This window comes from Diospyros lotus, chromosome 12 (genome assembly GCF_014633365.1).
Source record: "Diospyros lotus cultivar Yz01 chromosome 12, ASM1463336v1, whole genome shotgun sequence".
NCBI lineage: Eukaryota > Viridiplantae > Streptophyta > Magnoliopsida > Ericales > Ebenaceae > Diospyros > Diospyros lotus.
In genome coordinates, this window is record NC_068349.1 from 30520011 (window position 1) to 30664189 (window position 144179).

General features: G+C 37.6%; 3 protein-coding genes across 3 annotated transcripts; 1 reads left to right on the forward strand and 2 right to left on the reverse strand.

Moving 5' to 3' along the window:
- Positions 1–7775: 7775 nt before the first annotated feature.
- LOC127786614 (phenylacetaldehyde reductase-like) lies at positions 7776–88862 on the forward strand. Its single transcript, XM_052314118.1, has 6 exons — positions 7776–7962; positions 10721–10890; positions 46813–47004; positions 49703–49865; positions 64181–64367; positions 88344–88862. The coding sequence occupies exons 1-6, from the start codon at positions 7842–7844 to the stop codon at positions 88486–88488; spliced, it is 978 nt and encodes a 325-aa protein (XP_052170078.1). The 5' UTR covers positions 7776–7841; the 3' UTR covers positions 88489–88862.
- A 4736-nt stretch (positions 88863–93598) lies between these two features.
- Positions 93599–94192, reverse strand: LOC127787606 (uncharacterized). Its single transcript, XM_052315670.1, has one exon. The coding sequence runs from the start codon at positions 94190–94192 to the stop codon at positions 93599–93601; it is 594 nt and encodes a 197-aa protein (XP_052171630.1).
- A 16614-nt stretch (positions 94193–110806) lies between these two features.
- LOC127787249 (phenylacetaldehyde reductase-like) lies at positions 110807–132723 on the reverse strand. The gene is made up of 6 exons (XM_052315204.1): positions 132569–132723; positions 126130–126299; positions 115044–115235; positions 113690–113855; positions 112234–112420; positions 110807–111253 (listed from the first exon to the last, which is right to left on the reverse strand). Exons 1-6 carry the CDS (start codon positions 132687–132689, stop codon positions 111109–111111), a joined length of 981 nt encoding a protein of 326 aa, XP_052171164.1. The 5' UTR covers positions 132690–132723; the 3' UTR covers positions 110807–111108.
- Between the last annotated feature and the right edge of the window lie 11456 nt (positions 132724–144179).

Below are 144179 nucleotides of genomic sequence, written 5' to 3' on the forward strand. Positions count from 1 at the left end.
CCTGAGGAAGACTAGCCCTAGGAAAGCAGAAAAGAAGTGAAGACCAGCTTTAGCATAAGACCGCTCCCGAAGGCAAAGTCGCCTAGTGACAATCTGGTGATGATGACCATAAGATGACCCGGGATCACCAGAACATCCGATGCCCATGCTCGCAGACTCACCTAGATTCCTCGCTTGAGTCAGGTGCTATGCCTTTTGGTCTAGACCCATCTCCTTGGTTGATCTAGCGCCTAGTTCTCCCGGCAAACTCGGATGCCTGGTAGGAATCCTGCGTCAGACCATTGGCCAAACCTAGATCCACTGAGGCAGATTGGCCCAAGGAAGGCATGAAGAGACAATAACCCTATGACAAGTCTTGCCATGATCTCACTTATCGGAGTTGAGTCTCCCTATTGCAATCTGGTGCCGATGACCATGAGTTGGCTCGGGATCACCAGAACATCTGATGCCTATGCCCGTAGACTCACCCGGATCTCTTGTTCGAGTTGGGTGCTACGCCTTTTTAGCTAGACCCAACTCCTTGGATGATGTGGTGCCTAGGTTTCCTGGAAAACTCGGATGTTTGGTAGGAATCCTGCAACTGACCACTGGCCAAACCCAGATTCCCTGAGAAAAACTAACCCCGAAAGACAGACATGGAGGACACAATAGGCAGTGCGCTATGATCCATCCTAGGATCATTGAACGCTTCGAAGACTGTGCCCGCAGGCTCGCTAGGACCCCTTGGCTGAGTCTAGTGCTATGCTCCAAGCTAGGCCCAACTCCTTGGCTGATCCAGCGCCTAGGCCTCCCGGTAAGCTTGGACACCCAGCAAGGATCCCACAACGGAACGTATTCCTCGAGGGCCTGGCTGCCCAGCGATAATTTGGTAGCTAAAGCCCTTGGCTGATGTCGGATCTTCGAGCATCCTGGAACCTTTGATTGAATTTAGGTGCTAGACGCGACTCTTTGGCTGGTATTCTACTCTTCAATTTTGTCTAAAGACAAAATAGAACAGTGGGAGGCAATTGTTGCGCCATTGAAAATTGAGGAAAAAAAGAGAGAGTAAAAAATGAATAAAAATAAAAGCAAAAAAATGAGGAGGCTGGCGGCAAAAGAATTGCTGCCAGCTGCTGCCAACCTCGTGGCAGCTTGCCGCAAGGTTGGGCCTCGCGGCATGGGCTAGCCACGAGGCCAGCCTCGCGGCTGCTTGCCGTGAGGGGCAGCTTTGCGGCTGCCTCACGGCATGTTGCTTCGAGGAAACTTGCGGCCCCACAGTGGTTCACCGCAAGGCTCAACCTTGCGGCCACTTGGTGGCGAGAGCTAGCGACGAGAGCTTATGGTAAGAGCTAGCGACGAGAGCTAGTGGCAAGGGCTAGTGGCAAAGTCTTGTGGCAAGAGCTAGTGGCGAATCCTTGCAGTGAGCATCCTAGCGAAAAACTCCGTTGAGGCGACATCTTTTACGGCAACCTAACCTCACCCGACAACAAGCTCGAGTGGACCCCACATTATAAATTTTAATTATTGTATTTTGGCAACAATAGGCACAAATTTCGAGAAATCCCGAATTAAGTTCAATGTTAGGCTCCCAAACTCTAAATCCTACATTTTTCTCTTATGAGAGACTTCTATTACATGAAATGTATTTTGTGAAGTTCTTGTATGCAAACTTTTATTGTTCTCTTACATAAAATCATGTTGCATATGTGAAATGTGTTTTCTCGAAAATATATGTTGTTGGCTTTCAACTGTTGCATTTATAAAATTCATGTAGTCATACTATCGTACCTATTTGTTGTTAGCTAAGGGCAAAAGTCTGGATAATCCCCCTAGAGGTGCTATGCGTGCACCATTGAGAAAGCTCTCGTGGGGAAGACCGTGAGCCTAAGGGACAACGGATGTGGTGTTTGCATGAGTTCTATGATGTTAGGCCGAGGTGACATAGTTAGAGACCTCTCAAGAGGCGCTATACGTGCGCCGTTGAGAAAATTCTCATTGGAAGAGGTTAGCGTATTCATGAGGCACTTCGGAGTAGTCCTCGTTGTTCTCATATGTTTTATACCTGTTCATGCATTTATATAAACTATTTCGAAGTTCTCACTAGAAGATTCATCTTCTAATTGGACTGTGTCCCTAGAATATTCAAACGTTCTAGATTCGACAAGCGGCTCGAAGGGAAATGAGATAATTGAAGAATAGGCTTACTTCACTGCATGTAACATGTTTAGCATGTTTTGATTATGTGCGAACCTATGTAAACCTAAGCATGTTTTGGTTATGTTTGAGACATTCGATTTTTGCTTCAAGTGATGGTACCCATATAATGCATTTTGTAAACGTCTTGAACCACTTCTTATATTATAAATAAAGCATTATGGTTGTGAACCATATTAAGTTTGATTAAGCTTTCGCATTTGAAATTTTAACACATGTCTTAGCTATTCGATTTTTTGGGATTGTTAGGCTGAGAAGGTGAACATTAGGGTTTCTGGGGAATTGTGTGATGTATATCGATGGATATATTGTGAAAAAAAAAGAAAAATTTGAAATCCTAAGCTATATAACGCCTGAAAAATTTGGGGTGTTACACTGGAAACAACCCGTGAAGAAGGGAGCAACCAGGATGAAGAAGAGTGACAGGAGCAAGGGTCATGCGCGTTCTGAGAAGAAATTCCCATCTTTTGGAGAACAAAACATTTTTTTTTATTTTTTCTGTTCCATTTTTCCTTCGAAATTCCTCTTTTTGTTGTTCACTTGAATACTCTATTTATAACTTAACTTGTCTCTATAGATGCCAACTTTATTTTTATGTCTTCATTTTTAGCCCTCAGGCCTCTTTTCTTCCCTCAAGTGGCAAATACAGATCCAAAATCGCTGGCACTCTAGCTGCCAAAACTCCATCTCGTGTTCCTACGTCATGAATCACCTTTGGTGTATCAATGCAACAATTTTATCATTTTCAAAACTTTTTCCAAAACTCATACAAATATGTAGTAAAAATAAACATAGAATCACCTTGCAAGACTCAGTATCGCCGACCATATGCAACAAAAATAAAACCATACCATAGGGGGTAAGAGATGTATATACCTTACTGATGGTTTCAAGTTCGATGTAGAGGTCTAAATCCTACCAGTGCTCACATTGTAACTCTCGAATGACTCTTCAGATGACTAGTTTGACCCTTGAAAGCACAAGGGCCCTAGTCGATCCATACTCTAAGTAGTGACAGAAACCTATAAGAGGGCCTCTGTGCTAGCCAAGCCTCTTGTAGGTGATATAATTTGTAATGAGTTCAAATAGGCAGATCCCAAATCCAAAATAAACTCTCTATTTGGATGTCCGTTATCCTATCAATGAAGGGAGCAAGGAGCAAGTTGGAGCTGGTTAAGAGGGATTTAAAGAGCTATGAAACAAAGAAGAGAGAGCTAAGGCCGAGAGAATTTTGAAGTAACATGAATGCAACCAGCAAGCTCTATCGTTTTCTTCTTTTCATACCTTACATATGGGCATCCCATAAACCCTAAACGCAATAAAACGGACCAACCAACTAGGAGAGAGAGAGAGAGAGAGAGAGAGAGAGAGATAGGGGACAAGGGGGAGACAAGCTGGACGCATGCCGTCCTCCCCGTTCATGTTCCCATTGTCTTCCTCAACCACGCAACGAGGAAATCATGTCGAATTGCGACGTCTCTGCAAGAAAATAGTCGACTAATTTCTAGAAATTGATCGATCGATTTTCATCGGTTAGCAAGATCCGGTCAATCGATTTGGCCACGAGTCGGTCGATCGGCTCCAAGGTAGGTCAACCGACTTTATTCCCTTATTCCAATTTTCTACAAATTGCACCTAAGCTCTCCATTAACTTTTAATGACCTTTTCATTATGTCATAATGAAACTGAGGCCCTCATTAACTCTTAATGGCATGATTGTTAACTTTTGACAATTGCTCTAATTAATTTAAATCCAATCCGTTAACTCTTAACGGTGACATCATTAACTCTTAATTATGATTATTAATTAATTACAACTTTCATCGTTTAGTCAACCATTACACTTGGATATGTGTGTCACCTTCTAGGTTCACCACTAAGTAGCAATCAAGACGTATCAAACACTTTGAAGTAGAGCAAACACATTGGTTTTAAAAGAAGATATCTCCATGTCCTCGATGTACCCCGAAAGACTCTGAGTAACAACTAGTATTATGTCAAGAGTGTCCTACCAATAATGAAGTCATACTTTTTGAGAACCTGTTTGGACTTTTGATTCCCATGTACTATAATCCCTCCATCAACTAACATTTCGATTAAGTGAGAATCATGGAAGGATCAACCTAACTAACTTGATATTTATGCCAAAGATCAAGTATGGTGTGATTGAGATGTCACATCAAAACTCTTTTTGACATTGGAAACACCTTTCCAATCAAGTGCACCCTAACCGGGGGTTTATGCATTCACAACCACCACTAATTGCATAGGATGTTCACCTCACACCGGAGGTCAATGGATTCCATTAGCAATCACCTGCCTCTATATGTTACTACATAAAAACCACACAATGCATTTCCCACCTGGGGATCGGGTGGTTCTTAGCAATGACAAATCTTAGGCATTAACATACAAGGCAACCATGTTGCCTCCGGTCTAAGGACCAGCAACACAATCGAAACTAGTGACAGATCATAGATCTTCTCAACCATGTGATCTATCACTTGCATCATATTTAGTAAATGTTCAACTAACATTTGCCCATATGTCTACTATATCCATCTCATGGATTATGGTATGTGATTCACCATCATTTATCATTAGTATCTCATACTAATTAAAGGTAATAATCCATGTGCCAGTTTGTAATAGATTAATAATATCCCACTTCTGAGAAATCTAAGGATTGGGAATCACTTTAAGAAATTTTTAATTCAAAAGTCTTTGTCACATGTTCTTAACACTTAAGAATAAGTCTTTCATCAAGAAATCCAATGGCTCATTCATATATATTAATTGGAGAGCTATGAATGAAGATAAGACCTTAAAATATAAAAAAAAACATATTTTATTATATTTACAAGAATTACACCATTAGTCCTAAATTACAATTGCTAGATGTCATCTAAATCTAGCATTAGTGTACTAACACTAACACACGATTCATTGCGTTTTCTAAAACCATGGCCTAAATCCCTTGAAGAAATAAGAAATCATGCCAAAATAAGTTTTAAAAGCAAAGCCAAGAAGCGTAAAGCTCTTACCTCTATCAGCAGACGTTCCACTAGATCGATGTCCTTAGGAACCTGCTTAAAGGAACCTTGACTTATCTTGGGGGAAGATGGTCAAGTAAAACAACCCTGCCCCCACCCTTAGGTTCGTTATCGAATTCGTATCCAGGACTCTAAGGTAAGAGCAATTTTTTTTTTTCCCCATAAAGACGATGTTCACTAGGTAAAGTCATCTCCCCTTATGTGGAAGGGAACTCTGGTAAAATTTATAGTTATTAGGGATTTTCTAACTCTAGTGCCTTCCTATAATGGAGTTTAAATTGCAGTAGATGACCCTTCATTATTTGCAAACGTCAACGCTTGTCCAAAATCCTCATGCCTGGCTATATCAATGATTTTGCTATTTTTGTCTCTAGTTGCTCCATAAAGGTAGTAATGCCAAGCAAAGACTTCGACAACTCTCTCCCCGACTCATGGGGATTTTTTGTTAGTTGTGGTATTATTGGTAAAGGGATTGACACCGATTGGAGCAAGGAGTTAGCCTTTTGTCTCAGTCTTTTGTTTTGAGGAAGGTTCCTAGAACCTTCACTCTAGTAGCTTTTGCTCACTACTTGTGCTCCCAGCCTGTGTCAGCATGTCTTTTTGCATTTTGTTCTTTCATAGCCTTCTTCAAGCGATCCATTCCAAAAGAACAGTGCATTATTCGACAAATAAACTCCTTTCCAAAAAATTGCACTGGGTGATGATTGCTCTGGGAAAAAGATTTGAGCTCTCTTTGATAAAGAAGCGAGGTTCTTTAGGACTAGTTTTATGTGCTAAAATCTCTATCAAAACAAAGGGATAATGGGGATCGTCGGGGACTACTAGCTATTTATAGACCCCTACATTTGAAAACCAAACTAGTGCGTTATCATTGTGTGTGTCTCTTTTAGTTCCCTTTCGTGTTAAAAAGCTCCCTGCCTTTTCTCTCTCCCGAACAACTACCTTGCGCCCTCTATCTCAAATAAGGGCCCATTTTCTTTCCTGGTTAGGGAGTGGGCATGAAGTAAGCCCTGCCTCATTTGAAATGACTCCCATTTTTTTTCATCTACTCTTCTCTATGACTTTCAATCTGAATAAAGAGTGGGGATCCATTGTTGTAGCATAGCCCTCTAGGAGAGTCCTCTCGAAGTAGCCAATGCATATTTGTCATCCTGAAGGAAGTGATCCTTTTGTGAAAGACCTTCTCAGGGTTAGTGCTTATCTCTCTTAGGAAAGACCTTGATCACCCATCATTCATCCAAGACCAGCTTCCCAGATTTGCATGGTTCCTTTTAGTCAAGCTTTACTACTAGGAGGAATCCAAGGATATATGTCCCCCACTTGCATTACCTTGCATGGCCCCACTATAATGTGGCTCGCATGTTCCAAGCCTATTTTCTTCCAACGCACGCACGCACGCATGGCGAGAGGGGTTCTCTCAAAGGCCCTTTTAAGCTCAACCCTAGGACAACATTGCGAACGAGGGAAACACACCACCCCTTCTTGGGAAGGTGCACCACACCTTCATACGAGCATGTCATGTGTCTCTGTTCCTCTACGCTACTTATAAATAACTCCAAACTCTTCAGTTTCATGGACAAGTCCAAATAAGCAAACACATGCCTAGGTCAAGCAGCAACCTTAGAGTAACACATTTCTTCTCACATCTTTCTTGCATGACATGTTTGCATCTTATTTCTGTATCTTTCGCTACATGACGACCTTATATGATTTAAGTATTGGAGGGCTCGCATGAGACAAATCCTCACGTGCCTCTAATTACTTTCTATCTTGCAGATCTACTAGAAAGACGAAGGATCTCTTGCCGCCTCTTAGCAACTCTGGTTCCTCTAGCTCCATAGCTCTCCTAGCCAGTAGATCAAGCATCTTTTAGGCTAGTGGACCTAGTCAAGCCCAAACGACCTCCTCTCCTCTCGGGTCTTGCGGTCAGGGCGAAAAGCTTAAAGGGTGCCTTGTGTTCTTTCGACTACTCATTGAGTTTGCTCACAACAAATAAATTTTAATTATTGTATTCCAACAACAACAAATCTATTTCCAATTTTAAACATATGTTTTGTATTAAGCATCAAAATCAAGAATTCAACATTATAGAAATGACGTGCAAAAGATACCTCTGTGATCTTCTAAAAAATTTGTGTGAAAGATTATGATCAATTGGATGAATGCCAATTGCAAGAAATTAGGGATACTTATCACTTCTCCATTAGCTCAACTGTAAGCAGAGGAGAGCTCATTCTCATAGGTAGCATAATTCACCTCTGGTAAAGAGCTTTACAATTCAATCTGAAAATTTAATTTGTACAGGAAATATTTGTATCATTTAGTTAATTTTTTTTCTAGAATTATTAGAGTTTAGAGACAAATTTCCTAGTATAAATTTTATTATTATTATATTTGAACAATCCAACCTATTGTAGATTTGTATTAAATAAATATTCAATTATACAAATTTAATTCCAGATTATATTACGATTACAATAACAGGTCAAATATGAATTTGTTTCCAAGTAGTACAAACGACTAGTAATGGGGATGATGAGCAAATGAGACAAAGTTGAGATTCAACGCAGCCCTGGAGAGAGAGAGAGAGAGAGAATGAGCAGCGGAGCAGGGAAAGTGGTGTGCGTGACAGGGGCGTCGGGCTACATAGCATCGTGGCTGGTGAAGCTCTTGCTCCGCCGTGGTTACTCCGTCAACGCCACTGTCCGTGATCCCGGTCAATTCTAAATTCTCTCCCCTTCACGCCTATTTTGATCAGTTCCAGTAATCGAGTCCATTCCTCTTTATGACATCTCACTGTTCTGACCGAATTGGAAAACAATCTAAGCCCTCAATCTAATTGAAGTTGAACCTTTGTTAGCAAGTGAAAGTGTGTTCTTTGTTTAATTTCTCATACTATCATAGGTGAAAAAGAGGGGAAGTTTCTCCCTATTTTAATTTTATCAAGGGGCTTTTTCCCTTGTTTCACTCTTCCATTTATCTTACACAAGTTAAACAGCAAGTTGGCGGCCTGTAATTATAAATGTTAATTTTGGCCATCTTATTCTGACAGTTACTGGTTTTGAAATCTGAAGAGACGGTTAGTTCAACATGCCATGGGCCCATGGTCTCTTGTTTTCCTCCTATTATTATCTGCCCTTTTCTTTCCACTTTCAAGCCAAACTAGGAGGCAATTTTATCGCCTACTTTTCCTTCTATTTTCAAACATAGAAAAACAAAGTTAATGATCAGTATGTGTTAAGTATGATCATCTTGAGAAGGTCTGCAAGACCCAAATCTGCATGGATGATTAAACTCTGTTGGGTTGATCCAACAAAGAAAATTCTAAGCTTAAACTATTGCTCGATAAGAGTGTATTTTGTCTTTATAATAACGTATAATTAAGTTCTTTTAGCGTTTTTAAAACATTTAGGTTCACCCTTTTGTAGAACTAACCTAAATTGTCAGTTCGGTTATTTTCTTTGGGTAGTTCGGTTCAGTTTGGTTAGTTTGATAAAAGAACCGAACCAACTGAAATATGAGAAAGCATTGCCCTTTTTAACTTAGTTTTGTGTTGAATGTTGTAATATATTTTGTTTGGTACTTTCTTTATTGCCTAGAATTGTTAATATTTTGAACTGTTATCGACTAAATAGGTTTTCATCTAGCTTGATCAAGTTAAAAAACAAAATATGCATCATTTTTAACATTTGGTTTGTTCGTTTAATTGACCAAATTGAAGTTTTCTTTGGTCGGTTTGGTTTATTCGGTTGATAGGAAACTTGGTCGATTTAGTTCGGTTAGCAAGTGAAGTTTAGTTTGTTTGATTTTTGAAGCTCGATCAGTTCAGAAACTGAACTAACTCAATGCTCACCCCTACCCTTTGGCCTTGAGCAAATTTTTGTGTAAATTTCACACACCACTTATGTGATTTGGCTAAAATGTTCCAACCAGCCCTGTGATTTAGGAAATAACATATTCCTCCCTTGTAGTTAATAGATCAAATCAAATGACTATTTTGCACCTGTCTTTAAGATCAATCTCTCTCTCTCTCTCTCTCCTCCCTCTCTTTCTCTCTATCTCGTCACCAGCAATGGGGAAGAAACCCTATCATGTAGCTCTCTCTCTCTACACACACATGTCTCTTTCTCTTTCTCTCTCTCTCTCTCTCTCTATATATATATATATATATCTGTCTCTCTCGTCATCTGAAAATCCTCAATGGAGGAACCCAGACAAGAGCCCACGCCAGTGGGTTCTAGCTAGAACCCACCATGTTATTTTCCTATTTTTTTAATTTTAGAAGAGAGAGAGAATACAGAGAGGGGAGGGCATTTAAACAAAAAATTTAATCACTATTATTTGACTGCAGGGGGTATGTGTTGCATGGTGATTAACCTCAAGGGAGGTTAATGATATTTTGGAAAACACAAGGGTGGTCAGTATATTTTGGCCAAACCTCAGGGTGGTGTTTGAAATTTACCCTAAATTTTTTAAAATTCAAGGGCAACTAACACTTCTGTTCTGTTATGTAAGCAAGACTTATGTGTATCACAGTTCTGGGACTGCCTGCCCATATTGCCTGATGAGGTGCATGTTTCATGTGGACCCATAGCTAGAAGAGATAATATCCACAGTTATGTTTGTTTTTGAATTTTTTCTCCGATCAACATTGCTGTAGCAGTTCCCCTCCCAGACAACTGCAATAACCTTTTGGTCTGGTTTTGATCTTAGAGTTTACTATTTTATCTGCACATTTAGCACACTGCGATGCATTCAAGCCATGATAAGGTTTGATATGGAGCCACACCCTATATGTAGATGTTTATTGGTTTGGAACAGAACCACATCCTGATTTTCCTTTCACAGTTTTGTTTCTTCATTGTGGAATTTATCATATATCTAGACTCAAGTCAATAAGCCTTTCCCCCAACTAATTTGGGTCAATTTCATGGTTGTTCAAGGACGAGTAGTTTCATATATAGATCTGTATAAGGTTTGTCCCTTTAAGTTGTTTTGTTTTGTGTTATATACATTGTATTTATGAAAAAAGTCTATGGACTTGGTTACATCAGAATATGTCCAGTCTTTCTTTATTATCTTAATGTAACCCATTTTTGGCCTCCTATATCCTCTACCATTACCATAAATTAAGATTTTGCTGCTTCTCTTAGCCATGATGCTTATTGGCTTACATTGTACATGCCCAACCATCTCAACTGATTTTTTTCTTGTTTATCATAAATCTCCTTTTTCTATATTGCTGGATCCACCAGTACTTTATCCTTGACATGAGCAAGCAAACCAATTTACTTGGTTGACCTGCCTTTTGTTTGGTTGGTATCTACTATGTCATACATTCTGAATGTTTAGACCAGCAATTTAATATATATATATATATATTATACATGTATGTATGTATATGTATGCCTAATACTTTCTGTTCCCCTATGCATTCATCGACTTCAATACAATTTGGTTTTTGTATCCTGTAGATAATCTACAGAAGACAGGAAATTTGCTTGCACTTGATGGAGCCAAGGAAAGACTACATCTTTTCAAGGCGAACTTATTGGAGGAAAGATCTTTTGATCGTGCAATTGAAGGATGTGAATGTGTTTTTCACACGGCATCTCCAATTCATCATGAAGTCAATGATCCACAGGTTCATCCCATACTCCAGCTACACGCTTAACTGTAGATTTGCAAAATCAATATTAGTGGCTCGCTTACTCTTTATCATTTTTTACATGTTCAATGTCTTTGGTCACTAACCATGTGAACTTATTTGCATGTGTTAGAACTAATGTTGTATATATATATATATATTATATATGTTAGATAGTGTTGTACATATATATTAGGAAGGTATGCTGTCCCATGGTTGTACCTTGTAATATTGGTATATATATATATATACCTTATTGTGAATAAAATATTATAGAACTTTCTCCTCTCAAAATACAACAGCATGCTGGTTTTCATAACTCTGCAGTCCATTTTGCTTCCAGAAATGTAATAATTGAAGAAGTCAAGGTACTTCTTTTGGCAGAGCAGCATTTTGTGTGCATGTGTCTATGGTAGCTGCATTTTTTTCACAGCAAAAGATTACATGGCATCGGATAGAAAACATAGAAGACACAACATGTAGAGGGTTAATCTAAATAGGAAATCAATTTTTTTTTGGGGGGTAAAAAGTTGAAACAAAAGGTATTAGAAAATAAATTCTTCTCTCTTGCTCTTTCCATTGTGTTAGAAGATAGCGAGATTCCTATACATATTCGGAGATTGATATACATAATCTATGTTTCTATATTTTCATTCAAAATCTTTTTCCTAGGGGATCCTATCTTGACTGTATTTCCAATTGTATTTTAGGTTGTGAATATTTCCTAATTCAGTTTAGGAAACTTCCAATTATGGGAGATCAGTTTGTATATATTCTTGTAAACCTACAATGAGTAAGATATTGTATTTTTCAACTACCTTTGACATGGTATCAGAGCCCTAGGTTCATATCTATGGGGATGGACACTGTTTTTCGTGGCTTTTGTTGACGGACCGCCTACATTGATATTCAATCTACTTACATAGCTTCCTAAACCCTACAATCGTGACAGACTCCACGGACTCCAATGGTATAACAGAAGTATCTTTTGCTGGAAGTAATGGCATGACCTCAGGTGGGGAGCTGCAGAACATTTAGGCAACCTACAAATTGAATGGAAGGAACTACTTGAAGTGATCCCAGTTAATTCAGATGTTTTTGAAGAGCAAAGGGAAACTGAGTCACCTATTTGGAACCAGGCCTAAGAAGGATGATCCCATGTATGCAACGTGGGATGAAGAGGATTCGTTGCTCATGTCTTGGCTTTGGAATTCCATGCTGCTCGAGATCAATGACATTATTATGTTCCTAAGCACTGCTAAGGAGATTTAGGATGCTGTGAAGCTCGTATTTTAAAGTCCATGATGCTACTCAGATCTATGAGATCAAGACAAAAGTGACAGCCACTAAACAAGGATCTCGGTCAATCACCGAGTATGTTAATCTCTTGCAAATTTTGTGGCAAGAGTTGGATCACTATCAATGCATTCAGATGAAATGCAGTGAAGATGTAGCTATACAAAAACAGTTTGTTGAAAAAGAAAGGATTTATGATTTTCTTGTTGGTCTAGATTTAGAGTTTGATACAATGAGAGTTTAGATCCTTAGAAAGGAAGATCTAACTTCTCTCAATTAGACAATCTCAATTGTTTGTGTAGAAAAAGGATGGAGGGGAGTGATGCTTGATATCTCTCCTACAAATAGTTCAGCATTGGTCACTTTAAAGGGGTCTAGGTTGGACAAACAACCTAGAGAAGAAAGGAAGACATTAGATTCCTCAAAAATGATCAATAGAGACTCCCTATGGTGTAACTATTGCAAGAAGCCTCGGCATATCGTAGATAGGTGTTGGAAGGGGAAAGTTTAAGATTAGGCAGACATAATGGAGCTCAATCGGGAAGAGATTGAGAAAGTAAGGAGTCTGTTGGGATCATTGGAGAAGAAACCTAGGATAGGTACTTGCTCTCTAGCTTTCATAGGTATATCTTCCTCTTCTCTTGTCTTTCATGCTTCGGATATAACTCTCCCAAACACTTGGATCCTTGACTCTAGAGCCATAGATCACATGACATGTTCTTCTCTAGAATTTATATTCTATACACCATGTCCTAGCATAAGGAAAATAACCATAGTAGATGGATCATTAACATCTGTGGCTGGCCAAGGATATGTCCTTATAAACAGTCATCTCACCCTTAAAAATATCATTCATGTGCCTAAACTTTTCACTAACCTTGTGTCCATCTAGAAGCTTACTATAGATGCTAATTGTAGTGTCGCCTTTTATTAATCTTTTTGTGAATTTTAGGAACAAGACACTAGGAGGATGATTAGGCATGCTAGGGAGAGAGATGGATGTCACACCTTCAGAATTGAACTAGGGTGTGAAAAGGGATTTAGAATTTAAGAGAAAATTTGAGGAAGAAATTAGATAAGAGATACAGAAATGTTAAAAGAGACAGCAACAAGAAGAAGATGCGAACAAAAGGGAAAAAGGAGAACACAAATAGAAGAGATATGTAATATTCTAGATTTTCAAAAGGGCGCAAGAGTAATTTTAACGTGGGTCATAGGTAAAATTATCAAAAGATTAGGGACCTAAGTACAATTTCTTATAGTTATCAGTACCAAATTGACTACAGGGAATGTCCTAGAGTGTAAATGTCTAAGGAAAATAATATGGTTTCAGTGAGCGTTCCGAGATAGGATTTATAATATTAAAAAAAATTAGAATCAAGACAGTTTTTGGTACAACTATGATTTAGGTTGAAAAACCAAATGGTTGTAGGGGATTTTCGGGAAGTCAACGGAACCCTGAGGGGGCTTCGGTTTTTCATAATGATCAACCCTGTGGTAGTTTCGAGATGAAACAAAGGTCCTGTGAGGGCGAATGGACGAAATCGGTATTTATCGAGTAAATGCCAGTTATTAATTTTGATAAATCAAGATATTGTGTGGCTTGAGGGTAATTGTTTTAAGGCCTTGGAGGGTCCAAGAGCTATTATCAAAATTCCTAGTGCAATTATCAAAATCCCTAAGTGTAATTAAGGAGAATTGATGAGGGTAAATGTGTAATTTATACACACACACATATATATATGTATACCCGTGACCTGTTGCCCTAAAATTTTTTCTTCAGAAATGGGATTTGAAAATGGAGATTGAGAAAGAGGGTTGAGCTTGGCTGAGAGTAGATCGAGAAAGAGAGAGAGAGATTGGCGGAGATGGTCGAAGACAGTTGTGAAAGTGGCTAAAATGGGCCGCAATCGCAAGCTGGAGGTGGCCATGGCGGCGTGGCAGCAAGCGAACAAGGGCGATGATGGCTGGGCCACGACGGTAGCAGCTAGGGACAGTCGGTGGTGGTCGTGATGAGCATCGAAGGCGGTCGGAGTTGGCTGCGCAGCAAGCGGCGACCATAGCCGCGAACTTGCAGCAGCTGGTCAGCGGCCATGGCACTCGTTAGTGGGCTGGTCGACGAGCAGGGGAGGTGGCGGAGTTGCGACGGTGCACGGGGGAGGCCTATGGCAGCCGGGGAAGGCCTAGGCGGTGGCCGGCGGAGATGAAGAAGAAGAAGAAGAAAAAAAAGAAAAAGGAAGAAGAAGAAAGTAGAAAAGAAGAAAAGAAAAAAAAATGAAAAAGAAAAATTATGGAAAAAAAGAGAAAAATAGGAAAAATGTTTCCGAAAAATGCCAGAAAATTCTAGGAATTAATTTGAGGCTTAAGGAGCATGCCCAGAGCTAGGAAATTGATTGAGCACGCTTTTCTAGGTTAGAGCACGCATATCGAGGAAGGTTGAGAGGCTAGGCCAAGGTGAGTAAAATTTCTTAGAAAATTTAAAAAATTCAGGAATGTTATTGTATGAATTGTTATAGTGAAATATTTGAGAAAATAATTGAGAAATATTTAGTTTGGATTTATTGAGAAAAAATAGAAAGAAATAGAGAGAAAAATAAAGAAAATGCAAGAAATTATGGAAAAATATGTTTTAATGTTTATTTAAATAAATATGATGATTAGGGTGTTTTGACGCTTAAGTTGAAGTGACTTGTGCGAATTTTAAGGTTGGCACGCAAATTGAGACGATGCACTTATCTCGAGGTAAGGCGCGAATGTCAAGGTAGCTGATAAGCTTGAGAAGGTTTGGATTCTCAGGATTTCGCTCGATCTTCTCCTCAGACTCGGACTTGAGTCATTCCTTCCCAGACGAGTAAACAGGATATATTATGTTTACCTTATATTGTGCACGTATACACTGTTTCATGTATAATTTGTATATGATTTTTATATGCGGATCATAAAAAAAAAAAAAAACTTTTAAGTGTTTCTAAAATGCATAAAATATTTTCATCCTACTGGGAGAGACATGAGCATAAAGATTATAAGTGATACCCTAACTGATTTTTTATCTTGAGAATGTGAAATATTGAATGATATGGTGTATTTTAGGCACCACATGAAATGATAAATGGTTATGACTTGTGCATTAAGTAGGGTTTCATTTGCATTATTATTAGAGGACTAACTAGTAGATTCTGTGGTGACTCACAACAGGAAAAGATCATGGTACTGTGAGGCTTGGCATGCCAAGGCCATGAGAGACACGGATAGTATGTTTTAACATTGCTATCACATGGGCTATTATGATGATATAGTGTGATGATGATGTATGTGCTAGTATATGTACTTGTGTGTATAGGCGTTAGGCTAGTTTTTACTAGTGGGTCCTCAGAATCAGTGCATGCATCACATATAAAAAGTATAGGAGACTTATGTGGTTAGGTGAGCAACTTATGAGGGTTGTCTCTAGGCACCTACTTTTCCTAAACTATGTTTTTTTTCTTTTGAACTTTAAATTATGTAAACTTATGCTACATATACTTGTTGTTTATCTTACTATTATGTCATTATATCCATGATGTGCTCTCTAGCATTATTGTTTCATACTCTTCTAGTGGGCATGGCATACCTTATACTCGTGAGTCCACAAAACTCACATTTTTTAAAAAAAATATTTTCAGGAGATCCTTCTTTTGAATACTGGTTTAGCAGATCTTCTGGTATGATGTCAAACCTTTTTTGATTCCTGATTTGACATAGGATGCTCTGTGGAGACGCACACTTTTGTTGAGTCTACTCTTTGTACTTTATTTTTGTGGTACTCATTTGTGCCAAAAGCCCGTGATATGGGACTGCATATGTATTTATGATAGCAAGATAATTTCTTGTAACTGCTGTACATGAGATATCGAGATTTTTGTGGGAAGTTGATATAGTAATTTAATTCTTGTCTCTGTATTTTGTTAATATTATTAATGCTTATAGCAAATCAAGCTAGAGAAGAGGCTTACTAATCCATGGTGGGGCAGTTGGGCCTAGGGATTAGTGCCGGTCAGGACCTATTAGAAATCAGGTCGTGACAAGATAAGAGAGAAATTCAGTATTTCATTAATTCCATGTTATCCTCTAACGTAGGTTGTGGCTTCTATATATAGAAGTCACAGCTGCAACAAGACAAGGCTATAGGACAAAAGGGAAAAGGACAAAAAGGAATATATCCTAACAACCTCTAGCTACAAGACAACCAACCTAACAGAATTGAAAATTAAAAATAGAAATCCAAAATTACAGAAAACCAAAAATACCCTTGGAATGTCACAATGGACTTTACTACCTTAAAGATTTGAGTGGATAGGTTCATAAAAGGAGAACTTCCCCGTTATCATTTCTAGTTAAGTCTAATAAAGATAAGTAGTTCCTTCATCACTTTCGTCTTGGTCATCTCTCTTTTAGGATCCTTAAATTGTTGTTTCCTTTATTATTCAGGGAATTAGATGTTGAGGGTTTTCATTGTGATGTGTGTGAACTTACAAAACACAAGAGAGTCTCATTTCCTCCCTTTAATAACATAAGTTCTCTTCCATTTACACTAATTCACAGTGATATATGGGGTCCCTCCACTATTCCTAACATTTCAGGGGCTCAATGGTTTGTCTAATTTGTTGATGATTGCACTCATGTGGTTTGGTTATACTTGTTAAAAACTAGGAAAATGCTTCTTGTACACCAAGGGCTACATACACGTATGTAAATGACTAAAATACCTCTCGCACCTCATGGTGAGACAAGGCAGTGAGGCACGAGTGGTATTTTGGTCATTTGCGGGCATGCGTGTAGCCCTTGATGTACAAGTAGCATGATCCTAAAAACTAAATTTGAAGTATGTACTATCTTTCTAATTTTCTATAACATGATTAAAATCTCAATTTGGTGAGGAAATAAAAAGGTTTAGATCTGACAATGCTAAAGACTATTTTAATCAGTCTTTATCCTTCTCCTTTAAAAAAATAGGCGTAATCCATGAATCTTCTTGTGTTCATACTTCTCAACAAAATGGGGTGGTTAAGAGGAAGAATGATCATCTTCTAGCTGTTACAATAGCTCTTCTCTTCCAAAACAATGTTCCAAAACAGTATTGGAGAGAAGCAATCTTGATAGCCACATACCTTATTAACATGCTACCCTCTAGGAGTCTTGATTCCCATAGTCCAATTCAACTCCTCACAAAGGTCTTTCTCGGGTTCAATGTTTCTAATGGTCTAACTCCCAAAGTGTCTGCTTGCCTATCTTTTGTCTATATTCCCACTCCTAATAGAAGCAAACTTCATCCTCGTGCCCTCAAATGTATCTTTGTTCCTATTCTTCCACTCCAAATGTATCTTTGTTCCTATTCTTCCACTCAAAAGGGCTATTAGTGTTATCATCCTCCTACCAAGAAGTTTTTTTGTCTCAGCTGATGTTAGCTTTATGGAAGATACTTCCTACTTTGATCGTCCTTATCTTTAGGGGGAGACTGCCTTCTTGGAAGACAAGGATAAGGATATGTTTATTCTGGCTTTTCCTTCTTCTTATTTGCCTCTTATGGTTTCTACCTCAAAGGACTCATAGGGCATGATACAAGGGGAGAAACTTCCAACTTCCTCTTGTCCACGACAAGTATATTCAATGGGAAAAGCACTAGTTCCTCCACCTATGTAGGCTACATCTGAACCAAGTCCTAAACCTAGTATTTCTACTCTCAAACCTGAATCGACCATTAAACCTGTAACTAATCTTGGCTCAGGTGACTGCAATCAGCCTGATCTCAATGACCTTGATCTTTCCATTGCCGTTAGGAAGGAACAAGGACTTGTACCAAACACCCTCTACATTTGTTCATGACCTATTCAAATTTGTCTCCCAATCACCCCAATCACAGAGCTTTTCTCGCCAGCTTACACACAATTCCTATACCAAAGACCTTTTCTGAAGCAATAGGCAATGAGAATTGGAAGAGTGTTATGGAAGTAGAGATGGTAGCATTGGAGAAAAATCAAACTTGGGAGATTTGGTCAAGCTACCAAAGGGAAAGAATCCAATAGGATGTAAATAGGTGTTCACTATGAAATATAGATCAAATGAGTCCTTAGAAAGGTATAAAGCAAGGTTCGTTGCTAAGGGATATACTTAGACATACGGGGTGGATTATCTTGAGACTTATGCCTTGAAGCAAAACTGAATACAGTGAAGGTGCTATTGTCGCTGGCTGTTAACCTAGGTTGGAAATTGCAACAGTTTGATGTCAAGAATGCTTTCTTACATGGGGACTTAGAGGAGGAGACCTATATGGAAGCACCACTCGGGTTTGGACCAAAGACAGAGGAAAATGTGGTATGCAGGCTGAAAAAGGCTCTATATGGCTTGAAACAATTACCAATAGCATGGTTTGGACAGATCACCAAAGTCATGCTTGGTATGGAATACAAACAAAGTCAAGGTGATCATACCTTGTTTATACACCACTCGGCCACAGGGGGGGTGACTGCATTACTTGTGTATGTGGATGATATAATAGTAACTGCTAATGATATGGAATGAATGGAATTTTTAAGAGGATGCTTGGTCAAGGAATTTGAGATTAAGGAGCTAGCTAGATTAGAGTATTTTTTGGGTATTGAGGTGGCTCATTCTAAGTAGAGAATCTTTATATCTCAATAAAAATACATATTTAACTTGTTGACTGAGATTGGTATGTTGGGAAGTAGGACTATTGACACACCTATTGAACTTAATCATTGGCTAGGAGAAGTCTCAAAAGATGGTGTAGTGGATAAAGGGCCCTATCAGAGGCTAGTTGGAAGACTCATTTACCTATCACATACATGGCCAAACATTGCTTATGCAGTGAGTGTGGCCAATCAGTTCATGTATAATCTAAAGGAAACTCACTTAAAAGCAGCGTACACGATCTTGCATTATTTAAAGGGAACACCTGGTAAGCGTATATTATTTAGAAAAGGGGATGAGCTGTCTCTTGAAGCCTATACAGATGCTGACTATGCAGAGTCAGTTATTGCTAGAAGGTCTACATCAAGGTATTGCACATTCCTAGGAGGTAATCTTGTGACTTGAAGAAGTAAGAAACAAAATGTTGTATCCCAGTCAAGTGCCAAAGCAGAGTTCAGGTCTATGCTACTACTGGGAATTTGTGAATTACTTAGGATTAAAATACTCCTGGAAGACCTAAAAGTCATGTGGACAACACCTATGAGACTTTATTGTGACAATAAATATATTATTAGCATTGCTCATAATCTAGTTCAACATGATCGAACAAAACATGTTGAAGTGGATAGGCATTTCATAAAAGAGAAGCTAGGTAGTGGAATGATTTGCACCCCATTTATACCTATTGGTGATCAACTTGCAGATATTCTTACAAAAGGATTACCTGGTCCTATGTGTCAAAGACTATTAAGTAAGATTGGAATGCAAGATATTTACTCACAATCTTGAAGGGGAGTGTAAGAAGATACCAAGATTCCTATACATATTCGGAGATTGATATACAGGATCTATTTTTGTGTATTTTCATTCTAAATCTTTTTCCTAGGGAATCCTATCTTGACTGTATTTCTAGTTGTATTCCAGGTTGTGAATATTTCCTAATTCAGTTTAGGAAACTTCCAATTATGGGAGATCAGTTTGTATATATTTTTGTAAACCTACAATGAGTAAGATATTGGATTTTTCGGCTACCTTTGACACATTGAGCTAATTACATGTATATATACAGGTTTGACAACTATCTTCTAAAAATTCAAAGAAAAACTATCATCTATAATCAAGGAGATTCTTATCTCATTTCCTATAATCAAGGAGATTCTTATCTTCTTATCTTCTCCTTTAACAAACCTAGACCTATCTTCTCATCTTCTTATCTTCTCTTCTAACAAACCTAATCTTAGCCCCCGAAATTATAGGAAATACAAAAAAATACAGAAAAATAAAGAGATAAATATAGATAGGAAAATCGTAAACCTCCAACACTCCCCCTCAAGTTGAGGAATAGATGTTCATCATTCTCAACTTGCCAAGAATAGATTCAAAGTTAGGCTTGGGTAGTATCTTTGTGAGAATATTTGCTTCCTGCATTTGAGCACAAATGTGACACAATTCAATCCCACCTTCTCAAGCTTATGTTTGATGAAGCTCTTGTCGATTCTAACATGTTTCATTAGATTATGTTACACCAGATTATTTACAATGCTTATAACAGACTTGCTATCATTGTAGAGCTTTGTAAGGGCTGCAATAGATATTCACAGATCATCCATTAGTCTCTCTAGCCAAATAACTTCACATATGCCTTGTGCAATGGCTCTAAATTCTGCTTCAACACTACTCCTAGCCACCACCGTTTGTTTCTTACTTCTCCATGTGACTAAATTCCCTCAAAACTTTCTGCAAAACCCCGAAGTTGACCTACTATCTTCCACATTACCAACCAAATCTGCATCTGCAAAGGCTTCAATATTCCTCTTTTCATGTTTTCGAAACATCAGTCCTATACTTGGAGTTTCCTTGAGATATTTGAGGATATGTCCCATGGCATTTAGATGATGTTGAGTGGGGGAATGCATAAACTGGCTAACACTACTTACTGCAAAGGCAATGTATGGCCTTGTGAAAGATGGATAGATGAGTCTTCCAACTAGCCACTAGTACCTTCGCTTGTCTACAAGAGGATCATTTCCATCTAGCTTCCACTTCCAGCCTTGTTGTAGAGGAGTCCCAACTGGTTTACAACCTAATTTCCTAGTTTCTCTTAGCAAGTCAATAGTGTATTTTCGTTGAGAGATGAAGATACCATCCTTGTTTCTCGCAATTTCCATATTGAGAAAATATCTCAATTTCCCCAGATCTTTAACCTCAAATTCTGTTTTCAACTGTTGCTTGAGCTTCCGAAGTTGGCATGTATCATTACCGGCGATGATGATGTCATCTACATACACGATCAGTATGGATCTTTTTCCTTGTATCTGAGTCGAAAGAGTGTTGTACTAAATTTTTTAAAACAAGCTCAGGGTGAATACTTGAGATTATATAGAGATTTTTTTTTTTTTTTTAATTTACATACTTTCCTTTTCTCTTCTCTAGATTTGAATATAGGAGGGATTCTCATGTATACTTCCTCCTCTAAGTCATCATTTAGGAATGCGTTCTTTATATCAAGCTGATGGAGTTCGCAATCTAGGTTGGCTACCAAAGATAGAATAACTCAAATTGTGTTTAGCTTTGCAACCGATGCAAATGTTTCCTCATAGTCATTCCCATAGGTTTGAGTGAAGCCTTGAGCAATCAGTCGTGCCTTATACCTTTCAATGTTTTCATCTGCTTTATACTTCACTATGAATACCCATTTACTCCCAACAACTTTCTGGTTCTCTAGCAGGTCTACAACTTCCCAAGTGCCATTCATGCGTAATGCTCTCATTTATTCCAAAACTGTCTCTTTCCACTGTGGTTCTTTGAGTGCTTAATAGATATTGTTTGGTATCTTAACACGATCAACCTTAGTGGTGAATGCAGTAAGCTGTGAAGACAATTTTGAGTAAGCCAAGTAGTTAGAAATAGGATATTTTGTACATGATCTTACCTTTTTCGAAGAACAATAGGCAAGTCCAAATCATCAATTCCTCTCTCATCAATACTAGGAACCTCCCCGGATCCAAGATTGGCCTTGTTGAGGAGCTCTTGGTCTTCGAGATTAAACCAAGGTTGGTTTGTCTATAATCGGGTCTTCCCTTGGATTAGCTACTTCAAGTGTCGAATTAGGGTTGGTTTGAGGAACTGGGAAACTTTCGATGGGAACTAGAGGAGAGATGGATGGATCCCAAAACCTATCTTCTTGTGATTTCTCCCCTTGGAAATTAGAAGTGGGGTATAATGACTGATTCTCAAAGAGGGTTACATCATGGGAAATAAAAAACTTTTGGGTGCTTGGACTATAGCATTTATACCCTTTTTGAGTAGGTGAATAACCAACAAACATACACTTCAGAGCTTTGGGCTCAAGTTTGCTTGGATTTGTTTGAGTGTTATGAACATAACCGGTACATTCAAAAACCTTTGGTGGTAATGAATTGAGGATTTTTGTGTTTAGGAAGTCATCAAGGAGAATGCTCAAAGGAGTTTGGAATTTAAGTGTCTTGGAAGGGAGATGGTTTATGAGTTAAGATGTAGTTAGGATAGCTTCTCCCCAGTAGGAATGTTAGACTGATCTAGTAAACATCATGGAACGAGCGACTTTCAATAGGTGGCGATTTTTTCTTTTAGCCACTCCAATTTTGTTGAGGCATATAGACACATGAACTTTGATGGTGAGTGCCATTGGTGGAGAGATATTGAGTGTGAAAACTACTCTCCCATTATCTATTCGTAGAATTTGGATAGGTGTTTGGAAAATGCTTTGAACAAACATATGGAATCGTAGGAATACAGCACAAGCGTTAGACTTGTCTTTGGTAAGATACACCCAACAAACTCTAGAATGATCATCTATGAATGTAATGAACCATCGGGTTCCAATCAGAGTTGGGATCCTTGTTGGTCCCCAGATGTCACTATGAACTAGATTGAAAGCTTTTGAAGGTTTGTATGAGTGGGAAATATAAGTACTTTGGCATTGTTTTCCAAGAACACATTCTTGGCAATGGAAGGAAACATTCTTTTTATTGATAAACAAATGGGGATACAATGCCTTTAAATAAGAAAAAGCTTGGATGGCCTAGACGTTTGTGCCATAACATGACATTAGAACTAGACACTATTGATAAGGACAAATTATGTGGTAACTGACATCTAGAGGAAGTATTGGTTATTGAGAGGTAGTAGAAACCATCATCCTCCTCAGCACTGCCAATCATCTTCTCTAAAGACTTGTCCTGAAATTCACAATGAGACGTAAAAAAACATCACTATGCAGTTCATATCTTTTGTTAGCATACTAATAGATAATAAATTGTATGTAAGCTTTGGCATATATAACATAGATTTCAACACTAGATTTGATACACGAACTGTCCCCTGTGCTACTGTTGGCGAGATCTTCCCATCAGCCACCCACACATGAATTTCACGGCTATTTTTCTCATAGGCCTCAAACATATCCGAGGATCCGGTCATATGATCTGCGACCCCTGTATCAACTATCCAACATCGGTTTGATAAAGATTTTGAGAGCAGTGAATGACTTACGTTACCTCATTGTGTCACAATTGCTGTCGAATTTGTGAGGACGTAGGATCAAATTGAGGGAAGAGACTTGTTTGGTTCAACAAGTTTTGCAAAAATTCAATCTACTTGGCTGAAAAATTGAGAATGGCAGTTTGCCCCAAGTTTGATTCCGCTCTACATGGTGATGCCCTCTCTGTTTCTTAGGCTTCCAATCGAAAGGCTTCCCATGGATCTCTTAGCATGTCTCTCGGGTGTGCCAAGGTTTGTTGTAGTGATCACACCATGGCTTTCCTTTTAGTTGTTGTTGTTCATGATTTTATATTACTGATCCTTTCTCATGTTTATTCACGACTAGAGTAGAATTTTGGGTGATTTGTTCCAAGTTACAGGGTTGCGCATAACTCTCTTTCTACTCTCCTCCCTCCAAACTTCTGCAAATTCCTCTTGGATGGATGGAAAGGGCTTGGATCCGAGTAAACGTCCTTGTACTTCATCTAAATCTGCATCGAGTCCTTAAAGGAAATCAAAGACCCATTCTTTTTCCAATAACTTCTTGTATTTTCCCGCATAGAGTTGGCAACTCCAATCAATTTCATAAAACAGATCCATCTCCTACCAAAGTTCCATGAGTGTATTGTAATATTAAGTTATAGTCATAGAGCCTTGATGGGTATTTGGAATTTTGGACTTGACTTCAAAACACTGAGAGGTGTTTTCTACATTTGAGTAGACCTCTTGAGCAGCTTCCCATATATCTCTCTCCATTTTGCAGAACAAATAGGTTTTGCCTATGCTAGGCTCCATGGAATTTATAAGCTAAGCCATCATGAAGAAACTAGAACTTCTTGTTCCTTCTTTTTCTTACTTCAATCCGAGAGAATAGATTACAATACATTCATAAACTTTCGCTAAGATTTCCTAAAAAATCTCCTAGTCTTTAGCTTCTAGATATTAGGATGAGGACTCCTAATTTTTATGACTAGAGTATACACTAGATTAATTCATAAGATAAACAAAATACATGAACAAATAAATAAGATAACTCCAAAGATGATAAGCTCTTCTTCCAGATAAGATGATAAGCCTAAGCAGCCCATTCTTCATTCATGGCACTAGCAGTTAGAAAGCATGTAGGACATTGATGCATAGCTGAAATTCTACACTCCCCCTCAAGCTGGGCTGTGTATATCAAGCATACCCAGCTTGGATTTCAGTTTCTCAAAGGTCTGTCTCGGCAGTGCTTTTGTTAGAATATCCGCAGTCTGAGACACAGTTGGAATATAAGTCAAGTTCACTATACCTGCTTCCACCTTTTCTTTAATGAAGTGTCGATCCAATTCTATGTACTTGGTTTGATCATGATGGATTGGATTTTTTGCAATACTTATTGTGGCCTTGTTATCACATAATAATCTCATAGATATATTGAGTTGCATTTTTAGCTCCCTTAGCAACCTCATAAGCCATATTCCTTCACATATTCCATGAGACATGGCCCGATATTCTGCTTCAGCACTATTTCTTGCAACCATTGACTGTTTTTTGGTTCTCCATGTAACAAGGTTTCCCCAAACATAGGAACAATAGCCTGTTGTAGATCGATGGTCACTTATGGAACCAGCCCAGTCTGCATCAGTGAACACATCTATTCCTCTATTTTCTGTTTTCTTGAAGTATAGTCCCTCTCCTGGATTTCTTTTTAGATACTAAAGAATTCGATGAACAGCCTTAAGATGCACTTTTTGTTAGTGTAGGTGCTCTAGACCCAATCAGATTGGGCATGTTGTACACTGACAATTGTAATCATGTTTATTATTTGAATAAGGAGTTGTTCAAATTCACAAGAAGTCATTCTATTAGTTTCTTGTTATTATTGTAATAACCGAATGAAACTAGATAGAAGTTCATATGATCTATACTGTGAATAATCTATAAAGATGTGAGATGATGCATTACAGTTTCTAGACATCATTAAACGTCCCAAGTCGTAGCAATGTCAAGAATGGATATTGACAATTGCGGTAAGACTTGTATGTGCTATGTTTTTGCTATGTGATAGCAATGGGGGTCTCACACCCATAGGCATGGGGATGCCTAGACAAGTACATAGGTGACTAATGTTGGAGAACGTGTCACTGGACATGACTCGCCATGAGAATCCATTTTGGTTATATGTTGATGGAATTCTCATATGAGATGGGTGTAACTAATCCTTGGATCTGAGGTTGTCACGGTCATCTCATAAGAAGACCGGTATGCTTTGACATCGTTTCGATGGGCCTAAACAAAGGCTGCACGTGGGCGATCGTTGGGTATATCGTGAGGCTTATGGAGATGGGTGTATAACCAAGATGGGACTCGTCTATCCCTTGATAGAGGATGATGTATCTAAGGCGCCTTCGGTGGATATTCACTTTAAATCCATGGCCATGGTGAAAGAAATCAATAAAGAGTTATTGATTTACTTTCTAATTAAGTGAAGATATCTGGAAGACCGAAGAAAACTCATGTGATCGTTATGAAGCAACACATCGCCATACTTGAGATCACATAAGATACATTGACGAGAGGATCGTATTACACGGTAACCATGCTCGTGAAAGGTTATTTGCGGATTATGAATCCTTCTGAATAATTGGGTAGGCATGATGCCTTGTTAGAGGCCAATCTTGTCTTATGTGTTCGTACCGATACATTGCCAACATATTCGGAAGCCTAATGAGTCATACGCAATAGGCACGGTCCCTGGCTTAAACCAGGAGAGTGGACGTATGGTTAAGTGGGACACTTCGGCAAGAAGTTGTGCCGTCGTAGGTTCTCACGGAAAAAGAACAAATAGACGTAATGACGTCGATATGGCGAGGGGTCGTCATAATGGAAAGAGTTTCCCAAAATGACAATTGATTAAATTAGGAAGGAGTTTCTAATTTAATAATTTTCTATTTGTTGGAGTGGCAAATAGGAAATAAAATATATTTGGGCTTAAGTTAATATTTGGACTAAATTAGATTTGGGCCAAATATTAAATTAAATATTTGGACTAAATTGGATTTGGGCCAAATATTAAAATAAATATTATATTTGGACTAAATTAGATTTGGACCAAATATTAAATATTATATTTGGACCAAATATTAAATATTATATTTGGACCAAATATTAAATATTATATTTGGACCAAATTAGATTTGGGCCAAATATTAAATAAAATATATTTGGGCTTGAATTAGATTTGAGCCATAATATTTTATTTAACCTATAAAAGGATTGGGCCCTTTAATTATATTTCTAGTTGGACTAGAATAAGGCCACTTAATATTCTAATTAAATTAGAATTAATGGGCTAGCCCAATCCATTAGGGTTTTAGAAACCCTAGGATATTTCACTATAAATATCTCTTTATGGGTTGCCCAAAATTTTAAGTGATTTTTGGTGTCATTTTTCAAGAGTTGAAAAACACATTGCCATTCACTCTTCTTCGTTTCTTTTGGCATCAATACGAAATGAGGGCGTTCTTTTATCGTCCATACACAAGCCGCGTAAAGGAGAAGGAGCTAGCACTCCTATTCTGCTCTCCTTGCCAACGGACGCGTGCCGCGTATCACGAGTTAGAGGCTGGACGCTTGGACGGCTCGAATCTGTGAACAACTCGATAATCTAAAGGTTAGATTTATTTATTTGTTTGTGAATGATTTAATTTCGACGTTGATCCAATCGCCGGGATCGGGGTAAGTTCAAAAATTTTGAACTACGCTGTTTGCCCCGTAGCGATCTTGCTTCACTTTCACTTTTGTTGGATTATTCATGCTTCGACTTACCATGCCCACTGCAAATTCGATGTCAGGTCAGGTATGTGAGAGGTAGATGAGTTTTCCCACAAGCTGTTGGTATCTCATCTTGTCTGTTAAACTATCTCCTTGAATTTCATCAAACTTGTAGGCTGCATCCATTGGAGTTTCAACTGATTTGCACCAAATCATACCTGTCTCCTTTAATAAGTCTAATACGTATTTCCTTTGGATAACAGAAATTCCCCTTTTTGATTGAGCTATTTCCATCCCAAGAAAGTACTTTAGGAATCCCAAGTCTTTTACTTCAAATTCCTTTGCTAACAGTCTCTTTGCATTACCAATTTCTTCATTGTAATCTCCTGTGATGATTATATCATCCACATACACAATAATAATAGCTCTTTTTTCTTCCTTTGAAAATTTCACAAATAAGGTACGATCAGATTGGCATTGGAGGAATTCATACCTTTTTAGAACTCTAGTGAGCCGGTCAAACCATGATCTTGGAGATTGCTTAAGCCCGTATAATGATTTTCTAAGTTTGCATACTTTCCCATCCTTACCTTGGTTATCAAATCCTGGAGGTATTTTCACATACACGTTTTCTTCCAAGTCACCTTTTAAAAAGGCATTCTTGATGTCAAGTTGGTGAAGTGGCCAATCCAAGTTTGCTGCTAAGGTAAGTAGGACTCGAACTGAATTTAATTTGGCCACTGGAGCAAATGTCTCCTCGTAGTCTATTCCATAAGATTGGGTGAATCCTTTGGCAACTAGTCGGGCCTTAAATCGGTTTAAACTTCCATTAGCATTATATTTAACTGTAAAAATCCACTTGCAACCAACTGGTTGTTTACCTTTGGGAAGATCAGTTATCACCCAGGTGCCATTCTTTTCAAGAGCTGTAATTTCATCCATCACTGCCATCTTCCAATTTCAGCTAATTACATTGTCCAATTGGGTAGAAAATGCATGAAAACTGGGCGATAATTTGTCATATGAGACAAATTTCGCTATTGGATGTCGGGTAGAGGATCTGACTCCTTTTCACAGGGCTATGGGCATGTTTAAATCAGCTGAGATCTCCTGTACTTGGGTTTCAATGTTAGCTTCAGGAGTAGGAACATAAAGTATATTACCTGTATCAACTTCAGGAGGTTCAGAATTTAGAGTTGATTCTTGGTCAGTGGTAGGAATGTTGCAGTTCTCTATTTTCCCTTGAGTTTTCTGATGCCTTGAATACACAATCAGCTCCTTATGATCATTGGAAGGCTGAAGCAGAGGGGTTATAGAGGTAGGTTGAAGATCTAGAAACTGATATTCCTCATGAAGGTGATGCTCCCCCTGAATATCAGTTTTGATGTAAAAAGGCTGATTTTCGAAGAAGGTAATATCCATAGTGTTGTAAAATTTTCTGGTGGCTGGAGAATAGCATTTGTAACCCCTTTGATGAGATGAATAGCCAAGAAAGACACACTTAATAGATTTTGGATCGAGTTTGTTGCGCTGTGGCTGAGTATTATGAATAAATGCAGTGCACCCAAATACTTTCAAGGGAATGGATGAGAGTAATTTGGTGTGAGGGTAGGTTTTAAGAAGAGTTTGAGATGGGGTTTTGAAGTTCAATACATGGGAAGGCATCTGGTTTATAAGGTAGGTGGCAGTGAGGACTGCTTCACCCCAAAGATGTTTAGGGATGTTGGATGTCAACATAAGAGATTTGGTGACTTCTAAAAGGTGTCTATTTTTCCTTTCGGCAACTCCATTTTGTTGTGGAGTGTCAACACACGAAGTTTGGTGAACAATACCATGCTTGGATAGGTAGGCATTAAGATTGGAATGGAAATACTCCCGCCCATTGTCAGTTTTGAACACTTGAATCTTGGTTTGAAACTGATTTATGATCATGCTGTGGAGGTGTTCAAAAATATTTCCAAGCTCTAATTTCTCTTTCATTAGGAACACCCAAGTGAGTCTAGTGTGGTCATCGATGAATGTGACAAACCACTTAGCACCGGTGATATTGTGGACCCTAGATGGCCCCCAAATATCACTATGTATCATAGAAAAAGGATGTGAGGATTTGTAAGAACGAGTAGGATATGTAGCACGAGTATGCTTAGAAAGTTGACAAATCTCACATTGATAAAGAACAACCGTCTTATTGAATAATGAGGGAAATAATTTCTTGAGATACATGAAATTTGGATGTCCTAATCAATAATGCCACAACATGGCTGGACTAAGGGTATTTAAGTTAGAGTTTAGTGCACTACATGGTTTTGGACCTGATTGTGATAGTTGAACATCTTCAACTCGAAGTAAGTAGAGTCTTGAACACATCTTAGCACTGCCAATCCTCTTCTCCGAGTCCGATTCCTAAAATTCACACAAGTTGGAAGAGAATTTAGTGATGCAATTTCTCTCTTTTGTCAGTTTACTCATTGAAAGTAAGTTACAATTGAGATTAGGGACATAAAGAACTGGTTCAAGGTTGATGCTCCCTAAAATCATAACAGATCCTATGCCTTTTACTTGGGATAGAGTTTCATCTGCTATGCGGACAATATACTTACTATCAAGACAAGGAGTATACTTGTTAAATAAAGATATATCTCCTGTCATATGATCTGTTGCACCTGAGTCAACTATCCAGGTCTTTGGATTTTCTTGTTGGACACTTAGGGCATGAAGGAAGTTACCTTTTGAGGCTAGCGTACCAGATCTAGTAGCATTATTTTGAAGAGTCTGTTGTAGTATCTTTTGAAGGGCTTCAAGTTGTTCTTTACTGAATGGATTGGCCTTAGCGTTTATTTGTGATTCAGCAGTATTTCCATGTCCTTTCTCTCGGGTTGGTTTCCAGTTTGCTGGTTTGCCATGAAGCTTCTAGCATATATCCTTAGTATGCCCAACTTTCTTACAGTGTTCACACATTGGTCTGTTCTCCTGTTGCTTGTCTCGATTGGAGGAATTTCCTTGGGCTACCATGATAGAGTTTTCAACTGGGAGAAAAGGGTGATGTGATCCCAGCATTAGTTTCTTCCGGCTTTCCTCCCTACGGACTTCTGAGAAGACTTCCCTGACACTAGGAAGTGGCTTAATACTTAGTATTCTTCCCCTCACATCATCCAAATCTTTGTTGAGTCCAAGGAGGAATTGGTAGACTCGATCTTTTTCAACAATCTTCTTGTATTGTTGAGAATCTTCTGAGCACTTCCACGATTTTTCTTCAAGAATATCCAGCTACTACCATTGTCGAGTTAAAGCATTGAAATAGTCTGTTACAGACATATCTCTTTGCCTTAATTCATGAAGCACACTCTTTATTCCGAACACCTTTGACGTATTATCAACATTGGAATAAGTCTCCTTAACCGCATCCCATATCTCCTTTGCGGTTTTATAATACAGGAAATTCTCTCTTGTTGCATTCGTCATTGAGTTTATTAACCATGACATGACCATGCTGTTTTCTACCTTCCAAATCTTGTAGGTAGGATCGGTTTCTTGAGGTTGCACTTCAGTTTCGGTGAGGTAATCTTCCTTGCCTCTTCCATAGACGAACAACATGACTGATTGTGACCATTGGATGAAGTTCTGGCCATTCAATTTGTGTCCAGTAATCTGAAGAATAGGACCTTCAGGGATGCTGGACATTGGAATAGCCATTCCTCCGGATCCGGACGATACTTCAGATGCTGAAATCTCGCCTGTGTTAGCCATGATGGCTTATCAGAAACAAGCCCGCAATGGATCAGATTTACTGCTCTGATACCATGAAGAAAATGGAACTTCTTGTTCCTTCTTTTTCTTACTTCAATCCGAGAGAATAGATTACAATATATACATAAACTTCCACTAAGATTTCCTAAAAAATCTCCTAGTCTTTAGCTTCTAGATATTAGGATGAGGACTCCTATTTTTTAGGACTAGATTAAACACTAGATTATTACATAAGATAAACAAAATACATGAACAGATAAATAAGATAACTCCAAAGATGATAAGCTCTTCTTCCAAATAAGATCATAAGCCTAAGCAACCCATTCTTCATTCACGACACTAGCAATTAGAAAGCATGTAGGACATTGATGCATAGCTGGAATTCTACACATCACAATTGAGTTTTCTGCCTCCCATGCTCCATAGTTTGGTGCTGTCTCTAATGGTCGTAAGATCGCCCCCATTAGATGTCCAGCCTTTCCTCTTCCTCTGATCATAAGCATCACGGATTGCGACCATTGTCGGTAATTCACTCCGTTGAGTTTATCATGAGTGATTTGTAGAGATAGGTTTTCGACTAAGGGTGATGGTGATTGGGGTATAGCATTGACAGGTGGGGTGGTGGATGATTATGTTGGAGTGGGCTAGTTTTCGGTCATGTTTGGATGGTGTTGTTGCATAGATATAATAATGAATTTATTTGATTGGAAAAGTCATTGTCAAGCCGCCTGAATTTGCAAGAAAGGAAACAATTAGAGGGTGCGGGGAGGTCCCCGCACAAACTCTCCGATGCTTAAGTCAGACACTATGCTGGAAATATGCTAAAATCAAGGGAGATTTGTCCTTGATCCTATAATATTCTAGGATTTGAGTTTTATGTAAATAATATGTAAATATAGTAAGTCAAGGATGTAGTTTAGGATGCCGTCAATATTTAGATTATTTCCTTCCTTTTTTTGTTCATAATCCTCTCCTTAAAAGAGGATGCTGTTCTTGCTCATTTCAATCAATTAAGACAAATTGTCTTTGATTATTTCTAAGATGGTATCAGAGCTAGATTAAATCCCAACCATCCATTCCGTGTGAGGCTCTCCGCGCAACCATCTACGCCTCCTCTATTGGCCTCTCGATTGGTCGCTGACGCCCGGATTCGGCAATTCCTAGCCTTCGCCAAGCCTGAATCTACTGGTCGCGGCCACCCAATATTGACCCAAGGTCATCTTCTCTGTCGCGTCCTCCATCGTCAACCGCCAGGTTTCTTTCTACCGCCTACGAGTGCAAGCTTCCGCTGGGCGAGTGCAAGCGGTGTTCGCTTGGGTTGGCTGTGTTTGCTTCCGAACGGTGACACCCACTCCGATTGGGCCGGCTGTGTTCGCTTCAGCCACTGTCGATTACTCGCGACCTCTTTACCTTGACCAGCTTCAGTCACTGTTGCTACACAGCGCAGCGCAGCCGCACATCACAGCCACTGCAATCGCAGCCACCGTAACCACTGGAAAGCACTGTCGCAACTGTTTCTTCTGCATAACGCGGCAGCCACAGTTGTTCACAACATTACTATTGCAACCGCTTATGCAAAGAGCCGCGACTGCCTTTTGCTTGCTGGCACCTTACATTGACAGCAACTAATTTTGCAGCCATCTCCCAGATCTTGGTAACCTTACTTGCTTCATTTCCTTCTTGTTTTTTTCCTCTTCCAACGTGTAAGTTATGTTGGAAGTCACTTCCGAAACATCCTTAAATCCTGCCGCTGCTATCCAAACAAAATATCCAGCGACCTAGCCAAACCATTCAAGTACCCATTTTGTCCAAATCACCACCATTCGTTTAAATGGTGATAATTTTCTTTGCTAGTCTCAATCTGTTTGGATGTATATCCGCGGGCAAGGAAAAATTGGCTACATTACTGGCGACAAAAAGGAACCTGCAGTGGATGACCCAGCACACTTTGTTTGGGATGCTGAAAACTCTATGGTCATGACATGGCTGGTTAATTCCATGGATGAAGATATCAGTTCTAATTATATGTGTTATCCTACTGCAAAGGAGTTGTGGGATAATGTAAATCAGATGTACTCTGACCTAGGTAACCAATCTTAGGTTTTTGAGTTAACTCTAAAGTTGGGAGAGATTCGGCAAGGAGACGATTCTGTTACTAAATACTTTAATTCCTTGAAGAGACTGTGGCAAGATCTCGACCTCTTCAACACTTATGAGTGGAAATCTACTGAAGATTGCAACCACCACAAGAAAATGGTTGAAGATGGTCGTATTTACAAGTTTCTTGCTGGCCTTAATATTGAGTTTGATGAGGTCCGAGGGAGGATTATTGGCCGATCCCCCCTACCTCCCATTGGTGAAGTATTTGCTAAGGTTAGAAGAGAAGAAAGCCGAAGGAGTGTCATGCTTGGCAAAAAAATTGCTGGTGAGTCAATTGAAAATTCTACCTTGTTTACTGATATAGCTGCCTACAAGGCTGCACATTACCAGCATAGAAGCAATGAGCGGCCTCGGGTCTGGTGTGATCATTGCAACAAGCCACACCATACTCGTGAAGCTGTTACAATCCAGTTCCTCATCTGGTATTCCTAGTGTTTCCTTGGCACACACAGGTAGAAAACCTAAAGCTCTTTCTTGTCTACATTCCTCTCCATGGGTTATTGATTCTGGAGCCTCCGATCATATGACTAGTTCTCCTTATTTATTTAATACCTATTCTCCTAGCTCTGGAAATGAAAAAATCAGAATTGCCGATGGTAGTTTTTTATCTATTGCAGGAAAAGGTCTTATTCAATTAACCGAAAAAATTAATCTCCATTCTGTTCTTCATGTTCCTAACTTGGCCTGCAATCTTTTGTCTGTTAGTAAACTTTGTAAAGACTCTAACTGTCGTGTTACTTTCTTTGAATCCTATTGTGAATTTCAGGACCAGAACCTGGGGACGATGATTGGGCGTGCTAGGATGATTGAAGGTCTTTACTACTTTGATGAAAAGTCTTCTGGTAATAAAAAAGCTCAAGGCTTTAGTAGTACTAGTTCAATTCCTGTACAAGACACAATTATGCTATGGCATCTTAGACTAGGACATCCTAGTTTTACCTATATGAAATGTTTATTTCCTGAATTATTTAAAAGAATGGATTGTTCTTCTTTTCAATGTGAAAGTTGCATCTTGGCAAAAAATTATCGTTCTACATATTTACCAAAGCCCTACCAAGTATCCAAACCTTTTTTTATAATTCATAGTGATGTTTGGGGCCCATCTAAAATTTCTACTCTATCTGGAAAAAAATGGTATGTTACCTTTATAGACGATCTTACCCGTTTGTGTTGGGTTTATTTGATGCACAAAAAATCTGAAGTGGAAACTTTATTCAAAAACTTTTACACTATGATTGAAAACCAATTTCAAACCAAAATTGGCATTTTACACTCTGACAATGGCACCGAGTATTTCAACGAGCACTCGGGGGATTTTTTGAAAACCAAAGGTATTTACCACCAAACTACTTGTCGGTATACTCCTCAACAAAATGGCATTGCTGAACGTAAAAATCAACATTTACTCGAAGTAGCACGTGCCATCATGTTTTCTATGCATGTTCCAAAATATTTATGGGGCGAAGCTGTTTTAACGGCATCTTATTTGATAAATAGGATCCCTACTAAAGTATTAAAGTACCAAACATCCCTTGAGTGCCTCAAAGACATTTTTCCCAACACTAGATTACATTCGGACCTTCTCATCAAAGTTTTTGGATGTACTGTGTATGATCATATACCTACTCAATTTCGCTCAAAACTTGATCCTAGGGCTGTCAAATGTGTTTTTTTGGGTTATACCTCTCATAAAAAAGGCTATAAGTGTTATGATCCTCTCACAAAATAGACTCACATTAGTATGGATGTCTCATTTGTTGAAAACAAACCCTATTTTACCAAAAATTCCCTTTAGGGGGAGAACCATGAAGCTGAAGACAATTTTTGGGATGTTTCTGTCCCCCTTCCAAATGCAATTTGTTCTACTCAGGAACCACATGTTTCTGATAATGGTCACCTAGGAGATTCTGGTTCTTTGATGCCAAGTAGAGGGGTTTCTCGGGCAGGGGAAGAATTACTACAAACTGATCATAATGATCTAAATTTTGAGCTTTAGGTTTATACCAGGAAGAGATTTCATCAAAAGAACAAAGACTTGAATGTCAATTCTGCACAAAACCAGTTTGAAAACCTGATAAATGGCACTGTAAGTTCAAGAACTCCCACTTCAACTTCTAGTCCACCTCCCTCTACTTTACCTAATAGTTCCAAAATTGATTCTTCAACTATTTCCAATCATTTACCTACTATTTCTGATCTTGATAGTCCTATAGCAATTAGGAAAGGTGTCAGAAGTTGCACTAAATATCCTATTGCTAAATACCTCTCCTACCATAGATTATCTAAGAATCATAAGGCTTTCACATCTAGAATTTCACACTTGTTTGTGCCAAGGAATATACAGGAAGCTTTGAATGATCCAAACTAGAAATTAGCAGTTATAGAGGAGATGAATGCTCTAAGGAGAAGTGGTACTTGGGAGATAGTTAACTTGCCCAGAGACAAAAAAAATAGTAGGGTGTAAATGGGTGTTTACAATAAAATGTAAGGCTGATGGGAGTGTTGACAGGTATAAAGCCAGACTGGTGGCTAAAGGCTTCACCCAGACTTATGGGATTAATTATCAGGAGACCTTTGCTCCTGTGGCAAAAATAAACTCTATCAAAGTTCTGTTGTCTCTTGCAGTAAATTCAGATTGGCCTCTACACCGACTTGATGTCAAAAATGCGTTTCTTAACGGTGATCTTGAAGAGGAGGTCTTTATGAGTTTACCTCCTGGATTCGAAAATAAACTTGGGAGTAACAAAGTATGTAGACTGAAGAAATCCCTGTATGGTCTCAAACAATCTCTAAGAGCATGGTTTGAACGCTTTGGAAAGGTAGTTACTAGTTATGGCTTCCTTCAAAGTCAGATAAATCACACTATATTTTATAAACACTCAAAGGATGGTAAAGTTGCAATTTTGATTGTTTATGTTGATGAAATTATTTTAACTAGTAATAATGAGACAGAGTTAGCAATCCTCAAGCAGAAACTTGCAAATGAGTTCCAAATCAAAGACCTGGGAATCCTAAAATACTTCCTTGGAATGGAGTTTGCAAGATCCAAAGAAGGCATCTTTGTCAATCAGAGAAAATATGTTCTTGACCTTCTTGGAGAAACAGGATTACTCGACTGCAAGGTGTCAGAAACTCCCATTGAGCCTAATGTGAAACTATATGCTGTCAAAGCTAAAGAAGTAAATGATAGGGAACAATATCAGAGACTTGTGGGCAGATTAATCTATTTGTCTCATACGCGACCCGACATTGCTTTTGCAGTGAGTGTGGTGAGTCAATTTATGCACTCACCAGGGCCAGAGCATTTTGAAGCAGTCTACAGAATCCTAAGATATCTGAAAGGGACTCCTGGAAGAGGCTTATTATTTAAGAAACATGGCCACCTACAAGTTAAGATCTACACTGATGCAGATTGGGCAGGAAGTGTTAATGATAGGAGATTTACTTCAGGCTATTGTTCGTTTGTTAGGGGAAACCTTGTCACCTGGCAAAGCAAAAAACAAAATGTTGTGGCTAGAAGTAGTGCAGAAACAGAATTCAAAGCTGTTGCTCATGGAATCTGTGAGGGGATGTGGATCAAAAGGATACTTGAAGAGCTGAAATTTCCTCAATCAAAACCTATAAAAGTCTATTGTGACAACAAGGCTGCCATCTCTATTGCTCATAATCCGGTGTTGCATGATCGTACGAAACATATAGAAGTGGACAAACATTTCATCAAGGAGAAGCTCGATGCTGGAATAATATGCATGCCATATCTTCCAACAACTGAACAAATTGCTGATGTTCTAACTAAGGGTCTTCACAAGAAGCAATTTGATAAACTTATTGGCAAGCTAGCTATGGAAGACATCTACAAGCCAGCTTGAGGGGGAGTGCTGGAAATATGCTAAAATCAAGGGAGATTTGTCCTTGATCCTAGAATATTCTAGGATCTGAGTTTTATGTAAATAAAGTAAGTCAAGGATGTAGTTTAGGATGCTGTCAATATTTAGATTATTTCCTTTTTTTTTTTGTTCATAATCCTCTCCTTAAAAAAGGATGCTGTTCTTGCTCATTTCAATTAATTAAGACAAATTGTCTTTGATTATTTCTAAGACACTAAAGATGATGAAAACTATATTGAAACTAGTATCAGTGACACCCATTTTCTGGAATGAGTATCTGCTTAGTTATAGAGAGATATTGAGTAATCTTAAGCAATCCGGGATTAGGACTCTTTGTAGATAACGCCTATCTTAATTATTCCTAGTTTGGTTGGGACCAGGATTGTTTTGAATGGCATCTATCTCTTATGGATGACATTTATCTTGTCCTTTTTGGGGATGAAATTTCTTATGAATGATGTTTATCCCAATATTTCGAAATCATTTTAAAATTAGAATTTTTTATTGATAATTGTTTATCTTTCTGAAGAAATTTTCAAATGTCAAAGTTATCTAATTTACGCATTTGTGTGGAACCCCCTCTCACCTACTGGAAATTTACGTCTTTTAGCCTAAAAAGTTATTTTGAGCTTTTGGACTCTTTTGGCCTTTTAATGGGCTTTTGCCTATGACACAACAATTGATTCCCACTATTTTGTTTTACCCTTGGGTGAAATGGAAGAGTAGATTTTCGACGCTTTTTCCTCCATTTTCCCTCATTTTAGGATGGTGGGCATACTTTCTCCTTGTTGCCGGGCTATAAGTGAGGCAATGGGCTTTTTACGCTTACTGCATTGTCGAGTCGTAAGCAAGACAACAGGCCGGTTGTGTTTACTGCATTACCGGGCCATAGGCAGGACAATGGGCTAGTCGTGTTTATCACGTTGCCAGGCCATAGGTAGGACAATGGGCTAGTGGTGTTTACCGCGTTGTCGAGCCATAAGCAAGACAACAGGCCAATTGTGTGTACTGCGTTGCCAAGCTTCAGTTAGGACAATAGGCTAATTGCATTACCACGTTGTCGGGCCGTAGGCAGGACAACAGGCCAATCGTGTTATCGCATTGCTGGATCGTAGGCAGGACAATGGGCCAGTTGTGTTTACTGCATTGCCAGGCTGTAGGTAGGACAACAGGCTAGTTGTGTTACTGCGTTACCGGGCCGTAGGCAGGACAATGAGCCAGTTGTGTTTACTGCATTGCTAGGCAATAGGTAGGACAACGAGCTAGTTGTGTTTATCGCATTGCCAGGCCATAGGTAGGACAACGGGTCGATTGCATTACGTTGTCGGGACGATTGGGTTACGTTGTCGAGTCGTAGACAGGACAACGGGCCGATTGTGTCATCACATTGTCGAGCCGTAGGCAAGACAACGTGCTAGTTGTGTTTACTGTGTTGTCAGGCTGTAGGCAGGACAAGGAGGCAATCATGTTATTGTGTTGCTAGGCCGCAGGTAGGACAACGAGCCTTTCGTGTTATCGTGTTGTCGGGCCGTAGGCAAGACAATAGGCCGGTTGCGTTATCGCGTTGTCAGGCCGTAGGAAGGACAACGGGCTGGTTGCGTTACCACATTGTCAAGTCGTAGACAGGATAACGGGTTAATCGTTTTTGCCATGTTGTCGGGTTATAGGCAGGACAACAGGTCAATCGTGTTATCGCATTGCCGGGTCGTAGGCAGGACAACAGGCCATTTGTGTTTACTGCGTTATAGGGCCATAGGCATGACAATGGGCTAATCGTGTTACCGCGTTGTTGGGTGGTGGGTAGGACAACAGGCTGATTGCGTTATTGCGTTATTGCGTTATCGGGCCATAGGCAGGACAACGAGCTGGTTGTGTTTACTGCATTATCGGGCCATAGGCAGGACAATGGGCCAATCATGTTATCGTGTTGCCTAGTTGTAGGTAGGAGGACAATGGGTAGATTGTGTTATCGCGTTATCGAGCTGTAGGCACAACAACAGGCCAATCGTGTTTATCGCGTTGTCGGGTTGTAGGCAAGAGAACGGGCTGGTTGTGTTTGCCTCGTTACCGGGCCTTAGGTAAGACAATGGGCTAATGGTGTTATCGTGTTGTTAGGTCGTAGGCAGGACAACGGGCCGATCGTGTTACCAGGCCGTAGGCAGGACAACAAGCCTGTTGCGTTAACGCATTGCCGAGCTATAGGCAAGACAACGAGTCGATTGCGTTATCATGTTGCCAAGCCGTAGGCAAGACAACGGGCCAATCGTTTTTACCACATTGTTGAGCCGTAAGCAAGACAATGGGCCAATCGTGTTACCGCATTGTCAGGCCGTAGGCAGAACAATGGGTCGATTGTGTTTATCGCATTGTCGGTCCATAGGCAGGATAATAGGCCAATCATGTTACCTTGTCACTAGGTCGTTGGCAGTACAACGGGCCGATTGTGTTACCATGTTGCTGGATGTAGGTAGGACAACGGGCTAGTTGTGTTTACTGCATTGCCAGGCCATAAACAAGACAACGGGCCAATCATGTTATCGCATTACTTGGCCGTAGGTAGGACAACGAGCCGATTACGTTATCGCGTTACCTGGCTGTAGGCAGGAGAATGGGTCAATCGTGTTTACCGCATTGCTGGGTTGTAGGCAGGTCAACGAGTTGGTTGTGTTTACCGCATTGCCGAGCCTTAGGTAGGACAACGGGCTAATCATGTTACTACATTGCCGGGTTGTTGGCAGGACAATTGGCTGATTGCGTCACCATGTTGTCGGGTCATAGGCAGGACAACGAGCCAATTGTGTTTACTACATTCCTAGGTAGTAGGCAGGACAACAAGCCGGTTGTGTTTATTGCCTTACCGGGCCATAGGCAGGACAACGGGCCAATCGTGTTATTGCATTGAAAAGCTGATTGCGTTACGACGTTTCTAGGTTGTAGGCAGGACAACAAGCTGATCGTTTTATCGCGTTGCCAGTTCGTAGGCAGGGTAATGGGCAATTGTGTTTACCACGTTGCCAGGCCATAAGTAGGGCAACAAGCATTTAGAGTTTACTGCGTTGCCAGGCCATAGGGAGGATAACATGCCAATTGTATTTACCACGTTGCCGGGTTGTTAATAGGGTAACGAGCCTTTAGAGTTTACTGCTTTGCCGAGCCATAGGCAGGGCAACAAGCCTTTAGAGTTAATCGCGTTACTGGGCCATAAGCAAGACAATGGGCCAATTGTGCTTACCACGTTGGCGGGCCATATGTAGGACAACTGGCCAATTGTGCTTACCACGTTGTCGGGTCGTAGGCAGGGCAACAGTCCAATTGTGTCTATCGTGTTACCGGACTATTAGCAGGGTAATGAGCCTCTAGGGTTTATCGCGTTGCCGGGCCAAAGGCAGGACAACGGGCCTTTAAAGTTTATTGTGTTGACGGGCCGTAGGCAGGACAATGGGCCTCTTGTGCTTACCACGTTGTCAGGCCGTAGGCAGGACAACGAGACTCTCGTGCTTCGGTTTTTAAACCGTTCTTGCACGTTTGTGATTAGAAAAAATATCCGTATTTTATTTTCACGGTTCGGCCTAACGCTTACGTTTGCAATTTAGAAAGAATATCCATATTTTGTTTTTGTGGTTTGGCATAATGCCTATGTCCGCAATTAGAGAACACTCATATTTTGTTTTTGCGGTTCGGCATAATGCCTACATCCACAATTTAGAAAGAATATCCATATTATATTTTCGCGGTTCAACATGATGTCTACATCCACAATTAGAAAGAATAAGCATATTTTGTTTTTACGATTCGGCGTAACGTCTACGTCCACAATCAAGGAGAATACCGTATTTTGTTTTCATGGTTTCGCGTAATGCCTACGTTCCCAATTAGAGAGAATACTGTATTTTGTTTTCGCGGTTTGGCGTTATGCCTATGTCTGCAATCAGAAGGAATATTTATATTTTGTTTTTGCGGTTCGGCGTAATGCCTACATCTGCAATCAGAAGGAATATATATATTTTGTTTTTGCAATTTGGTGTAATTCCTACATTCGCAATTAGAAAGAATGTCAATATTTTATTTTCGTGGTTTGGCGTAACGCCTACATATGCAATTAAAAAGAATATCAATATTTTATTTGGACAGTTCGACGTTTTACCTACATTCACAACCAAAACGGTATAATGACTTCAAGGGATGCGCTTGCCTTTAAGCCTTTTGGTCATGAGTGTGACCCCAACTTTTGCAATGGGTTTGGTTTATATACAACATTAGAAGATATGAATATCGAGGGTGAGAGAGAGAGAGAAAGAGGGTAGTGAGTTTAATGGAATCCAAAAAAATAAAAGAAAATTAATGCTCCCATGCCCAAATCTGGAGTCAGATTTGTTTCTCTAGCAACCCAGATCTAAGTGTTTGAATTCTGCTTGCTACAGCCATTGCTTTTGCCTGATGCACCGTATGATTGCCGCAACAATTTCTTGTCCAGTAAAAGGCTAGTCTGCCCCAGAACCGACGAAACTAGAGATCTTTACTCCAGCAAGTAGCAACAAGTGGCCTAGTGTACATAAGACATTGTAGGACAACTTCAGCAAAGCAACTGCTACCATAAATTAGAAGCCCGCATGGAGAAAACCCTGGTTTGTCCCTATTAAAAGGTTCCACAAATTCCTCATAAGGGAAAAGAGCCTCTTTTGACTGTTTGATAATATGAGTGGTTCTACATGCAGGACCTAACGCAACTGCATTAGAAAATCTCTATCCACACTGCACAGAAGCAAACTACACCAAGTTTGCCTTCTCAAATAACTCTTAAGTCCTTGCAATTTGTCTCATGCCCAGAACTCTAATGAGATCTTTAACAAATTTCCGAGCAGTGTTAGATCGCTTTGCATCCAGAGCACTACTTCTTAGTCAAATTACCGCAGACCACGCAGGAGTCACTGCTGGCATCGGCGACGACAGGTGACTTGTAGCTGGAGGGCGGCTCGAAATTGGCATTGACCATGAAGTATTTGGAGGCGATGTTCTTGACTAGGTGGAGCAATCCGAGGGCGATGAGGAAGGGTGTGATGATGAATTGGAGGAACCAGTTGAGATCCAGAGGGAATCCAAAGACATGCATCGACAGCTTTGCCTCTGTTCTAAATTGGAATTAAGGATTTTATTGATTCAATGAACTGAAATTCCACGAAGGGTCCATAAATATGTGCGCGTATACGCAAAGCCCCCCGCTATCACCGCCACCGAACATCGTTGTCGATCTTGCCACCGCCATCGTTGCTTGCTTCTGTTGCGACCGTGCTTGCCATCGGCTTCCCCTTCCTTCTTCATTGATTCTTGCTGCCCTTGCCGCCTTTGTTTTCCGCCGAGAATCACCTTTCACCCTCCACCGCTGGTCGTCGACGGTCTTACCTCGATCCTCCTCCGCGTTCGCCGCTTGTTGTGGCCATCAACCTTCCACTATTGGGGCTTTGGGTCTTTCCCCGTCTATCCAAGCTTCCTCCAGAAGCTCTTCATAAACTTTAAAGTTATAATTATTTACTCACTGAACTTTAAATTGTAACCAGTTACTCACTGAACTTTACTCAACGTCAACCATCCATCACTCGTTATAACTCTGTTAGCTATTACAAACGGAAAATGCTAACGGAATCTGACGTGGCAAAAATTAATTTAACATACACTAACTGAACTTTAAAAATGTAACTATTTACTCACTGAATTTTGTTTAACGTCAACCATCCATCACCCTGGTACATCACCGTCTGATCTTGAAACATATTAAAAGATTTTTGTATGCATTTGAGATCACTTACTTCTCAAACCAAAAGCCAAAAACTAGACTAATGATTCAAATTAAAAAAAACTATTGATGCAAACTAAAAGTAAAAAAAAAAATGTTTGCTTAGATTTTTTTATCTCCGTTACGAACAACGAAATTCACAAAAAATGTATTTAATTTTTTACCTCCATTACGAACAACGAAATTCACAAAAAATGTATTTAGTTTTTTACCTTCATTACAAACAGCGAAATTCACAAAAAATGTGTTTAATAATGAGACCAAATTGGTCATATTCGGTGACCGACATACCTTCAGTTTTTGACTTTTGGTCTCATCATTGAATATGTTGAATTTTGTTGTTCGTAATGGAGATAAAAAAATCTAAACAGACATTTTTTTTTTTATTTTTGGTTTGCATCAGTATCTTTTTTAATTTGAATCATTAGTTTAGTTTTTGACTTTTCGTTTGAGAAACAAATGATCTCAAATGCATATAAAAATCTTTTAATATGGATGGTTGACGTTGATCAAAGATCAGTGAGTGTATATTAAATTAATTTTTGCCACGTCAGATTCCGTTAGCATTTTCCGTTTGTAATAGCTAACGGAGTTATAACGAGTATGGTTAACGTTGAGTAAAGTTCAGTGAGTAACTGGTTACAATTTAAAGTTCAGTGAGTAAATAATTACAACTTTAAAGTTCAATGACTGTTTATTAATTTTACCCTATAATATATATATATATATATATATGATATAATATAACACAACGCCTTCTTTTCTGACTTTTTCTGCCAAGCTTCCACGAGAAACTTTTCTGACAACATATATATATATATATGGCTTCTTTTTCAATTATTTTTTTTGCATAAAACAATAATTGAAAAATGAAATGGTGGTCAGTGTAGAAATATTAAATGGAGGAGCATACCATTAATGAGATTATCACATATGTGCTATGTCTTCTTTCCCAATTGGTTTGATTAGGCTTCATGCGACTTGAAATTGTGTAAGAGCCATTGTAGTATTTTAAGAAGGGGGGGGGGGGGAGTGAATTAAGCGTTTTCACCTTTAAAAAAATAGGAACTTAAATAAAAGAAAGTTTAAAAAATGCAGCACACAATATGTAGAGTGGTTTAGCTTAATGCCTAATCCGCTACCTTGCTTCCTCATCAAGGATTTAGTCAAACCAATTTTACTTGGGTAGTTTTTAGCAGGCTCAACTACTAACCTTTACACAATGGCTTTTAATTTTAGTTCCGCCACAACTAATGCCTTTTACAAGTAAGGCTTAACCTTTGCAGATTTTACAATGAAATATGAAGAAAAAGGTTCAAGAGAAGAGAATGATATTACGAATAATAAAGGCTTCTCTTGATAATACAAAGAGATAAGCAAAATGTGAAGTTAGGCACTATCCCTTTGAATGGCTAGCTCAAGTAAGATGATCCTTGAAGGCTTTGAGCTCACGAGTGTAGTAACTTGGTAGTTCAGTTGTAGTAGGCCTTTTTCATCAGACTTCATCTCCCTTTTATACTCTTATAGTATTTAATGTAGCTGCTGACTTGTCCTTAAACAAATGGAATGTTGGTTTTGTGTCACAACTGCCAGTTTTTGTTCCTACAAACCTCAAACAATCAGTTAAAAATTTATAAAATATCCCCATGTTGTCTAAAGAACATTTAATGCACTGAAAAGTAAAGACATAGTGCATTTAATAAGCTGTAATGGCTATATTTTTCAAAATCTATCAAGTGTTACTCGATTACAAACTAGTGTTTATTTGACTAAGTTTGATTTTTACTCGACTATATAGGTTTTGTAATTGATTACTTTTTCTACTTACTCGAGTACAAAGTTATGTTTACTCGATTAAATTTGAGTCATAGAGAAATTCAACATATAATCGATTATACAAGTCTATGTACTCGAATACATAAGCATCTTTACTCGAATACAAACTTTCTTATTCGATTAAACTTAAGTTCTAGAGACTCGACTTATTTTCAACATAAATCTACTCGATTACAAAATTAATTTACTCTAATACAAAATGTACATCACTCGATTACAAATTTCAATTACTCGAGTAAAAAGTGTCTAGAAATTTTAAAGGTTATTTACTCAATTACAAATTTCAATCACTCGAGTATAGATTGATCATTACTTGATTACAAAATCAGTTTACTCGATTACTTTAGACTTGACAGAAAGTTTCATTATATACTCAAATACAAACACTTTTTTAGTCAAGTATACTTCATCTTTACTCGATTAATCCTACATTTGTGATTGATTACTTTTATCTTAAGATTGGAAAAATTTACTTAAGCCTTTTCTGATCATTCAAATACTCAATTACCATAAGTATATTACTTGATTAACCTTGACTTGATTTGAATAAATTACTCGATTAAAAACTTGACTTTCTCAAATATTTTACATATTATACCTAATTGTTTTAGTCATCATTCTTTAACCAAATTTACTAATTTTCTCATTAAACCAAAACATCAAATTTCTCAACAGATACCTTCAGACTGAATATAACATGTCTCATTTGAAACTAAACAGCATCTGATGTGGAAATGAAGGATTAGAGAAACAAGGAGGGGGAATAGAAGCAAAGAGAGACAAAGAAGAAGAAGAAAAGATACAAAGAGAGAAGAAAACACAGAAATTCTGTATATTCAATATTGTCAAAACTTGACTAATTCTCTTGATCATTCATCTCTATATACAAAAAAAAATCCTACCAGAAATTAAATAAAAAAACATAACTCTACTAGAATTCTACTATAACTATGCTACTAAAGTTATTTGAAAATAAAACATAGAATAAACATAATTTTAATTTGTTTGAGTTGTGGAAACAGCCTTTTTGCAAAAAAGCAGGGGGAAGGTTGTGTACCAATACAATCCTCCCTTGACTGTTGCAAAGCAGGGAGTTGCACTAGTGATGCCCTTTTTTGTGGTTCTTATTTTGCTTCTCAGCTTCTCTAGTCCTTATCAATCCCTCCCTGTTGGAACAAGCTCGTTTTAGAGTTTCATTGATTTCTAATTACTTAACTAACCAACCATAAAGTGTGGCTGAATGGTCTTCTCTTGTTGCCAGCTGTATACTCAGGTAAGTGATGGGCTGAATCTGGTATCTGTTGTCTAAAGATTCTGATAGCTTAGGTAGATCCCTAAATTTGTCGTAATTCTTCTTTAGTAATTCATGTGCAATCTAATCTGGACTAGGTTGCAACTGAAAAAGGGATTTTATTTGTGTCTTGTTATGGACTTCGGGGTTGTAAGCAACCCTAAGGATGCTAATCTTAAATGACCAAATGGGCCCCAAGAGAAAACATGTATGTTTTTTCTCTCTTCAGTCACTGAATAAGTAGCCGCCAACTTTTCACTTTGTAACAAATCACTGTACTTTTAACTTTTGTGACTCCAACCACTAAACTTTATTTTTTGTTATAGTTTAGTCCCTCTTTTGATTCATCAAATTCTGTTGACGAAAATTGACGTGATATAAACCCAAAAATCACTTAAATTCAAAATTAACATAACAATCTAGGTGATTTTGAGATTTATATTAATATATACCATGTTAGTTTTCATTCAAAAAATTTTGCAAAAAATCAATAGAGGATTGAATTGTAACAAAAATTAAAGTTTAGTGGTTGTGTGACAAAGATTAAAGTACAGTGACCAATTTGTTATATCCTAAATTTCTGGCTCTTTTTCTTGTTGCTGTTTATAATCTTAGGTACCTCTCTCATCACATTTCAATTTTAATTCTCTTCTTTGGCTGTTGCTTTACCTTTCATATTGATCAAGAATCAACAATTGATGTTTCAAATTACTCTGGTGGTTTTAAATTCTTTGATGGAAAGCATATATGCTCCTTGCATATAAATTAGTCAGACTAGGGCTCTAATATTGTATTTGCTAGATTGAATCTCATTTGCTTGGTTGTTTTAATCTTTTATGAGTAGTCTCTCTCTCTCACTGTATTTGTGTGTGTGACTGAATTATTAGCTGCACTTCGGGAGGTATGTTTTTAAGAGCTATTTTTCACCTCTTTTTTACAAATTTCAGGTGGAACTAATTGACCCTGCATTGAAGGGCACTCTTAATGTTCTAAAATCATGTGCACAATATCCCTCTGTAAAAAGAGTGATTGTCACATCTTCAATGGCAGCAGTTGCACACAATGGAAATCCTTTAACTTCTGATGTGGTGGTTGACGAGACTTGGTTTTCAGATCCAGTTTTTGTTGAAAAATTGAAGGTGTGTATATGTGCTAATCTTTTACCTTTTTGCTTTTCCTTTCAGAATGCGCCAGTTCTAATAGAGTGATTTTGAAGCAACTAGGAACAGAACACTATATTGGTTAAAATATTGCATAGATCAAGAATGAATAATGTTTTGTCTGTGTAAATCCTGTCAGTGTTTCCTTTCTCACACTAAACTATCCTAATTCATTTACCCAACAGAAATGATTTCCTGGTCAGATACTTTTAAGCTCTGTATATCTCTCAGGTTACTTCACTGTCTCAATGTGAATAATCCATGACATATCTTGGGCTCAAGCCATGGCAAACTTATTAATGGTTTTATGGTGAGAAAACATACAGAACATGTAGGAATTCAGGGTTTAAATAATGAAAGGGTGTGTTGGTCTATAGATAAGGAACTAAAATAGGATTGGTTTTCAACTTTCAGTTTGCTGGATTTTATGAAAACTAGTAGTTACCCAGCCTGGCAGTAGCTTATTTAGAGGTTTTGGTAGTGAGTCAAAAGCAGAAGATTGTGAACAATGTTAGGGCAGGTCTTAATGCGGGAGGAATTTTAGGGCTGAACTTTGTGCTGTGCCGGTTCTGTAACCCAATGACAGTGCTTTCTTACATAGAGGAGAGAGAATCACCAATAATCATGTCACTTCCAATCCCACATTGATGGTTTACTCAGTAAGTTTGGGTACACTACTTGGTACTAAGAGTATAAAGGTTGTATTTGGTTAGTGCACCAGGTTACACGTGGTATTAGAGTTGACTTAGGATCACTATCATGTGGTGAGCTAGATAGTTTGTTTGAGGCCATGCTCAGGTTATGTGATATAAGATCTCTAGCCTAGGGAACACACTAGGGTATTTTGGTTTTATTACTCGGTCCTTAGAGTCCACTAGATAACTTCATTAACTACTTTCCATGGTGTTATAAGTGGTATTGTAGCTGGCCTAGGACCACTATTATATGGTTGGGGGTCAAGGCAGAATGTTTGAGAATAACCATGCATCAAATTTATGAAATTTGAGATTTCTAGCTAACAAGGATGCAAGGGGGCTAAGGTAGGTTAGAAGCTTAATATTGACGGGTTTGCCTCTATTCTAGGTTGGAAGATGGAATGTCAGCCTTCCATCTATCTTGGTTACTTTTTGAAACTTCTTTCACAGTACAGCATGTTTAGACACTCTTTGAGGATTTTAGCTTCATCTCACTGCGTAGAAGATTAAATTTTTGTCAAATAGAGGTACATTCACTTTGATGAAGAACACTTCGCCTACTTCCTACTTGTTTCATGTCCCTTTATGATTCCATCCTTGATGGCTAAGAAGGTGGAGAAGTAATAGAGGAACCTCTAGGGCACACTTTGTAGGATGACGAATTTGTGTTTTTTTGGTGCATTTGGGAGTATTTGGGCCTGATGTTAAGGCAGTTTGTGTCCTGAAAGTTAGAAATCCCCAGCCATTCCCTTCTTGGAAACACTCATGGAAATTCACATTTGATTTGGAAATGTTCTAGACGAGGGATATTTTCTCTAACTATGGTCTCTTAAAGGGAGGATGTTCAATGGTGGAGGTACCCTTGCCCTATGGTTTTACTTTTCAGGAGGACCCATTCCAGGTGTGATAGTTTCATGTAGTTCATTCACCCTTTATGCTAGTGAAGGGAGAAGATGAGCTTTTGGAACTATTATGGTGCGGAGTTGTAAGATTGATGGAGGCTATTCTGGCCCCTTTTTAAGTTAGAGACGGAGAGGCAGAGTTGGTTACTATTGTAGTTGTGTTGGCTTTGTCAGAGTGAGTGGTGAATCTCCCTTGTGCACAACTTGAAAGATCAAGAAATTTGGCTATTACTGAGTTGATTGGATTCTCTATTCCTTACATGCTTTTTCAATACGTTACTATAACTTTCTGTGGACCAATTGGACTTTGGTCATTTTGAAGGGAAATGTCTTTAAGTGACTCTGGTTGTTCATGGTGATGAGAGTTTTGTTGGAGAGGAGTTTGAAAATTATCAGTAGGGAGACACCAATTAGTTGATGTAATATATGAAAAACAATTTGTGGACAGTTTTAGTGATTTGAATGTTCCTAAGCATGCACTCTACATTGTTTGGCTTGTGAAGGTGCCCACGTATAGAAGAGAAAGAAAGAACCATCCAGTTGATAGTGCATCAATGACTGGATGTGGGCTATATGGGGTAGAAGGCAATTAAAGATTCTTTCAAGGTAGCAAAGCTCCTTCATTTAGGTTTAAGAATAGGCTGATCTTGCTTGTATAGTTGATTCTGTGGACCATCGTTGCACCAAGTTTTGACCTTGTGTAGTATTGTCAGAATTTTATTTTGATGTATTGAGGATTTTGTTTGCTTCTTATATTTTGTTTTTGTTCATTTTATTGTGGGTCCAGTCTTTCTTTTGTAAATGGGTGGGCAGGTTGTAACTCTTTGATTCCCTTATGAAAGAAAGATAATTAAATTCTGTGAGAATGACAATATTAAATAACATATGTAACATCAAAAAAGAAGATGGGTAACGTTCAGATATGTATAGCTCTCTAGTGTGATCCTCATCTTGTGTTCTAGTTCTTGCTAGTGTTCATTCAGAGTGTTCTTTAACAAAAGTCCTTTAAAATGTTGTTAGTTCTTTTCATATTCTTGCTGACTTAATTATTATGGTTATTTGACTCTTGGTTTTTGCCAGAACTGGTACATGCTTTCTAAGACCCTAGCTGAGGAGGCTGCTTGGAAGTTTTCAAAAGAGAATGGAATCGACATGGTTGTTCTAAATCCTGGGCTGGTCATTGGTCCTCTCTTGCAACAAACTTTTAATGAGAGTGTGGAGATGATCCTAAAACTAATAAATGGTACTGTATGGAAACTCTGTTCAGTAAATTCCAACAAAAAATACTTCGTAGGAAAAAGTAATGAGGATAGAATCTCAAGCAGAAAGTGTTGTTTTGCTGCTACATATACGTTTTTTGTCCTTATACAATTACAGTACACCATCACCACCACTATGTCCGGTCTGCTACATGAATTTTATCTTATTGTGTAGACTCTTGCTGCATAGAAGTCATTGGGGCTAATTCCTTTTCAACCTTTCATTCCTCCCAATTCCACATTGCATTTTCATCAAAGAGAACATCCCAGCTAATGAGGATTTTGTTGGTCTTTAAACTAAACAACTTATAGCCTTTTAACATTGAGCATAGCCCACAAATATGCACTTTTCACTTGCTTCATCAAGCACGGTCCTCTCTCATTGGTAACTTGAGCATATAACACACAACCAAATACTTTAAAATGCTTTACAGATGGTTTTCTCCCCCTCCAAGCTTCATTGGTGTTTGGTTCACTAAAGCCTTTGTAGGACTTCGACTAATCAAATACACAGTGGTATAAACAGCTTCAGCCCAGAAACTGCTTGGAATCTTCTTCTCGTGTAGCATAGATTTGGCCATTCCATCACAGTGGATTCTTGCTTTTGGAAACGCTATTTTGTTGTGGAGTGTATCTAACTGTGAGCTGTCTTTCCACTCCATCTTACACAAAATCTATCAAACTCTTTTGAAGTGTACTCTTTACCTCTGTCACGTTTAAACACTTTTGTGTAATGGCCGCTTTGTTTTTCAACAAGACATTTAAACTTTTTAAAAGTACTAGCAACCTCATACACTTCCATATGCACCAATCCCAGCATTTCCTTAGCTTTGTATGCAACTCCTTTCGGAAATGGTTGGCGATGATTCTTTCCAAGAGCACGACCTTCATACATTTCTTGCTTCACTTGGATTAATGGAAAGTCTTGAACCATATTTTCTTATTTAGTAACTTGAGGCTACCAAAACATTAAGTGACCAAGCCTCCTATGCTAAAGCCAAAAATCATCCATTCACCATCAAAGCCAGATCTTCATCAAAGCCACATCTTTTGCATACTTCAAATTCAATGGAAAGCACCTGCTTGACAACTTTACTGGAGCTAAAAGTTGCATTTGATGACTTTTTGTCAAAGATGGAACAACAGTTGTCTTCAAAACATGCTACCTAGCCATGCTCCATAAGCTGTCCACACTCTGCAAATTCTGATTTATGACTGACACATTACACTTCATGAATCAGCTGCATGCCCTTCTTTGTTTGAAATCCTACACTGCCAATGCCTTTTACTTCCATCTACTCTCCATTCCCAATACACACCTTCAAGTCAAAGGGCTTTAGCTCCTTAAAAATACTTTTATCTGCTGTCATGTGGCTGCTACAAGCACCATCTACAAGCCATTGCTGATTTGTCTGTTCTAAGGCAGTTTGGCAAGCATAAAACAAAAGCCTTCATTTTTTTGCTCTTCAATGACATGTGCTTGTTGCTGGTTATTATTCATGCTGCAATCTTTTGCTAAATGTTTAAACTTTTTTCAATTAAAACATTGTGGCTCCCCCTTGAACCAACAATCTTTAGTGAAATGGCCAGACTTGTTATCAACATTACAACCCCCTTCATTTCTCATTCTATTATCAATGTTGCCTCTACCTCTTCCTCTTTGATTTCTTCCTTGTCGTCTACACTTCCTCTTTCTTGTTTGCTAATTCTGCATAACTCAACATTTTGTTTTTTCACTACTGTCAGATCCTTTATCTTGATTTCTAGGACCCAGAGTGAGTTTAGATTGAAATTCACTTTCTATTGACTCTTTGGAGCGACATAACTCTAAACAAGATTGAGAAAATATATTTCTCTATTTCTTAGAATTATACAATGATTTCCTTTTTCTCTTTATAGAGGAAGAGAATAATACAAAAGGAAAATAACAAAAAAGAAAGAGGAATATACACAAAATATACATAGCTTCTAAGATATACAAAGAATATTCTATATTCAAAAAATACTTCTATTTCTACACTCCCCCTCAAGCTAGCTTGAAGATATCTTCCATGGCAAGCTTGCTCACAAGTTTCTCAAACTCAGTTCTATGTACTTCTTTTGTAAGAATGTTAGCCACTTGGTCAACTGTTGGAATGTAGGGTATACAAATTACTCCATTATCAATTTTTTCCTTAATAAAGTGTTTATCCACCTCTACATGTTTCGTCCTTTCATGGAGAACTGGATTATGAGCAATAGAGATTGCAGCTTTATTATCACAGTAAACTTTAGCTGGAAGGGAAGTGGAGACCCTCAAGTCTGATAGAAGTCTCTTAATCCACATAACCTCACAAATACCATGGGCAACTGCACGAAATTCGGCTTCAGCACTGCTTTTGGCCACCACATTTTGTTTCTTACTCCTTCAAGTAACAAGATTGCCTCCCACAAAAGTGTAGTACCTTGATGTAGATCTTCAGTCAGTTATACTGCCTGCCCAGTTTGCATCTGTATAAGCCTCTACATGAAGATGTCCATGTTTTCTAAAAAGTAGATATTTCCCAGGGGTTCCCTTTAGGTACCGCAGAATTTTGTAGGTAGTTTCAAAATGTTTTGAACCAGGTGAGTGTATAAATTGACTTACAACACTTACATCAAAGACTATGTCTGGTCGAGTATGGGATAAATAGATAAGTCTACCCATAAGTCTTTGATATTTCTCTCTTTCTACCGCATTCTTAGCCTCAACAGGTTGAAGTTTTAAGTTGGGTTCAATGGGAGTTTCAGTAACCTTACACCCAAGCATTCCTGTTTCACTAAGTAAATCCAGAATATACTTACGTTGGTTGACAAAGATCCCCTCCTTAGATCTTGCAAATTCCATCCCAAGAAAGTACTTTAGAGGACCTAAGTCCTTGATCTCGAACTCATGAGCTAATCTCCTCTTAAGCTCTTCAATCTCTCCCTTGTCATCACCAGTCATTATTATATCATCCATATAGACAATTAAGATTGCTTTCTTATCGTCGCTGGCGTGCTTGAAGAATAGTGTGTGGTCTACTTGACTCTGAATGTAACCATAGCTTTTCACCATCTTTCCAAATCTTTCAAACCATGCTCTCGGAGACTGTTTTAGACCATACAAGGATTTTTTTAAACGACATACTTTGTTTGCATCGAGCCTCTTTTCAAACCCTGGTGGAAGATCCATAAACACTTCTTCTTCTAAATCATCACCATTTAGGAAGGCATTCTTTATATCAAATTGGTGGAGTGGCCAATCAAAATTCACTGCAAGAGAGAGGAGAACTCGAATAGAGTTTTTTTTAGCTACTAGAGCAAATGTTTCTTGATAGTCGATGCTGTATGTTTGCGTGAAACCCTTAGCAACTAGCCTTGCTTTGTATCTTTCTATACTCCCACCTGCCTTACATTTTATAGTAAATACCCACTTACAACCTACTGTTGGTTTGCCTTCTGGTTTGTTCACAATCTCCCAAGTTCCATTCTTTCTAAGAGCACTCATTTCCTCCTGGACTGCTAACTTCCAATCTGGGTTGCCAAGGGCATTTTGAATTGTTCTTGGGACATGCAGGTTAGAAATATTTGAAAGAAAGGCCTTATGATGATTGGACAATTTTTGGTATGACAGGTATTTAACAATTGGGTGTTTGGTACAAGATCTCACTCCTTTCCTAGTAGCAATAGGGACATCAAGATCGGACAAGTCAAATGAAGAATAATCTGAAGGAGTGAGTTTAGAGTTACCATGAGAAGAAGAAGAACTATCGGAAAGCCCATCATTCGAAGACGTCGATTGTTCAATTGTTAGAGAAATATTCGGATTGATAGTATTCTTCAGGGTTTGCCTTCTTGTATAAAACTGAAGCTCCGATTTTGGAATATTTTGATCCGTTTGTGGTAATTCTCCCCCTGGTTCCAATCCCATTACGCTAGGCACCACCTGTGAACCAGACACACCCTGTTCCACAATGTTTGGAACATTTATATCCTTGAGTTGTTTATCAGAGTGGAGAGGAGCACCAATCATGGTAGGACGAGGATCAGAGAGTTTTAAATAATTATCCTCCTCAACATTAGAATTCAAAAAATTATCTTCTTTCTCAATATGCTCCCCCTGAAGATGATTTTTGGGAAAGTAGGGTTGAGTTTCGAGGAAAGACACATCCATACTAATATAAGTTTTTTTGGTAATAGGATTAAAGCATTTGTACCCTTTTTTATTTGGTGAATAACCCAGAAGGACACATTTTTCAGTTGTGGGATCCAATTTGGAACAAAATATTTGAGGAATATAAACAAAGCAAGTGCATCCAAAAACTTTTAAGGGTAACTCAGAATATATACGACAGAGAGGGAAGAGTTGTTTTAAAGAGTGTAAGAGAGTTTGAAACTGTAGAACTCGAGTGGGCAAATGATTGATGAGATAGGAAGCGGTTAAAATTGCATCACCCCAGAGGTATTTAGGGACATTCATAGAAAACATGTTGGCCCTGGCAACCTTGAGTAGGTGTCGATTTTTCCGTTTAGCAATACCATTTTGTTAGGGAGTTTCACGGCAAGTGGATTGATGTAAAATTCTTTTTTCTTTTAAAAAAACCCCCAAAGATTCATTAAAATATTCAGTGCCATTATCAGATCGAAGAATACAGATTTTTGTGTTAAATTGAGCTTCAATCAAATGGAAAAAATCCTTGAAAGTTCTAGGCACATCTGATTTCTTTACAAGTAAGTAAACCCAACAAATTCGAGTATGATCATCAATAAAAGTAACAAACCACTTTTTGTCAAACAAAGTGGAGACCTTAGAAAGGCCCCAAACATCACTATGTATTAAATAGAATGGTTTTGAAGGACAATAGGGTTTTGGAATAAATTTAACACGATGATCTTTGGATAAATGACAACTCTCGCATTGAAATATAGAAGGATCCACTCCTTTAAACAACGTAGGAAATAAATATTTCAAGTAAGGAAAACTGGGATGGCCTAGCCTAAGATGCCATTGCATTATTTGATTAGAAACAGAAGTAGAATTAATACCACTCAGCCCGTGAGTTTTCTTATTACGCAAGACATCCCCATCCAAATAGTAGAGCCTGTTTATTTCTCTAACATTGCCAATCGTCTTTCCCGAGTTCTGGGCCTGAAAAATGCAATAGGAATCAAAAAAGATAACACGATAGTTAGAGTCTTTGGAGAGTTTACTAACAGAAAGAAGATTGCAGGCAAGTTTAGGAACATGGAGTACTGATTGAAAATCAATATTGTCAAAAAGTTTAACGAGACCTTTACCTGCAATAGGTGAAAGACTACTATCGGCTATTCTTATTTTTTCACTACCAGAACAAGTAATATACGAGTTGAATAGATGCGATAAACCAGTCATATGATCAGATGCTCTTGAATCAATGATCCATGGAACAGATTGAAAAAAGGTAGATAGGGCAAAGGAATTTCTACCTGAATAAGCCAAAGAACAATTGGGTGTACCAAGGGACAGATTAGGCTTTAACAGTCGCAGAAGTTGATCAAGTTGCTCTTTGTTGAATGGTCCTGTATCAGCTTCATAAGCAGTAGGTTGGGATCGCTTCGATCTAGACTTCTAATTGGCTGGCTTGCCATGAAGCACCCAACAGGTCTCCCGAGTATGGTGTGGTTTATTACAATGATCACACCAAACACGAGGTTTTTCTTCCGCCTTTCGTTGACCCGCAATATGCCGTCCACCAGCATTAGCATCAGCAGTCACGAGCGTCATATTTTCGGATAGCCCACTTTCACTACTCTTTTTCTTGCCCAACATAACCAGTCTTCGGCTTTCTTCATGCCTAACTTCAAAAAAAGCTTCACTAAGAGACGGGAGTGGATTTCTATCGATGATCCTCCCTCGGATTTCATCATACTCAACATTGAGTCCAGTAAGAAACTTAAATACCTGGTTAGCATTGACCATTTTCTGATAATATTTGCAATCTTCTCTGTTTTTCCACTCATATGTATTGGAGAGATCCAAGTCCTGCTAGATGCGCTTTAAAGAATTAAAATATATGGTGACAATATCACTACCTGTCGAATCTCACCAAGTTTCAAGTTGAGCTCGTAGATTTGGGATTGATTCCCCAAATCATAATACATGGCAGTGACTTCATCCCATAGTTCCTTTGTTGTAGAGAAGCACATGTAGTTCAAACTTATCTCTTCCTCCATGGAGTTAACAAGCCACGTCATCCCCATTGAATTCTCAGCATCCCAAATGTTATACAGCAAGTCTTTCCCGTCTGGGGCTGATGTGGCGCCAGTCAAATAGCCAATCTTTCCCCAACCTCGAATGTACATACGAACAAATTGCGACAAATGCAGGAAATTGGTACCATTGAGACGAATAGTCGTAATTTGTACCGGATGTGAGTCGGAGGAGTTTCGGGAAACTCGAAACTGGTCTTGAGAAGACTGGGATTGCTGGGTCGAAGTGACTGAAGATGCAAAGTCAGTCATGATGGTTGAACAAACAGATCAGGGCAGTAGAAGCAAGGACACACTAATAGCTGGATCTGGATCTGTACACAGTGGCCGGATTTGAACGCCCTAGCGGTGACCCACGGATTTGGATACTTGGATCTAGGTACCCAGTTGCCCAATCTAAACAATAGAGGGCCAGACCTTGTCTAAGGGACAGAGGCAGGGAACAGTAGCACGAACAACATGAACGAAGCAGCATAATCAGATCAAGGACGTTTGATTGTGCGATGCAGCACGAACGAAGCAGCACAAACAAAGTAGCACGAACAAAGGATAGGGGCGGCTCTGGTGGGCAATGCAGAGTTGACCTTTGTGACATCAATAGGTGCGAACGTCTGATGCGTGATGTAGAAGTAACATGAACGACGGATAGGGGCGGCTCTGGTGTGCGATGCAACGCCGACCTTCACGACCAAGGACAGTGACAGGTGCGACTGATGGAAGCCGACCTTCACGAGAGGCTAGTAGGTCGCGGCCATTCCAGTGGTGGGAACCCACTGGAGAACGACGACGACTGTAGATGCGGCAATGGTTGGGATGGCTGGATCTCAAAGGTGGTGGCCAATGTAAGGGCGGCGGCAGCCTTAGGATGCAGCAAGCGATCGGTGAAGGATGGCGGCACTTCTTGGGTATAGCAAAGGAATAGAAGAAATTAAGGTTTCACAGTGAACGGTTGTGATTTAATCCTAATTCCTACTCTAATACCATCTAAACAAGATTGAGAAAATATATTTCTCTATTTCTTAGAATTATACGATGATTTCCCTTTTCTCTTTATAGAAGAAGAGAATAATATAAAAGAAAAATAACAAAAAAGAAAGAGGAATATACACAGAATATACATAACTTCTAAGATATACAAACAATATTCTATATTAAAAAAATACTTCTATTTCTACAATAACAATCTTTGCTCATAAGATTTTAAAGATCCCATAACCTCCTGGACACTCAGAGTGGAGATGTTAGTTTGTTCTAACAGCCGCATGGGGTCAAATTTTTCTGACTAATGTCTTCACCATAACTTTTCATTTGATTCATGACCTAAATAAATCTACTGGGGAATTCGTCAACAGTCTCATTATCCTTCATCTTTGTTAAATAATATAAGTGAGGGTATTACTGTAATAGTGTATAATATACCTCATGTATGTATGTACGCTTGTACTATGTGTTAAAAGTAGAAATACATAATATTTTATTATTTAACAATCTTCCTATTTTCTAACTCATTTCTAATAGTTGTAAGTTTGATTGATCTTACCTTCTCATCTCCTTGAAACTCTTGCTGTAATATATAGCATCCTTCACCTTTGTTGCTCTCATTATTCTTGGGGAAATGAAGTTAGACATACCTCTTTGTATCAAGCCCAATGCACTTGCATCTTCACTTTTCTCTTTAAAGTCTTTCATTTGTTGTATTGTCATATTTTCCGTAGATGTTGGTTCTTCAAATATAGTTGTTGATGCACATGAAGAAATATGTTTGTGTGGTGATATGTGTGCGTGTGGTGGTCAAAGAATGCAACAGATCTTTAGATGTCTTCCTAATCTAGAATAGGAAGTTTCCTAAGTCAGACTTAGGAAACATTCCTAATAGTGTAGATATGTATTCTTTCCTTTTGTTGTATTTCTTGTAGAAGGTAGGTTTCTTTATGTGATTTCCCTACTCCTCTATAAGAGGATCTCATTGCGTACATTCCGATTATGAGAGAAATTATTCCACTCATTGTTTGTTTAGTTTTCTACATGGTATCAGAGCCAAAGATGCCGACCTAATTCGCTTGGAACCATTGTGTGCCTTCATTGCCCAGTTTTTTCCTTCGTTTCCTCTAAGCCTTAATTGCTTCTTTCTTGTTCAACCGATCAATCTAGTGAACATGTCAGAACTCTCGGAAACTACTCCCACCTTGACAACTGGAGAATCAACTTTGGTTGAATAGCCCACCGGAGCTAGAGATTTGCCGAGTGTGCATCAGTCCTATCGTCTAGACGGTAAGAACTACTTATAGTGGGCTCAACTCATCAGGACCTTTCTCAAAGGCCGGTGGAAGATAAGCCACTTGATTACACCTCCTCCAAAAGACTCAGATCCCACTTTTACAGCATGGAATGTTGAGGACTCTCTCATCATGTCTTGGTTGTGGAGTGCAATGCAGCCTGAGGTTAGTAAGAACTTTATATTTTTAAGTTCAGCAAAGGAGATCTAGAAAATGGTAAGGCAAACCTACTCAAAGGTTCAAGATACCTCGGTGATCTTTGAGATTAAGACAAAGATTGGCTCTACTAGGCAAGGTCAATTAATCGTTATAGAATACTATAATCGGATGAAGGTCTTATGGTTAGAGCTTGATCGTTATCAAGACATAAAAATGGTGTGCAGTGAGAATGGTGCCACCCTCAATCGGATTTTCAAAATAGATAGGATTGTTGAATTTCTGGCAGGACTAAATCTAGAGTTTGATCAAGTAAGAATTCAGGTTCTTGGTAGAGATAAACTCCCTACTCTCAATGAAGTGTTTGTCATTATTATGAGTGAGGAAAACCAGAGAGGTGCCATGCTTAATGAGCATAGACTTGAAAGTTCTGCCTTGATAACTAGCAACAAAGAGGGAGCAAGGTTTAAAGTGGGGAAGCCAGAAGCTCAAACCAAGAACTCAAGTCATGAAGGGCAATGGTGTACCTACTGCAAAAAACCTAGGCACACTAGGGATACATGCTTCAAGTTTCATGGAAAGGAGGTTGTTTTGAGCAAGATAAGAGGATTCATAAATCTAAAGCACCAGGTCTATCTCACAAGCAAGGAGCAAGAGGAAGTAACTGATAAGGCGAAATCCTCTAGAACTGATCTTAATCAGTTAAATGCAGAGGAGATTAACAAGCTGAAATCCTTCCTAAGGACAATCCAGGATGGAGCATCCTGTTCTCTTTCATAGCAAGGTAACTACCTAAACTTTTGTTCTTTTTCAGCCTCTAAAACTGATAGGAATAACATGTGGATCCTTGATTCGGGAGCCATTGATCACATGGCCCCTAACCTCCATGCTTTTGAGATATATGAGCCCCTTGAAACCACCAAATAGATAACTATTGCCAATGGAACTTCAATTCCCATCATAGGACAGGGCAAAGTCAATCTTATTCATAGTTTATCTATCAACCAGGGGATTTCTTGTACCCAATTTGGCTACCAACCTTATTTCTATTCATTAGCTTACTAAAGAACTAAATTGTCATCCTGTCTTCTCTCCTCATATGTGTAAATTTTAGGCCATGGACATGGGGAAGATGATTGGTATGGTTGAGGAACAAAATGGACAGTATGTCTTGCAAGGGGAGAGTGATTGTCCTAAAAGGAGATAGTTGAGGCTTGCTTGTTCATCCCAATCAACTTCAAATCACTCCTTCATTTGACTCCATCACTTTAGACTAGGTCATCCCCCCTTTGTTCTATTAAAAGACATGTTTCCCGCCTTGTTTAAGACTCTAGACCCTAGTAGTTTTCAATGTGATGTGTGTGTAATGGCTAAACACCATCGAGTGTCCTATTCAATCATCCATAAACTGTCATCGAAGCCATTTTCTTTAATTCATTCTGATGTTTGGGGGCCATCCAAGATACCAAATTGTTCTCGGGAAAAATGGTTTATTTCCTTTATAGATGACCATACTCGCATGTGTTGGATTTTTCTATTAAAAGACAAGGCTTCCATTGGAACTGTCTTGCCCTATTTTTGCAAAATGATTTCCAATCAATTTTTCATATCCATCCAAAAATTTTGTACTAATAAAGGGATTATTTCAACAATCACGTGCATCAGTTTTACCAACAAGAGGAGATAATCCATGAATTTTCTTGCATAGATACTCCACAACAAAATGGAGTAGTTGAACGAAAGATGAGACATCTCCTAAATGTGACTAGAACTCTTCTTCACCATTACTATGTCCCTGAACAATTTTTTGGGGAAGCTGTTCTAACAACAGCTTATGTGATTAATAGGATTTCATCTAGGGTCCTAAACAACCAAAGTCCTTTCCAATGTCTAGCATCTTTTTTCCCAGATCTGAATTTGCATTCTCCTCTACCTCTGAGAGTGTTTGGTTGTGTGTGTTTTGTTCACATTCCTAAAGCCAATCGAGACAAACTTGATCCTAGAGCTCATAGATGTGTCTTTCTCGGGTATTCTCCTACCCAAAAAGGCTACAAATGTTTCAACCCTACCTCACGAAAGTTCTATGTCTCCAAAGATGACACTTTTGTCGAGTCTCAACCATTTTTTGGTTCTCCTCAAATTAGTCCTCAGGGGGAGACTGTAAGGGATGGGGATCAAGACCCTAGGAATTTCTTCCCTAACCTAGAATCAACAACACCAAGCTCCAGTGCGCTTGATGGTACTGATTAGCCTCCTAATCTCATCCCTTATTCCTCTCCTTAGCATACTTCTTCACCTAATTCCTTCCATCAAAATGCAAATTGCAATGAACAAGCAGTCCAATAGCTGCCATCCCCAATTAGGTTTAAGGGCTCTCCTTATGTATTCAAAAGAAGACAACCTATTGATGATCCTCAGCTTGCATCAGCATCAGATCCTAACCCAAGTATGGAATTCACACCTCACACAATTTCCATTCCAACCCTATCTAATCCTGAACCTAATGATTTGGATCTACCCATTGCTATAAGAAAAGGGGTCAGAAACTATACAAAACATCCCTTGGCCAATTACCTATCCTATCATTGCCTTTCCCAAAGCCATAAAAGCTTCCTAACATCCTTGGATGTTATTGTTATTCCAAAGTCAGTAGCGGAGGCTTTAAAAGATCAGAAATGGAAGGAGGCTATGTTGGAGGAGATGAGGGCCCTAAATAAAAATCAAACATGGGAATTGGTGTCTAGACCCAAGGGAGTCAAGCCGATGGACTGCAGGTGGATTTTCAATTTAAAATACAAGACTGATGGAATCCTAGAAAGGTATAAAGCAAAGCTGGAGGCCAAGGGCTATACTCAATCCTATGGCATAGACTATCTTGAGACCTTTGCTTTTGTGGCAAAGATGACCACAGTCAGAGTTCTCATATCTCTAGTAGCTAATTTTGGGTGGAAGCTACAACAACTAGATGTAAAAAACGCCTTCTTACATGGAGATTTAGAGGAGGAGGTATTTATGGAGTTATCTTCAAGATTTTAGCAAGAAGGTGCAGGAAAAGTATGCAAACTTAAGAAGGCTTTATATGGGCTCAAGCAGTCCCCATGAGCCTGGTTTGGTAGGTTTTCTAAGGTCATGAAATCTATGGGGTACCATCAGAGTAGAGGGGATCATACTCTTTTCATCAAGCACATGAGAGATAAGGTAACAACCTTACTTGTTTATGTTGATGACATTGTGGTTATAGGAAATAATGAGGAAGAACAACAGATTCTCAAGGCAAATTTAGCCAAGGAATTTGAAATTAAGGACCTTGGTGTTCTAAAATTTTTTTGGGGGATTGAAGTAGCATACTCTAAGGCAGGGATTTTCTTGTCTTAACGTAAGTATGTACTTGATTTGCTAGCTGAAACAGGTATGATAGGGGGAAAAAGAACCAACATACCAGTAGATTCTAACATCAAATTGCAGGAGAATCCTAATAGAGAGCTAGTGGATAAGGGCAAGTTCTAACGGTTAGTGGGTAGGCTGATAAATCTCTCTCACACTAGCCCTGACATAGCCTTTGCTGTTAGCCTAGTGAGTCAATTCATGCACACCCAACCGAGGAACACATGTGTGTAGTGAGAAGGATCTTGAACTATCTAAATGCTACACCAAGCAAAGGTATTCTGTTTGCACTAGGGGTTGATTTAAACATCAAAGGATTTACTGATGCAGATTATGGCAGATCTCTAGTTGATAGAAGATCCAGAACTGGATATTGTGCATTCTTAGGGGGGAATTTGGTGTTATGGAGAAGTAAGAAGCAAGGAGTTGTGGCAAGATCAAGTGCAGAGACAGAATTCAAGGCATGGCCCTTGGTTTGTGTGAGTTGTTATGGCTGCAAATCATTCTAGAGGATTTGAATGGCAAGGTGCAAGGTCCTATTGAACTTTTGTGTGAGCAGTCAGATATTAGTATTGCTCATAATCCTGTTCAACATGACAAGAGAAAGCATATAGAAATTGACTGACACTTCATTAAGGAAAAGTTGGATTCAGGCCTACTTCAGATTCCCTATGTGTCATAAAAAAATCAAGTGGCGGATGTTCTTATTAAAGGGCTGACTGTCAAAAGGTTTGAAGATTTAATAGGCAAGCTGTGAATGATAAACATTCATTCACCAAGTTGAGGAGGAATGTTGATGCACAAGAAGAAATATGTGTGTGGTGATATGTGTGCGTGTGGTGGTCAAAGAATGCAACAGATCTTTAGATGTCTTCCTAATCTAGAATAGGAAGTTTCCCAAGTCAGACTTAGGAAACTTTCCTAATAGTGTGGATATGTATTCTTTCCTTATGTTGTATTTCTTGTAGAAGGTAGGTTTCTTTATGTGATTTCCCTACTACTCTATAAGAGGATCTCATTGCATACATTCCGATTATGAGAGAAATTATTCCACTCATTGTTTATTCAGTTTTCTACAGTAGTTTCTACCACATCCCATAAATTTGTTGAGATGACCATGGTTTTCATTTTGATACACTTGAAGTGATAGTTTTCCACTGAGAAAATGGAGGTTGGACGGGACTCCTATCAAAAGGTAGGAATCTTGGCCATACCTTCTTTTCTGCAACTTCTTTCTTCTGTTTCTGCGGCCAAGACAATCTTCTTTCACCTTTGATCTGATACCATTCATGTTGGCTGATTCTTCAAATCTTTATAATTGAAAGCAGAACAATTTTTCTGTTTTCTTCAAGTCTGCATTTTCTGCAGAGATTAGCACAGGAGGAGGAAGAGACTTCAACTTTCTGATTCCTTTTTCTTGTTAGTTATTTCAAGAAGTGCAGTACATTTATATGACAAGGAAGTCTATATCTGGCACACCAACAGTTTCTAACTAAATAGCGTTAGATCTAGTTTATTTTATTAAGCAAATACATAATGAACTCAATAAATACTTAGTGAATAGTGCTGTAAGTAGAACATTCCAGCACATTACTATTAATCTTCAAAAACTATGTTCTTGCAGATCTCTATCAGTGATTCACTTCGCTATCCACATAACCTTTCAAGTCACCTTCTATACTCGTATATGCTTTATGTATTCCATGCAATAACCTCTCTAATCCTCCCAAATTTGTGCCTTTATCTCCTATTCTAATCTGATTTGTAGGGCATGTGTACTAAGAGTAATCCTAGTCTCTTCTCCAAGAATTAACTTTTACAGTGGTAATCCTATCTCCCAACCTTTTTAGATCTACTACCTTGTCTGTTACTATCTTACCCAAAATAATCCCCATTATATTTCTTGTATGGTCTTTCCCTAAGTACCAAAGATTTTATCTTGATTCAGCCAATATTTTAGCTTTCTCACCAATATATCTAGTCTCTTAGAGGCAAGTAATATTGTTTGTCTCGTTCTCAAACCACCTTGTAAGAAAAGTAGTTGTACTAAAAATAGTGACTGGGTTCTGAAAAGAGTTTCAGATGTACTGAAGTTGACTGCTATCACTATGCAAGTGCTTGGTTAGAAATGTCTACATGTTGTGTTCTGGCAAACCAGACAAGTGCATCCTGTTCATTCTGACTATAGATGCAAAAACCTTGTGATGCAAATAGTTGATTTTTATTAAATGCAGGAGCTCCAACATTTCCAAATGTAATCTTCCGATTGGTTGATGTCAGAGATGTTGCCAATGCACACATTCAAGCATTTGAGATTCCTTCAGCTAATGGAAGATATTGTTTGGTTGGGAGAACTGTGCACTGCTCTGATGTTTTAAAGATCTTAAGTGAGCTTTACCCTGAGTTAAAGCTTCCTGAAAGGTATGTATCTTTTCAATTTAATCCCAAAGTATTACATGTCACTCAAGTGTCGGTAGCAAAAGCAACTGATGTTAATGTGACTTTCACTAATTTTTCTTAAGCTGCATTACTTCATTCCAGTTCAGTTCTTTGCCATCATTAAGTTGCTTCTTTACCCCATGCCCCGTTTATGGTGAATAGTATTTCTTGCTTTTTTTTTTTTTTTTTGAGAAAAGAGAAGAGTTAAACATTCTTCTCATTAATGTAGATTTTCATGGACCAACTATTGGCCATAATTTTCTTTTCTTACACTACTCTACTATCCTCTCTCTCTCTCTTTGGGGGGATTCCTTTCATTCATTGGGGACTGTTTGGTGGGGGAAACCTTATATGCTTCAAGAACTATAACTTTTGAGATTAGTAAAAATCCAATACATGAATACTTATGACATGTGATGTCAATATCCAGTCTGAACTAACCATCCTATTCATGATTGCGTGGAGGGATCATAATTGGTGTGTTTGTTCCTAACTTGAACCTAGGGAACTTGTGTTTATAGGTTAGTGCTGTATCAAACAGTATGAAAGAGCTTGAAAAGAATTCAGAACTGAAAACCGAGAGAGGAAAGAAAACTCTCAATATTCACCAGTGAAATTACAAAATGAATACAATGCTAACAAAGAGAAGACACTACTATTTATAGTAGTTGTCTTAACAACAAGCCTCTACACTGAGACATCTTATAACCGCCTAACAACAATAAACAAAATAGAAGCAAAAACATAAACAGCAACATAACAATACAATAAGAAGCCTATCATACTCTCACATTCCCCCTCAAATCAGACCCCATGAAGAATCAACTGACAATAAGCAAACAACAAACAAGCTACTCTTTGACTGTTGACGTGAGACGGATTCTTGGAAGATCAGGCTTCTGAATAGGAGATATCCTTAGACGAAGCTTATCACAGAGAAACTGAAAACGACTTCTAGCTAGGCCTTTAGTAAAAACATCAACAACTTGATAGTCAGTAGGAACATAGCGAATTTCAACCTCCCCATTCTCAACTTTCTCTTGCACAAAGTGAACATCAATCTCCAAATGCTTAGTACGAGCATGAAAAACAAGATTTTCAGCAATGTTTTTAGCAACTAGGTTATCACTCCAGAGAATAGGAATATGAGTACATGGATAGCCAAGCTCTGAAAACAAGGATTTTAACCACATAATTTCAGTCACACCTTGAGTAATTGCTCGGTATTCAGCTTCTCCGACAGACCTAGCTACAACTGACTACTTACGAGAACTCCATATAATCAAGTTACTTCCAAGAAACACTCACAACCCACTGGTAGATCGACGAGTAACTCGACAACCTGCGTGATCAGCATCCGCATACACTGTAAGAGAAAGATCAGCTGAGAAGGGAGAAAAGAACAACCCCAAACCAAGAGAACCTTTAAGATACCGAAGCAGACGCTTGCAAGCAACCCAATGTTGCTGCTTAGGAGCTAAAAGAAACTGACTGAGTCGATTAACAATGAAAGCAATATCCGGTCTAGTATAGGTGAGATATTGCAAGGAGCCAATCACAGTGCAATAGAGAGAAGGATCCGAGAAAGACTCACCTTCATCAGTTAAAGAATTTGCTGTGTTAACTAGATTCGCACAAGGCTTACAATCCAACATGGCGGTTTTCTTTAACAGATCAATTGTATACTTAGTTTGAGTGAGGTAAAGGCCATCAGTGTTACGATGAGCCTCAAAACCAAGAAAATAGCTGACAGAACCCAGCGTTTTGAGAGCAAAATATATATTCAAATCTTGAATACAAGCTCTAAGGGCTGAAGAATCGGAACCTGTAATCAGTATGTCATCAACATAGACTAAGACATATAGAACATACTGAGCAGTTCTCTTAACAAACAAGGAAGCATCTAAAACTGTTCTAACAAAACCCTAAGATTGCAGAGCAACTCTCAGCTTGGTATACTAGGCTCGTGGTGCCTGTTTTAATCCATAAAGAGATTTTCTCAGCTTGCAAACATGAGTAGGAAACTGAGAATGAACAAACCCTTCTAGTTGAGACCTAAAAACATCCTCACTCAAATCACCATTCAAAAAGGCATTATTAACATCCACTTGTTGGATGTCCCAGCCGAAAGTAACAGTCAAAGAAAACAACACTCGAATTGTTGGGGCTTTAATAACAGGACTGAAAGTCTCGGCATAGTCAATGCTGGGATTTTGATGAAATCCCTTGGCCACCAAACGTGCTTTGTAACGAAGCACTGTACCATCTGCCTTATATTTAATCCGGAAAACCCACTTGCAACTAATAACATTCATGTTTTTAGAGAAAGGAACTAAATCCCAAGTGTGATTATGTTGTAAGGCAGTATGCTCTTCTTCCATAGCCTTGACTCATTTTGAATCTAAGAAGGCCTCACGAACGGTAGTAGGTTCCAAAGAGCTCACTAAGGCATGAGGAGATGTAGTAGTAAGAAGTTTAGCCTTTGATCGAGTGACCATAGGATGAACAGAAGGTTTAGGAACACGAGAGGCTGCTAGCAACAACAAAGGAGGCTCCAACAATGGAGAGGACAAGGATGAAAAGGACACAGGAGAATAAGGTTGAGAAACAACAGGTAAAGACTGAGAAGTGGAAACAGTAGGAGATGAAGCTGAAGAAGGTGGAGAAGATGATAAGGAGAAAGAACCCGAAGGTTGTGCTACTACAGAGGAAGGAGATGACAAATGAGAAAAAGAAGGGAATGACTGAAATACCGAAGTAGATGGACGACTCGAAATAGTAGAAAGAACACCAGATGAAGAAGAAACAGACTAGAACAAACTAGGATAAGGAAAATCATCTGGATTAAAAAGAACATGTCTAGAAATATAGACACGACCAGAAGGATGCAAACATTTATAGCCTGCATGACCATGACTATACCCAATAAAGACACATTTTGTGGAATGAAAGCTGAACTTATGTTTGGAATAGGGACGAAGATAAGGAAAGCATGCGCAGCTAAAAGGCTAAAGAAAACGATAATCGAGTGATTTAAGAAATAACATCTCAAAGGGTGTTCGAAACTTGAGACGAGCTGAAGGAAGCAGATTTATAAGACAAACTGCAGTTTGGAAAACGCCTACCCAAAACCTAAGAGGCATAGCAGCATGGCTTAATAAAGTGAGTCCCATTTCAGCTATGTGATGGTGTTTTCTTTCAGCAACACCATTCTGCTGAGAAGTATGAGGACAGGTAAAACGTGGTTGAATGCCATGTGAATGTAAATAAGGTAGAAAAGCTCTAAACTCTCCCCCATTGTCTGTTTGTAGAGACTTAATCTTGGCATTATATTGAAGTTCAGCTAGTTTGTGAAAGGTAATAAAAACTGACAAAGCATCAGATTTTAACTTTAGAGGGTATAGCCAGGTATAACGGGTGTAGGCATCAACAAAAACAATATAGTAACGATAGCCTTCGGTTAAAGTGGGAGAAGGCCCCCATAGATCAGAATAGACCAGTTCAAGTGGTCTGACTGCTATGATTTCACAATCAGAAAAAGGAAGTTGATGAAGTTTACCAATTTTGCAAGAATCACAAAAAGATAGAGATGCAAAAAAAATGGAACTTGAATTTTATTCAACACCAATCGCAGTACATTGAGTGAAGGATGCCTTAGTTTTGCATGCCATTGCTTGCAAGCGTGATTAGTTTGGGCAACATTTACATTTACAGTAGATAACATTCCTGAATCAGAAAAAGTGGACTGTTTACAGTTTGGAAAAGAAAACTGAGTACATGTAGAAGGAGATGTACTGCGTACAAGAGACTTTGGACTAAATGAATGAGCTGGAAGCTTGAAATCAGCAGAAGCAACAGTTGAATTCAGTTGATATAGCCCATCCTTAAGCTGCCCTCTGAGTAGCACTTGTCCGGTATTCTTGTCCTTAATCACCCAAGTATGAGAATCAAATTCAGCAACAAGATCATGATCCTTAGTTAACTGAGAGACACTGATTAAATTTTTTCGCATGTTAGGAACATGTAAAACATTAGGTAAGGTAATACAAGACATAGGCTGAGAATGAGAATACAATTGTCCAAGGCCAACATTTGAGATTGAGAGTTTCTTACCATTACCAACAGATACCTTATCTCTACCATTATAAGGAGTATGCAATGAGAGATTTTGAAGATTGGTGGTGATGTGATTTGTTGCTCCAGAATCAACAAACCACGGCTGATCAGAAAAATATGGTTGTCGATCATAAGACTGACGATCTAAAGGCTATTGAGAAAATTGATTATAGTGAGCACTTTGAACCAAGCCAACATCACTCATGTAGACCTCATTAGAGTCACTTAGGGAGGCTATATAAGCTCTAGAATCTGACTGTGAATTCACTGGTAAATTACCAAACTTGTTCTGGTTTGGAACAAAACCAACGAATCTTTGAAAATTCTTATCAAAGCGATGATAACATCGATAAACCAGATGTCCTGGTTTGCCACATAATTGGCAGTAAAAACGTCTACTAGACTGACGACCTCGACCACGTCCTCCTCGTGTACCAAAACCACCTCCTCTTTGATTTTGACCTCCTCTCATACTCTGAAAATTATTAGCTCCTCCTCTTTGATTATAATCACTCAAATTGACTTGCATTGAAGGTGTGACCGAATCAACATTAACCGTCGACTGTGGTACATTCTTAGAGATTAATCTCTGTTCATGCATTAATAGCAGGTACTGGACCTTGTCTAGATCTACATCATTCATCTGGTACATCACTAGGCTGACTACAGTTTCATAGTCATGGTCTAAACCATTAAGAATTGTAAGCAACAATTCTTTGTCATCCAAAGGTTCACCTATAGTAGCCAACGAATGTCCAATTGTCTTAATCTTGAGAATATAGTCGTTAATCGACATATCATCTTTCTTAACTAGTCGTAGCTGCTGCTTAAGCTGAAACGACCTAGCGATTGTTTGCCTCGAATACAAATTCTCAAGTGTAGACCATACCTCAGAAGATGACTCGCAATGTATTACTTGCGCTAGTACATCCTTATCAATTGTGGAGAACAACTAGCCAAGAAGGAGCTGATCTGATCGCAACCACGCCATATACTCTGGATTCAACATCTGTCCTACAGCTTCCTTATCACCAGGCTCAGCAACATACTTAGGCGATGGTGAGACCTTATTCAAGAATGGAAACAGATCGAAGGCGCGTATCGTAGTTGGAACTTGCGCCTTCCAAAAAATATAGTTTCCAGAATCCAATTTGATAGGAATAAATTGGAAGGCCTTCACAATTGCACCAAAATCAAATTGCGAAGAAAGAGAAAAGGTAGACGACGAGCAAGGTGGTGAAGAGGAGGAAGCACCTTGAACAGGTGACGAATTCATGACTTACGTCAGAAGCTCTGATACCATGAAATAGTATGAAAGAGCTTGAAAAGAATTCAGAACTGAAAACCAAGAGAGGAAAGAAAATTCTCAATATTCACCAGTGAAATTACAAAAGGAATACAATGCTAACAAAGAGAAGACACTGTTATTTATAGCAGCTGTCTTAACAAGAAGCCTCTACACCGAGACATCTTATAACCGCCTAACAACAATAAACAAAACAAAAGCAACAACATAAATAGTAACATAACAATACAATAAGAAGCCTACCATACTCTCACACTGTAAAATCCTAATTGTTACATTTACAACAAAAAAAAAAAAAATCCTAATTGTTAATTCATAGTTGAGGAGGAATTAGGATTTATATATATATATACTCTTATCACACATTTCTATAAATTTATATGGGTAAATTGCCCTACCCCCAGTGGTTTGGCCATTTGCACAAAAACCACTTATGGTTTAAAAATGAATATTAGTCCTCGTGGTTTGCATTTTTTTCTTATACCCCCTTCTGCCAATAACAACATTAATTAAAATATAATAAACCAAATGAACCTAAATTTAAGATGAAAATTAAAATAAAAAGAAAAAAAAATTAAGAAAGCCATTGATGGTGGGTAGGAATCCATCAATGATGGTTCCTATTGCCAATGATTCATCAGCTACCCAAAAGAGCCCATTTTTTATGAACCATCAACCATTGTAATATATATATATATATATATATTGTAGGAAATTAGAATAAAACTCTCATATCTTGAATGTACATGGGTTCATCCTCTTATAGAGGAAAAGGAGTACAAGAAAGGAAACTAATCTAATATACAAGAAAGGAAACCAATCTAATATACAAGAAAGGAAACTAATATAATTACAAGAAAGGAAAAGAAAGATACATATAAACATTCTTAGGAAAATTTCCTAAGATTGAATTAGGTAATATCCTATTTTAGTTTTTGGAAACTTCTAAAGATCTCTTGACATATCTTCGGGATCCAACATATCTTTGTGATCCAACACTCTCCTTCAAGCTGGTGAATGAATGTAGGTCATTCCCAGCTTACTTACTAGAACTTCAAATCGTTTTGCAGGCAACCTTTTAGTTAACACATCAACTATTTGATTTTCAGATGACACATGAGGAATCTAAATTAGACCAGCATCCAACTTCTCCTTTATGAAGTGCCGGTCTATTTCTTCATACTTTGTCCTGTCATGCTGAATGGGATTGTGAACAGTATTAATGGCTAATTGATTATCACAAAATAGCTTAATAGTACCTTGGATCTAGATCTTTAAATCTTCTAAAATAATCCGTAGCCACAGTAATTCACATAAACCTAGGACCATGGCCCTAGACTCAGCTTTCACACTAGATCTTGCCACCACATTTTTCTTTTTACTCCTCCAAGATACAAGATTTTCCCCCAAAAATATATAATACCCAGTGGTAGATCTTCTATCAATTAAAGAACCACCATAATCTGCATTTGTGAATCTTTGTACATTTAATTCAGCCCCAACTTTAAACAAGATGCCCTTACCTAGTATGGCCTTTAGGTAGCATAATATCTTTCTTACTACCTGCATATGCTCCTCGGTTGGGCTATGCATGAATTGGCTTACTAGGCTGTAGTAAATGCTATGTTAGGCCTAGTATAAGAGGGATAGATTAGTCTGCCAACAAGTCTTTGGAACCTTCCTTTATCTACTACCTTCCTCTTTGGATCTTCCTTGAATCTGATGTTAGGTTCCACAGGTACGTTGGTTCCTCTGTCCCCTGTCATCCCTATTTCAGCCAACAAGTCTAACTCATACTTACATTGGGATAGGAAGATTCCAGCCTTAGAGTAAGTAACTTCTATTTCTAAAAAATATTTGAGAACACCAAGGTCTTTAATCTCGAATTCCTTAGCCAATTTCCCTTTGAGGGTATGTTGTTTCTAGCCTTAGAGTAAGCAACTTCTAATTCCAAAAAAATATTTGAGAACCCCAAGGTCTTTAATCTCAAATTCCTTAGCCAATTTCCCTTTGAGGGTCTGTTGTTCTTCATCATCATTTCCTGTGACCACTATATCATCAACATACACTAGTAGGGTTGTGACCCTTTCTCCCGAATGTTTAAAGAAGAGGGTATGGTCCCTTTTGCTTTGGGAGTATCTCATAGACTTCATGACCTTAGAAAACCTCCCAAACCATGCCCTTGGGGACTGCTTGAGCCCATACAAAGCCTTTTTTAGCCTACACATTGTACCTACCTCTCTTTCCTAAAATCCAGGAGGTAACTCCATGAACACTTCCTCCTCTAAGTCCCCATGTAAGAAGGCATTCTTTACATCGAGTTGTTGCATCTTCCACCCGAAATGAGTTGCTAGAGATATAAGGATCCTCATAGTGGTCATCTTTTCCATAGAGGCAAAGTTTTCAAGATAATCTATGCCATAGGACTGAGTGTAACCCTTGGCCACCAACCCAGCTTTGTATCTCTCCAAAATTCCATCGGCCTTGTACTTTAAATTAAATATCCATTTACAGCCAACTGGGGTTATTCCCTTAGGTCTAGGCACCAATTCCAACGTCTAGTTTTTATTTAGAGCATTCATCTCCTCTAGTATGGCTTGCTTCCAATTCTGGTCTTTTAGAGCCTCATCTACTAACTTAGGAATAACAATGGTATCCAATAAGGTTAGGAAGCTTTTGTGGCTTTGGGAGAGACGATGGTAGGATAGGTAATTAGGCAAAGGGTGTAAGGTATAACTTCTGACCCCTTTCCTTACAACAATTGGCAGGTCCAAGTCATTAGAAATAGGGTTAGGAAGGGTTGAATCCCATGGTTGTGTGGATTCCATACCTAAACTGAGTATGATGCTGATGCAGGTTGAGAGTCCACAATGGGTTGCCTCCTTTTGAACACATATGTTGAGCCTTTAAACCTAACTGGGGATGGCAATCGAGGGACTACTTGCTCATTGGATGTTGCAAGTTGAGGAGAGATAGGAGAGGAAGTAGGAGGGATAGGAATAGGAGTGGAATTAGGTTATAGAGACTAGTTTGTGTTAATTAGAGGGTCAATCATTAGGTCATTGGAGCTGGTTGGTGTTGGTGCCAAGTCAAGAAAGTCATCCCTAATACTTTGGTCCCCATATTCTCCATTCTCCCCCTGGGACCAGTCGAAGGAGAACCAAAAAAGGCTGAGACAAAGGTAACATCTTTGGAGACATGGAATTTCCCAAAGGTAGGATTGTAACACTTGTAGCCCTTTTGAGTGGGAGAATAACCAAGGAAGACACACCTAAGAGCTCTAGGATCAAGTTTGTCTCGTTGGTTTTTAGGAATGTTAACAAAGCACACATAACAAAACACTTGAAGTGGAAGAGGGGTATGTAGAGTGAAGTCTGGAAAGAAGGATGACAAATAGCATAAATGGGTTTGATTATTTAAAACCTTAGATGGAACTCTATTAATGACACAAGCTACTGTTAGAACAACCTCTCCCCAATAATTTTTAGAGACATGGTGATGATGGAGAAGAGCCCTAGCAACATTAAGAAGATATCTCATCTTCCTTTCAACTACTCCATTTTGTTGTGGAGTATCTATGCAGGAAGAATCATGAACAATCCCTTCTTGTTGGAAAAACTGATGCAAATGATTATTGAAATAATCCCTTGCATTATTAGTGTGGAATTTTTGTATAGGGGTGTCAAATTGAGTAGAAATCATTTTGCAAAAATAGGGCAATATAGTTCCAATGGTAGCTTTAGAAAAATCCAACACATTCAAGTACAATCATCTATAAAGGAAATGAACCACCTAGCACCAGAACAGTTTGGAATCTTGGATGGTCCCCAAACATCCGAATGGACTAAGGAAAAAGGTTTAGAAGACATTTTATTATTGATTGGATAGGACACACGATGGTGTTTTGAAATAACACACACATCACACTAAAACATACTAGGCTCTAGGGTTTTAAACAAAGCAGGAAACATATACTTTAACAAAGTAAAAGGAGGGTGACCTAGCCTAAAATGATAGAGCCAAATGTTGGCAAAGTCAGAATTGGACTGGAATGAGCAAGAAATTGTGTGTTGCCTCCCCTTAGGATGACTCTCCTTGTGTAAGAAGTACAAACCATTATGCTTCTCGGCCACACCAATCATCTTCCCCATGCTCATGTCGTAAAATTCACACATATGAGGATAGAAAATAGCATGATAATTTAAGTCCTTGGTGAGTTGATGAATAGAGCCAAGGTTGGTAGCTAAGTTAGGTACATGAAGTACTTGCTTGGCAGATATACTAGGGCTAAGATTAACCTTGCCTGTCCAGTGATGGGAACTAAGCTTCCATTAGCAATTGTTATCTATTTAGGGATTTCAAGGGGCTTATATATCTCAAAAAAATTCAAGTTAGGGGTCATATGGTTAGTAGCTCCTGAATCAAGGATCCACATGTTACTCCTAACAGTTTTAGAGGCAAAAAAAAGACTTAGAATGTAGGCATTTACCTTGCTGTGCAATTGAGCAGGCCCAATCCTAGATTGTCCTTAGGAAATTCTTGAGTTTAGTAATCTCCTCTGCATTCAATTGGGTGAGATCAGATCCAGTAGGATCTATCTTTTTTGTGGGTCTAGCTTCCTCCTGGTCCTTGCTGGAAATATAGGCCTGGTTCATTGGAGATAGGTTCTTAAATCCTCCCATTCTTCTCAAAACAGCTTCTTTCTCGTCTAGTTTAAAGCATGTATCCCTTGTGTGCCTTGGCTTCTTGCAATAGGTACACCATAGGCTGTGACAGCTAGAATTCTTTATTGACACCTTTGATTTTCTTGCTCTAAATTGTGTCCCTTCCCTGTTATTTGACACCATAGCTGAACTTTCTGCCCCATGTTCATTAAGCATAGCTACCCTTCTGTTTTCTTCACTTCTAACAATGGAAAATACTTCATTAAGAGAAGGCAATTTCTCTCTACCAAGCACCTGGATTTTCACCTGATCATACTTTTGATTTTGGCTTGCTAGGAATTCTACAGTCCTATCCCATTCAACAATCCGATTGAGGGTGGCAACATCCTTGCAGGATACCATTTTGATGTCATTTTGATGTCTTGATAATGGTCTAGTTCTAACTATAATCCTTTCATCTTATTGTAGTATTCTATGACAGTCAAGGCTCCTTATCTAGTGCCACTAATCTTAGTTTCAATGTCAAAAATAATCAAGGCATCTTGAACCTTAGAATAGGTTTTCCTCACAGTCTCCCAAATATCCCTTGCTAAAGTTAAAAACATAAAGTTTTTACTAACCTCTGGTTGCATGGCACTCCATAGCCAAGACATTATCAAGGAATCTTTAGTATCCCATGCTGCAAAGATGAGATCTAAAGCCTCTGGAGGAGTTCCAGTCAAGTGGCTCATCTTCCCTCGGCCTTTCAGGAATGTCTGCACAAGTTGAGCCCACTACAAGTAATTCCTACCTTCTAATCGGTAGGAATGGTGCATCCTAGGCAGCTCTCCTGCTCTAGTTGGTTGATCGATTGGGATTGATTTAGCAGTGGTCATAGTAGGTGCTGCTTCGGATATTTCTAACATGATTATCTGGAAAAAACAACCAGTTGAACAAGGAGAAAGCATTGAAGGCTGCTAGTAGTGGTCATAGTCGACGATGAAGGCTCGAGAAAAGAGTCCTAGGTTTTCTTAGCCTCTGATACTATGTAGGAAATTACAACAAAACTCTCATATCTTGAATGTACACAGGTACATCCTCTTATAGAGGAAAAGGAGTACAAAAAGGGAAACTAATCATATATACAAGGAATCTAATCTAGTTACAAGAAAGGAAAAGAAAGATACGTATAAATATTCTTAGGAAAGTTTCCTAAGACTAAATTAGGTAATATCCTATTTTAGTTTTTGGAAACTTCTAAAGATCTCTTGACATATCTTCGGGATCCAACATATATATATATATATATATATAGAGAGAGAGAGAGAGAGAGAATGTGCAAGACATCTTTGGGTTCTTCATTGATTTCAACTAATTCCAAATTTTGGAATTGGGGATGGATTCTATAACAGGATCTTGTCTTTGTTTCTAGGGAGATGATGGAGTTAGAGAAAGGGATTTAAGGTGAGTCAAGTGTGATTGCAACATCAACCATGACAATAAGGAGGAAAGGCGACGACAGCTAGGGTTTCACCAAGGAGGAGAGGTGACAGTAATGGTCAAACGTAGAGAGATCGGAGATGGGGAAGAAGAAGAAGAATAGAAAAGGTGAAGACAATGGTAGAGGCATCAAAGCAAGTTTGTTATGGAACCCATCAATTTCCTAAACCAAAACCCATTAGCTCTAGAAATTGATGGGTTCATGGAACACATTGACCATAGATAGATTTCTAGGATCTATTCAGCTGTGATTCATGCCAATGTTGCCTACCTTTCTTGTTGCAAAGAGAGATAGGGAAAGAGAGAGGAAGACTCTTCCTCTGCTGCCACCATTAACAACTACCATGATGGGTTCTTCCATTTTTGTTGTAGAGAAGATAGAGAGGATCGATATAGCAAAGAGAGAAACAAGGAGGGGATGACACAGGGACAAAGATAGAGGCGACGAAAAAGAGATGACAAGGAGATTGGTAACAATAGAGGCAATAGGTAGTGGCCGGTTAGAATGGATGTGTTTGGCGTGAGACCATGGTGCTTGCGATAGTGCAAGACTCACAATGGTGTTTGTAATGGTGAGTGAGTGAAAGAGAGGGAATGGGGGATGGAAGGGCAAGGGTTGGCCGGTGTTCGATGATCAGGAATAGTGACAGAAAAGGTGTCACCTGCAATGGCAAGAGCCATTGCTGACAACTTTTGGCCAAAAAACAAGTTTTGTTCTTTAGTGGTGCTTTTTTTTTTAATTTTATATGCTTAAATTTAGTTTTAGTTTTAATTATTTATTATTTAATTAACTTAATTTAGTTTAGCAAATTTTGTAATGAAAAGGGTGTCTAAACAAAAAATTTAAACCACAAGGGCCTTCAAAACCATTTTTAAAGCACAAAGATCTCCATGCAAAAGACTCAAACTGCAAGGGGTCTAAGTGCAATTTATATCTTAAACCCAAACTATAGTGACCCACTTTTTCACTCACTCCCCCCCCCCCCCCCCCCTCACACACACATACATGCATGCACACACATGCACATCTTCAATTTATATCTTATCTATTATACAATATTATGACTGATGATCACATTCATGAACACATTGTGAAAAACAAAAGTACATTCATATCCTAGGTCAACAGTGATAACTTAATGTGAAGGTTGTTCCTAGTTTCTTCCCTACAACCTTTTGTAAATTTGAGGAACAAAATTTGAAACAACTAAACTGATTCTAAGGCTTACAAAGTTTAGATTCTAATTTTTTTTTTGAAATATAAATAATACTCATGTGGAAGGGGTTTATATTTGGGCATATATTAGGATCCTTGATCAAAATTGTTTTGTTTTCCTCTTGTTAATAAAATAAAAGGATTTCAACAATGATGTAGAGAATGAAGGATAAAAAGAAGGATGGCTGTTATGGGTGATACTAGTAGACCTCCAATTAACCAAATTTACAAGTGTAGAACTAAACCCAACATTGAATAGGCTTATTTCTATTCCTATTTTGACTAGAATAGGATTATTTTTGTTCCTATTTTTGATTAGGAGATTTGTTTTCCTATTTTTAGGCAGTTTCTCATTACTATTAGGACTCTTTGTTTTTCCCATTGGGTTAGGAGACTTCAATTAGTTGCTATTTGTTTCCTTGTAGGAGTCTTTTAGGGTTTGATTATAAATATTCTCTTGTAGTTGATTAGAAGGCAATAAGAATAATATTTTCCCAGTAATAGAGTTGTAATTTTTGTTGTATTTTGTTTTCTGTTTTGTATTGTATTTTACACATTGATATTGTTGTTTGTTAGTTTCTTATCATTTGTATTTTTGTTGCTGTAAAGGCATTTCTGTAATTTGACTATATTAATTCTAGGTTATATTTAAGGTTGAGATCTTAATGAGTAAACATATCAATGAGGCTTTCTATCCCTTCGTGCATTTCCTTTCTGTTACAATCAGAGCGCATATCAAAACCCTAGACACAATTTCCATTCTTTGTCGATCTCCGACGTCGTGAGTTCTAGGTACGCTTCCTTCCTTTTTTGATAGACGTCGTGCGTTGTTTTTTCCCGGTGTCATCGTGAACCTCCATTGTTCGGAGTTCTGCAAATCGGTATTATCGTCAATAATATCGTCTTCCTTCTTCTTCACTTTTAGCGATCGCGAACCTTGTGATCTTATTCCGTTATCGTTTTCCTTTCCTTCAAATCTAATCGATCGCTCATACTTGTTTTATGGCGACTTCATTTCTGGAAATCTCTTCTCCGTTAATGAGCACCTCTGCTATTAGCAACACCTCAAGTCCTTATTTCCTGCATCATTCTGATAGTCCTGGGTTGTTGCTGGTTTCTCAACAACTGACTAGAGACAACTACAGGTCATGGAGCTACACAATGCTAATTGCTCTCTCACTAAAGAGCAAATTAGGTTTTGTTAATGGCTTGATTTCTCAGCCACCAGGTGATGATCCTCTTTTCAATTCTTGGATCAGAAACAACAATATTATGATCTCTTGGATTTTAAATTCTATCTCTAAAGAAATATCTGCAAGTGTGATATTCTCTGAATCTTCTTATGATATTTGAAATGATCTTAAGAAAAGATATTAACAGTCTAATGGCCCTCAGATATTTCAACTTAGGAGATAATTAATGAACCTAACACAAGGCCAGTTATCTGTTAGTGCTTATTTCACAAAACTTAAGATCGTATGGGAAGAACTTAGCAATTATAGTCCAGACTAGGCATAGGCTATCTAGGGCCCCCCTTTTCAGATCCAACGCCTATGGGCCCTTTCATCTTAGGGCCCCTTTCAAATTCAACGATTAGGCCAGATCCAACTATATTAAATATATGTACATAATTGCGCATAGGGTAGTGGGCTGCAGCCTTCAAGTGCACCTGCAATAAGAAGAAATATATTAAAATTGAAAGGGGAGTGGGCTACTTATGTACATATATATATATATATAATATTCCACAATAATATTTATAATAAAATTATAAAAGTAGAAAGCAGGCAGCCAGGAAGGAAGCTCAATGCTCTCGTCTTCTTCTTGTAGTTGTTTTGTCTGCGACTGTGTGCGTCCCTGTTCTGTTCCTCTCGTTTTCTTCTTGTTCTGTGTGTCTACTCGGCTCTCTTCTTCTTCTTGTTTTGTCAATAGCACACAGCAATAGGTAGCAAGCACCAGCGGCTGATTTTCTTTGCAGAAGAAGGAGCAAAATAGAAAGCAATCTTTTTTTGGATCCCATATAAAATTTCACTTAGGGCCACTAAAATCTCTGGGCCAGCCCTACCCGTTCCTCAGCTGAAGTTGAGTATCGAGCTTTGGCTTCTACTACCAGTGAACTTACCTGGATTACTCAACTTCTCTCAGATTTCCAAGTTACTCTTTCTCCTCTTGCTTTACTTTTTTGTGATAATCAAGTTGTTGTTCATATTGTCACTAATCTGGTGTTTCACGAGTGTACCAAGCATATTGAACTTGATTGCCACTTTGTTCATGACAAAATCATTGCTAGACATATCAAGCTACTTCCCATTCAATCACAACACTAGTTGGCAGATGTGTTTACTAAGGCTCTCCGAGGTTCTCAACTTTTCCCACTATTATCCAAGATGGCCATCATCAATATTCTTTGTCCATCTTGAGGGAGAGTAATAGAGTTGTAATTTTTGTTGTATTTTGTTTTCTATTTTGTATTGTATTTTACACATTGATATTGTTGTTTGTTAGTTTCTTATAATTTGTATTTTTGTTGCTGTTAAGGGCATTTCTATAATTTGATTGTATTAGTTCTAGGTTATATTTAAGGCCGAGATCTCAACGAGCAAACAGATCAATGAGGCTTTCTATCCCTTCATGTATTTCCTCTCTGTTATGATTCCTCTCTGTTACCCAACATACTTTGTGTGCAAGAGATTGAAGGGAACTCTAACAAGCCCTAGCTTTCAACATAGGTAGATAGGGAAGGAGGACTTTGAGGGGGTTAGCTTTTGATCTAGCTAATTGCCCATGGACTTGATCTGTTAACAAATGATCAAAGCCAGCCATGGGCAACAATAGTTATGCATGACATGGATGTCATTAAGGTGGGTTCTATACCGTCAGGTGTGGGGGAGGATAGTGTGTATCAGATAAGATAACAACAGTAAGAACTCGCTAATTGTGTCGGCATAGGAGGAGGATTTGTCCCACACTACACTGAGCTGGATTTCCCTTGCTACAGTGGTGAGAAAGAACTTACCTTGGTTAATCGATGTGAGCACTTGTTCCGGCACCAGTGGACTGCAGAAGAGGAGAAGATGGGGCCTAGCAGCCTTTCACCTGGAAGGAGAGGCATAGATTTAGTTTCTAAATTTTGAAGAGGAAGCTTCGACATTAACTTGGGCTGCATTCAAATAAAATTGCCATGAGAGATTTAGACCCCCCATTCAAGGAAGTAGATCTAGGGAGCTATCAAAACTGAAACAAACGGGATGGGCGGTGGACTATCAACAGAGACTTGAGCTATTGTTGGCAAGGTTAGAGAAGATGACCAAATCACAAGAGGTTGAGATGCATGTCAATGGATTGCAAGGATCAATACAGATTGATGTAGAAGTACAACAGCCTCAAAGTTTGACAATGGCTATGCGTGGCTAGAATTTATAAGCAAAAGAATTTTGAGTTTAAACAAGCTATGGGGCATCCACAAGGGAGATCGCAACATAGTAACTAGTTGGCAAAACCAAGAACAAATACCCCTCTCAGGTAGAGGTTGACGCATGTGGAGATAAAGCTTTGTGCCAAGGGCTTGTGCTTTAACTACGACTGATTATTCACACCAAACCACCCTCGCAAGTGGCTATTTTGCACTGATCTGGTTATGGACGATGAAATTGAACCGGAGAAGGGGAATTTTTACCAAAGCCTGCCATATCATTACATGTAATTACAGGCATGACAATTTCTTGAACTATGTAGGTCAAGGCTAAGGTAATAGGGATTCCAGTACTAATTCTGATAGATTCAGGTAGCACCCATAGTTTTGTGAGTCCCACATTAGCAACATAATTGACAAGGTTTCCTGAGGGTGAACAAGGATTTTCAGTCATGGTGGCTAATGGAGAGCGAGTGAGAAGAATGGGGTTGTGCACACGAGGAGTGTACAATGGGGAAGCAAAAATTCATGGTTGACTTGTTTGTTCTCCGATTAGAAAGGTTTGATGTTTTCTTAGGAGTGGATTGGGTGAGTACGTTGGGCAAAATTGAATGGGATTTCATGCACACGACAATGGTGCTTCAACAAGGTAACCAAGTAGTGAGGTTACAAGGACAGGCTGCTTCAGAATTGGATGGGGCAGCTTGTAGGGCTACAATCCACCCTGGGATGGACAGTGATGAGGTTGAAAGGTTACTCGTGGAGTTCGCCTACCTTTTCGCTGAACCTCAAGAGTTAGCACTACCTTGGAACCATGATAACAGAATTAACTTGCTGCCTGGAATGAAGCCAGTAGTCGTGCAACCATGCTGGTACCTGTATTTGCAAAGGACAAAATTGAGCAGCAATGTGAGACCATGAAGAAACAAGCCAATCAACACTGTTGGGATCTACAATTTGCTGTGGGGGATTGGGTGTTATTGAAGTTGCAACCTTCTAGATAGACTTCGATAACTTCTTGTGTCAAATAATAAGTTATCCCTGTGTTTCTATGGACCCTTTCAGGTGCTTCGCCGCTTTGGCAGCATCACTTACGAGCTGTCCTTGCTGGGGGATAGCAAGGTATACCCTGTGTTTCGTGTCTGAAGAGCTTTCATGGAGGATTTCCTGCAGTGCCACCTGCACTTCCGCCATGTGGGGTAACACCTCCCTTTCAACTGCAAGTTGTGTTGGATTCACGAATCTAGAATGGTACCGAGGAGTTCCTCTTTCATTGGGTTGATTTGACTCTAGCTAAAGCTTCTTGGGAGTAGGAGGAGATTCTTAAGGCTAATTTTCCTTCATTTGAGCTTGCGGACAAGCACATTTCCAAAGTAGGGGGTGATGTTATGGGCGATACTACTAGACCTCCGATTAACCAAATTTACAAGCATAGAACTAAACCCAAAACTGAATAGGCTTATTTCCATTCCTATTTTGTTTAGAATAGGATTGTTTATGTTCCTATTTTTTTATTAGGAGTTTTGTTTTCCTATTTTTAGCCAATTTCTCATTACTATTAGGAGTCTTTGTTTTCTTGTTGGATTAAGAGTCTTCAATTAGTTGCTATTTGTTTCCAAGTAGGAGTCTTTTAGGGTTTGATTATAAATATACCTGTGTGTGGAAAAATATGGCTTACTTCTCATTGAATCTAGAAAATACATATATACACATAGAATGTCTTCCTAACTATGGAAACAAATCTCCTAATTGAGTAATATTTTATTTATAGTAACCTAGATATGATCATATCCTAATTACAACCTTTAAATCTACAGAATATTTGACCAATCATACACATAATCAAAGCCTTCATTCACGACACTTTGTAGTTGATCAGAATGCAATAAGAACAATATTTTTCCAGCAAACTCTATGTGCAAGAGATTGAAAGGTTCTCTCTAACGAGTCTTCGCTTTCTACATAGGTAGACTGGGAAAGAGGTCTTTGAAGGGGTTAGCTTCTGATCTAGCTAAACCCGTGGACTCAATCCGTTAACAATGACATGGTTGAACCACTTATCATATTATATTATTATCATGATCATCTTCTTTTCTCTTTTCCTATTACTCTAGAATCCCTTCCTCATTCCTATAGTCAAAATAACCTCCCTTCAACAGAACTTCTTAAACCAATGCTTTCTTCTAATAGTTCTTTATCTCTCTCTCTCTCTCTGAACCCTTATGACATTTGACATCATTAATGTTATTAACATTGCCTTATCTTTGCGAACCTTGTTTTTAAAAGGATCGTTTTTACATTCAAATTCAAAAATATAAAAGCTTGCACTTGATTATTTTTAATTTGATCTGATGTTTATCTGTTTGTTTAGTATCTAATGGCACACTTGTCATTTCAGTATGTTAAACAACTTTTTCCAATTGAAAACTGAAGGTATTGTATAAGATGCATATAGATTCTATTCTTGAGATCAATTTTAGCTGTAATGGAATGTACTTGGGAAGCAAAGAGCAATTCCTGTTGGCCAAAGTAGTTAACATTTAGTTTCAATTTTCAACTTTGACCATTTCCATTCCAATGATGTCATAATTTATATTTTACGATATATATTCGCCCAAACACACCCATTCGAGCATCATCTCTAGGCTTCAGTGGTCTGTTTCAGCCACTTATCTTTAGAGTACCCAGTCCATCGTCAAAGTAATCTTAAGCTAGTTCTGTTTGGAAGTCACCTAAGTCACTTCTATGCTACACAAGCTTGGGTCCTGATAGGAGGTAAGGGTATGTGTATCCAAGTCTATGTCCTAGGACATGACTAAATTCCTATACACTAAATTTTTATATTTTTTTATTTTAGGTCAAATGTTGTTTACAAACTATTGAAGAGCTTTTTTACTATAAGTTTGGAGCTTTTCCATAGTTTCAAACAAAACTCTTCTTCAACATATTTTGTTGAATGAATGTCCTTCTAAACATGTTGCACACACATATCTCCCATATCCTATCCTAATGTCATGACCCAAGAATCTATAGAGGGCAATATAGTAATAGGTTAATAATAGTTGTTAGAAGATATTTTAGATATTTTAGCAAGTGGTTAGAAGCACATGGGAGCATGTGCTAGGCTGTTAGAAGGCAAATAGGCCTATAAAAGGTTGTTGTAATGGTTTGTTTCCTTATCCAGAATTAATGAATTGAATACTATTTTCTCTCTAATATTCCACTCTTTCTCTCTCGTTCTTCTTCCTCTTTCTTCTATTCTTCTATTTCTCCCTCTCTTTCTCTTAATATCTCTCCCTCCTTCAGTCTGATTTTCTTCCCCATTTCCCCTTTTAACCTATCACGAACCCTAGGTTCGTGACAATTGGTATCAGAGCAGTCAATCCTTAGCTGTAGGTTTGATTTCAGTGGACGAGACTGGTGAAATAAATTTTAGTGATTGAGCTCCAGATCGAGGAGGCCTCAAGGCGACTACTGTGAGGTGAGCGATTGTTGGTGATTGAGGCAGCTGTTGGGCTTGAGACGATCCAAGTGGTCCAGTGAATCCAACGGAATCGGAAGTCCTAAAGCTGGTTGATCGCGATTGGTGAGGGAGTCCGTAAGATGCGTTCTCGGAAACTCGGGCCTGTCGTTTGCGCATCGTCTGGCGAATTCAAGTAGCAGTGTTGGTGGGGAGTCAAGTTGCCTAAGGCGAGGATGAGACTCACTTCAGAGGCGACTTTGAAGGATGGTAGCGGAGCCGACATTGGCCATCCAGGCAAGCTTAGGGAGCGACAGCAGCGGTGCAGGTTGGTCGGACGACTGGAGTGAGTGACTAGAGGGTGACACGAATAGTCAGGAGGTCGCGATTTGGAAGTGGGAGTGTTGCGATGCAATGGGTTGGACTCGGGGGTGTCTCGATACAGCGAGTGTTGCGATTTGGACTCGGGAGTGGGTGTAGCTATTGAACTAACAATGAGTTCTGGTGATTTTGGAATCAGAGGCGATTGCAAGTGGGCTGGGAGCCTTGGACGGTGATTGGGTTGAGAAGAACCGCCATTAATTTCTAGGGCGACTAGGCTAATTTGATCCGACAGTGCCTTTGGTGAGCAAGGAAGGCTGTCGATTAAGAATCAGCTGCAAGTGGAGAAGCCGAGCAAAGTAATTTTGGCTGGGAATTGAAGACGACACAAGCCAGGAGAGTGCCGACGGTGATATTGGTTCTTGGTGGCTCTGAAGGTGGCGGAATAGGTCTTGGATCTCGGCTAAGAATCCCAGCAATTTCAGTAACTGATTCCAGCAAGCTCGTAGCAGCTGGGAGTGTAGTTTTAAAGGCATTCCTAAGCCGATGAACCTCAGCCATTGAGTGACAGAAGCGTGACAGAGCAGCGGAAGTGTGGTGAACCTTGTTGAAGAACCGAGCAGTGGATTTTTCGTGTTTGAGATTTAAGTCGAAAGGAAACAAGGTTGTTCGGAAATTAACAGCAAGCAGTCCAGGCTGTCTAGGGTGCATTCACATCGATTATTGGCTGTGATCTCTATTCAGAATTTGAAGGAGACTCCTAGAGCAGTTCAATGATTCTCAATTGCTGCGATTTCAATTGTAATTTTCGGCTGACAGTTAAGACGGTTTAGAGGACTCTTGAAGGCCGATCAAGTCACTGTAAGTGGGCAAATTTTTCTGTTGTTACAATAAACTTGGTCTTGAAGCATAACAGTGGTTGCAATTGCCACTTATTGGATCAATTTTAGAGGTGATTGGGTGAGGCAATTACAGAAGGAAATCAGGATGGAAGGAGCTGTTGTTTCTTGGCCTATTGCTTTTCCAGCCAGTGAGATTTCGGCCAGGAGGAGTAGTGCACGAAGGAGTCCAATGGAATCTCAGTTGCAGCAGAAGAATTCTTTCTTTTCAGTTGGAATGGAGCATCAATGGCAGCCAAAGAAGGCTGCATTTTCAGTGGGGTGTCCTACTCATGAAGCTAGGGAAGACAGTGCATACATGAAGCAGAATGCTTCATTTTCAGTAGGAATGGAGCATCAATGGCAGCCAAAGAAGGCTGCATTTTCAGTTGGCAGCAACAAGGAACAGAAGAAGGGGATCAGCCAATTGGATAAAGGAACCAACGGTGGGTTTGATGAAGAGTGCAAGGAATTTGGCCGTATGTTCCGTGAGAAGTTGCAGGAGTTTGCGATGATACTAATTAAGAAGTATCATTACAACTTTCCAATAGAATATTTTGATGATTATCACGGAAGTTTTAACAAGGAGGACTTCCTTGGAGTAGAGCAGCCGAAGGAGGAGACAAGAGTACGAACGACCGATTCATTGCCTACTAGAGACTTTGGGCAGAAAAAGAAGCATTGTGACGGCGGCAACAGTGATCAGAAAGATGGCTGCAATATTGAGAGTAAATTTGGTGGTGAAAAGCATAATCTCAAGGAAAATTATAATGAACAGATTAATAGGGCAGCCAATACAGAGGGATCATCTGATATTGCTGAAAAAGAAGTCCACATAGAGGGGAATTGCAGCCAACAAAAGGGAAAAGAAGTTGCTGAATTATTTGCAGGGAATCAAGAGATCATAACTGAAACTTCAGTCATCATTAAGGATGTTCCAGGTGATAATCGAGGAGGTCCAAACCAAGAAATGATTGGGGTAGTCAATCAGAAAACAATACTGATGGGAGCCAACAAGAAATTGGGAGACTTGGACATGAATTTGGCCACAGCTGCTTTGCAACCAGCCCTGCAACAACAATCGAAGGCTGAAGGACTACAAGTTTCAGCTGTTGCTTGTGATTAGAAGCAGCTAAATTCAATGAAGGCCCCAGATGATGATATATTGATTGGATTTGGCATCATATTGGATCCTCAATCTATGGGTACAAGCTATCTTAATTTGGTAGCTATCACCAACCCACGAAAAATGGTATGTCGCTCCCTGGAGGAAGATGCAGCTTTGATTGCACTGATTATCATTTTTGTTTCAGCTGAGGAGTATCCAAGAACACACAAGAAGCGGCCTAGAAAGGGAATGATTAAAGAAAGAACAACTAAGCTAGAGAGAGTTGGTATTGGTTGAGGAGCAATGGCTAAATTATTGTAAGTTCTTAGGGACAAGAACTCTCTCAAGGAGGGGGAAATTGTCATGACCCAAGAATCTATAGAGGGCAATATAGTAATAGGTTAATAATAGTTGTTAGAAGATATTTTAGATATTTTAGCAAGTGGTTAGAAGCGCATGGGAGCATGTGCTAGGCTGTTAGAAGGCAAATAGGCCTATAAAAGGTTGTTGTAATGGTTTGTTTCCTTATCCAGAATTAATGAATTGAATACTATTTTCTCTCTAATATTCCACTCTTTCTCTCTCGTTCTTCTTCCTCTTTCTTCTATTCTTCTATTTCTCCCTCTCTTTCTCTTAATATCTCTCCCTCCTTCAATCTGATTTTCTTCCCCATTTCCCCTTTTAACCTATCACGAACCCTAGGTTCGTGACACCTAAGTCTTAGATGTTCATGTAACAAAGACTTGCTGATGGGAACAGAAAAGTAGATATTAGGAATTAATTAATAAGTAAAAAATAAAAACTAAACACCTATTAATGAATGCCACACACCCTCTGTTCTTCTCTGTTCTCTTTTCTTTTTAACTTTTCTTAGCATGAAACAGAAAAAAGAAATAGTAAAACTTTTTCTTTGTTTATGCTCTTTTTATGGGGGACCATGATTTGAAATGACTAAATAATGAGCATAGTCCTCATTTGAAATTGAACTACGTAGAAATTTATCTATTTATTTATTTTGCTTAGTTTTCAGTTACGTAGAAATTTAAGTAACTGCATCATTTTATATGATGTTAAGAATTTCATTTTGAACTTTATTACTAATAAAATTGATATAAAGATTATTGTCACTAATATTATATAAAAAGATCTATATAAATTCATCAAGGTAACAATTTACTAACAAAAAACTTAACCAGATTCCTTTTTACCAAAATGGTGCAGCAAATAGCCCATTAAAATAGCTTATATGTTTTTGTTGGAAAGATCGTTTGTAATGGTGTAATATGTATTTTTGTGTTTAAAATTCTTATAAAAAACAGAACAAACAAGCCGGGGACTAAATTGGACCGTACAGGACTGAACCAGTCCGGTCTTGAGACCAGTTGGGTCTTCAGTCCAACATTCTGCAAAATTTCAGTCTTGGTCTGGTCCAGTCCAGACTGAGTGCTGCCCTTGGTTTTTCTTGTCATAAGTCCACCTTATCACATAATAGAAATATGGGCACTGTGCTAAAATTGTTACATTTAATAAAGTTCGATTCTTTTAATGTTACAAAAAAGTGAGAATAAAATAAAAAAAAAAGTTTAAAGAATTAGGTGTTTTAGTAGTAATTAGCCCAAAGAAATGTTATGTTCACTGTTACGGTTACTTTTTGCAGGATTCTAGGGAGGGTTCTTTTGTACACGGCCTTATCCCTTTTTTTTTTCCAATTAAGCTGTTTCCACAACTCAAATCTGTGATCAGTCAATCACAAAGAAGTAACCTTACTGTTACTACCAAGGCTCACCACCCTCCCTTTTATGGATGTAATGTTAGATATAAAAGCAACAAAGCAAATGAATTCCTTCCAAATAGAAAAGAAGCCTAATATCCCATGGATCCTCTCTCTCTCTCTCTCTCTCTCACACACACACACACACACACGCTCACACACACAATTATTCAAATGGCAAGGAAAAACATGTTTCTACGCTCATGGTTATATTATGTTGGTCACAGATGTATGGATGAGAAGCCTTTCATATCAACTTACCAGGTATCCAAGGATAGAGCAAAGACTTTGGGAATTGACTTCATCCCTACAGTGATTACTATTAAAGACACTGTTGAAAGCTTGAAGGAGAAGAACTTTATTAGTCTCTGAATCAGAATCAGGTATTTTCTGCCCAGTCATGCAGCAATAGACTTATATATAGAGAGCTGGTGTTGCTTCTCAGAAACTCCACATAGCTTTGGGTTTGCTAGTCTGAAGAGTTTCAACATTTGTATTTGTATTGTACCAATTGCAAAAACTTGTTATGGGACAACTTATATAGGTTTGTTTAAGACTGTTGACTTGCAAACCTGTTCATCCATCACTGAGGGTCAACAGACATCTGATGTACACCAAGGAAACAATTGTAAAACTTTATTGGTAATTTATTCAGGTGAACATGCAGTGTGAATTACACTGTTGTTTAAACAATGACATACTAGTCGTTTATTTCACTATGTGCGGCTAGTTATATGAATTCTAAACTCTGCACACTGCAATCATTTTCTGTTTGGGGAAGATTTTACTCTCGAATGAGTACTGTTGGTTCTGGCTTCATATTTTCTTTTCAAATTTTGAATGATTAGTAAAGCTGGTGTCTGACTCTGGAAATCATACTCTGTTCTGTAGTAACGAATACATTTGATATTCATTGATTGTGTATGCAAGTGTGCAAAGGTTGAGACTGTTGTATGTTTAACAGCTTTCTTTCTTCATTCTCTTCTATCTGCCAGAAGTTGCAAAATGCTAACAATGACATGCAATAGTTAAATCTATCATGAGAGGGTAAATTCCCACAACCCCCCCCCCCCCCCCCCCTCCTCCCAAAAAATAAAAACTCACCATTAATCAATAATTTTAGAACGAATTTTTAATGTTTTTAATATCCAACCCAACCTCACCTTTATTAGTTATTTCAATTTTATAAAATTAATTGTTTATATCCGTGAACCTGTTGACCTGTCTTTCATGTGTGGATATTGTTGTTGTTAATGCATTAGGCCCTTTGTGAAATTTCTAAATAGAACTGGTAACAGAGAATAAGGAAGATATATTGTCATTTATTGTCATTTCTTTTCAATGAATCAAATGAAATGATAAAGAGTCTCATTTTTATATGAAAGAAAGCTAACTGTAACAAACTAAATCACTAATTTGATCTCCACCATGCAAATAGAGATGAGCTGTTTTTACTACAACCATTGATCTAAAGTTAGTTTAATAAAAAAAGAAAAAATAGGCTGCACACTAACTCTTTATATGCGGACTTGATTTTCTCAACATCCCTCCCCAAAAAGAAAATGTGGAGAGATCTCCTAACATAATCTTTAACAAAGCCGATGAAAATGATCTTTAGCTAACCCTTTTGTAAATTATCAATAGCTTGATGTTCGGAACATACCTAACCTCAACTTCACCATGTTCAACTTTGTCTGCCACAAAATGAACATCAATTTTTATATGTTTTTGTACGAGCGTGATGCACTAGATTTTTAGTCAGTATTTTCACACCAAGCAATAGGAATTGAGGGAAATTTAAGACCAAGTTTAGAGAAGAGAGACTTGAGCCATAAAAGTTTAGTAACAGTATTAGCTAGAGCTCTGTATTTGGCTTCACCCACTGATTTTGCTACTACTGATTGTTTTCATGGGCTCCAAATGATTAGATTCCCTCCTAAAATGATACCATAAACACATATTGATTTCCTTCACTTTGCAACCATCATGATCTACATTTCTAAATACTTGCAGAGCAATATCTTTTGTTGGGTGAATATGAAGACCAAGACCAATAGTTCCCTTTAGATACATGAGTAATAGTTTATAAGCAAGTAAATATTGTCGCTTAGGTAAAACCAGAAACTAACTTTGTAATACCTGAGACATTTGTAAACTCTAACAATTTAATAAATAAGAAATGTCCAAAGAAGTTCGAGAGTCCGAGACTAAAACCCCTATTCTAAGAAAAATTAGGTAAAAACATAATTTCTCAAAACATTGAAAAAATGTTTGAGGAGATGCTAAATGATGAAATAAACCTCTTTTTAGGATTTCAAGGGTTAAAATAAAAAGCTACGCGAATGGTTAAAATCTATAAAAAAAAAATCAGGGGTCAAAGTGTAAAAATACCAAACTTTAGGCCAAAGCGCAATTATTGAAAACCTTCAACCGAACTTGCTGGAGTAACCAAACCGACCAACCGTCGGCTGGAGTGGCCATCATGAACCCCCAAGAATAGGCTTGAGGTGGCAAGGGAGGTGGAAGAAGGGGAAGAAGGAGATTGGCCAATTTCTTCTATAAATTTGAGTTTTTGGATAAAGATGAAGGAAACTTAAGGGATTAAAGCAAGCCCGAGCTATTTTGAGGGGTTAATCTTATTCTTAGGAGGGTGAAGAATATTCTGAAAGCAAGAGGGAGTGATTTCACTAGAAAATAAGGGAGAAAATAGGTTATTGGAGCCGCAAGAGCATTCGTCGGAAACTGAGCGTGGGTCACCTGAAACAGCACGGTAAGTTGAATTTTAAGTTATAATCCTGTAGAGGAGAGAAAGACGGAGATGTAGGTTCAAACGGGGAGCAAAACGGAGTTAAAATGAGCGAGAAAAATGCAAAAAACATAGGGTTGGTTGTTATCGCGTTGAAGGCTACCAAGGAAGACGATCGGCACGTGCAACACACACACCAGATCTACCTGCGCGTACAGGCACATGGAGGCTTCTCCCAGCAGTGCATGGGGACCCGTGCAAGCTCCGTTGTACCTAAAACTTTCCAGAAAGATACATTTAATTATTACCTACAATTCTATGTAAAAACATTTAACATTTGGTTTCCAAAAATATGTCTTTTATGCAGAAAAACGCAACATGCTGCCATGAACAGTACCCAAATCAGATTGCTGATGTGAGTGACTCATGTTTTTTGAACTCCCGCATCTCTCGCATGTTGTATTTGCATTTGGGTGGCTAGCATGTCATTTATTTACCTTTGTATTGCATTTTATATACTTGAGCATGCATTACCACATTCATGGCTAGTGACTTGAGATGAGCTGCATCATGTACGTGGTCTTGGATCACACCATTCCAAGTCAGGAATGGCTATGGCTTTATGATGACATGATGGCTGGCGGGGGTGATTGCAACACCTTGACGTCATTACCATCGGGTTATTTCATGGCATTCTGCATATTGCATTTGCACGCACAATAACATTGAGTCATCTCACGTAGATATTTGTATCTAATTTGGGTGTTTATACTTCTAGAATATTCAATGTTCCAGGTGCAACAGATGTGACAGGTACCTCAGCCCCAAGCAATGACAGAGGAAAAACAACAACTTAATGCATTTTCTACTATGTTTTATAAACATATGCTATTGTAAACCAAGCTTTTAGGAAACCACCTTGTTGTATTGCAATTTCTATTTGGGTGTAGTAAGATTTAATCTTTATAAGAAAATTAAAGAATCTAAATATGGTAACTCTTTAAGTAACGTATGTATGATCCATGTTTAAATTCTAAAAGAAAACATTATTCAATTCCAAGTTCATTTATCATTGCAAGAAGGAAAATAAGTTAAGACTATTTTTACCATTTTCTACTAAAAAGTTGGTCTCTGGAAAGTTCATTTCCATAAGAAAATAGGGAAGATTAAATGGTGATTAATTCTTGAGTGGAATCACGTATTTACAACTATTCTTGTAATCATCAATACTAAGAGACCTATGGTTCATATCTTCGTATGTTGGGTTTTTCATATTTAAACACCAAGTATATGAACATGTGAACTTGAGTTGTCCTCGTTATAAAAAAGAAAGTAGAGATTTCTCTACGTGGTATTATTTTGGACACTTGAGTATAAGTTATGGAATCCCAAGGTACATGGCAATATTGAGTTTTGAAAGTTACCAACTTAAATCATTTTTTTCCATACATGAGGAATCAGGATTTACTATTCTAAAATTAAATGAAATAATGTTTCTTAGATCATTTTAAAGAAAAAAGAGAGAAGATAAAATTGATTTACAAAATTAATTAATGCCTCTTATATTTAAAATTTCGAACTTAATTCACTAGGACATACGGGGCATTACAAACTTAGTTTATTTATTGTAAAAGCTATGTTAGGTCTACTGTAAGTAAGATACTAAAGAGAACCAACTAAACTTTGATAAAGATGTGTATTAGGAAAAGGATCTCCATCATTAGTAAAAGGTGTACTAGCTGCAATAAGAGTAGCATTGGGCTTATTATCTTGTAATCCTGCTGTGATTAGTAAGTTAGTGGCATACTTTAACTAAGTCGGATATAGACCAGTTCCATCCCTGAAAGCTTCAAATCTAAGTAAGTAATTGATAAAGCCAAGAGTCTTGAGTGCACAATTGGAATCAAGCTGCTTGATGAAAGAATGCATAAGAGGACTACTAGAACCATTTATTAGAATGACATCAACATAGACTCAAACATAGAGAACAATGGAATCATTGTGTTTAATAAACAAATAAGCATCCAAAATTGCATTAACAGAACCCCCAATGAAGAAGAGTTATATTTAGTTTATGAAACTAGGCACGTGGAGCCTGTTTCAAAGCATAAATGGCCTTTGTAAGCTTACAAACGTAAGTGGGATGAATTGGATCTAAAAACACTTCAAGTTAATGCATAAACACAACCTCTTCCAAATCACCATTTAAGAAAGCATTATTGATATCTATTTTCTAAATATCCCAACCAAAAGTGACTGCTAAAAAAAAAAAAAAAACTCAAATGTAGGAGCCATGATAATGAAGCTGATCATAAAGAAAAATTTTCTAATTTTGAGTATCAAGAGCAACAACTAGAAGCTGAAAATGAATTAGCAGAGGAAGGAATTTGTTGAATCATTGAGACTTTACTTAGCAGATTTTATGGAAAAGCTGATTTAGTTTATTTTTTGAATTTATTACTCAGTCAATGGTAGTCAGTTCCTCAAATCCAGCAATATAAATAGTTAAATAAAATTGTTAGTTGTTGAGATTTCTATGGAGAAAATATCTGTAGTTGTGATCATTTTACTTGTATTTAATCAGCTTTTTTCAATGAAATAAATTATCTTCTACAGAAAACTTATTCTCTGTTCCTCAATTTTTTCCCCATCTTTCCTTCCATTTTTCTTGTCTTTGTGCTTCATGATAAATGCTCCTTCAGTGTTCTCTTTTGACCTCATAGAGGTCCTTTGCTCTTATGCCTGCAGCTTTCTAATAAGTTCTGCAATTGACAAAGTTTTCAAATCACAAGACTTTTCAATTGCTGAAATCTTGGATTCAAATTTGTCTGGCAGGCTGATCAACATTTTCTCCACCACCTTTGAATCTTCAAATGTCTCACCATAAAGCCGAATTTGATTCACAAGCTGCATGAGTTTTGAAGAATACTCATTTACTGTATCTCCGTCCTTCATTCTCAGCATTTCAAACTCTCTTTTAAGAGTTAACATCTTGACTGACTTTACCCTATCACTGCCTTCAAACTCTTCCTTTAATTTATCCCATGCTTGCTTTGGTAAATCACAAGTCATTATTCTTGTGAATATTGCATCTGACACTGCTGAGTGTATACAAGTAAGTGCCTTAGGTTTTCTAGCCATATCTTCTTCGTGTTTCCTTATCTGCGCCAGTGTTGGATTTTGCGGAAGCGGAGCAGGATCAGCATCATTAACGATGACGTCCCACAAACTCATGGCTTTTAAGTAAGACTTCATCTTAATAGCCCATAATTGATAGTTTTCTCCTGTAAGGAGAGGAGGAGCAGGAACAGAAAAATTGCTCGATGACATTCTAAAAAATCTGAGAACTCACAAAACTCACAAGTGTTTTAACTCTCAAGTGTTTAAATTCACACTCAATAGAAAACGACACTCACAGCCCCTTAAGAAGAGGGCTCTGATACCACTTATAGAAAAAACAAAAGAATAAATGTGCAGGGAAAAAATTTGAGGAACAGAGAATAAGTTTGCTGTAGAAGATAATTTATTTCATTGAAAAAAGATGATTAAATACAAGTAAAAGGATCACAACTACAGATATTTTCTCCATACATTAAGGTGAGTTTGATTTTGGTGTGTGGTATGAGAAGAAAGTTGAAGGAATGTTACAGGGATATGTTGACAGTGATTAATCCTTGAAGTTTATGGAAGATAATGATATGGTGATGGATATGTCTACTATTTATGTGAGTGATGATGTTTGTGGATGTTGTCAAAAGGGCAAGATGCATAGAAAATATTTTCCTATCGACAAAGCTTGGAGAGCAACCAACAAACTTGAATTGGTCCATACTGATGTTTGTGGTCCAATGAGCATTCCATCTGTAAATGGAAACAAATATTTTTTGTTATTCATTGATGATCTCACAAGGATGGTATGGGTTTATTTCATGATTAATAAATCTGAAGTTTTATCTCTATTTAAGAAATTCAAAGCTTATGTAGAGAATCAAAGTGAATGTAGCATCAAGACTTTGAGGTCAGATAATGGTATGGAGTACAACTCTCGAGAATTTGTAAAATTTTGTGAAGTTGCAGGTATTAATCATCAGCTGACAGTAGCTTATACTCCACAACATAATGGGGTATCAGAAAGGAAAAACAGGACGGTGATGGAGATGGCCAGATGCATGATTATTGAGAAGTGCTTGCCTAAGCATTTCTGGGTTGAAGCCGTAAACACAGTTGTTTATCTTCAAAACAGACTCACTACAAGGTCTGTGAAGGGTATGACACCATATGAAGCATGGTTTGGGTTGAAACCATCAGTTAAGCACCTGAAAGTCTTTGGTTCAGTGTGCTATTTTCATGTACCAGCAGTGAAAAGAAGCAAGTTGGATGAGAAGGCCGAATTGGGTATCTTATTGGGTTATGCAGCTAACTCCAAGGGGTAGAGAGTTTATAATATGGAGACTGAGAAGATTACAGTTAGCAGAGATCTTCTAATAGATGAGACTGCTTTCTGGAATTGGGAGAAAAATTCAGTTGAAAAGAAATCCACAATTTCAGATCAGGATTCAAGCTCAGGAGGAGCAAAAGAAAATCAAAAGACCTCTGCTCAAAGTGAAGATGGAAATGATGATTCAAATCTGGAGTCTCCAAACCTAAAAACTAAATCTGTCTGAGATTTATGCAAGGTGCAACATGGCTATCTCAGAACCAGCAGATTTCATTGACGCTTCCGAATATGAAGAATGGCAGAAAGCTATGAAGGAGGAAATTGAAATGATTGAGAAGAACCAAACTTGGGAGCTCACTACCAAGCCAAAGGGAAAGAATGTTATAAGTGTCAAATGGGTTTATAGAACTAAAGTAAACCCCGATGGCTCCATTTTCAAACACAATGCCAGATTGGTTGTCAAGGGTTATGCACAAATGGTTGGAGTAGACTATGGCGATACATTTGCACCCGTGGCAAGACATGATACTATTAGAATGCTGCTAGCTTTTGCTGCTAAACATGAATGGAGTGTGTTTCATTTAGATGTCAAGTCTGCCTTTCTAAATGGCGTTCTTGAGGAGGAGATATATGTGCACCAGCCTCAAGGTTTTGTAATTTCAGGTCAAGAAGACAAAGTTTATAGATTGAGAAAAGCACTATATGGGCTGAAACAAGCCCCCAGCGCCTGGTATGCTAGAATTGACTCTCATTTGATCCATCAAGGATTCAGGAGGAGCGAAATGAAGCTACATTATATGTTAAAGGTCTTGAAGATGGTGAAAAGCTGATTTTGTCCTTGTATGTGGATGATATGTTGGTAACAGGAAGTAATTCTCAGCTTTTAAAGAAATTTAAAGAACAAATGCAGCAAGACTTTGAAATGTCAGATTTGGGGTTGATGAATTACTTCTTAGGAATAGAGGTTTATCAGATGAAGAAAGGCATTTTTCTTACTCAAAGAAAATATGCCTGGGATGTTCTCAAAAAGTTTAATTTGGATCAAGGAAAATCAGTTGCAACACCACTTGTCCATAATGAAAAACTAACATTAGATGATGGAGAAGACAAGTTGAATTCTACTATTTACAGGAGCATGATCGGAAGCCTTCTCTATTTGACTACTACACGACCTGATCTTATGTTTCCAGCTAGTCTTTTGTCAAGGTTTATGCACTCACCAAGTCAAACTCACCTTAATGTTGCTAGAAGAGTGTTGAGATACATTAAGGGTACTTTTGATTTTGGTGTGTGGTATGAGAAGAAAGTTGAAGGAATGTTACAAGGATATGTTGACAGTGATTGGGTTGGAAGTATGGAGGATTCTAAAAGTACTTCAGGGTATATTTTTTCATTTGGATCAGGTCCCTTCTCATGGAACTCTAAAATGCAGGATGTGGTAGCTCAATCAACTGCAGAGGCTGAGTATGTGTCTGCTGCTGCTGCAGCAAATCAAGCAATTTGGCTTCGGAAATTAATCACTGATTTTAGTGAAGATCAAGTTGAGCCTACTATCATCATGTGTGATAACAAATTTACCATTGCTATTGCAAATAACCCTGTCCAACATGGCCGAACAAAGCATATTAAAGTCAAATATCATTCCATCAGAGAAGCAGAAAAGAATCAAGAGGTTAAGTTGGTGCATTGCAAGTCAGTGCTGCAAATTACAGATATCCTTACAAAGCCACTCCCAAAGAGCAGGTTTGAGGAATTAAGAGGCAAGCTGGTAGTTTCAGAGAAAAGTCTCAAGGAGGAGTGTTGAATCATTGAGACTTTACTTAGCAGATTTTATGGAAAAGCTTATTTAGTTTATTTTTTGAATTTATTACTCAGTCAATGGTAGTCAGTTCCTCAAATCCAGCAATATAAATAGTTAAATAAAATTGTTAGTAGTTGAGATTTCTATGGAGAAAATATCTGTAGTTGTGATCCTTTTACTTGTATTTAGTCAGCTTTTTTCAATGAAATAAATTATCTTCTACAGCAAACTTATTCTCTGTTCCTCAAATTTTTTCCCTGCACATTTATTCTTCTGTTTTTTCTATAGAATTGAGGGTGATACACTTGATGAGGCCTTAGTCATCCGAAGATTATTATCATCTCCTCCAACTGGCAGTAATAATTGGCTAAGGAGGAACATTTTTCAATCTAAATATACAGTTGGTGAAAAATTATGCAATTTGATAATTGATAGTGGGAGCAATCAGAATTTTATTTCTGAAGAAATAGTGGATAAATTGAAATTGAAGACAAAATGATATTCGCAACCATGATGGTTTAACAAAGGAAATGAGGTAATTGTTTCATCATGATGCCTTGTCAATTTTTCAATTGGTTCCTTCAAAGAGTCAATTTATTGTGATGTGGTTCCCAAGGATGGTTGCCATATCTTACTTGGCGGACCTTAGCAATATGACCAAGGCACAATCCATGATGGTGTGAAGAACACTTAAATCATTTTTTGTTGAAGGTGATAAAAAGAATAAGCTTGTGCTGAAACAAATAAAGAATGATAAAGATAAGGGTTACTCTATTACACTTGTAAATAGAAGGGATGTTATTGGCAAGATGAAAGAAACTGGGTTGTTATATGTTCTTCTACAAAAGGAAGGAACGTTGCAGATAGATGTTCCAAGTGACATAAGAGAAATTATTAATTAGTACAAAGATGTGATGCTGGATGAGTTGCCTTATGGACTCCTCCTTATTAGGGACATACAAGACCACATTGATCTTGTGCCTGGTGCCACCTAGCTTAATTTACCTCATTATTGAATGAGTCCAAAGGAGCATGAAGAACTTCAAAGGCAAGTTATAGAACCTCTTAGGAAGGGGTTCATACAAAAGCATCTTAAGTCCTTGCACCGTACCAGTTTTACTCACTCTTAAGAAATATGGGACTTGGAGAATATGTGTAGATAGTAGTGTTATCAAAAAAATAACTATTAAATACAGGTTTCCCATCCCAAGATTAGATGATATGCTTGACATGCTAATTGGATCTTGGGTTTATTCCAAGATTGACTTGAAGAACGGCTATCACCAAATCAAAATATGGCTTGGAGATGAGCATAAAACAACTTTTAAGACCAAGGAAGGGCTCTACGAGTGGCTACTAATGCCTTTTGAATTGTCTAATACACCTAGTACCTTCATGAGATTTATGAATCAAGCTCTAAAGCCTTTTATTGAGAAGTTTGTTGTTGTGTATTTCAATTGTATTTTAGTGTACAACAAGGATAAACAAAGTCACATTGAGCACTTAAAGGCTATTTTCCAACTCATGAGGCATAATTAATTATATGCTGATGTCAAGAAATATAGCTTTGGGTTTTTTTGGATGTATTATCTCTACAAATGGAATAGAAGTTGTTCCATTAAAGATTGAAGCTATAACTAGCTAGCTTACTCCCAAAAACTATTATAGAAATAAGAAACTTCCAAGGTTTAGCAACATTTTAAAGGAGATTTATAAAAATATTCATCACCATTGTAGCACCTCTCATAGAATGTCTCAAGGAAGGAAGGTTTTCTTAGACCTTGGAAGCTAAAAGAAGCTTTACGGAGATAAAGAGATGAATGGCTTAAGCACTAATATTGGGTTTAATAGATTTTGTCAAACTCTTTGAAGTTGATTGTAATTGAAGGAGTGTCTATTGTGATACTATTGCTGTCACGTTACCTAATGTTTTTAATAAATGTAATTGATTATTAGTTGTTTTTTTTTTTTTTACTGAAAAATTTGGAGTCTTCTTAAGTATGTGATGTAGCTTATTTTACGCATAAACTTAGGAAGACATGTTGCTTAAATCAAGAAAGGTTAGTTATTGACTATCTAAGAAGGAAACTTTTGTAACTAATATAAATATCAGTGAAAAGGTAGAATGTTATGTTCTTCCTTCAAATCGTATTTTTTTATTTTATTTTCCTTTCAAGTCTAGCAAGTGGTATCAGAGCCTTTTCTGATCTTTGAGAGGTCTGAATGTTTGGGTGAGAAAGAAAATCAATAACCACCAAAAAACTAATAACCACCAACCATGTCTGTGAGTAGTAATCTTGTAGTAGCCTTTCCATCTGTTTTTATAGGTAATTATTATATTTGGACTATCAAGATAAAAACTCTCTTGAGAGGACTAGATCTCTAGGAAGTAGTAGGAACAAGATAAAACCTTGCACGTCTCGCTAAAAATCCCACCATAGCTCAAATGAAGTATCAGTCATATGAGAAAGCTAAAAAATTCAAAGCCTTGTCTCTTATACACTCAGTTGTATCTGAGACAATATTCACTAGAATAATGGCTTGTGAAACAACTAAGGAAGCATGGGATATACTTGAAGCTGACTTTCAAGGGAGTGAAAAGACCAAACAAATGCAAGTATTGAATTCAAGAAAGAAATTTGAGCTTCATAGAATGAAAGACTTTTGAGTCTGTTAAAGAATATTCTGATAGGCTCATGAAGACTATTAATCAAAAAGGTTGTTGGGTGAAGATTTACCAGAAAACAAGGCAGTCGAAAAGGTTTTGGTGAGCTTGCCAGGAAAGTTTGAGTCTAAGGTTTTTTTCTTTGGAAGACTCTAAAGACTTGTCTCAACTTACATTAGCTTTATTGGTGAATTCTTTGCAAGTTGTGGAGCAAAGGAAGGACTGGAGGCTTGAAGATACAAATGAAACAACATTATTGGCAAATCAAAAGGGCAAAGCTCAATTCAATGCAGGAGGAAAGAAGGATACTAGTGAGAAAAAAGACAAGGAGGAGTACTTAGGCAACAAAGAAAAGGGCAAAAAATGTATGTTTCAGCCATGTTCTCATTACAATAAGAAATGACATTCTAAAAATTATTGTTGTTATAGGCCTAGGGTTCAATACAGGACCTATAAACAGTTTGGCCATGTGGAAAAGTTTTACAAGTAAAAAATAGAGCAACAACCATGGCAAGCTCAAGTATGTGAGAATTCTAAACAACGAGAGGAGAAGCTATTTATGGCTCTCAAACATGAAAATTGTTTTGTAGCAACTAGTAGCACTGAAACTTGGTTAACTAATAATGGATGCACCTACCACATGACCCCAAATGCTAATTTGTTCAGAGCATTGGATAAAAGCTATTGTTGGATGTTTTTACAGAAAATAAGTAACATAGGTAATGGGTTACAAAAACTGATACTTCATTCATTAACTTATGAATGTATTTATACAGGAAAATGTAACAAACTCAATAAAAAATCCCTAAAATAAACATGCAACAGAAATTCAAAATCTTAGCAGCTTTTTAGCTTCTATTATCCCACCAAATCTTCAACAGTTTCAACTATTTTGACTTATTCAACATCTTATCTTTTGCAACAAATATAACACTTTTCAACACTCCCCCTTACTAATTTTTTCTCATACCCCTATTTTTTGTTCTCAAAAATTCAAACCTTGCTTTGGACAAACCCTTTGTTAGAATGTCTGCAAGTTGAGTACTTGTGTTGCAATATACCAACTTCACCTCACCATTTTTCTGCACTTCCTTGATAAAGTAGTGTAATACCCCAAGAGACCAAAGAAATGTAGTATATATCGAGGATAAGTAAGGAAGCAAACAACATCAGCTAGATATCTTTTGGACTGAATGTAGGCAAAGAACTCTGTGGTTAACCGTGCTTGAGCTAGGAAAGCTTAAGGATGGGTGACCCCTGGGAAGTTTGTGTAGACCAATCAGGGTAAGTTGTTCCAGTTCTTCCTATCGCTCGATGTGGGATGTTACAGGTGGTATTAGATCCGACCCTTGGTGAAGGCAGTCCGATGAGGGTGGGGAGTGGTGCCAAGGCTCGAGGGCTTGTACAAAGAGCTGCTTCTGGTAGGCTTCTAGGATGGCAGCCTCCAAAAAGGAAAAGATCTGGGATCAGTTGTAAGGTCGCATGACGAAAACGTCATGTGCTCAAGGGGGGAGAATGTAATACCCCAAGAACCCAAAGAATGGTAGTATATATCGAGGATAAGTAAGAAAGAAAATAACACTATCTAGATAGCTTTTGGATTAAATGTAGGCAAAGAACTCCCGGGTTAAACGTGCTTAAGCTAGGGAAGCTTAAGGATGGGTGACCCCTGGGAAGTTTGCGTAGGCCCATTAGGGTAAGTTATTCCGATTCTTCCTATCACTCAATGCAGGATGTTACAAGTAGTACTTTACCTTAAAGTGCTTAGTTCTTCCATGGAACAATAAGTTGTTCAAAATTGCTATTGCAACTTGATTAACCATAAATACTTAAGTTGCTTCTTCTAGTGTCAGCCTTAGATCAGTCATGATCTTTCTTAACCATAGAGCTTGGTTAACTACAACAGCTACTATCATATACTCAACTTTTGCAGTTGATTGAGCAACAACTTCTTGCGTCCTTGAATTCCAACAGAAACACCCTGAACCCAAGTTGAATAGGTAACCCGAGGTGCTCTTCATGTCTTCACAAGCTCTAGCCCAATCACCATCTACATATCCATATATATATATGTGTTGTTTGGGAATGATAACAATATAAATACGCAAACAACCACAATAATCAACACAAGAATATATAGTGGTTCGGTGTCTCCAACACTTACTCCGCTCTTTCAAGGTCAACCTGACACTTGAGGTTCCACTAAAATCACAACACTAGGTTTTCACACAAGATCACCTAGCAAACTTGTACACCCCAAGGTTTTTCCCTTAGCTTACCCCGAAAACTAATACAACACAATAATACACCTAGATTACTTGGGTTTTAATATGCCACTCACAATCCACAAATTAATACAAATAAATCCTATGCCCAAACAACCTTGGACTAATATGGAGTTAAACACAATGATGTACAAGGAAAAATAGAAGTAATACAAGTTACCACAAATGGAGATAATATATTCTTCTTTGCCTTGGCTCCAAATGGATTAAACTTTAAGCTTGAGCCTTGGATTACTTTACTTGAGTTGCTTGAGAGCTTGGGTGTGCTTTAGGAAGATAGGAAATGATAGAGCATTAGCCTTCTCCAGATTTCTCCTCTTGATATTTATAATGAAGCTTCCAACGAATCTTCAAAAGGCTGGAAAATTCGGCCGTTAGAGTTTGGCAGTCGACTGTTTTAAACGATAGTTGACTCCTCAACACTTGACAGATGACTCTCACTCAACCCACAGTTGACTTCTCATAGACAATCGACTCTCATTAGCCTACAGTCGACTAACCAAAACCCACTCTCGGCTATCTCGACTCTACATAAATAATGTTCGGCTATGTCGACTGATGCACATCCACAGTCGACTGCCATTTGACTTACAGTAGATTGTCCCTCACTAGTAGTCGACCCTCAGTCCATATTTTTAGAAAAATAAAGATTTTCTTGATGAAAGAATACGTAGCATGAATTCATTACAAGATATTTACATTTCTTTAGTTTAAGTAAATGTTCACATTTTTCTTAATTTATATTTTACCTTCAATTTACTTTAATACATAAATGTAAATAAGAAAGGACCCCCCTCCCCCCAATTTGGATTCAATAAAAATATCTAAAAAATCAAAATCCAAATCAATAAGAAAGTAGATTTTTTAGTTTTAGAACAAATTTGGGATTTGACGATTTTACCACCCTCAAAATATATACCTTCTATTTCTTAAAGAATTCATTAAAAATCATTTTAACAACAATGAATATTAGTCATCAAAATATCGGGAGATAGTTTTTCAAAAAGAAAATATTTTCTTATTTGTCCCATTATAATGCACTAATTTTCCACTTAGAACAAATAGCATTTCTTGGTTCATTTCGATACACAAAATATTATAATACTTAAAATAAGTTTTCCACCATAAGACACATCAAAATTCCATTAAGGGATTTAAATATATCAAAAATAGTTTTACTAAAATTATGTTTTGTTAAGCATCAAAATACACTATAGGTTAATTAGAGCAATTTGGCTTAACAACACGAACCTTGTAAGTAAGCTGATAGAGTGCATTATATTGGGCCTTGTGGCTGCCAAGTACATTAAACAACCAATCAAGCTTCGATAAAAGCCTTCATTCACCATTTCAGCTCCTTCGTCTGGACAAAATTTCTCATTTTGTGCTAATGGAGTATCCATGGGCTTACATTCTTCCATTTTGAATTTTCTTAACACTTCCTCAACATACTTCTTTGACCAATAAAAATATCACCTTTTGATTGTTGGATTTCCATTCCATGGAAGAAAGCCATCTCACCAAGGTCTGTCATCTCAAACGCATTCATCATTTGCTCTTTAAACACCTTGACAAGCTTTTCATTACTCCCTATTACTAGCAAATCATCCATATATAGTGAGATAATAATTATTTCATATTTTTCTATTTTAACATATAAAGTATTCTCACTTAAGCTTATGTTGAATCCAATGCTTATCAAGTGCTCATGAATTCTGCCATACCAAGCTCTTGGGGTTTGTTTTAGCCCATATAGAGCTTTCTCAAGTAAATAAACCTTGCTAGGATCAGTTGTAAATCCCTCAGATTGTTCAAGAAAAATTTATTCATGCAGATAATCATTTAGGAAGGTGGATTTAACATCAAGCTAATAAATTTTCCATTGTTGTGCTGCAATTCCCAAGAGTAGCCTTATTGTGTCCAACCTTGCCACTAGTGCAAAGGTTTCTAAAAATCCACTCCAAACTGTTGTGCGTAGCCCTTCACCACCAATCTAGTTTTGTGTTTGTTCACGGTCCCATCTGCATTCAACTTTGTCATGTAAACCCACTTGACTCCTATTTCCTTTTTGTGTAAAGGCCTATCCACAAGCTCTCAAGTCTGATTCTTATGAATCATCCTTATCTCCTCCTATATTATAGTGATCTATTTAGGATCCTTTGCTACTTCTTCATAACCAACAGGTTCCTACACTACATTTTTGATAAATTTCAACAAGAGACCTTGTCCCTCTTACAGGTAGTTCATCATAGTTGTTTTCATCAAGCTCACCTACTTCTTTTTTTTTTTTCTATTGTTTGTCTCATTGGTTCAGCCTTTTTCCCAATTCCATTTTGCATCTTTATCAAATGTCATGTCCTTACTAATGATTAATTTGTTCAGAGTATTGGATAAAAGTTATACGTTAAGGGTGAAGATTGGTGATGGTAGCTTTGTCGAAGTGAACGGAAAAGGAGATGCTATTGTTAAGACTTCTTTAGGTACAAAATCAATTTTCAATGTCTTATTTGTTCTTAAAATTAGTCAGAGTCTCCTCAGTGTTGGTCAGCTACTTGAAAAACACTACAATTTGTATTTTCATGATAAAGTGTGCGATGTGTTTGATAAATTTGGTGCGAACTTGTTATCTATTAAAATGGTTGAAAGAAGCTTTCTAGTTTAATGGAAAGAAACTAAAATTCAAGCGCTCTCCACTTCATTAGAGGAGTATCAACTATTGCACAAAAGATTTGGGCATTTTAATTATTCTTCTTTGAAGTAAATGCATAGTAAGGGTCTAGTGTGTGATATGCCTGCTGTGCATGAACCCTTTGATGTGTGTTGAATTTGCCAATAGGGAAGAAAAGTAAATTGGCATTTTCATCTAATCAAGCTTGGAGAGCCTCAGATAAGCTCCATCTTATACACATTGACACGTGGGCCCAATAAGACTCATTTTCTTGGTGGCAGTAAATACTTCCTACTCTTCATTGATCATTATAGTGGGATGTGTTGGATATTTTTCTTAAAACAGAAGTCTGAAGTGTTTTTTTGTTTTTCAAAAATTCAAATCTCTAATCAAGAATGAATGTGGTAAGAATGGAGGAGATGAGAATGACATTTGATATCTTGTTGATAGACTAGTTAACAAGAGAATCATACGGGATGAAATGGATGTATGGACTGAAATTGTACTTAGATGGTTCAATTAACAAGCACAAAACAAGACTTGTTATGAAAAGTTATTCTCAGCAGTATGGAGGATTTAACAGAGAATTTGATACCATCAGACTACTCATTTCACTTGCAACTCAAAAGTCATGGGATGTTTATCAGTTTTATGTATAATCTTCCTTCTTAAATGGACACTTGAAAGAAGAATTTTTTTTTGAACAGCCAGAGGCTTTTATACAGAATGGAGGTGAAGGGAAAGTTTATTTGCTAAAAAAGCCTCATATGGCTTAAAATAGGCACCCAGAGTTAGGTATTGTAGAGTTGATAAGTATCTATAGAAGTTGGGGTTCATCAAAAGTTGTAACGAGGCTACTCTGTATTTAAGAAAGCAAACTGGTGAATTGTTGATTGTTTCCATTTATGTGGATGATCTTTTGATCACTAGAAGCAGTTTTGAGTTTGTAAATCATTTTAAAGAAGAAATGAAAAATGTTTTTGAGATGAATGACTTGGGGAAAATGTCTTACTTCCTAGAAATTGAGATTATGTAGTCTACACAAGGCATTTTTCTATGCTAAATAAAGTATTTGAATGAAGTTTTGGTAAAATTTGGAATGCAGATTTGTAAAGCAGTCAGTATTCCTCTAGTGCTTGGTGAGAAGTTAAGCAAGTCAGATGAAGTTAAGAAAGTAGATACAAGTGTATATAGAAGCCTCATCGGCTGTCTTCTTATATATTTATCAATCACTAGGCCTAATATCATGTATTTAATAAGTGTGTTGTCAAGGTTTATGCAAGCTCCAAGTGAGGTTCATTTTAGAGCTGCAAAAAGGGTCCTTAGATACTTGTGTGGCACAATTGATTATGGGATTATGTATAAGAAGAATTGTGACGTCAAGCTGCTGGGATTTACTGACAGTTACTACGTAGGCTCAATCAATGATATGAAGAGCAGGTTCTTGTTTCACTATAGTATCAATAATGGTTAGTTGAAGCACCAAGAAACAAGACATAGTAACTCAATCCACTGCAGAAGCAGAGTACATTGTTACTGCTTCTGCTATAAACAAAGCAATATGGCCAAAGAAGATGTTGGTTGATTTGAAATCTGATTAGAAACAAGCTACAAAGGTCCTTTGTGATAACAAATCAGCTGTGGCTATGGTTAAGAGCCCCGTCTTTGATGGAAAAACAAAACACATCAAAATTAAATACCATTTTCTGAGGGAAGTTGAGAAAGAAGGTGAAGTCCATCTTGTGCATTGCAACTCTGAAGACCAGCTAGCAAATATTTTAACTAAAGGATTATATAAATCAAGATTTGAAGACTTAAGGGAGAAGCTTGAAGTTCTCAGTAGCACTAGCGTCAAGGAGAAGTGAAGGAGTGTCTGCTATTACACTATTATTTTCACATTACCTAATATTTTTGATAAATGTAATCGATTATTAACTGTATTTTTTGAATGAAAAATTTGGAGTCTTCTTAAGTGTTGTACCTAGAAAATCAAGAGCAAGAAAAATGAGAATTTTAAAAAAAAAAATCAAAAGGCTCGCAACAGTGTGCCATAAGCCCACTTGCAGCAAAGGGCTTGCTGCAAGCCCTCTTTGCGGCAGCGGCCTTGCGACGGGCAGCCTTGCAATAGTGTGCCGCAAGGTCTTGTAGCAAAGACTTGATTGTAGCCACACACCTCGAACATGGTTCATTCAACAAGTAACACATGTCAGCACCATGCATCCTTGAGAATCACGCCCTATATATACCCAGATACAAGACATTGAAAAGGACTTTTGGATTTCAGTAAAATTTTGACACATTGGCTGCATTTTTACTATTTTCGTGAATAGTTATCTGGATTCGGGTCAAGATCCTTATGTCGAAGTCATTGCAGCGAGATAAATCCTTGTGGCAAGATAGATCCTTGTGGCGAGGAAGATCTTTGTGGCTAAATCCTTGCGGCGAGGAAGATCCTTGTGGCAAGACAAATCCTTGCGACAAGACAAATCCTTGTGGTGAAATCTTTGTGGTGAGGAAAATCCTTGTAATGAAATCCTTGTGGCGAGGAAGATTCTTGTGGCGAAACTCTTGTGGCAAGACAAATCCTTATGGCGAGAAAAATCCTTGTGGCAAGGAAGATCCTTGTGGTGAAACCCTTGTGGCAAGACAAATCCTTGTAGCGAGGAAGATCCTTGTGGTGAAATCCTTGCGATGAGACAAATCCCAGTGGAAAAATTCTTGTGGCGAGCATCCTTGTGGCAAGCTCCCTTGCGGCAACTTCTCTCATGACAACCTTACTTCACCCGACACCAAGCTCGAGTGGACCCCACATCATAAAATTTAATTGTTGTATTTTTGGAAACAACATTAAGTATGTAATGTAGCTTATTTTGCGCATAAACTTAGGGAGACATGTTGCTTAAATCAAGAAAGATTAGTTGTTGACTGTCTGAGAAGGAAACTTTTTATATAACATATATAAATATCAATAAAAAAATATAATGTTATGTTCTTCCTTCAACTCCTATTTGTCTATTTCATTTTCCTTTCAAGTCCAACAATAATGTATCAAAGGAAGGAAGACTAGTGGCTTATTTCAATGAAAAGCTTAATAAGGCTCGACAAAATTACTCCACCTATGACCTAGATCTATATGCTATTGTTCAAGTGTTAAAATTTTAGTGCCATTATCTTATTCAAAGGGAGTTTATCTTAGATTCTGATCATGAGACCTTAAAATACCTCCATTCCTAGAAAAAGATAAGAAGACGTGCTAAGTGGGTAGCCTTATTACAAGAGTATATATTTCCACTTTGACATAAAGTTGGTCTGCAAAATAAAGTAGTTGATGCATTGAGTAAAGGGTTTATTTGTTGAAAACTCTCTCTATTGCTATCATTGGACTTTAAGTGATCAAGGAACAATACAAGAATAACCCATATTTTGTTGACCTTCTTGAGAAATAGGCAAGGAATTAAGATTATGGAGTGTGTGTAAAGTTTGTTGCAAATGATGGATACTTATTTAAAGGTGCCAAGTTATGCATACTAAAGGCTGATTTGATATCTGAATTGCATGGAGGAGGGAGTCCAAAGCTGAACAAAAATTTTCAATATTTGTTATATTGACACTGTGTGAATGTAATATAGATAAACAATGCTTATTAGAAAACAACGAATTATTAAAAGTAGCTGAAAGGGAAGCTCCAACAAGCTTGAAGGACTGGGAAGAATGAATAGCTAATGAAGAAGTTTGAGCAAAGATTGAATTTGGTACAGACCATCTTTAAGCTTGCCCTGAAATAACATCAATCCTAAGTTCTTGTCCTTATTTACACAAGAAGTATTAGAGAATTCAGCTACAGTTTGATGATCTTGAGTAAATTTAGAGATACTAAGTTTCTTAGTGATCTTAAGAACATATAAAACATTATTTTAAAGAAGTGAAGAAGGAAAGTTTGGTATGAGTATGTAAAACACTACTACATATAAAACATTATTCTAAAGAAGTGAAGAAGAAAGTTTGGTATGAGTATGTAAAGCACTGCTACCAATATAAGAAATATGTAAGTTGTTACCATTGCCAACTGCTATCCTGTCACTGCCACAGTAAATTTTTGTGGCTCCATTGTCAACATAACAAGTAGAATTAGCCATAGGCTCAAGTGTTCCATAGACATTTTCAAGAGAAACAAAGTAGTTAGAAGACAAATTCGCCTTTGGTGTAGATGATGAGATATTGTTTTCTCCAATATGTTATAATAGATTCTTTGAGGATTTTGAATAGGTGAAAAGAAATTCTTATTAGGATTAGGTTGTCACTGAAAGGTTTTATCAAGTCTATGATAACAACGATCTACATAATGATCTCCTTTGCCATAGAGCTAACAATACATTCTCTTATTTCCAAACCTACCACCACCTTAACCACCTATTTTCACATTTCCTCTTCCTTTGTTTTCATTTGAAATAGAAATAAAACCACGAGCACTAGAAGCAACATTAATAAAGAAATTTCCTTCTATTGAACCAACTAAGGTTTGTTGACTAAGTATTCATTCATGCATAGATAAAAGGCATAGAACTTTCTACAAATTGGTATCTTCCAACTAAGGTTTGTTAAGAATGTCGATTTCTTCATCAATCTTACTTCTCAGCATAGGTCACAAAAAATGTTCCTTCTTATATTTTTGGGAGGAAAACCTCATTATGTGATAAGTAAGAAATGGAGTTTCTATCCTTGCATATTGTTGTTTGAGTTTTATTTATTACTTTTCTTGCCATTGACACCATTGCACATTGTTGAAGCCTGAAAAAAGGAGAAAGGCGTTTGATATTTTGAAAGTGATTTTAAAATAAAAAATATGGCCAAAGATGAGTATTTATTAATTTTGGTAATTTTAACCATCTTGAAACATAGAAATAGTGCTATGCTTTTTGTAAGCTGCTAAAAGTTGAAAATATATAAATCATCACTTTGCTTTTTATAAAATGTAAATTATACCAATCATTCATGAGTTTTGGTAAATAGACATAAACTCTATTGATATTTGAGAAATGACAAACAACTCCTTATTTGACATAAGTAAAAAAGACCATTTTACTATTATGATTTAACTATTCCTCTCTCTTTTTTCCCTTACCAATGATAGCTAACCGTCTTTCTCTTGTTGGTCTTTCTTATTGTCAAAAAACAACCATGGTTGCCTCCCTCCCCCCCCCCCCCCTCTCTCTTGTTTGCTCTCCTTTTTCCCATTCAATTTAGCAACAAAGCCAAGCTTGATTAATCTCTCAAGCATTGTCGAACGATTTCACCCAAACCATTATCGAACAATTCTAATTACTTTTTTATCTATATTTCTTTTTAACGACAAAAGTATATATCTCTCTCTTTAAACAATAAGAAAACCATATCAACAATAATGTTTTTGTCAATCTATTGTCAAAAAAGTTGATAAAAACTCCGTGTTAATTGTTGTGTTACTTTACTTTTTTTCTCTCCCACTCTTTCTACTTCTCTTAGCAACCTCATTGGCAATGAGTTTATTCCTCTTTACTCTAATACTATTCTCTTTGTTTCACTTTTGTCTTTCTCTATCTCTTTGCATATCTCTTAACAACCTCATCAATGTTGGATTTCAGTGATGGGGTTTCTTTCAACTCATCACCCCTGATAAGGAAGCTATAGAAAACCAATCAAACCCTCTAAATTTTATACATTTATTTATTTTTTTATATTTCTCTCTCCTTCTCCTCCCCCACTCTCTCATCATAAGAACCAATGATGGTTCCTCTTGAAGGAACCTAGTATTCTAGGTTTATTCAATTCCTTTACGCGGGCAATCAATGGTGGCCAATGAAACAACCAACCACCGCCAAGAATTCTTTATTTATTTTTATAATTTCGAAGATAGAATGAGATGAGTGAGAAATGACCTTTTTGGCATTTAAAAAAAAAAAAACCAATTGTTTGCTTGCAAAAAGGGAGAAAGTCGTGCATGGTTAATAACCTTAAGAAAGATCTTTATTATTTCTCAAATGTCAAGAAGGTCTGTATGTTCTTGTCAAAATTCAATAACGCTATGTTCTTGTCAAAATTCAAAAATGCTGAATGTAATAAAAGAGGGTGAATCACTCAAACACTCAATACCACAATTTAAATTCAAGTTGGCAGGGACCATTTGACAAAGTTGGGAGTTTTTATTTTAAATTTTTTCGTTCAGGTTTGGTGTTATTACACTACACTTTTGCATATTTGCTTTTTATTTTCTTTTTCTCCCACCTCCATCGTTGTTGGCAATTGGAGACGGCAAAGGTCACAGGCGCGGACATTAAGCGGGTGACCCAGGATCCCATTGCTGTATACACTGTTGGGTAATAACTCACTCACACAATGAGAACAGAAATGATTCAGAAACAGAGCAAGTTCATCTCTTTAAAGCATTCAATGGTGTCACTGAGGGTCACCTCCAGGGGAGTGAAATTTATGCCCAAACTTTCTGCCTTTTTTTGGGATACCTGGTGCACTGTGTCATCTGGCATTTTGCCGCCTTCCCTGTCACCATGAAAAGCACACACTTGTTACTTCAAATTCAAGATTCAAAAGAAGTGCCTTCAGCAGTAAACAAAAGGCAAATGGAATGATCAATCAGGTGAGACCCTAGTAAATTATTATGCCATTGCGGAAGCCCAGATGTTATTCATTATTACCAAATCTATCTCTAAAATGCCGGTCACACTATTACATAATCATCCTCCAAGGACCATCAAATGAAGCCTGTACTAGTTAACGAATGCATAAGCTTTATATCCCCAAATTGACCGGAAGGAAATAACTTCAGCGGTGATTAGCCTGGTTCTTGTTTTATGATTTATTAATTTTAATATTTTGTGGAGAACTACTCCTTTACAAAATTTATAAATTTGATTACTACAATAGTTGGTCCTCTTAATAATATCCAAGTTGCATATACATGGACTGCAGAACTTTTCCTCAAATTATCAAACATTTGTTCTAACATCTGTTATTTTCCCCAACCATTTAAAACTGAAATTAAAGGACCAGTACCTTCACGTTCTGCACCTTCATAAGATACCATTAGGACTTACAACATTCTTGCTTGTATCTTCCTAAGCTTTCTGAAATTTCAATAGCTAATGCTGTATAAGCAACTTGAATTTATTAAAAAGGATTTAGTTTCTTATCTTCCCACATTTCTTATACTTTTTACCTCTCTAGCTTACATTACAAGAGCAACTAGGTGGGAGGTCACTATTTTAAATTAACCAAAATAGTAATAACATCATGATTGCAGGACCTAAACCTTCACGTAATTTACTAGGTGGAATAACATCATTATTCTAAAAGCATATCCTTCACGTAATTTACTGAACAATTAGCATGATTGCAGGACCTAAACCTTCATTTTCCCTACCCAAGCAATATGACAGGATAATGCTAGTCTAGTCTTGACTTCAGCTTATTCTGTGAATGACATTGCTATCGTATGAAATACAGGCAATTAAACAAATTACCTTTTGGGAAGGTTGAGAGCAGGGTAAAGCTTGTGCAAAATTTCCATAATCTCAGATGAATGTTTTACTGTCCCAACTACACAATATCTTCCATTAGATGAAGGGATCTCAAATGCTTGAATATGTGCAAGAGCGACATCTCTAACATCAACGCATCGATAGATAGCATTTGGGAAGAGTTCAGTACCTGCATTGAGTAAAAGTAAATTGCTTGCAGGGGCTGCATATGATAAAGAATTTGGAAGAAGGAAAAACTGTTGCCTCCACTAAAATGTAATATAGTTGGCGTAGGAAATATCTGCAGTTACTTCCCCTAATGTCAAAATGACCCATCACAAATTACAAATTTAGTTAAAAAGAAGTGGAAGCAGTTATAAAGGCCACCCTATCACAAAGAAATGCAACCTGTTAATAAAAGTTTTAAGGATTGAAAAGAGAAAGAAAATAATAGCTCTTCTGGAAATGTGTGTACAGATGAGTTGATAGATATAATTTGAAATGTATGAAAGCTAGTTGAAACAAACAATTCAAAGATCCAAATTTCCACAGCCGAAAATCCTAACTGGGTTAGTTGTCCCTCACAATTAATCCATTTAATAGAGTTGCATTAAGATCCAAATTAAGTAGTAATGACAAGACGGCTATCTGGAACCATATACCACAGATGGTTTTGGAGGCTACTGCAGGTCAGGCTCGTTTTGTAACCTTGAAAGTGCACTTCCACCCAAGCTGCACAATTTCAATCTCGATTAAGGAATTAGTGAAAAACCGGTTGGTTGGACCACAAAGAAAAAATGAATGGAAGGCTGGCATATGTTGAGTATTGCAAGTAATGAGATTATGCATCCCTGATATTCTAACTATAATCACAATGTCTTGGCATTCTAAGCATCTGCCTTCCAGCCACATGTTGACCAAAAATGTATACAATTATAACATCCCTGAATGGGTAAAGACTGTGATCTAAATGATGTACATATGCATACCTAGAGAGCAGGTACAAGTGAAATGCAGCAAACAGAACTTTCTTGAATGATTCTTCTAGCAGATTTGGTTGAGATGAAAAGAGAAACATGAGGTGGTTGGCTTACACTAATTGGGTTCCAACAATGGGAAAAGCAAAGATCTTGTTTTTCAGTTGAAAAGTTATATTATATTTTCTTAGTTTTTTTTATACGAATAAAGAAGCACCAAAAAAGACTCACCTAAGGGGGCGATGCCGGCACAAAAAAACTGAGAAATTATACAAAAGACAGAGGGGTGCACATGAGAGAGAGAGAGAGAGAGAGAGAGAGAGAGAAAGAGAGACTAGTTGAAACAAAAAGAATTAGACAATATCATTGCCTTCTTATCACCTTCAGCAGTTTACCCGTTAGAGTTGCACTTAATGAAATACCTTGAAATCAACGTAGAACCAGAATTATACGCATCATCAACTTATGCGTCAAAAGTATACCAGATTTTATAAGGTTCAGAAAGCCCTCGGCGCTCAGATTGAGAGTTGGCTGCAGGAGAGGACCAATGACAAATCCAGGATGTATAGTGACCAAGTCTATCCCACTCTCTCTCACAAATTTCCAAGCAGCCTCCTCAGCTAAGGTCTTTGACAGTGCATACCAAAGCTGATGCCAAAAGTTCAATGAGGACACAAAGAGTGTCATACTATTCAATTAACAATATACTATTTAATTTAACTATTCAATTAACAAAACCACACGAAGATTAAAGATAAATCAACATAGGAAAACCAACAGCCTCACAAGTCATGCATATCATCCTCAGCTATGATCAACTTTTTCCTTTATTTCTTGAAATAAAAAAATGTTAAAATGTCAAATATTCTTCCTACCTCCAAAAGTAAAAGCAATATAAAGATGCATATTGAGATACACTTAGTAGTACAGACAATCAAATTCATTAATTTATTTGGCAGTAAAGTCCTCTTACAATTACCACATATGGCATCAAAATATCATGTATATGCTTTCCCAGTTCTAAACAAAATATTTTGTAGTAGAAAGAATAATCATATAACCTATCTCCAGCTTACTATGTTATACCCACAATATTTTAAGGTCTAACAGAGACAACTGTTAATGCTGAAATTTGTTCCTGTCAAGTGAATACTGTGTCAACACACACAGACACATGCATGCACACTTAATGCTGAAATTTGTTCCTGCCAAGTAATAATGTGTCAACACACACACACACACACTATAGATGATGAGGAAACTAAACTTTCCAGGTTCCCTCTTAACTTCTGCATATAGTGCAGATGTGGTCAAATAGTCATGGTTAACCTAACTGCTGGCAGTTCTAAAGTTCAAATATTATGGCATCAAAGTGAAGATAAACTCTTCATGATAGGTTGGAGTACATACAAGTGAAGGGGGATAACTGCCACAATTGGAAAATCACAAAGATGTTCATTGGTCACCAGAATATCTTCATATCAAACTATTTTACAAAAGCATTGTATTTGATTTTAGTAATAGAGTGCATTCTCAGTCAAAAGTGCACCAATCATAATGGTTCTAAATAATTCATTATTCCTATACAAATTTGAAGCCAAGCTCCAGTGCACATGGAAACCAGAACGAAAACATGACTGGTATGCTTTCATGTTTCTAGTAAAATTTCCCTGGGGAATAACCAGATCAATCCTTATATACAGACCTAGGCACACACATTACCTATCTAAATCAATAACTTGAAGGTAAAAATGTAAAATGAAATTAATAAATAATGGAATGAAAGGAAAAAAGTAGATTTTGAGGATAGGTATAATATATATAACATATACACACCTTTGATTCCTCACAATATACTGGATCTGAAAACCAAGTCTCATCTATTAAAACATCTGGGTTGAGAGGTATATTCTTGTATACAACTGAAGCCATGGAAGATGTTATCACTACCCTTTTGATGGATGGGACTTTCATGCATGATCTAAGAACATTCAATGTTCCCTTCACTGCAGGTCCAATTAGTTCTTCCTGAAAGATGGAACAGAGTAGCCTTTCAGTAAAACTGATAAATGGCCAATAATATTACATATAAATTGAGATTGTGTATGAATAAAAGAATTTCAAATGATGCCATTTAAATTTTGTAATTTAAAACACTCACATTTCTAATTCCTCCATTTAAAATTCAATCGCTTCAATAAATATAATAATTGAAAGAATTTCAAAGCCAATCATTTTAAATTTGGATTAAGTTAACATTTCATATAGCTATATAAACTAAATAAATATTGGATATTTATATAATTTATGTATGCCATATTAGAATATATATCAATATGTACAAATGTATAATATAATTAATATACAATATCAAGATATATACATTGAAGAAATTCTAGTAATTCTTCTATATTTTTAGAATGAATTTACAGCCCTATTTAAGGTGAATCTTGACACCTACATAAGGAAACTAGTAATCAACCTACTAAGGAAACTAGTTACAAAGAGAAATCTGTACAATTGGAAACTACCTAATGCAGAAAAAATATCTATACATTCCATATCTATTATTCTATATCTTGGGTAAATCCTTTAATTTATTCAGCCTCTTTCAACACCCCTTCAAGCTGGTGAGTGGATATCTTCCATTCCCAACTTACCAACAATCTCTTGAAACCTTGAAGTAGGCAACCCTTTGATTAAAACATCAGCTAATTGGTTTCCTATACTGTAATAAGTCCACTGTCAATCTTCTCTTTGATGAAATGTCTGTCCACTTTCACATGTTTCATTCAATCATATTGAACCGAATTGTACGTTGTACCGATAGCTAATTTGTTATTGCAGTATAGTTTCATTGATCCATTCCCTTCAATCTTCAAATCTTTTAGAATTATTTTGATCCAAAGGTGTTCACAAACACCAAGAGCCATAGCATGAAATTCTGTTTCTGCACTTGATCTGGCTACTACATTCTGTTTCTTGCTCCTCCAAGTAACCAAATTTCCTCCTAAGAAAGTGCAATAACTTGTAGTTGACTTCTTGTCTGTAAGAAATCCTGCATAATTAGCATCCGGGTATGCCTCTACTATTAGATCACTTCCTTTTTTGAACAAAATTTCTTTTCCTAGAGTAACTTTCAAGTGCTAGAGAATTTTCTAAACTACGTGTAGGTGTTATTCCTTAGGATCATGCATGAACTAGCTGACTACTCCCATTGCATAAGTGATGTCAGGTCTAGTGTGTGAGAGATAAATCAATCTCCCTACCGACCTTTGATATCGTCCTTTTTCAACAATTGTTCCCTCCTTGCTTTCTTGGCTCATTCTATGATTTGGATCAATAGGAGTACTCACTAGTTTGCACCCAAGGGTACCTGTTTCCTTGAGTAGATCAAGGATATACTTTCGTTGAGATATAAATATCCCTTGTTTGGAATATGCCACTACAATCCCGAGGAAGTATTTTAGTTTCCCTAGCTCTTTCATCTCAAATTCTCGAGCCAATTGTGTTCTCAACTTAAGTTTTTCTTCCTCATCACTTCCGATAACTATAATATCATCTACATATACTAGTAGACCTGTATTTTTCCCTTACTAGAATGTTTCACAAATAGAGTATGGTCACCATGACTTTGCTTACACCCAAACTTCATCATAACCTTAGTAAATTTTCCAAACCAAGTTTGTGGAGACTGTTTTAGTCTATACAAGGCTTTCTTCAGTCTGCACACTTTATTAGGGCCATACTTATCATCAAAACTTGGTGGTGGTTCCATGTACACTTCTTCTTCTTCTAAATCTCCATGAAGAAAGGCATTCTTTAAATCATATTGCTAGATTTCCCATCCAAAATGTACTGCTAGAAATAATAGAATTCTTACCGTGTTCATCTTTGCCATTGGTGCAAAAGTCTCTTAGTAATCCACTCCATAGGTCTATGTGTAACCTTTTGCAACTAACCTTACTTCGTATTGTTCAACAGTTCCATCAGCCTTGAATTTGATGTATAGACCCATTTGCAGCCAATTGCTTTCTTTTCCTTGGGACACACCACAATTTCCCATGTTTCAATATTTTCCAAAGCTCTCATTTCCTCCTTCATTGCATGTGTTCAGTTCTTGTCCTTTAAAGCATCATATATTGTTTTGGGTATTTCAATTGAGTTCAACGAGGGGAGAAAGCTTTTATGCTAATAGGATGGTCTACATGAGGAGAAGAAATTTGCTATGTGATGTTGAGTACACTTTCATGCCTTTCCTCAAGGCAATGGGAAGGTTAAAATCATAATTTGCATGAGTATCACAAGAAGTAGTACTATTAATGTCATAATTAGACAAGCTGAAAGTGTTTACATTATCTAAGCTCAGAGTTGATTCTTGGACTTGATGGAGAGGGTGTGATGATTGTACTCTTTTTGAATACTGTTTCAGTGGCTTTAAAGGGTTCTGGATTTGAGAAGGTTCAAGAACTTTGGCAGTGTCATTAGCTGGTTCAATGGGATTGGCAGGTTTGGGAACATTTGCAGCAATGCCAATGGCAGGTTCAAGAGCTTTGGCAGTGTCATTGGATGGTTCAATGGCAGTATCATTGGCTGGTTCAATGGGATTGGCAGGAGCGAGAACACTTGCAGTATCATTGGTAGGTTCAATAGCAGTGTCATCTGCAACCTGTTCAATGGTATTGGCAGGTTTAGTGGCGAGTTCAGTGGCAATGATATCTGCAGTCTGGTCAATGGTTTGTTAGGGCAAGACTGATGATGATGGTGGTGGTTTGTCAAGTAGCTCTAGAAAGGAGATGAAACTTGAGCACACATCTCCTCTGGACTGCTCCCCCTGAAGATGGGTGTGAGGAGATCAATAGAAAGGTTAAGACTCATTGAAAGTAACATCAAGAAACAAAGGTGCGTCGGCTGGAAGAATCATAACATTTGTAACTCTTTTAAGTGGAAGAATAACCAACAAAGATGCATTTCTTTGCTCGCACCAACTTGGATCACTGAGTTTTGTGGATATGTAAGAAAGCAACACTGCCAAACACTTTGGGAGACAAATTTCTAGAAGACAATATCTAGAAAATGTGTGGACAAGATAGTTATAGGACTACGATGGTTTAGGACTCTAGAAGGAAGACAGTATAAGTGGTTGTTAGTTAGCTTCCCCCCATAGAAATTTTGGAGCATATGACTGAAAAAGGAGTGCACAAGTGGCTTCTAGGAGATGACAGTTTTTCCATTTTGCTATAGGGTTTCAACACATGTTGATTCATGAATAATACCTTCTTTGATTAAAAAAAGGAAGAGAGATTCTAATTAAAATAATCCTTGGCATTATATGATCAAAACCATTTGATTTTCGCTCCAAACTGAGTTAGAATCATTTTGTGGAATTGAGGAAGTAGTGTACTAACATCAGATTTGTCTTTCATTGAGAATAACCAAGTAGTCCTAGTGTAGTCATCAATAAAGGTAACAAACCATCATACCCCATGAGAATCAGGGATTTTTGTTGGCCCCCAAATATTAGAATGTATCAAAGTAAAAGGCTGATTGGCCCCCAAATATTAGAGTGTATCAAAGTAAAAGGCTGATTGCATTTCATTGAATTTATAGGAAAGGAAGTACGGCAATGTTTTGCAAATTAACACACCTCACACTGAAAATTTGACACAATCATATCTTTAAATAGTAAAGGAAACATATGTTTTAAGAGAGAAAAAGGTGGATGACAAAGTCGAAGATGATGTGCCCAGATCAGTTGTTTGTTGGACATGGTTAAAAAGGCTTGAGAGGGAGTAGGTTGGTTTCCCTTTATTGGACCACCTCCAAGATCTTCAGGGTAGTACAACTCCAATCATCTTCCCAAGATTTGATCCTAAAACACACAATGAGACTCAAAGAATGTAATTTTGCAATAGAGTTCTTTAGTAATTTTTTGAACAGAGATAAGATTGGTTAAAAGGTTACGAATATGAAGGATATTTGTATGGAGGGGATAAGGTGACGACTTCCCCGTCCAACAATATCAATAAGAGAACCATCAACTATAGTAATTTTCTGGTTTCCTAGGGTTGGTCTATGGGAATCAAAGAAGGAGATATCATGGTCATATGATCAGTTGCCCCTAAATCTACAACCCATCTACCAATTTGTTTTGTATGTGATGCTTTAAAAGAATCAATCATGAGACACATACCACTTTTGGCAGAGAACAAGAACCTGAATGTTTGTCCAAAGATTCAAGAAGATGCCTCAATCTTCCTATGTCTTCTTGGTTGAATTTAGTGGGCTCCTCCTTGTCCAACCAAGTAGTGTTAGAAGTTAGAGACTGCTCTTTACTAACCACATGAGCTTATCCCTTGAATCCTCTTGTTTGTGCCAAAACTTGGGCCTTACCATGTAGTTTCAGTTCTCACAAGTGTGGCGAGGTTTGTTGCAATAGGTGCACCACAATCGATCCCTACTAGATTGTTTCCTTAAATTAGCATATCGCAGATTTGTAATTCCTTTATTTCCTCCTCCTCCAGGTTTTCAAGAGACCATTACCGAAGCCTCTTGTGTATGAGGTTCCAAGTTCCAACATAACACCTCGTCTACTTTCTTCAACACAAATAATCGAGAAACACTCACGAAGAGTTGGTGTAGGAACCTTACAGAGGATCTGAATTCTAATTTAATCATATTCAAAATTCAAACCTGCAAGAAATTCAAATACCCAATCAATTTCGAGTAATTCTTGAACAACTTGAATATGTCACGGCTGCATTCTAGTGTCAGATCCTAGTTGTGATCTATTTCTAGCCAAAGTCCAGTCATCCGGTTGTAATACTCAATGATAGACATACCCCCTTGCTTGGTAGAACTAACCTAGTTTTTCAATTCATAGATCAATGTTGCATCCTTCTTCTTGGAGTGAGTCTATTGCAAGTTTTCCCATATTTCCTTCACAATGGTAAGAAACATCTAATTCGTGTTGATTTCTGGTTTCATAGAGTTCCATAACCAAGACATGATCATTGAATCTTCTTCATCTCGTGCCCTAAAACCTAGATCTTCTTCCTTTGGGTTGGGGTCGGTAAGGTGCCCTCTCTTCCCTCACCCCTTGAGCATAGTTATTAAAGGCGCGCCTAAGCGCACGCCTAGGCGCAAGGCGCCAGTTTGGCGCCTCGCCTGGGCTAAGGCGAGGCGGTTTCTGCAAGGCGCGCGCCTTGCAAGGTGAGGCGCTGAGGCGCGCCTAGGCGCGCCTCATGAAAACCGCGCCTGCATCCTGCCTGCATCATTTCTTTCTCTCCTCTCCAGCATCCCCTCTTCTCAGTTTCAGCATGTATACCTTCCATTTACTTTAATACATAAATGTAAATAAGAAAGTACCCCCCATTTGGATTCAATAAAAATATCTAAAAAATCAAAATCCATAACAATAAGAAAATAGAATTTTGATTTTAGTACAAATTCAAGATTTAGCGATTTTACCACCCCCAAAATACATACCTACTATTTCTTGAAAAATTCATTAAAAATCATTTTAACAACAATGAATATTAACTATCAAAATACCGGGAGTTAGTTTTTCAAAATGAAAACATTTTCTTATATGTCTCCTTATAATGCCCTAATCTTCCAGACTTAGAAAAAATGCGCTAATCTTCCAAACCTAGAAAAATAGCATTTTTCAAAATGAAAGCATTTTCTTGATTGTGGACTTGTAGTGTTTATTGATTGTGGAGAATACTAAAGCTATTCCAAAATGTCCTCCATCAATAAAACAAGAGATTGGAGAGTACATGCAAAAGAAGAAAAAAAACAAGGAATCAAGGATGAGCAAAATATGGCACCGTAAGATGATGATTTTCAATTTGGTGAAGGGTATGATGATGATGATGATTAAAACTTCTTTATTGATTGTGGACTTGTAGTGTTTATATGTTTGTTTAGAACTTTGCACGATGGTTGGTACTTGTTTGAGTTTGAGACTTTAAGTTTGAACTTTGATGATGTTTCTAGTTTAGAAATTGTATGATGAATGAATTAACTTTGATGTTGTTAGTTTAGAATTTGAAGATAATGAAACATTAATGATATGCATGTGTTATTATTGATAATTTGATAGTTTTTTATGATTTTACAAGATTTTTAGTTTTTTTTCTAAAAGGTGCGCCTTGCTTCGCAAAGGCGCGCCTCGCGCCTCAGGCTCCAGGACCCTTTGCGCCTCGCGCCTTTCAAAACTATGCCCTTGAGAAATGTGCAAACTACTTGACTCCATTGTAGGTAGTTAGTTCCATCAAGCCGGTAAAAGGGATTTACACTCTTGAAATCATTCCCAATACTGGCAATGTTGGCAATCATAGGTGTGGCCGATAGTTCACCTATAGTAGCAGAGGTTGAATCCTGAGAAACAGTTGACGTATTGTGACGGGAAAAGGTTCAAGGAAGATTGTAATGAAGACCGATTTGTAGGTTTGGCAACGGCAATGAAAGCTGGCGAAAAAAGATTAAGTATGACTGCAAGAAAGGTAGATCTAGAGGCTCGTGGTGGTGGCAATGAAGGCCAGAGAAAAGGATCAAGGAGAACTGCAATAAAGACAGATCTATATTCTAAGGTGAAAGCAATGGAGGTTAGAGAAAGGTTCCCTAGAATGATGGCCTTGATACGATGAAGAAATTCTTGTAATTCTTATATATTTTCAGAATGAATTTACAGTCCTATTTAAGGTGAATCTTGGCACCTACATAAGGAAACTAGCAATCATCCTACTAAGGAAACTAGTTAAAAAGGGAAGTCTGTACAATTGGAAACTACCTAATGCAGAGAAAATATCTATACATTCCATATCTCAGGTAAATCCTTTAATTTATTCAGCCTCTTTCAAGATACATAATTCTATGTATGTCTTAATTGACCATACATTTGCTATATACAATTCTAAATAATATAATTAATATTAAATATTTTTAATATTAATTTTAAATTATATAAACACCAATATATGTCATTTCAAACAACACTCTCATGGCAGTAATTTGAAATGCTTCACGTTTATGTATCCAAACCCATGTTGATTTTGGACCCAAAAATTTAGATACATTGAAAAAAAAAAAATCCAAAAAAAGAATTTGGAATTTGAAATGCCAGATTGCAAATGATGGGCACAATTACAAATGCCCCATCCAAATGCACCTGATGGCAAAAATTGAAATAAAGTACCGATGTGACATTTAATTGATATCTGATTCAGATCTATCTTATTTCAACAAATTTGCTTCTGGTAAACAATAGAGCAACTTAAATGATGCAGAAATGTACAGTAAAAATCTTCAATATTTTGTAAAATTCCAACCCAAACCCATGCAGTTTGGGCCATTTTTAGACACCTGTGGTTTATTTTTAGTATTTTGGGTCCCTACAATTTCTTTCTTTCCCAAAACAACCCCTTCCATTTGGTCAAAAATGTGTTTATAACAGATCTTAGGGACTTGAAATACTAAAAGTAAACCTCGAGAGCAGAGCCGGCCTTGGGCCAAGGCTACAGCCTTGGGCCCAAATTGAAGGGGGCCCAAATTTTTTTTTTAAGCCTATGTATATATGTGTATAAAAAATTAAGAAAAAAATTAACAAAATAAGTTGCCGCCTGTACCCTGTCAATGAGAAGGGAAACCAATCAATCAATTCTCAATCTCAAGAAGAAACGTAATGAGGAAGAAAAGTCTCTTATTAATTATATAATATAATATAAAACAAATAAACAAAATATAGGGAATGCAGGGTACTTTTTTTCCTTCGTTTGGGGTTTTGTCCCATTGGGTTTTCCTCAAACAAGGTTTTAATGAGGCCCCAAAGTATTCTTCCTTATCTTTTGTAAATTCTTATAATTTTAATAAAATTAATTAGTTGATAACTTTTATTTTTTTTATTTAATTTGTATAAAGAGGCACACTTGAGAAAATTTGCCTTGGGCCTTAGAAAACCCAGGACTGGCTCTGCTCAAGAGTGTTTGTAAAAATGGCCCAAACCATGAGTTCTGGGTGGAATTTACCCTAAATGTTTACTAAGCAGTAGTTGGATAAACATCCATTTTCTGTTTAAGCTGAAACTAAGAAACAGAAAAAACAAAATACAATAAAGAAGGCTGGACAACTTTAAGGTTCATAAAGCATAACCAAGAATAATGAAAGATGTATATCCAAAGATATGTATATTATATGTTTACAAACAAATCTTAAACACTGATTGCATAGAAAATAAACACCAAAATATAAGGGAAAACGTGAAGAATGATATCAACTGGTGCCGAATAACCTGAAAAAATTTACAGGAAAAAAAAAAATGCAAAAAGACAAATGTTCTGGTTCCAACTATAAGCAACAGATAGGAAGGAAAGGAATGCTGCTTTGAATGGAGAATATAAAGAGATGAAGTATGGAGAAAAGAACAACACTATGAAATCTGGGATCTGACACATGTTAAAACCATTGAGCTCAAAAAGTCTAGGCCCATGTTGAAGCCATGGTTAAGGCCTATTTGGCCCAAGCAAGCCCAACTGGATAGTACATGTATTCAAATGGGGTGTCCTTCAAAAGGATTAGTTTCAGCTTTCCAACGCAATAAATGGAATGTATTTTAGAGGAGATTACCCAATTAGCCATTCTTGCATAAGGATACATTTGTTGACTCCTTGGAAATATGCAAGGATAGAGAGCAAATTTAGTAGTTACTTTCAGCATTTTCCCATATTGATGTTTTGTTCATTTCTTGAAAATATGGCCATCTAAGAAGGATGTATTCAAATCTTTATCTCTCAGTATTTTTCCATGCTTGGAAGAATGTTCCAAGCCTAGCATCTAAATATTTTGTTTCAGAATATTGTCAGCCAGTTTTTGAGTGGTAATCTAATTACACCGAGCTTTATGCTTTTTGAGTTCTGTATCCCTTTGCCAGATTTCATCACGTGAAATTCCCTTTTAGCCCTGCATCTCTTTGAGTGCTGAGCTAGCCTATCCTTGTGTGTTCCCACTAAGCTATCACCCTGGGTGGTAATTGTACATTAATTCAGCTAGATGGGTTTCCATCTTAAACTGTCATTCAAAGGCTGATACATCACAGATAGGTGGCACTGAGGCCGATATCCCAGAGACCAGCAGACCGCATGGAACGAAGAAGAACACGCGTCGGGCTACTTGGGTTTACAGTTAGATTTTGTTTTGAGCACTTTGTAAACAATTTCTCTCTGTCATGTATAATGGAGCATTCATGCCATCATATTTTGGTTGTGCTTATTGGGATTAGATTATGTGTTTTGGGTGTTGTAGACTTATTGTTGTGTTGTTACAGTGAATTTTTGCTATTGGCTTTATTTGTTTTGTACAGGTTAAGAAAACAGGGTTTTTTTCATAACAAAACTGGCATTTTTTCTAAGTTGGCATATTAACTCTCCCAAGAGGGGCGTTTATATGCAAACCTACAAAAAGCCCCTATTTCAAGCATTTATAGGCCATCGTGTTGCTTTGAGTTTCCCTGTAAACACTTTAAGTAGAGTTTTTTTATAAGTTGCCTTATAAACACTTTTAAGTAGAAGCATTTATGGGTCTGCCACCCCTATGACCCTCACCATCTAGCAGTTAGAATATTTCTAGGGGTAGTTAGAGAAGTTAGCCTTATAAACGCTCTTCTATGGAACATTTATAGGCCATGCTGGAAATTGGCAAGCATTTACTCAGTGGCGTGATATTTATAAAACCAGATAGGAAGCTAGTTTGGTATTACTTTTTTCCTTCCTTTCTCAATTTTTAGATACTTTCTGCTTGCTTCTTTTATCATCTTTTAATTTTTTTTTTTTTTTATTGAATGAGGTTAGTTGCCAAAGGTGGACAACTATTGTTCAGCCACAAACACCCCCTCCAAAAGAAAAAGAAAGGACAAATATATTTTATATTCAATCTCACTTCTTACCCCCATGCACATTAACCCTCCTTTTTGATGCTTTAATTAATCAATATTAGGTTGTGATTAAGCTGAGCCGAGCTTTGCCATGCTAAAGTTCGGTTCATTAGGAAAAAGTCAAGCCAAAGAAAATAAAGCAGTGGCGCAAACAGATGGTGGAGGCGGCAATGAAGGCAGCAGAGGCGGTGATAATGGTGAGGAGGTGTCGACAGTGAGGGAGGCAGATGGCAGAGGCATGGAGAATAGTGAGAAGGATGTCATTGACAATGAGAATGGTGAGGAGGAGGCATCAACGATGAGAGAAATGGATGGCGGAGGCAGTGAGAACAGCAGACAAGGATGGCGTCAATGGCGAGAATGGTGAGGAGGTGTCAACAGCAAGGGAGATGGATAGCAAAGGCAGAGGAAGCGATGGCAGTGTCAATGGCAAGGGGGACGAATGGTGGAGCCAGCTGAAATTTAACCTAGGGTTGGAATATGCTTCACAAATCGACAAATGGAGAAGAAAGGAGGAGATTTAGGATTAAACCCAAACCAAGTGTAGACACAGAAAACTTCCATACCTAAAGCATCTTTAATTAAAAAAATAATTTTGAATAGAAACTAAAATAATTTCGTCTCTAATCGAAAAAATAATATTAAAATAATAACAAAAAAATTTTATCCGTGAGCTTGCTCACAAACTTGTTTGCGAGTCGAGCTTTGCCTTGCCCAAGCTTAGTCGTTTATAACACGAGCCAAACATGAACAAGTTCTTATGAGCCAAACGCAGATCCGCTCACAAGTAGCTTGGCTCATTTACAACCCTAATCAATACATCATGTTGAGACTAGGTCATATATGGAAAGGTAGAAATCACAAAGATCATTCAAATGTTAAATCATTTAGATCCAACAATGTCATGAGACTTTCGGGAAAGAGTCATTAAAATGAGATAAAGAATCATTGACAAAAGTACAAAAAGTCAATAAAGGCATCACATCAAACCTGCAGATTCCTAGTTAAGAAGAAGACAGGAGATGCGGTGTGGAAGACACCTTCACAACCATCAACCACAGAATCAAAAGATCCTTCCACCATTAAGTTTGCTTCAAACAACTGTAGCCTCTCTTTGGCTCCATCAAGTGAAAGCAAGTGCTCTATCTTCTTGGGATCCTCTGCAACATATATAAATAATGGTAAAAATTTCATTAAGGGTGAAAAAAGTGATATACAAAATTGAGAGAAAATAGAAGAGAGGAAAAGAGAAATTGGAGGGAAAGAATTAATCAATTCTATTAAGCTAGGGTTACAAGTACTTATACCAAAGCATTGAGATTGCTATGTACAAGCTACCTATGCTAGGTACACGGTACAACCAGTCTATACAACACGCCTAATACAAGCTACTACGAATTCTCAACACTCCCCCTCAAGCAAGCACATACATAACATATGTGTCTAGCTTGGAACAAATGTATTCAATCCATGGACCTCACAGAGCCTTGGTAAAGAGATCAGTCAGCTGATCCATGGTCCCAACAAATGTTGTACAAATCTCACCAAAAACCAGTTTTTCTCGCCCAAAGTGACAGCATTTCAATATGCTTGGTCCTTTTATGAAAAGCAAGATTCGAGGCAATATGAAGAGCAGTCAAATTATCACACATAACCTGAATCACCAAACTGCAACTCCTTGAGAAGCTGTTTCAGCCAAATCACCAAAGCCTACCAATGACCATCGCAGGGAGAATCCAAAAATTGGCTAACCACACTAATAGTAAATCCAATATGTAGTTAAGTCACTGAAAGATAATTCAGCTTCCCAACTAGTCTCTTATAACGCCATGCATCATGAAGAGGCTCCCCTTGTCCAAGAACAAGCTTAGAATTAGGATCCATAGGGGCATCAATGGCCCTAGAATCCAACATGCCTGTCTCCTCCAAAATATCAAGGGCATACTCCCTTTGAGAGATACAAATGTCATGCTCAGATCTAACAAGCTCAATACCCAAGAAATACTACAATGTGTGACACCCCAGCCCCACTCTCGAGTGCCACCGTAACCCAAGGTTACAGCTACGGCCTATCTCAAAGGTCAGCTATACCCTACCAACAAAAGAAATAAATATGGGCACCCTGGGTGGGACTAGGCTTTGCCACCTTCGTCTGTCGAGAACTCAAGTCCAAAATACACAGGCAGCAAATAGGCACTCGAGTCTCACACTCGACCAGGCCTTAGGATAAAATCCAATTTCTCACAATTAAAATAATTTCTAACAAACACACGTAATATTCCACTAATATGAGTCTCAACCGTCTCCAGCAAGTCTAATACAAAATAGATAAATTACAGAAATAACACAAACTCGACCCAAATTCTCTCACAGCCTGCAATCCTCATCAACTGGTGGTTCATCCACTAGTACCGCTTTCCCCTTCCTAGATCCCGAGCCATCTGTACGGTTAGTGGGGGAAAAAGAAGGGGGGGGGGGGGGCGGTGAGTTCTAAGACTCAGTAAAGGCAATATGTAATATAGTAAATTAAAGCTCGTGACAAACATAGAAAATTGTGCAGTGAATCATGCATGCAGGCCCGTCCACCACACCCTAGCTGGATTTTGGTGGTCCCACTAATTTCTTCTAGGATCTTATCTCGAGACTCACACGGTCATAAATCTACAACCAAGCCTAAGCACTCCCCCGTCTTCATATGCAGGTCATGACAAAATAATTTACACACAAAACATATTAAACCCTTACTGAATTGACGTTTATCGTTTTCTTGCAGAATTTCTTTGAACTGTCAAAATTATCGATGTCGCGTCTTGAAATCCTCTAACCAAAATGATCATAAAATGACATAATAAAGCTCGAGAATAATTTCAATAAATACTGCCAAATAAATTTTAGATATATCCTACTTACGTATTTCTTCCTTGGTTGCCACAAACTGGCAAAATTCCCTATAATTTATTTTCTTCTTACAGAGGGGTGAAATTGGCCGTCGAATGGCCTTTAAAAGGTGGGAAAATGGTGTAGCTTGGCGACCAAGGCCAGGGGGCTTTCCAACGAGCGCCACATGGCACCACCCAGCAGCTGCGCATGGCTGTCGCGTGGCCTCCCCAAAACGGCATCGTTTTAACGCCTTGTGGCTAGAAAAACCCAACCTTTTCCTTCCTCGCCCGCAAAATTGAACCCGTGTCACCTGGCTACACCCGTGCATACGCGACCACCTTCTTTACAAGCTCCCTCAATAATATATATGCGCATTTTTAATCTTAAGGTGATTCTATCTCCTTTGCTGAAAATAAAATCCAACATTTTCCTCACAAGACTTGAACCCAAGACCTCTTATTATACCTTTGCACACACAACCGCTAGGCCACTAGCTTCCTTGTTGCATAACCTTAACAAATTAATTTTTATACCAACTTCAAATTATATTTTAAACCAAAGAAATTCCATAATCTTTTTCCCCAATTCCCTTCTATTTAGAAACACAATAAATTAAATATTTTTCATTAAATTTCCATAAGTCACCTCTTGATTCAATCACGATAATCCTCCTTAATTGTCCCAATTAAGCTCTCAACCCCCCGGGTTGCCAATTAACCACCAAGGAATCATTTCAATCATAAAAAAATAAATTCTTATTCTTCTCCAAAATATCGGGATGTTACACAGTGGACCCAAATCTTTATTCTAAAAATGAGAATGCAAATGAGCCTTCAACTAAGAGATCCCCTGTTCATCATCACCAATAATGACAATTAATCTCCATAGACAACCAAGTAGATAACACCACCAAGAGCATGTCGACAGAAAATAGAATGGTCAACTTCACTCCTAGTTAAAGCAAAGGATTGAATGACAAAGCTAAAGCAACCAAACCAACACCTAGGTGATTGTTTTAAACCATATAACGACTTTTTGAATCACAAACCAGATGAGAAGAGTCCCCCAGAGCAACAAACCCAAGTGGTTGCTTCATATAAACCTCCTCAAAAAGATCACCATGAAAAAAAGCATTTTTTATATCAAGTTATTGAAGAGGCCATTGTTTGATGGAAACCATGGAAAGAAACAAACAGACTAAAGCAATCCTAGCCATAGGGGAAAAGGTATCTCCATAATCAAGATCAAAGATCTATGTATAACAATTGGCAACTAGATAGGCTTTCAACTTGTCAATAAAACCATTAAGAACAACCTTATTAGTAAAAACCCAGCAGCAACCAAGTAAGGATTTCCTAAGAGGAAGGGGAACCAACCCCCAAGTCCCATTAGCAAGCAAAGTAGAAATCTCCTAGCAAGGGCATCTACAACTGTTTTAAGAATAGGAACAAACAAAAGAGAAAAAACAAAGGTAGAATGGATAGAAGACAAATGATCATAGGCCAAAGAAGTGCAAAATAGGATGAGGATTACAAGAACGAGTACCTCTACATAGAGAAGGCTACACTGGATCGAAAACTAAAGGAATAGTGCAACCTGTAAGAATTGCAACATTCAAAAGGAGGTGGAGAAACCACGCCATCTAAAGGCATAGAAGAAGGTTGGGAACGACGTTGATATGTTATGAGCATAGAAGAAGGTTGGGAACGACGTTGATATGTTATGAGAGGGTGAGAAGGAATGGAGGAAGTAACTAGAGAAGAGATAAGAGGAACCAAAGAAGAAAAAGAAGGAACAAGAACAACCTCATCAAGAGATAAGGAAGATGAAAGAGAAGTAAGAAAAGGACTGGACTCAAAGAAAATAACATCAGAAGAAAGGAAATACCAATTGAGATCCGGGGGGGGGGGGGGAAACACTAATACCTTTCTGAAATTAAGAATATCCCAAGAAGACACTTAACAGATCGAGATCATAGTTTGTCCCTTCCTAGGGATAAAAGACGAACAAAACAGGTGGAACCAAAAATATGAAGAGGAGGAGAACATAAGGGTTCATGAGGAAAAACTAGAGTATAAGGAATATGGTTAATAAGAACAATAGAAAGCAGATTAATTAGACAATAGAAAGTCAAAAGAGCAACATCCCAAAAAAGAAAAGGAATATGGATGTGAACCAATAAGGTATGAGACATCTCAATTAGATGACGATTTTACATTCTGCTATACCATTTTGTTATGGAGCATATGGACACAAAGTTTGATGAAGAATGCCTTGAGAAGACAGAAAAAATTGATAAACGCTTTGAACAATATTCGTTAGCACTATCATTTCGAAGGATATGAATGGAAGAATCAAATTGAGTCTTAACCTCATTATAAAATGAAGTGAACAAAGACAACAACTCTGTTTAATCCTTCATCAAATACAGTCATGTACTACGAGAATAATCATCAATAAAAGAAACAAAGTAAGCAAAGCCTTGTTTAGATTTAAATCATTTGCCAGTATTCCAATCCTGCAACAAAACAGAATTGGAATCAGAGATAACCCGACAATCAGGAGATTTTTTAGTCAACTGACTAATAGAGATTAAACCATAAGGATAGTGAGGTACATGCAGGACTGAACTAAGAGATAATGAACGCAATGGATTGGCTTGGCCTATACTTGTAGGAATGGCCTTAGAACCATCAACCACCATAATAGAAGGTAACATATTGGAAGACTCAATATGAGAAAACAAAAATTTATTACCAGAAATATGTTCAGAGGCTGCAGAATCAAGGATCCAAGGAATAAGCAAGGAATGAGACACAAAAGCAGGACAAGAATCTACTATTGAAAAGAAATAGAACCTGCAGCTTATGCAACTGAGGCTACGGAAGTAGATGCCTACATGGTTGCTTGGAACTGGCGAAATTTAGCTAACTCCTCCCCAGAAATAAGCTGAGAAATAGTACTAGGCCCTGAGATAACACCCTGTCCAGCTGAAACTGAGGTGGAAACAGAATCAGCAGGTAGCTGATCAATGGTATCATCCATAGATGCCATATTTTCTTTAGGTGGACGGCCATGTAATGCATAACAAGTCTCTTTAAAATGACCTGGTTTGCAACAATATGAACAAAAAGGCTGTTTTCCCCCTTTTCCACCATGTTGTGGCTTCTTATTCTTGAACAGATTACCAAAGGATGAGAAACCATAATCAACCCCTCAGCTGCTGATTTAGGGCTGGTACAAGTCTGAGTACTATACAGCAGCCTTGCAAACACTTCTTCCATAGTAGGAATGACAGGTCCACTTAGAATTTGTGTTCTAACATTCTCCAAATCAGGTCCTAACCCAGCCAATGTAAGCACCATGAACAATTTATTGCGTTGAACATGCTGTTCAGTAATATTTTTGGTGATTGGCAGCATGATGTTGAAATCTGTCAGAGAAGATTGAACCTTTCCCAACTATATGGTCATATCTAAATCTCCTTTTTAAAGATTAAACAACATACTAATAATTGTATATAAATGAAGGATGCATTTGTATAAAGCCTCAGTGCATGTAACCATATTTCTGCACAACTTTTGTAAACATGAAAAAAAGGCACTAGATCTAGTTCAATGGACTGCCACAACAAAGAACAAGCTATGCATCAACTTTATCCCACAATGCCCTATCATTCTCTAGTATCTCACTCAACTTCTTAGTTAGATGATTACTAACCCCTTGGCCTTGAAACCACATTTTAACTGAAGCTGACCAGGAAAAATATTTTTTCCCATTCAACCATTCAGTTGTAATCACAGGAATATCAGGATGTTCAGAACAACAGAAGGATATGTTCAAAGCACCATCCGCGTGGAGCCTTGACATAAAGCTATTCTCACATCCATGAAACTTGCATCTGGGAAAAAACTGTTGGTTCTTGTGTCCTGGATTTGTGCTCAAAGCCTGGACATAATCAATACTTATCATTAGTAGCACTTTTTATCTTTTCCCTTCCTTTCCTTTGTTGGAGTAGGAATAAGTTCTTTATGCACGACCGCTAGGGAGCAGCATATAAAATTCCTTGGGACTGAACATCATGGTGGGCTTAGCAGAAACAAGTTATTTGTTACAAAATTCCTCGGAATTTCAATACTTTGCAAAGCTGAATAAAATGAATGACTCAGCAGAAACAAGTTATTTGTTACACTAATCAGCTTAACGATCCTATCGTCATGAAAGCCCTTGTAAGTCAACAGAAACTTGTGCAAAATGTGAGTTTTGACACACAGGCAGATCCCCACAAAAGACGACGAATCATACTCGTTTTCAAACAGTGGATGCACGGACAAAAGAAGCCCTTGAAGAAAGGCGGTCAACATCGAGCATATTAGCCATCGAAGAGGCATCTACAGTGTCCATTAATGATGTTCCAGAATTCGTGATCGAAAGTCGGTGCTTGCATCAATGAGCGAAATGGAATCATAAAAGAGAAATGATAACAACGAAAGTAACGCAATATATAGCTAGTAAATTGGTAATGGCGGATAGTGAGAGAAGTACTGACTAAGGGTGCGAGCAGTGGCTTTGACGGTGTACCCACGCTCCAGCAGCAGCTTCACCAGCCACGAAGCTATGTAACCCGATGCCCCTGTCACGCAAACCCTCTTCCCTGCTTCTTCGCTCATTCTCTCTCTCTCTCTCTCTCTCTGGTCTGATCGACATATAACATAACAGAAGAAAGGATTCATATATACCGGAAAATAGATACAATCCGAAATTAGTAACGGAAAGATGTTATTTTTTAAAAAAAATAAAAAATAGGAATGTAAGGAAATATATAAATAAAAAATATAAAAAAAATTGTAAATATAATTTTTAATATAAAAAATATTTATTTAATATAAAAACAAACATAAATTCCATAATATATTTAAACAAATTTTAGAAACAAATTCTAGAAAAAATTAAGAATTTTGGGTTAAAAATGTAGAAAAAAATTATTTTTATTCGTGAATGAAAATAAGTTTTCAATCGAAAACGTATTTTTGATATTTTTTTAATATTATAGAATGATCATAAAAAGTTTTTGAAATTATAAAAGTAATCCAAAAATATTTCTTAGTGTTTCAAAAATGAAAACGTTTCAAAAACGCTGAAACGACCTTCTCAATAAATTTTTGTGCATAATAATATTCATAGCTTTGACAAATGGAAGTAAAGATAATAAAATACACAAAAATCAACTATTGGAAGATGGCCTTATATTAGGTATCAAAAATTAGGGCGTGTTTTGTACTTAGTTTATTTGGCATAAATATTATATTGACTAATGGGTGAGGTTGCCATATACTTTTTATTTTTTATTAGTGGTTTTGTATTATTAAATTAGTAATGAATTTAGAATAGAGTAATTTGAGATTAGATAATTATAGTTTTTAGTTTCATTGATGGTCTTTGCCTATTATATGTGTTGTCTCTCATGCTTGTAAGAACAAAAGTTTACTAATTATGTTTCATTTGTTGTGTTGTGACAGAAGGGGATGAAAGAGACTGTTTATTTTAGTCTTGAAATTCATCAAAGTGGCCTATTGTACCAAGTTAATGGGCAAATGAGATGTCATGATGAGAAAGTTGACTATTATGATTGGTGTGACAAAAATATGATGCAATTGATTAAGATTAAGGAAATGATTAAGAGCTTAAGTGTTGATGGAAATTTTACTTGTTTATGGGAAATGCTTGAGACAAACTTAAATAGTGGAGATTGAAGGCAATTGAAACTGTTTTTATTATTATCAAAATATAACAATAAATTTATTTGACTGAAAATATCGTTATCAAGATGTTTGAATGTGCAAGAAAGAAAATAGTCAAAGGACGTAGGAGGGTTCCTGGGGAGACACACCAATGTTTAAATCAGACACTATGAGTAATAAAAGCTCAAGAGTAGTATTTTAACTGTTATCAAAGATATATATTTTTAGGAATGAGTATCTGCTTATTTATAGAGTATGGAGTAATCTAAAGTGGTTCAAGATTATGATTCTTGTAGATAACACATATCTTGAGTATTCCTAGTCTAGTTGGCACTAGAATTGTTATGGATGACGTATATATTTTATAGATGATGTTTATCTTGCCCTTTTAGAGATATAATTTCTTATAGATGATTGTCTATCTTTTTTCTAGAAGAATTTTCAACTATCGAAGTTATCTGATTTACACGTTATGTGGGACCCCCGCGGTCGTCATCGCACGCCTTGCTACTGTCATCGCACGCCTTATGCTATTGTCATATGACTAGTTGCCATTGCACGCCCCGCGGCTGTTGTATGCCCCACAACCGTTGCACGCCTCGCGATCATTGTCACACGCCTCACATTGTGAGCCCACAGCCTCTTTTAAGCCTTCTCACAACGGCCTAGCCAGGTTACAAAAATGCCTTTCGTGGTCTCATTTTCCAACCTAAAGCCATGTTGGTCACTTACCGCAAATCTCCTGCGGCCCTTTGTTACCAAGTCATCCTTGTTAAGATGAGTTGATCCATTTATTTATTTTTCAGTATTTTTTCTCATGACACACCAATTGCTCCCCTCTCTTTGATTCTAGTTTCTTGGATTGGAAGAGTAATATGTGTTATGGTATGCCATTACTTCTCTTGCATTTGTTTCAAGCCTCAGGGTCGTCTTACTCATTTTGCACTTTGATGCTTCAATTTCAGGGATAATGAGTCTTAGATTACTCTCAAGCATTCCCCGTTTTAGTAAGCTCTCATAATTTTAGACATATTCTCCTCAAATTTTCCAACCACATAGGTTGTGCTAAAATGGAAAAATAGTGTTCAATAGCACCATACCTCAATTTTATAAATGAACTGTTGTATAAAAGTCAATCATTTTGAATAAAATCATTTTTACACCTACTCAAGGCTAGGCTCAAATCAAGAAGTGATGAGAATTTTGTAATCATGGTGAGCATGCTTATTGAAGCTGGAGTTAAAGACTCACATTTTATAATACCCCATATTTTTGTGAATTTGCCACGTATTTTAAGTAAAATTAAAATACTGAAAAATATGCTTGAAATGGCAACAAGTGACCGAATTAGCTGCAGGGAGTACCCTGGAGCTTAATTAGATACCAAGGACAAAGGTATATTTTTGACGAGTGTCTCGAGGCGAGATTTATGGCGCTGAAAGAAATCAAATTAGAGACGATTTTTTGGTTAAGCTAAGTTGTAGCATAAAAAGATCGAATGATGGTAAGGACTTCTCGAAAATAGTACATATCGAGTAATTTTGAGTTATTAAGTATCTCGATAAATTTAATGTTTGAGGGTGTAATTATAATTAGAGAATTACCCAAATGAAATAAGGATGAAATTATAAGCTCATGTGATAACATATTAAAGTTGAGAACTTGAAATAAGGGTCAAAATGTCATTTGGAAGAAATTTGGGGTATTAGCTTCGATTTCAAAAGTTAAATTCATTTTAGCTTTGGATTTGAAAAGCCATTCAATTATAAGTTTGAGTCTTTGGAGTCCATGGCTAAGTTTATGACGAGTGGCATAATGTGATTGGTTCATGAGTTGATCTCAAATCATTCCAATGAAGTTTGAGAGTTGAGGCATTCTAAGTGGAGGAGCTTGTTCTAGAGAGAGTGAAGGAATTTCTGCAAGAAGGCGGGAAGAAAGCGGCAGAGAAGTGGCGGAGAACAAGCCTCGTTGGAGTTGTGGGTCTTTGCTGAAATTCACCAAAATCAGTCAGAAAAAAAAGTAAGGTAAGTCCCTATTTTTTATAATCCTGTAAAGGGGGAAGAGAGGGTTGCGTAAGTTCAAACGGGGGTTAAATCGGAGTTAAAATGAGAAAGTTATGGCTAAAAAACCAAACCGAGGTGAAACTGTCCGAATCTACTGTGTAGCGCGTGAGTTACACACGCCGGAAAGTGGCCGCGCGTGAAGACGCGTGACCCACCCTTCCAGGGCGCGTGAGGGGCCCATTTTTTTTCAACTTTTCCAGTTTTATCCCTACTTTAATTTTCCTCAGCTCTATGTAAAATATTTGAGGTTAGGTTTACCAAAATGCATGTTTTCTGTAGAAACCTAGGCCATTTGCAGTGAAATCGTACTGTCCAAGAGATAAACTAACAAGGTGATACTCTTATGCTTCAAATCCTATTTTTTATTCTCTTATGAGAGACTTCTATTGTATGAGACGTATTTTGTGAAGTTTTTGTACGTAGACTCTTGTTATTCTCTTACGTGAAATCATGTTGTATATACGAAATATATTTTTCTGGAAAATATATGTTATTGACTTTTCAACTGTTGCATTTATAAAATTCATGTGGCCATACTGTTGTACCTATTTGTTGTTGGCCTAGGGCAAAAGTTGGATATCTCCCGAGAGGCGCTATGTGTGCGCCATCGAGAAAGCTCTAGTGGGGAAGACCGTGAGTCTAAGGGACAACGGATGTGGTGCTTTCATGAGTTCTATGAGGTCGGACCAAGGTAACATGGTTAGGGACCTCCCGAGAGGTGCTATGCGTGCGCCATTGAGAAAGCTCTCGTTAGAGGAAACTGAGATATTCACGAGGCACTTCGGAGTAGTTCTCGTTATTTTCCTCATATGTTTTATACTTGATCATGCATTGATATAAACTGTTTTTTTGGAGTTTCTCACTAAAAGATTCATCTTCTAATTGGACTATGTCTCTGGAATATTCAAATGTTCCAAGTTCGACAAGCAGCTCTAAGGGAAAAGAGGTAGCTGAAGAATAAATTTAATTTATTGCTTGTAGCATGTTTATCATATCTTTATTTATGTACGAATCTATGTATGTCTTGGATATGTTTAAGGCGTTCAGTTATCTTACGAGAGATGATGTCCTTGTAATACATTTTGTAGAAGTCTTGAACGATTCATTTATGATAAATAAAGCATTATGGTTGTGAACCATATCAGGTTCGATCTAGCTTCCGCATTTGAAATTTTAACACCTGTCTTAATTATTTGATTATTGGGTTTGTTAAGTTCAGAAGGTGAAAATTAGGGTTTTGGGGATATTTTGTGATATATGACAACGATTGTGATATGAAAAATTTTTATATTCTCAAAATCCTAAGTTATAACACGCTCGAGAAATTTGGGGTGTTACACATTTAGTCTTCCACCTATTGTTAGTGTTGTACCTGTTTGCTATGTGGAATACAAGTTTAGTTAATTGTAGCCAATTACCCTTGTGGACTTTTAGGGCCAAACTAATGTTTTACCTTTGACATGGTTTTAATGATAAAAAATAATTATATTTTAATGATAAAATTATTTTGTTAATGATTATTAACTTAGTGCTCCAAATTACTTTTATATGTTCTATTAAGTACCAAAATGAAAATTAATTTCATTATATAATCCGATACCAAAAATCTTGTGATAAATTTCTTGATAGCATTTGGAATATTATGTTTTTTTATTTGATTAAAGAATTTATATAAAAATATTTTTTAAATTTTTTTATCGTTGCTACAGTGATTTTTTGACTGTTTGTTACAATTTTTTTTTTGCCTTTGGCAAACTATCGATTGTTTGTTTTAAGAATGTCGATCGTTTTTATACAAGCTCTTGATTGTTTATTGTCGACCACATCTGCATCATGAATTGTCGACCGTTCTTCATCAAGTGTCGATCGATGTTTGAATTTTGAACTAACTTGTTGACCGATTCTTTGAATTTGTCAACTATTTCTTTGACAAAGACTTCCAACGGTTAGTCTTGCAAGCTCTAACGGCTATAAACAACCATATTTTTTAAAGCTCTCATAAAGCTTTATAAATAGAGGGATGGAGGTTCATTCGTGTAGCCAAGAGAATTCATCACAAGCTTTTAAGTGCCCCATCTTTCTTATACTCATTTGTTCTTCATTTTTCTCTTTAAAGGTTTTGATTATCATTTGTATCATTTTGTTCAATTCTTGTGTTTAATTTGAAAGATCTTGTAACTAAGAGTGTTTACTCTTAGATCATCTCTTCTATATCATTCTCAGTTTTCCTAGTTTGTATAGCTAGAGGGTCTATATTGTTTGTAAGAGATTTGCATTTAATAGCTTGTGAGGTAGGGGACTTACTTCTGAAGTAGGAGGTTGTAATTCATAGCAAGATTGCTAAAGGGCCTATTGGGTATGGTAGGAAGTTCTAGTAAATTGTCTCAAATCCTTAGTGAAGAATTAAGGGAGTGGATTAAGCTTGGTTTAGCAAAACCATTATATATCGTTGTGTCCCTCTTGCATTTTTTTTTTTTTTTTTGTGCTTCATTGTTATAATGGCCCTTTCCTAGATAATCCCGCTAGCATAAGAAATCCAAGAGTAGGTCGTTAAAAGTATAGGTATAAGCAATTTTCAATCTAATATCATCCACTTAGAAAATAAAAGAACTTAACCACAAAAGATCATTTACATTCCTTTGACAAATCAACATTCTTTAACAACTCCATAGGTCTAAGGCGTCCATACATTACAAAATAAAAGGGCAAAAATGGAAAATTACAACATATACTAATCTACCATTCCCCTCAAAATACCCCTAAAACCTTTTTAGTTGGAAAAGCCTTGTACACGCTTATAATCACACCCCACTCGGACCAACCCCTTATTTGGCCTTACCTTTATTTGGAATGATGATTAAAAGAAAGGGTAACCCACAAGGCTCAACAAGTATACAATATATAGGAAGTAAGGAATGATAAGAAATTGAGACATGAATAACCAAATCAACATGGAATATAGAATTATCGTCATGATTCATATATTTGATTCATCATGCCTCACAATCACCATTATTACATGCCATGCAATGCTTAGAAGTATCATACATCATCTTGTGGACCATTATCCATCTGAGCTCTAATCCTATGTTAGGCACGCCTTATGAGCCGAAGCTCCCACAGTAGACAAAAGTCCACCGGCTTGCTAGGATATCCTCTTTCCCACATACATAAAATGTTAGGCATATGCTCACATGCCACAAATATTAGTTAATACCAAATTAAACATTTGTTGACATTATTGGAATTATAGATTACACATGCACTCATTAACAGTTCACATTTAGCATTCATTTAACATTATTCCAACACTTCCATAGAGTAGGTTTTCCCACCCTTCAATTATATCATTTAAGATTATGAGTTGGTGCATCATCTTATAAAGGGCTCACATGAGGGTTGGGAGGGAAATCAAAGCATCAAAAGAAAGACTATGCCATCGATGGTAACAATCGGTCGACAAATGAAAGGTATCTGTCGATAGCTAGAGGCCAACACAACCCATTAGTCGACAGATGATCCACAATCTCTCGACTGGCAGAACAAAATTTGAGAATCGATTGATAGATGGAAAGAGTCTGTCGACTGACAGAATACCAAACTAAGATCGATCGATAGATGAAATGAATCTGTTGATCGACAAAATACAATTCCTCAAGCAGGCAACAAGAATAGCTCAATCAGTAGATAGATGAAGGAGATCTATCGGTTAACAGCCTCAAAACAACCTAATGGTCGACAGATAACCCAACATCTATTGACTGACAGAATCTAATATGAACATTGATCGACATATGATAGGAAACTGTCGATCGACAGAATGACAAATCAAGGTCAGTCAATAGATAAAGGGAATCTGTCGACTGACAAATACAAAAATCCTAAACAGTCAACAGGTATCACCAAACCGGTAGACAGATTACCATGAAAAGCTAGGATTACAGGAAAAATGTGTGCAAGAAGTCCAAATTCTTGCACACCATTGCCCATTGATAAACAACCCATCATTCCTTAAAAAACATGGAGTGGACTAAGACTCCATTCAAGTGTTTAAACGTTTATTCACAATTTTCCAAGGATGGCTATACAAAATACAAACAAAGGGCTAACATACTCCCCAACGATAAGATAAAAGTTCAAGGATCCAAAAACCCACAATGAACTAATTTGAGGCACCGCATTCAAAGGAAATTGAGCTATACAAATGGAAATCAACAAAAAGGATATATCAAAAAGAATAAGAACTTACCTTTTTTTGCTGGAACCAAAAGAACTTGCTACTTTAAAGTTGGAAATCCTCACTTCAAGTCAAGAAAAATGGCAAGAAAACAATGGAGTAGAGGAAGAGGATGACCGATCGGGAAAGGAGGGGAAAGAGAGGGAAAGAAGACAAAGCAAAAAGAGAAGGCATGGGAGAGGAGTGGGCTGCCATCAGCTCTCCAACCACCCCCTTAGCTAAATTACCATGTTGCCCTTCTCTTTTAACACACATAAGGCCTTCATTAAACCCATTTTGGTCTTTTACCTCTTTTTCTTTTCTTTTCCATTTTCCTTTTTACTCCATAATACACACAAATTCATTTATAATAAATACCCATTTATGAAATTCTCATTTCACCCTTAGCTTTATCACACACAATAAACAAACCTCATGCCCTCATTAGACTTTTCATAATCCATTCTTTTTTATTAAATAAGATGCATAATTTTTTATGCACATGGGCTCAATGCCCATTTCACCAGCCCAACATAATAACCCCACATCTCTTTAGGCCCAATGGGCTTTACAACTTTACCTTAATTAAAACACAACCCAATACACTTGGCCTCAACCCAAAATTTTAAAAGCCTAATCACATAATTTAGACACATCACAATATCATATGGCTAGGCCCATTTGACAATACCTTTTTCCTTATCACTAAATATTTTCCCCCCATAAACATGTTTCCCTTAATTTGACCTCTTAATCAACACTCACAATATTTCCAACATTTAATTTCATAGAGGCAAAATTTCCAATGCCCAAAAATAAAATTAATAAGCACCTCAACCCACTAGCAAGTTATTACAACTATTTTCCTATTTATTTTTCAAAACCTCCCAAAAAGTTTTAAATTTCCCAAACACCCAATTCAACCCCCTCTTGGGTTGTGGTGCCATTGTTATACAAATACAACACAAATCGTTAAAGATGAACAGAGCTTAGATGAAGCATCTCTCAACTTTTAGTCCTAGGTAGATCACCAAATTGCATTTAGGTGATGGCATAGGTGAGGTTGGGACGAAGTAGGGGCCCTATGTAATGTGACTCCCTAGTCTATTATGACTTTCCATTGAGGAAAATTGCATCATTGCTCCCTAGTTCTTCGGTTGAACTGGTTTGGTTGAAGAGCTTGTTGGGCTTTCCGTACTTTCATCGTATCACTTCTTGAATTATACATAAGCTACTGGGAAAGGTTTCCCTATCGCTCCCCAATCTACTTTTTATGTTCTTATAAGTGATCGTCATGAGTTTGAAGCAAATCATTCCTTGGTCTTTATGTTCATAACTTTGGCCATCTATATCTGAGGTGAGTCTTTTTGTCTGTTGACGTTATTAACCCCCAAACATCTTAACGATCTTGTTGAGAATAACTTTTGCAGCATATGTCCGAGGTGAGTCTTTTGTCTATTGACGTTATTGACCCCCGGACATCTTAACAGTATTGTTTAGCATTTACCGCACGTGTCCGAGGTAAGTCTCTTTGCCTATTAGCATTATTGACCCCCCAGACATCTTAACAGACTTGTTTAGCTTTTATTGCACGTGTTCGAGGCAAGTCTTTTTGCCCATTGGCATTATTGACCCCCAGACATCTTAATAGACTTTTTTCTTAATTCATACTTTATGTGGATGACCTGTATCATAGAGACAAAAAACCTACAAGAAAATTTTATTGATCTGTCCCTTACTAAGCTTGGGGATTTACTTATTACATTGAAACCTAAATATTGACTTCTAAAAAACTATTTTCTCATGTCAGAAGAAACATATAACTTCAGATGGTTTTGTCAAGCTCGTCTCCCTGTGGCGTCTATAAGATGCGCATGTTTTGGTTCAATTATCTTTGTCGTCAGATTGTTTTGGCAATGGTGAGGTTTTCCTCTTTATCTTTGCTCTTTGTGAATGTGATATAACAACTTCGTGCCTTCCTCTAATTACCTTGAACCTGCCCTATTCTATTGGCCATTGAGAACTTCATTAATAGATATTCGAATGATATTTCTGCCCTCCTTTCATTGAGGAGTGGTTTCACTAAGATACCATTATACGCTGATGAAGGTGTATTGACTACTATGAAGTTAGCTTTCTTGGTGGTGCTCAAAGGATCTATTCCTAAGGTGATTACAAGTTGTACTACTCTAGCTGTGAGGATTGCCTCTCTTGTAAAACTGAATAGAGGGGAACATACTTACTTCAAATGATCCATAGAAATATTTATTTTTTCAAACAATTCCAATATATCAAATTGATTGAGCTGCCACTGTCTGCCAGTAGTCTTCCAATCCAATGTTTAGCAATTATCTCCAAAATGACCAAGGGATCATCATGTGGCATTATGACCTCCTGCTGGTCGGCAGGTGTAAAGGTGATGGATTCCTCCTTAGCTTGTGCCAATATCACTAAATTGACTTGATAGGCTTATCGAATGTAGGCCTTCTTTGATGATGAAGTATGACTTGCCATAGTCTTTCGCTTTGATATCACATAAATTGCCTAATTAGTCGGTTAGTTGCCCGATTAGTCAATTGGTTGGTTAGTTGCCTAATTATCTACTAGGGGATTTCGTCTTTCCTCTCATCCCCTGTCCTTTTCTTGCCTTTCATCTATACATCAGTCCCTTTTATCTACTTCATCTTCACGTCTCCTTTGGCCTCTTTGCTCCGCTTGTACATACATTTGCAATTGTCCATTCCTGATTAGATATTCAATTTGGTTTTCCAAATCTCAGAATCGATCAGTGTTATGCCCATACGTCTTATGAAACCTACAATGGGTGTCACTATCTTTTCCCATGGGTCTGTTCGTTTCCTTGGGAAATTTTAGTAAATCAGTCCTTTCAATGTCTGCCAAGATATGTCAATGGGATTTAGAGAGCAGAGTGTAGTTCTTGTATTGTAACTTTAGTGCACTATCATTTCTTCCTGCCCTGTCTTCTTTTCTATTTTCAACGTCTTCAAAGTCTCGTCCATTCCATTTTCAGTCATTTTCTTTATTTGTCCCCATAGTACTCATGACTTATGTTTGTAGAATATATTTGTTTTCCCTTACGAACAAATCTACCAGAGAAACTTGTGGCTCTTTAGCTAAGGATTTTTGTAGTAATGTATAGATCGGGTTCCATGCAATACCTCCAGTGTAGCATTTCGAAATCTATCAATGTATTGGCGTAAAGTTTCTTTACTGCTTTGCTTAATATTTAGAAGATATGTGGCGTCTTTCTTCCATTAGCTGTTAATGATGAAGGCTTTTGTGAACTCATTTTTCAACTGCCCAAAAGTGGATATGGAATGCTCTAGTTGATAGTTGTACCAAGCTTGAGCGTGCTTTATCAGAGTTAAGGGGAAAGCTCGACACATGATTTCATCTCCCCATCCATATAGTATCATTAAGGATTCATAATTTTGGACGTGGTCATGAGGATCACCCTTGCCTGAGTACATACTTATCTAAGGCATTTTAAATTTCCTTGGTAAAGGCTTATTCATGATAGCTAGTGTAAAGGGGACTCTTTTTCTAGATTGATTATCAAGCGTGGGCAATAACTTTTTCTGTTCCAAGACCTTCTCAATCATCTTTTCCATGTTTAATGTTTAATGTTTCATGAACACTAACTGACAATGATTCCTTAATTTCATTAATTTTCTATACCAGGCCTTTTGGAGGAGGTTGCTTTTCATTTGTAAATGTACTTTTCACATTTTCTAGGTGTTTTCTTTTTTGAGAGTTCCTTTGAATACCTCTGTGTCTCTTTGGTGTTTTTTCCTTTTCTTTCCCATGTACTTGGAAAAGCGAAGGATCTAGTGTACGAGCTTTTCAAGAGGTGATATGAGAAGATTGAGTTCTATGTGGTTCAGGTGTAGTTCCTAGACTTTCTTCTCATGCTTCCATAGGGTGTCTTAGGTCGGCCACAAATCTCTTAAGAGTTGATGGTAAAACTATTTGTGGGGTTATGTTTTTTAGTAGATCAATAACCTTTTGCAACACACATATCCCTTCCTCGTGTTGGCTTTGTAAAGCTTCATATCCACTCAAGGCACCATGGAAAAGGTATGCCTTGAAGGATTAACGAATTCTGTAAGACGAGGATCT

Excerpts from the sequence above, each read along its gene's own strand:
- LOC127786614 (XM_052314118.1), top strand. The coding sequence starts at position 7,842 with ATGAGCAGCGGAGCAGGGAAAGTGGTGTGCGTGACAGGGGCGTCGGGC. Across the intron at positions 7,963-10,720 it reads CGCCACTGTCCGTGATCCCG|ATAATCTACAGAAGACAGGA; the intron begins GTCAATTCTAAA and ends TGTATCCTGTAG. Across the intron at positions 10,891-46,812 it reads ATGAAGTCAATGATCCACAG|GTGGAACTAATTGACCCTGC; the intron begins GTTCATCCCATA and ends TACAAATTTCAG.
- LOC127787606 (XM_052315670.1), bottom strand. The coding sequence starts at position 94,192 with ATGTCATCGAGCAATTTTTCTGTTCCTGCTCCTCCTCTCCTTACAGGA.
- LOC127787249 (XM_052315204.1), bottom strand. The coding sequence starts at position 132,689 with ATGAGCGAAGAAGCAGGGAAGAGGGTTTGCGTGACAGGGGCATCGGGT. Across the intron at positions 113,856-115,043 it reads TATATTGTGAGGAATCAAAG|CTTTGGTATGCACTGTCAAA; the intron begins GTGTGTATATGT and ends TTTTGGCATCAG. Across the intron at positions 111,254-112,233 it reads GCTCTCAACCTTCCCAAAAG|GGAAGGCGGCAAAATGCCAG; the intron begins GTAATTTGTTTA and ends TCATGGTGACAG.